This window comes from Andrena cerasifolii, chromosome 1, assembly GCF_050908995.1.
Source record: "Andrena cerasifolii isolate SP2316 chromosome 1, iyAndCera1_principal, whole genome shotgun sequence".
Taxonomy (NCBI): domain Eukaryota; kingdom Metazoa; phylum Arthropoda; class Insecta; order Hymenoptera; family Andrenidae; genus Andrena; species Andrena cerasifolii.
Window position 1 is genome coordinate 27,231,097 of NC_135118.1, and position 119,382 is coordinate 27,350,478.

General features: G+C 41.6%; 6 protein-coding genes and 2 long non-coding RNA genes across 22 annotated transcripts; 4 read left to right on the plus strand and 4 right to left on the minus strand.

The window, feature by feature from the left end:
* The first annotated feature begins 3,352 nt into the window (after positions 1-3,352).
* Pxn (Peroxidasin) lies at positions 3,353-20,449 on the plus strand. Its single transcript, XM_076821217.1, has 5 exons — positions 3,353-4,075; positions 13,513-14,030; positions 15,490-16,258; positions 16,790-17,144; positions 17,554-20,449. Exons 1-5 carry the CDS (start codon positions 3,897-3,899, stop codon positions 19,606-19,608), a joined length of 3,876 nt encoding a protein of 1,291 aa, XP_076677332.1. The 5' UTR covers positions 3,353-3,896; the 3' UTR covers positions 19,609-20,449.
* A 93-nt stretch (positions 20,450-20,542) lies between these two features.
* LOC143373854 (acyl-coenzyme A thioesterase 13) lies at positions 20,543-21,422 on the minus strand. Its single transcript, XM_076821464.1, has 3 exons — positions 21,187-21,422; positions 20,844-21,028; positions 20,543-20,765 (listed from the first exon to the last, which is right to left on the minus strand). Exons 1-3 carry the CDS (start codon positions 21,277-21,279, stop codon positions 20,609-20,611), a joined length of 435 nt encoding a protein of 144 aa, XP_076677579.1. The 5' UTR covers positions 21,280-21,422; the 3' UTR covers positions 20,543-20,608.
* Positions 21,423-21,587: 165 nt separating this feature from the next.
* On the minus strand, positions 21,588-24,397 carry Mvd (mevalonate diphosphate decarboxylase). Its single transcript, XM_076821421.1, has 9 exons — positions 24,245-24,397; positions 23,624-23,694; positions 23,478-23,545; positions 23,364-23,410; positions 23,147-23,298; positions 22,891-23,058; positions 22,218-22,511; positions 21,975-22,136; positions 21,588-21,897 (listed from the first exon to the last, which is right to left on the minus strand). Exons 1-9 carry the CDS (start codon positions 24,294-24,296, stop codon positions 21,748-21,750), a joined length of 1,164 nt encoding a protein of 387 aa, XP_076677536.1. The 5' UTR covers positions 24,297-24,397; the 3' UTR covers positions 21,588-21,747.
* Positions 22,433-23,145, plus strand: LOC143373884 (uncharacterized). The gene is made up of 2 exons (XR_013086555.1): positions 22,433-22,545; positions 22,849-23,145. It is a non-coding gene; the product is annotated as an uncharacterized LOC143373884 (long non-coding RNA).
* Positions 24,398-25,591: 1,194 nt separating the features above from the next.
* On the plus strand, positions 25,592-81,241 carry LOC143373733 (carboxyl-terminal PDZ ligand of neuronal nitric oxide synthase protein). 11 transcript variants are annotated; one of them, XR_013086525.1, is made up of 14 exons: positions 25,592-25,734; positions 37,582-37,729; positions 47,573-47,806; positions 49,262-49,333; positions 49,423-49,512; positions 51,792-51,853; positions 54,182-54,290; positions 75,046-75,244; positions 75,497-75,621; positions 75,695-75,880; positions 77,163-77,345; positions 78,490-78,762; positions 79,710-79,870; positions 79,936-80,075. XR_013086525.1 is itself a non-coding variant. In XM_076821261.1 (14 exons), exons 2-14 carry the CDS (start codon positions 37,622-37,624, stop codon positions 79,938-79,940), a joined length of 1,860 nt encoding a protein of 619 aa, XP_076677376.1. In that variant the 5' UTR covers positions 25,592-25,734; positions 37,582-37,621; the 3' UTR covers positions 79,941-80,075. The 11 variants fall into 11 exon arrangements, 10 of the variants coding, with proteins under 10 accessions (XP_076677376.1, XP_076677358.1, XP_076677384.1 ...); XM_076821261.1 differs by having other exon boundaries at positions 79,657-79,870; XM_076821243.1 differs by having other exon boundaries at positions 79,657-81,241.
* A 3,675-nt stretch (positions 81,242-84,916) lies between these two features.
* Positions 84,917-92,062, plus strand: LOC143373731 (transmembrane channel-like protein). The gene is made up of 16 exons (XM_076821228.1): positions 84,917-85,087; positions 85,791-85,962; positions 86,775-87,012; positions 87,087-87,275; positions 87,532-87,767; positions 87,842-88,033; positions 88,875-89,123; positions 89,205-89,274; positions 89,357-89,528; positions 89,618-90,331; positions 90,409-90,515; positions 90,592-90,887; positions 90,970-91,149; positions 91,238-91,358; positions 91,653-91,803; positions 91,873-92,062. Exons 1-16 carry the CDS (start codon positions 85,066-85,068, stop codon positions 92,037-92,039), a joined length of 3,276 nt encoding a protein of 1,091 aa, XP_076677343.1. The 5' UTR covers positions 84,917-85,065; the 3' UTR covers positions 92,040-92,062.
* On the minus strand, positions 86,622-89,408 carry LOC143373867 (uncharacterized). 2 transcript variants are annotated; one of them, XR_013086552.1, is made up of 4 exons: positions 88,826-89,408; positions 87,875-88,008; positions 86,729-87,790; positions 86,622-86,685 (listed from the first exon to the last, which is right to left on the minus strand). It is a non-coding gene; the product is annotated as an uncharacterized LOC143373867 (long non-coding RNA). The 2 variants fall into 2 exon arrangements; XR_013086551.1 differs by lacking the exon at positions 86,622-86,685 and having other exon boundaries at positions 87,044-87,790; positions 88,868-89,408.
* Positions 92,063-92,463: 401 nt separating the features above from the next.
* LOC143373809 (uncharacterized) lies at positions 92,464-118,562 on the minus strand. Of its 4 annotated transcripts, none has more exons than XM_076821399.1 (8): positions 118,040-118,562; positions 112,169-112,482; positions 111,265-111,536; positions 108,785-108,968; positions 106,381-106,581; positions 95,011-95,177; positions 94,834-94,929; positions 92,464-94,240 (listed from the first exon to the last, which is right to left on the minus strand). In XM_076821399.1, the coding sequence occupies exons 3-8, from the start codon at positions 111,388-111,390 to the stop codon at positions 93,833-93,835; spliced, it is 1,182 nt and encodes a 393-aa protein (XP_076677514.1). In that variant the 5' UTR covers positions 111,391-111,536; positions 112,169-112,482; positions 118,040-118,562; the 3' UTR covers positions 92,464-93,832. The 4 variants fall into 4 exon arrangements, with proteins under 4 accessions (XP_076677514.1, XP_076677506.1, XP_076677499.1 ...); XM_076821391.1 differs by having other exon boundaries at positions 111,265-111,423; positions 118,040-118,561; XM_076821384.1 differs by lacking the exon at positions 112,169-112,482.
* Positions 118,563-119,382: the final 820 nt, after the last annotated feature.

Genomic DNA, 119,382 nt, shown 5'->3' on the forward strand with positions numbered 1-119,382 from the left:
AGAGTTGGGGGAGGGGTCTGAGAGTTGATAGTTAAACTTTGAGAATGTTGAGCTAAGAATAGGGATTTCAAAATTGAGAGTCTGAGAGTTGAAATTTTAGAATTTAGAATTAAAAATTAAGTTCTGAGTTTTTACAGGTGAAAGTTAAGAGGTCAGAGTTGGGGGAGGGGGTCTGAGAGTTGATAGTAAAACTTTGAGAATTTGGAGCTAAGAGTAAGGATTTCAAAATTGAGAGTCTGAGAGTTGAAATTTTAGAATTTAGAATTAAAAATTAAGTTCTGAGTGTTTACAACTGAAAGTTAAGAGCTCACAGTTGGGGTCTCAGAGTTGACAGTTAAACTTTGAGAATTTGGAGCTATGAGTTAAGTTTTTGGGATTAGGGGCCTCGGAGTTGAAATTTGAGATTTTAGAATTAAAAATTAAGTTCTGAGTGTTCAAAGCTGAAAGTTAAGAGCTCAGAGTTGGGGGAGAGGGGTCTCAGATTTGACAGTTGAATTTTGAGAATTTTGAGCTAAGAATAAGGATTTCAAAATCGAGAGCCTGAGAGTTGAAATTTTAAAATTTAGAATTGAAACCTAAATTCTGAGAGTTTAAAGCTAAAAGATACGAGTACAGAATTGGGAGAGAGGGGCCTGAGAGTTGACAATTGAAATTTGAGAATTTCGACCTAAAAGTTAGGAGTTGAGAGTTGAAATTGAAAATTTAGAATTGAAACCTAAATTCTAAGAGTTTAAAGCTAAAAGGTACGAGCTCATTGTTGGGAGCTAGGAGTTGACAGTTGAAGTTTGATGTTTGAGTTAAGAGTTCAGAGCCGGAATTGAAAACTAAGTCCTGAGAGTTGAGAGCTAAGAGTCGACCATGGCGAATCGCGAGTTGAAAGTTAGAATTGAAAGTTTATGGTCGAGAGTTACAAGTTACTCGCTGGAAGCAGCTACTCATCCATCATTTCACAACTTCTAAACATCATATAATATCATAATTCATGTCGACGCTTACACTCCCTTGCCCAGCATGAGCGTTCGTTGCAACATCTGCTCGATCGCCGGTGAACACGATCCTCAATTACGTCCGTGTGTTTCAGAGCCGGATAACAGTGTCATCGGAGGGCTTGCAGCCGAGAAGCCTTTGATTACAGATCGGTTAGGTACTGTTAGCTCCGTGTAGCCGTAGATTGGCGTTTGGCGCCGGTGTCTGGCGCTCATTGAACTTGCACGGCAGTGCATGCATGCACGTTCCTGGCGCTCGCAGATGCAACCACCGCCTATATACCGCGTATGCAAACGCTCCTGCGCCAAGCATTCCACTTATCCGCCTGGGGATTTCATACGGAATGCTAACGAAGAGTGTACGCCAGTTGCTATTAAACGTCGAACAAACTCAAATATTATCTCTGTTTAAAAGCTGCTGCGTCACAAAGATCCCTAATCCCAAAGGGACAACTGAGAAACTACCGCGGAATAAATCCAAGCATTTAATATTAAAATCATCCAAGTCCGAGGAATAACTAAATTTAAAAGAAACAAACGAATCTTTTATTATTAAAGAGTTCTGATTTTCCCAGAGGCGATATTTCATTTACGTCGACTTTACAACTACCATTATTTATGCAAAGGGGACCGAATATCTTCTCCGCGGATGCAGACAGATTCCCTGTGACAAGCACGAATCCCCCAGTGTCAAAACTTGAAGGGTTTCCTCGACCACCACTGCTCGGATGGATGCAAAAACGACGAGCTCGTCGGTTCACACTCTTATAGGAGACCGCGGAGCATGAGAAGAAGGATGTGAGCAGCCGCAGCGTGCCCTGCAATGGCACGGCGCTTCTACGCGGGAACACAGCGTGTCCTGTAGAACGCGCTGCCGCGCGCAAAAACGTTAAGTGGACAGATACAAAGCAGCCAATTGTGCGCTGGCGGTTTCCTCGAAAATTGCAAAGTGCAGGGAGCGCTTGGCGACCTTAGAGACCTCCAAGAACATGTTTATGATAACAGAAAGTAAGGGGATATTGCGGTAGAGCCGAGAAATTAATAAATTGCAATTTGGTCAGTTTTCTGCGCCAACTTTGGGATTAGCAGGCTGTGGCTTATCTTAAGGTACGTAGAAGTTCAGAGTCAACATTATTTGAGGCACTCAGAGCAAAAACTGACTAAGGTAAAGGCACCAGTAGTCGACCAGTTAAGAGAAATCCTTCACGTAAAAAATAGTAACTACTTGCTCTGTCATTAAATAGTGGCAGTCGTTGCATACAGATACTCTTTAAGCTTTCTAAATTATGCAATGAGAACGATTTTTTAAAAAAGTTATGTTATACAAATTTTAGAACCTTTTTTCAGAGTTCAGTAACTGCTTCAGAAGTTGACCATCGTTGAAAATGAAAATGCTAGTATTTGACCCTATGTTGGTCAGTAATTGGCCACCTATACTAGAAAGAGAATTAAGGCAATGATGTAGGTAATCGTCTTATTGTCACTTTGATGTAAATAAACGTTCGACAATACTATTCATAATGTACTTCGCACTTGAGTGTTTTAGATCTTAGCCGGTAGATGTCTTGGCGCGTCAACTGCACTTTTTTCAAAAGATCGTCACTTCTATAAACCTTATTTTTCATGCTTTTCTAAAAAGTGGTCAGCTACTGATACATGGTCAACTACTGGTGCCTTCACCTTAAGCCACATTGGAAAAAAGATATTTTTCCTATTTTACATGATTAGCATTGGTGCTAACTGAATTTCGCAAAAAATGTGCGTTAGTTCATTTTTCCTCTGAATGCCTCATTTAGTATTACCTATAGGCAAAGATTGGTTCTACCAAAATTGTATTCGTTAAAATAGCGACATATGGTTTCAAGTAAGGTAGCCAAACTCTAGATAAGTAGAATGACGGTGCTAAAGTCGCATCGAGACGGAAACAGTGGGGAAGTTCAAAAGCTGAAGGGTAACAAAAATATAGCAAAAACGTAAGTTAGACGTGACTTATCATTAACACTATAATAATTAAAAACAAAGCTTTTATTTGAAAAGAGTAATATTCAGAATCACTGTACACAACTGAATTTAACATTTGCACATAAACGTTCACATAAACACAACACTCTCACTGTAATTTTAAACACGCAACAGCGTCCCACTCCTGCCGTCGAAATTGCAAGCGAACCTGCCTACATTTATGCTCTTTTTTAAAATATTTATTTTAATATCCAGGTCCCGGTGGCGCTTGGAAACAATGAGTTTGTCCACGCGACGGGAATAAATAAATAATCGAGCAGGCTGAATCGACGCGCGGTGTCCTGGCCCGAGGAAGAAGGTTGGGGCGGTGGGAGGACTGGCGAGGAAAAGCTTTCGTACTGGCAACTCGCGTACGGCGCGTAGAGCGACTTCAGTAGTAGCTGAACCACCGCGGCGAGACCAGGTCAGACGTGAAACGCAGCGGCGGCGTCCCTCCGCAACAGTTCCTCCCGTCGCCGCCGTTGCTTCGTTCGCCGACACGCCAGGCGAAGCTCGACTTCCCTGCAGAGCCTCCTCGGCGTGACCGGCCGTAAGCGCGAAAGAAAACGCTAGCGTCTTTCAGAACCACTGTGCCCGAAGCAGCGTGTTATGCACAGAACACAGAGAGCGAAATCGCCGCGCTAGCCTTCGGAGGAGGATACTCGAGCTGCGGGAAGAGTAATCTCTCTGGAGTTTGTCGAACTGAGAGCAACGCGGTGCACAGAGAGTAGAAGGCACTGCCAGGACACTCGGAGGAGCGATTTGCATCGGGCACTCGAGCGAAGAAGTGAAAGTTGCCCGTGTCCGATACGCCGCGTAGGAAAGCATCCGTCTCGATGAGCACGTGCCACCGAGCGGCGTGAACTGCTTCGATGCCATAGAGTATAGACAGAAGTTTACCGAGGGACCATGAGGCTGCCACTGGCTGCTGTTTGCTGGGCGCTGCTGCTCCTGCAGGCCGCCGCGGAGCCACGGCAGAACGGCAGAACGGAATGCCCACACAAGTGCATGTGCTTCGTGAACACGGTGCGGTGCATGTTTCAGAAGCTCAGCCGTGTGCCGAGAGTACCGGCTAACACCACTGTCCTGTAAGTGGCCACTTTCCGTTTCTATGGGACTCGTATGAGACACCTCCGCCGCTCGTGGCTGGTATTCGCGTTATTTTCGGATGTACCGTGGTACACCGAGATAGAATTGATCTACGCGCATGTGTATTGAGTATATCGCAATTCAATATAAACATAACTCTGCTATATGTTTATTAATTAAATAAATTACAGTTTATTTACGGTATACAAATAGTTATTATTAAGCGAGGAATAATGTAATTTGGTGATGTCTCGAAAGAGGGACGGGATTCCTGTCCCGAAGTATGGTGATCGCTATCTCTTCCACTTCTTCTGTTGCCGCGACGAATGAGAGAGACCACGTAGGAGCGAGAAGGGCACTCAGTGAGTCAGTTCCTCGATCCCGAAACGTCACTTTCTTTCGAGGCAAATCTGTATTCGTTTGCGATAGAACTATAGACAGTGTTGTTTCGAGGATGGGAGAGACGGAAAATGTGGGGGTATGTCTGAAATACCAATTGCGAGCCGCAGAAGTGTCTTGTGTATAAGATTGCTTTAACTTTTCTTTTAGGTATGCATGCTTCCCGAAAGCTGGTATCCCCCCTGCATAAATGATCGCGAAATTCTCGAGGGAATCGTTGCCTCGTCTCTAGAGACAGCCACGTGGATCGATGGGGATCATCGAGAGAGATTGGGATCAGGTTAATCGGGGAATTCAGTGGTGTAGGCTGCACGAGTATTTCTAGTCCCCGATCAGTGCACGTGGGAAGCTGTATGAAATTACGTAGCGGGAGGAGATTCGGTACAATCCACGGAAGCTTCGTTTTCGAGAATGTTCGGTTTAAAAACTTGTTAGTCGCGCGTGTATTTGATCTAGGCTTGGCAGCGTGCAGCAGTAAACGGACACCGGATTGACTAAGCACTTGTATAGGAATCCATTTTCTGGAGTAGGAAGCTTGTTCTGCCATTGTGGCTGATTTTCAGTATTTCTTTGGAATTGTAACCGGATATTTGTTAGATTTTGGTAGATCACAACTTCTTCGTGTATTCTTCTTTCCTGAGGGAAATATCAGACGAAAGCCAGGAAAAAGGCTCTTGCATATTGGCGCACGTAGCTGAAGGTAATTCAAACGCCAGGACGGGAAACGCTTCTATTATTGAAAACAGGAAATCGAATGAGTAATGAATAATTGATAATCCTCTGGAATTAAAATCCACAGCCAAGTGTGATTCCCAATTAATAGGAAGCTGGAACTAACTTATTATTATTATTCGATACTTCGAATACTAAAAATTTGATTCTAAGTTTGAAGATTAGTGGAGACCAGGGCTGGTTGTCCCAAGGGGTAGGTTGACTAATTGTTAATAACTTTGCACCGACATATGCTCTACTGCGGAACGATTTACTGTAGAAAGAAGTCACTTCTACTATGCTATGCTCTGTTTTTTAACAGTTATCAGCGTTTGCCGAAAAATTGAGTATGTAAGCAAATATTTTTTCTTAAAGATTTTATTTTCTCAAGCTCTATATAGTTATAGTAGAATAAATGTTAAGGGACTATTTGAAAGTTTGTTTATTAGACGATCTATGGACATAGAATTTTTGTTCATACATAAATAATTGAAAGTTATATAGATTATTGAAGTCAAAATGATCGGTCGGGGCTGGTTGACTAATAACGTTAATAAGGTTTAAATTGTTATTTTGTTATTCAGAAAGCGATTTTTATTTTTTGCTTAAATTTTACTATGCTATAAATACATTATAATGTATGTTTAAGTTGAAAAAATGTTCAGTTTATTATTAAAATATGAAAGAAAGAAATTAATATTTTATAATGAAACAACCCTTGTGGCAATGTGTTATTTTATTTAATTAATTTATGTTTAAGTTGAAAATATTTTCAGTTTATTATTAAAATATGAAAGAAAGAAATTAATATTTGATAATGAAACAACCCTTGTGGCAATGTGTTATTTTATTACCACTGAGATAAGTTGCTAATAACATTTTCTTAACTGATTGTACCTATAGTCAACCTACCCCGTATGAGGACACAGTATTGTATGTCAACCAACCCCGATCATGGGGCTGGTTGACCAGCATAGAAGGTGTTCGAAAAACATTAAAATACCTTACAAGGGAAGATCCCGAACCCGAAAATTCAAAAAATTCTGAAACTTTGCGAATACGTAGGGGATTTCCTCCTGATTACAACGCAATTTTTGTTTGCTGCCCAAATTCACTCTAACAGGGTAGAATTGACCCCTGAAAATCTGGCTATTTTCTGATTTTGTGTTATAACTCGTGAACTGTAAAATAATTTTATTTTCCCAATTGTTAGATCTAATTAAAAGAAGTAACTTTTGTCTTGAAACTTTTCTTCTATCCCTTACAGTTCGCAAGTTATAACACAAAGTCGGAAAACAGCCGAATTTTTAGGGGTTAATTTCAACCCCTTCGAGTGAATTTGGGCAGCAAGCAAAAATTGCGTTATAATCAGGAGGAAATCCCCTACATATTCACAAAGTTTCAAAATTTTTTGAATTTTCGAATTCGGGATCATCCCTTGTTAGTTGTTGTCACATTGAGTCAACTTGAATAATTTAATCAGATAGCCAAATCTATGCCCTATCAAATATACTAACCGGTTTAATGATAGTTCCTCCACATAATTTATTAAAAATCAAAAACTGAAAAACTGGCCCACCAGCCCGGGTCTCCCCTAAACTTTAGACGATTCGTTGTAAAATTGCAATAAAGAAATAAAAAGTTTTAAAAAAGTATTCATGCTTCCAACGCGTTGAATATGTATATCCCGCCAACTCGGTGACGCCATCGCCGCCCAGTGAGCAATAAAGTCAATACACCAAGTGATTTCATTGCTTTAAACAATGTATTATTTCTCCGAGGGAAAGTCCAAGTACCAGGGAGCTTCTGTAATAACGAGGAAACCTCTTTAAAGTGTCTCACTCGACCCAGACCGTATTAATCAACGAAATTTGTGTATCCTCGATCCGAGACAGAATTCCCAACGGCCCCTGAATTAACATTAAAAAAAAAAAAAAAAGGAGGTAAAGGATCCAGTTGCATGTTCTGGAACTGCATTACTTAATGGCCTTGTACTCCTCGCGTACACACACTTGAACGGTCCACGTTACTGATCTCTTGAGCCGCGTTTCCACAAGAGCATATAGTACTTTCAACCAATTCAAACACCTCTTCCCACTCCACGAACTTTTAACATTACATCTTCAAACCTATTTCAATAGAACGCTAATACAACGCACCAACGTTCAATGTTCAAATCCACCATACATTTGCATTTAATTAAAACCCAGAACAAAATTCAATTCCAAAATTCAACTAAAATCTTCCACCCCAAAAACTATTCCCATTTTAATTGATGGAAGACAAACTTTCTGCCTGGTTTCTCTGTTTCCCCTAAAAACTGTATCCTTATTCCTCTTTGATTTCTCACCACTGACACTGACGCCGCTGAAGCGTCGCGAAATTGATACGCGCGAATCCGGCTTTACCCTGTTTGTCAATTTGCGATATCTCGCCTGAACGTCGAGCTTCCGCCCGTGTTCGACACGCTGTTTCTCTAGTAGAATCATCCCGTCCCCGGTTGTACCGCTACTTGTACCGTGTCTCGGTGGTTCGGTATAGATTTCTTCGTGCACAGAGGCCCAAGTTGTTTTCGGGTACGGTTAAAATAGGCATGACTGCGCTGCTTAGACTATATATAAAATATGATGCGATGGTTGTAAACGAGCTTTGAGGGAACGAACAAAGGCGGCGATCGCGTGAACGATGACATTTAGGATGCACGCGTGCAGAGTTGGCGCGCTTGCTTGACGCGCATAAATTGCTGCTGTTTGTTAAAACTATGCACGTCAAATATGCTATTTACTTCAAATGGTGCTTGCGAACTTTTAACGTCAATTGAAAGAAAACATCTGAGTTTCTTGAGTTTACGAATTTATTTCAAATATTTGAGTGTTTTCTTCGGTTTACGAATTTATTTCAAATATTTGAGCGCTTTCTTGAGTTTACGAATTTATTTAAAATATTTGAATGCTTTCTTGAGTTTAGGAATTTATTTAAAATATTTTAGTGTTTCTGTAGTTCCTATATTCTTTATAAAAATGTAAAAATTTTAGCATGTGAGATATATAAAGATTCTGTAGTATCCTGTGTAAAATAATACTTCTTCTACTTTTTCACTGTTGGAAAATTGACGACTTTAGAAATCTGGAAAAAATTCATCCCTACACCTACTTTATTCCATTACTTTTGCAAAACTCCCCGTACTGCACGACCATACTACAATTCCACCCAGCAGGTGTACACCACAATCGTTTGTGAATCTTCAATTTTGCGCAGAATTCCCTTTCGTTGAGGAAGCTTATTTTTCTTTAATAGGCTAGTTTTCAGGTCAGACTTAAATCAGCAAAGCTAAGGCTCGTCTTACATCACCTTTGTGCAGTTCCTTCTTTTCTTTTGCATACTAACATACGTTTGTTATTTAAAAACAGAATGCTGCAAAATTTTACAAAGGCTCCCAATTTGCAGAAATTATATTAAATAGTTCCTAAAGCTTAACTAGTTTCTTGTGCAAGAACAGTTATTATTCGTTCGCTACTCTTTGATGTTTTCGGCATCTTTCGCAAGCCAGGGTTCACGATCTTATCAACATTTAAGAACCACGATATCAAACGTGACATCACGTTTATATTAAGTCGAAGCGATTACTCCTTCGTGTATGTGTTCCAGTATTCCTCTTCCCCTTTCTTTTCTTGTTCAAGCGATATTCAATTTTCCCTATGGGAAACGTGCGTTCTCGTCCCACGGCTGAAAAAAAACGATAAGACGGTATCGACGATTACCTATAGTATATTCACTCGTCGGTAGGTTTTATCGCCTCTGTTACCCTGAAGCGGCGTTAAGGACTTCGTTTCAATATTTGCAGACTGGTTTCTACGGTGCGTCTGGAAATACTGAACTCAACAGGTAATAAATGATAAGCACGTAACAGGCGTTACGTGTTCTGATAGTGGAGAAAAAAAAATGGGGCTGGAGTTAATAAGCTTGCAGTAGGGGTGTGCGGGTACCCGGAATTACGAGACCCGATTTTCTTGTTAAAAATTCTCACGCAATTTAAAAGTTTTCAAGTACCCGAAAATCCTAAAACTTTTAAGTTGTGTAAGAATTTTTAGCAAGAAAATCGGCTCCCGAATCGCAAATCGGGTCCCGTAATTTCGGACACCCGCACACCTTTAACTTGCGGTATGTAGATTTCACTGAAAACTATTACAAAAATTTATCAAATCTTCATCGACTTTTTCATTGATTCCTTGGTTTCTGCTGGGCTTCAATTAATTTCTGGACATCGTCCCAAATTATACTTCGATGTTCACGCACAGTATACAATTAATTAGATAGTTCAGCGCTACTTGCCGCAGCATCCACTGCCCGACAATTAAATCTCGTTTAGAGGAAGACCGATAGAGCTCTATTAATTAACGGGATGACTCAGATAGGATCGCGCAGTCCAGTATACCGATACCGTCTCGTAATTAGAAGAAGCCGCTATTAATTAAGCTGTTGTTCCTTTATTAATCTGAATGACGATCTGTATCAGACGATCTCGAAGGAACTGCAAGGATACCGTCTACGAACACAGCCAGAATACTATTTCCCCAACTGCATTATCTGCAATCTTGAGCACTTTTCAATTAACCTAAAGGAGAACACTATTCCTCCTTAACAAACAACTTCCACAAGAGGCAAGAGCAACCTATCGATCAATGCTACAATTCTACACAAAATTGCACTCCTCTATCCTCTCTTACGTAACGAAAACACTGCTCAGCGTTTACTACGAAGTTCCACTTCACAGACCTCCCAAGAAAAACCATAACCGCGCCATCTCCCCTTGCTCCACTAAACGATCTTTCTCACGAGTTGCCGGTAACTTCCAAAGATGGCAGCGCGAAGGTCGCAGAAAGATTCGATCGTTTGGATCCCCTATGTACACACGCGCGTGAACGCGTCGCAATGAATTCGCTCGTCCTTCATCGAGCGCCGCGCCGCACAAAACACGTATTATGACGAACGTCCTCGCCGTCTAAATCGCCTCGTTATCCACGACGATTGATTTCTCTTCGACCGTAACGCTGAATAATCGTCGGGCGTCCAGCTCTTCCGGTTTCGACGCCGATTACGTCTCGTTCAGCGACGATAAATCGCTTATATCAAGGAATGACCGATGAAGACCAGCGCTGTCGAGCCGCTCTTCTTCTCGCGCCCTGCAAACCGGCCCCTCGTAGTTTACATTCTACCAGTTTCTATTTCCACGGCAGAATTCGCCGGCCACCTCTAACGCCCGGCGTATGGCGCTCTCTTTGTTTATCCTTGCCCGCGGACAAAGGGTGCTCGGGCCTCGGAGCTTGCTCGTAAACATTGAAGCGCAGAAATGGAGGCTGGCTATGTTGCTGCAATGGGCAATTTCGATGGGAGATAATACTAAAGGCGTTGAAAATTGGAGAGCGAATGGAATTATTAATTTAGCATTGTACGACGGATACGGGGTCCATTTTGACTCACGCTGAGCATCAAGATACTACGTGCAAGTGTAGTGATGGTATATAAGAGCAGCAGGGGGCAAAGTCGATGGCCTCTTTGATTGTTTTCTTTTACGTCAAGACTGTAAGGATGTATACAGCCTATTTTTTTTAAATTAGTGTTTTGACTTCAAATAGCACCTGGTTAGCTATTGTATCTGGGCTAGGCATGGTACATGTTACTTGGAATTAATAATTCTTCAGGCAGATAAGCATTTTAGATCATACGATCAGATTTCACAGAACAGTTTAGTCTGAAGTGTGTACGAATGAAGTTACGTATCTACCGGTCAAAGTGGACCCTCCGTCGGTAAAGTTCGTTATGTGTAATTTGTTGTAACCTAACCCTGAGTATCTTAGGAACCATAATTCTGTTTTATTTCTCCGCGGTGGAGCGCGATGTGATTTTAGAAGACGAGCAAATATGCGGTTTGGAATTACGTGCCCCGGGTGTTACACGTAATTGGAGGGGGGCTTCGTGGATCCTTCAAAATGATGAAACGAGCGGTTCGACCGACGAGGGTATACCTGTTATGGATGTTGACCCGAATATCGAGTATCCATAAGTGGCTGCCCCAGCTTCATTGAATAAATACACCTTTGTTAAATTACCAATCCCTGCGATCTCCCTTCGAGATAAGCCCCTTCGGTCGAGCGCGGAGTAGACATTGTGAAGACGGTACCATCGATTGCGCAAAAGTATTATTTGCGGCAGAAGCGAGGCTATAAATATTTCACAACGATAAGATTGGTCCCAATCAATATATTTGTATTAACAATAGAAGTATCGCTGAAGAATTCCGAAGCTCCAATTTCCGTTGCAACGTTAAGAGAATAAATATGATGGATATTCTTTAGTTACTAACGAAGGTAATGAAGTTGAGGCATTTAATTTTTTTATTCTTTTCGTGGTTTTTTCTAATGATGATTGCTTATAGAAGTTTACTTATCAGACACCAAGGATCAAGTAGTTCTGCTTTGAATGTGAAATTCTTGGTTGAGCGATGAGTATTCCAACTGTTTGTTGAATACACTTAAGTTCGATGCTATAAATGGACGCTTGCAGGCATGTAAACGGAAATGTGAAAATAGGTGACCAGTGCTGCCGCGAAATGTACCAACGCCATGTAAGGATATCCTTGTGAATCGCGCAACCGTCGAATGATCCCACTCTCTGACATCATCGGGTTCTCGATGTTTTATGGAATGAAAATTAGGGACGCCAGAGAAATCGATATTCACCAGCGAGCACGCGTCGTGCAATCAATCAACGTTGCCCAGGATCTATCATGATTTCTCATTCGGCTCGCGTGCAGCTTCGTGGATTCGATTAACAGGCCTCGCGACGATCTCCACATTTTTGAAATGTTTGATTCAGGCAGCCCAGGGGGTATTCGGAGCATTAATTTGACCTCTTTATTACGCCCTTTGTGTGCCTAATTAATACCGCACAGTGCGCTGCATAGGACTATTTAACCCTGCTATGGACTTCAGTTTAGCTATACATATGTGTTATGTGAAATATGGTGCGAAAGAACAAGAAACACGCGTATTAGTGATAGCTTTCCTATATTTTTTTCTAACTTAGAAAAATGATTTAAGAAATGAGAACGTGGCTGGGTCAAAAAAGACCCAGGGACCGTAATGGAGTTAAAGAAGAGGATTTGGTTGGGTCTAAAAAGACCCAGCGGCGATAATAGAGTTAAAGAACTGGGAACTCTAGTAGAGTTAAAGCATAAGGTGGTCTATAAAGGATAGTATCCGAATAAATGCTGGTCCTTTTCACATAAGATACTTCTGCAGGCTACCACTGGTATTTTGACTACATTCACATATTTCCCACCTATTTCTACCTTCCTCAAACTAAAACCGTCTCTGCCAAGTGAATGCCTCTGCTGAAATACCAGTCGTTATTCACAGAAGTATTTCGCGAGAAAATTCCATTATTTCACCCTCCCTTGAGTACCAGTAACTCCACTTCATCCGCCACTCTTATCTTCATTTGTGCGAATTGGAATACACGCAAACGAAAGTTAATCTGAAATAAAATGGAAATACATCCAGACTTTGGACGGGAGCCTACACGAGAATGCCTCGTTGCTCTACGTTGTATCGCGGAAATCGTGAAATTTCAGCGTCCACGCGAATCCGCTCCCATTCTCCTCCTCCAGCTCGACGAGTCCGAGCCACTGGAAGATCCAGCGACGCGATAAAGAGGTTAAAATACCGGCGCGTCGAACCGAGAACTCGCCCTGGCAATTTAGAGGGAGGAGGTAATGCGCAACGAGTCGAGTAAAATCGTTAATTAAGAGCTTTGCGCTTTATGACTTCAGCGATCTCTCCAGCGGCGAACTGTGTAATGGGCTCGCCTTCGGCCATCATTGTTTCTCCGTACTACGCGCCTCAGGAATCTATCTTTCGCGTACAGAAATCGTCGAATAATCACCAACACGGGCGACCTTTTGAATAGAATTGAAATCAGGATCCCACGATTATCTCGTTGCCATTGTACTCCATTCTACGTTAGTAGAGTCACGAATCGGACTGCCTACGCTGTGATCCATAAATCTATAGCCACGGAGCTTGGTTTAAATTAACATTTAATAATGAATTCAACATAAATTACTTCTATAACAGGGTATCTAATCCCAGTTTTCACAAAATGTATTAAATTACAGTTGATTGAAAATTAACATTTTATTATAAAAAATATTTCACCCTCGCAACACTTCGTAAACCTCAATAAAAGAGCATAGACTATTAAGGTTCGTTCGCGCATGAAAATCCTCTGCTAATTACACTCACAAAGTATTCAAACCAATTTCCAGCGACCTACGGTTCAACAACATAGTGGAACTCCATCCAGGCTCCTTCCACGGCCTCCACGAGCTGCACACGCTCCTCTTGAACGACAACCGCGTCGAACACCTCCTGCCCAGGACCTTCGAGGGCGCGCCGAACCTGAGGATCCTTTATCTGTACAAGAACCGAATAAAGCACATATCGCCAGAGGCGTTCGCGGGTCTGCCGAAACTGGAGCAGCTGTATCTGCATTACAACCACCTGAGGGAGATCAAGAAGGGCACGTTCAATGATCTGCCCGCGCTGGAGCGACTGTTCCTGCACAGCAACATGCTCCGTCATCTGCCCGCGGACGCGTTCCACAACGTGGGCCCCATGACGCGGCTCCGCCTGGACAGCAACGCGCTGGTCTGCGACTGCGATCTCGTGTGGCTGGTGCAACGGCTGCAGAGCAAACCCTCGGAGATGGCAGCCGTCTGCCAGGCACCTCACGAGATGAAGGGACGATCGCTGACGGCTATGTCGTCCGACGACTTCCATTGCAGTTGAGTATATTGGTCTTCTTAAGGGGGTATACCCGTTTGAACCCTCGGAAAATGTATACATTTTGTGGATTTTTTTACAAGTCAACGGTTTGATGCAGATTTCCCGTTTTTTAACTATGTTTACATAGTATTATGAACTATTTATAAAAAAAGTTTCAGTTAAAAAACTATTGTTTTTCGGAAGTTACGGATACATGTCCGAAAGTCTATCGATTTTAGACGGCTAAACGGTGGCCCTAAAAACTCGCGCTACGTTCAACCAATTTACTTCAAATTTCGCATGCAGAATCATAATAAGATTCCGCATCGTCCAACGAAGGCTTTTTTTATTTCGATTACCCGTTTATTATTTATAAAGGAAAAAGGTGGATTTTTCTCTTAGAAAAATTTAACTTTACCTTTGATCTCTCACCATTTCTTTATTTTTCAAAATTTTCAAAATCGCCTTCGTTGGACGATGTGGAATCTTATTATGATTCTGCATGCAAAATTTGAAGTAAATTGGTTGAACGTAGCGCGAGTTTTTAGGGCCACCGTTTAGCCGTCTAAAATCGAGAGACTTTCGGACATGTATCCGTAACTTCCGAAAAACAATAGTTTTTTAACTGAAACTTTTTTTATAAGTAGTTCATAATACTATGTAAACATAGTTAAAAAACGGGAAATCTGCATCAAACCGTTGACTTGTAAAAAAATCCACAAAATGTATACATTTTCCGAGGGTTCAAACGGGTATACCCCCTTAATTCGCCGTGGGTGTACCGAGTAGCGGTGAGGTTTGAGGGGAGGTAAAGGGACTCTTGGAGGTGGTTAGTTGGTACTGAAAAGCAGTGTTTCGATATTAGAGCGCCGAACCTCGGAGCTGAGTAGTTACCATTGTTCCCTGTAGAGTTGTCGCATTATAGGGTTTTGGGCTGTTAGACGCAGAGCGTTGGAGCGGAGATTGGAGCTGCAGCACGGACCAGTGGAGGCTAAAAATTCATTCCGTTAAAAAATTATTCGTTGTTCTCGAATAACTTCGTTCTATTCTAATAGCAGTATTAAGAGTTTCGATGTTGAAGTTCTGAAGGTTTCTTCACGACTCCCGCGAGACGCATTGTCTGCAATGATATCAGGGAAAGTTTGTTTCCATGACGTAGGAAATATTGGAGTCGCGCGAAGCTTTTGCAGGGGGATAATTTCTGCCGGAGAAATTGCCCCATTAGGGATGGTGGAGACAAAGCGATGGGCCCAGGGGATGACGCCACTTGTGATTGCTTCATTTATAATCGCGCGTCCAGTCATGGAACATTTTGTCACACTTCTCTTTGATTTAGGGCTGAGAGGAAGAAAGTAGTCTAGCCATTGCACTTCCTCGATTATAAAATCCCGAAATTAGAGGCTCCAGGGACTTAGGAAGAAGAAGAACTTAGGGAGAGATGAATGGTAACAAACAATTCTCTTCCTCCACTGTTCCAGGCAAGCCGCGCATCATGAACGGCCCCCAGGACGTGGAAGTGCGTCTAGGCGGCACGATGAGCTTCACCTGCGAGGTAATAGGCGACCCACCCCCCGAGATCATGTGGATGAGGGACTCGAACGAGGTGTCCCCCGATGGGAATCGCTACGTGGTCCAGAGCGATGGGACGCTGGTGATATCGGACGCGACGGAGCAGGACACCGGCGACTACGAGTGCGTGGCTAGGAGCGAGATGGGTTCCACGAAGTCTAGGAAGGCCAGGGCTCTGATCACCGTGTCCCCGTCGCTGAGGTTTACCCAGCTGCCGGAGTCTCAGACGGTGCAGGTGGGCACGGATGTCTTGTTCGCCTGCAGAGTGGATGGTCAGCCCACGCCGAGCATCCAGTGGTGGCGAAACAGCCAACTGTTAAGCGTGGGTGGCCGCGTGGTGATCGAGGAGGACGGAAACGTGCTCCGTATCCTCGCCGCGAAGGAGTCAGACGCGGCGAGGTACGTGTGCAGGGCGAGGAACTCGAACGGGTACGCGGAGACCAGCGCTGATTTGAAGGTCGTCGACGCGGCCTACACTCCGCCCAGGCTGACTTACGAGCCACAGGATATGGAGGCGGAACCAGGTGCCATTATCGAGATGCCCTGCAGGGTCGAGGGTGTCCCGAAACCGGTGATTCAGTGGAAGAAGGATGGCAGCGCCTTGGAAGGGGTGAGGGTCAAGGTATCGCGCGCAGGGAGCCTCTACCTGTATAATGTCTCTGCTGCGGACGCCGGCAGGTGAGCTTGCTTGTTGGTACTTGAGGTGGAGGGTGTAGGAGGTCTTGTTCAACTGTGTTATGGTACCTATACCGGTGCATTACGTTGTATCTGTATCGCACTAACATACTGTAACGTACCGCACTAGTATGCTAGGGTATGTCATATTATACTATCTCTGTGATAGTGTGGAAGCTGACGCGTAGTTAACATTGAAAGCTCTTTTATATATATTTGGTGGTAGAGGTTGGGATTAATGGCAGCTGGATAAGAATTGGGACACTTTCGAAGGCCCTGAGTAAGGCCCAAGTATCTATCTCCTTATACATTTCTCTCAAGCTGTCCCGACACTGTAATGTTTACTTTAATAATTTCAAGGCTTTACTGTATCTTGGCCACCCAATATAACTCTTTGAATTTCATAGTGCTTGATACTGTTTAAATTCATTACAAAATCAGTGAATTTGAGGCCATCGTTCTAGGTGATTACATTTTATTTCAGAGTTATACGTGGTATCACTGTACAGATTTGACATTGTCCTTTGCACTCAGGTACGAGTGTTCAGCCGTGAACGAGTACGGTCGCGCGACGGCTCAAGCCCTGGTGCGCGTTCGCCAACCTGAAGCGACGGACGTTCTGGTAATAAGAGCCTTCAAGGATGCCACCGAGGAAATCGATCGAGCCATTAACAACACGTTGACGAGCCTCTTCAGCGGCGACAGATCCTCGCAGAGAGTGAGCCCCTTCCGTCTTGCGCGGTTCCCAAACGCAGTCGGGCGTGCGGCAGCCAGACCAGCTGAAATCTTCGAAAGAACCCTCTTCAACATCCGACGTATGGTGGACGCTGGTGTCACGGCGAATACTACCAACGAATTTCGATATGAGGAGATTTTGACCCCAGAACAGGTAGAATCTTTTAAATGCTATGATTTTGCTTAGTCCTTCTTTGTTTCGAGCTTGTCTTTCAAACCTCTGCATTCGACTCTATTCTGTATAATTTTTTGTAAGTGATAGTCTTGAAGGTACAAGCGTGGAAATATAGAAACGTTCCACGGACCTAAAAGAGCAGTTCATCTTTGCCTGCTTATATCCTTGATATAGTATCCAAAAACTCTGAATATTACTATCTTCTCCTTTATCGCAGTTATAACCTTGTTATATATATTCCTTGCATCCTCAAAGCAGTATGTAGTAATAATCAGAGTGCAAGTAGAACAGTTCAAATGCAACTAGATTAACTACCCTATTGTAGTACCTTAGAAGAATCCCACATCTTCTCAACTCGCCTCCTAAAACCTTCACGCCATTCTCATAGATCAGGGAGATCGAGCGACTATCTGGCTGCACCGGCCACAGGCGTCGCCAGAACTGCACGAACATGTGCTTCCACAACAAGTACCGCAGCGTAGATGGCAGCTGCAACAACCTGCAGCACCCCACCTGGGGCTCCTCCTACACCGGGTTCCGCAGGGCCCTGCAGCCCATCTACGAGAACGGATTCTCCTCTCCGGTCGGCTGGGAGAGAGGACGTCGTTACTACGGCTTCCCGAAGCCAGCAGCGCGACTGATCTCCACAACTCTGGTATCAACGCACAACGTGACCCCCGACGAGAGGATCACCCACATGGTGATGCAGTGGGGCCAGTTCCTAGACCACGACCTGGACCACGCTTTGCCCGCAGTCTCCAGTGAGTCCTGGGCTGGCATAGACTGCAAGAAGTCCTGCGACAACGCGGCTCCCTGCTTCCCCATGGAGGTTCCGCCCGGGGATCCTCGAATAGACAACAGAAGGTGCATAGATTTCATCAGAACCAGCGCAGTTTGCGGCTCAGGGGCGACGAGCGTGCTGTGGGACAGCTTCACCCCTCGCGAGCAACTGAACCAGCTCACCAGCTACATGGACGCCTCTCAGGTGTACGGCTACGACGACGATCTGGCCAGAAATCTCCGGGACTTCTCCACGGACCACGGTCTGCTGCGAGAAGGTCCAACTATCCCCGGCCACAAGCCGCTTCTCCCGTACGCTTCTGGCCAGTTCGTCGACTGCAGAAGGAACCCCCTCGAAAGCTCCATCAACTGCTTCGTAGCAGGTGACATCCGCGCCAACGAGCAGATAGGTCTTCTAGCGATGCACACGATATGGCTGCGGGAGCATAATCGCATAGCTCGTAGCCTGAAGGACATGAACCCCCACTGGAACGGCGAGAAGCTTTACCAAGAAGCCAGGAAGATCGTCGGTGCCGAGATGCAGCACGTAACTTACCAGCACTGGATACCACGCGTGTTCGGCGGCACCGCCGAGGAGCTTCTGGGCCAGTACCGCGGCTACGATCCTAACTTAGACGCCAGTATATCGAACGTGTTCGCGACTGCTGCTCTGCGATTCGGTCACACGTTAATCCAACCCCGATTGCAGCGTCTGAACGAGTCCTTTCAATCTATCCCTCAGGGCCCTCTCCTTCTGAGGGACGCCTTCTTCTCACCTTGGCGGCTGGTGGAGGAAGGTGGTGTCGACCCGTTGATGAGGGGCATGTTCGCCACCGCTGCCAAGCTGAAGCTACCCGAGGAGAACCTGAACACAGAGCTGACGGAGCAACTGTTCCGCACAGCGCACGCGGTAGCTTTGGACCTGGCAGCGATGAACATCCAACGGGGTAGGGATCACGCTCTCCCGGGGTACCTGGAGTGGCGACGATTCTGCAATATGTCTCACGTGGAGAGCTTCGACGACCTGGCTGGCGAGATAAGCAGCGCTAGAGTCAGGCAGAAGCTGAGGGAGCTGTACGGTCACCCCGGGAACGTGGACGTATGGGTGGGTGGGGTCCTCGAGGATCAGCTGCCCAACGCCAAAGTGGGCCCTCTATTTAGATGCATTTTGTTGGAGCAATTTAGACGCACTAGGGACGGCGACAGGTTCTGGTACGAGAGCCCCAGTATCTTTAAATCCGAGCAACTGGCTCAGATCAGGCAGACTAGCTTGGCACGGATCCTGTGCGACAACGGTGATAAGATTAATCTAATACAACCGAATGTGTTCCTACTACCGGAGGGTGAAAACAAATTCGTCACCTGCGACGAGATACCCTACGTGGACCTGAGAGTCTGGTCCGATTGCTGCGACGGCTGCGAGGATCATAGCAACACGATCTCCCGTTTCCGGCGCAACGCGGCCAAATACTTGCCACTGCAGAATAATTTAGTAGCTGAAGATACAGGGGCGCGGGATACCAGCGATAAGATCGAGTATCTGGAAAGGACGATCGAGGAAACAGAGAAGGATTGTAAGAAAGTCAGGGACCTCGCTGAGTCTTTGTCTCTTAGGATAGAGGAACTGAGGTCGATGTTAGAAGACGTGAAGAGATCGAAATAGGGAAATGATTAGTTGCCAATCTTCCTGTCACATTTTCTGCTCGCTTAGAATCGCTTTTGCCTTTGAAATTCATTAATTTCGCGCATTTATTATTGTACATAAATCGTGGATCGCGATACAACGGTTCTTTGCTGTCCCTTGCTGGACTCGACTCGTTATTTAGATTGTCACATCTCTAGTCCCACGTGCTGACACTGTAAAGACACTCTAAACGAAATGAAAAGTTGAAATAGGGTTTATTTCTTTTATAAATACAGTACTGTTTATTTGAACGAGAAGGGGCATCTGTGGACGACAAAGGATACGCGTTGCTTCAGTAGCGTAACGTAGGCGCAGTACAGCAGCAATTTAGATGAAGTTATTTATGTAACCGACTTTACTGTAGCGTGAATACTTTAGAATTCGATTTAAATTCGACGTTGTAGAAACGACGAAGGGGAAGTATGTAGGTTTTTACTTCTAACAGTTCTCTAATCCCATTTCTATGTAATAATAATGCTGCATTTCTTTCCAATGATAATACAAGGTATTTACGTATCTCTGTACGCCGACCGCATCATTATGTGATTTGATGCGTTCTATCCATTGCTTTACTATTTAGTATCGCAAAAAAATTCGAGTTGTTAACCGGTTCTTGTCCAGCACTAACCAATCAAGTGCTTTTATTCGCACAGAAATTGTTAATGCACATATTACTTAATATGTACAGTTTCGGCACCGATCGATGCTAGGTCGCCGGCGATTGTATTTTGTATGACCCTGTGCCATTCAGCGTTATAGCATGTATTATAATCATTTGTAATGTATATTTTTTAATAGTAAAGAAATATTTTACTCGTCATGTGTTCAAGTTTGTATTATGCACAAGAGGGCACAATACAACGTCTAGAGGGATTGGATTCAGTTACACACGGATTGAAATTCAGTGGAAAATAGGTACTATGATATATTACTATTCAATGAGAAATGCTTTGTACACTGACTACTATATAACACTATTTTATGATCCGATAAATTTTGTGTGTCGTCCATGAGCAATTATGTCTTTCCCCTCATTCTTTGTAAGATCCACAGCAAGGAAGGCTAATCTTTTCCCAGCGCGTATTGTCTTCGCATCAACCAGCACCAACTCACCAGGAAGCGCAGGTTTCATAAACCTGTACAATAATTATTATCATGTATAATATGACTACCTTCGTGCAAATACAAATGCGTATACGATAGAGCATTCTTACGTGACGTGCAGGTCTACTGAAACTCCTGGCGCACCAGTCCCCTGGGTCATCACAGCATAAGTAGAGATGCAATCGATAATGGTGCTCATACAACCTCCATGCAGTGTGCCGCCTAAGTTCAGGTGCTCCTCGGAAACAACGAACTGCGCCTTGCAATTGCCATTTTCAGCTGAGAGTATTTCCAGCTACTCGAGAAAAAAAATAACATGTCTATTTAGGAATAATTTTAAAATAAGAGTAAACTGCTTCATTACAGTTTCATTAAGTTTCTGTTTAAGTAATTCCCTATAATGTTCAATGTAAAGTAAACTCGATGAGAGAGCTGAATGTACGAATCGTTTACTTTTCTTAAGCACTGTCCGAAATTCGGCGTCTTAGTAATCTTATCGAAAACAGCTTTAATCAGTTCGGTGCCACGTGCCATGTTGTCACTCATGTATTTAGTTTCAGCTTCTTCAATTAAAAGGACTGAATTTTAGTAGCCCAAAGTTAGGGATTTCACAAACGATTCTACAGAATTCACTAATCATTGGCCAGCGATCATTGCTCGCCTGTCACTATGACTTTACTCGATAAAGTTTACTGGTCAGATTCAACGTAACCTACATAATTATGTAAATAATACAAGGTTAAGCGCTTTAAAAAACTTTTTTTTGCCAACTCATGAATTGGAAAAGTGGGAATACGTACTTTACGAGCTTCGAAGCTTTTATTATTGCATTGAACGAAATAAGTCAAGCATCATTCTTATATTTAAGTATTGTCGTTTTATTATAACAGATATGATACCGAAATAATATACAGATAAAATTGGTAGACAACTCCTCGCATTCCCTTACACAATAAATAACACCACTGCTTTGTTTTTTAATACATTACAAACGCATCTAATAGTATGGGAAACTTAAACATGATTAATAGGCAATCCTTGGCTATTCAAAAGATGATCCTTGGAGTCTTTAAGATACTTAGGACCATCTCCAACTCGAGTATAAATCATGTATTTAAATTGCCCCGGCGACTGTTGCTGAATGTTCATCTTACTCACTAGATTCTGAAGCAGATTAGAAAGCGATTTACTTAGTACATGTTGCCGAAGATGTACTTTCACGCGGAGGCAGTAAGATTTACCTGTGAAGGCTTAACAGTTTCGATAGGCAATCCCCTTCTGTATTCTACTAGATTATCTTTCAACGGTGGGAAGAAGTGGTCCAACACCCCTAGAACTGCTGGTACATCTTTCTCCAAAAGGTATAGAGTCGTGTTTGGTCCTGCGTCATAAGTGTACGCAACCTGCAATAAACAGCTCAAGTTTTATTAAAGTTGCGCGAATTCTAAAACTTCAACGATGAAACAGTTTAACGCTACGGCTACCTTTACACTGTTAACAGCCTCGTTATAGGAATGAATAAGTTCCACAACTGCGTGCGAAACGTCGTTCATGTAGGTACATGGCGGATACGTGTCCAACACTACAGCATGCATCTGATTGGAATCCTTCATTGTGAGCTCGGCAAATGTTGCGTAGTCTTTCTCAATTATTGCTTGCTGTATTCTATTCGTCCTTTCAGGAACAACGCTCTTTGCCCTGTACTTCAGAAGCTCAGAAGTCTCCATGCTTCTTTTCATTCCAATTGCGCTGGAAACTTTCTTCTTCGAATCTTTCACCTATCAAGAAATGTACAATTTATTAATATACTCGGTATAAAGCAATTAAATGCAAGGATCGAAAAAGTTTTGGAACTTTCTCAATAGGTTCCATTTAAAACATGGACCGTGGAAAAAATTTGTTTGTGATCAAAATTTGCAGAGCAATTGATTAATTCTTTAATAACAAATCGACCAATTCAAAAACTATTTATGAAAGATATTTCAAGATGTTTACCTATTAGTAATTTGTAATTAAATATATTATTTAGAATTATTTTGTTGCAACTATAGTACAAAGGTAACGCATGTAATAATAAGAAAAATACGAAATGAGCAGAAATGGGGACACGAGCAGAAATTGGGACATTCACCTTAGCAATGAAAAGATAATACGTACAACCAATATCAAAATTCTCATTTCTGGCCAGTGGGAAGCAGGCACGATTTGTTTAGCTATACTATCAACCCCGTTCGGCGCAGAACCCATGTACCATCTTACAAAACCTCCCATAACACTGCGACACGCCGATCCAGAGCCAACACGAGCAATTGCGCTAATATCGCCCTGCAATGTATTGTAATGCTTAGATTTAAAGAGACTGTAATCGACGGTATATGTTGTATAATACAGAAGTATCTTCTTGTAACGATACCTCCACTTTGTACAGCTTAGCAAGAGCCGCCACAAGACACGCGTAACCAGCCGCGCTGGAAGCTAGGCCAGCCGCAGTTGGGAAATTGTTCTCCGAGCAAATGTGAATCTTCAATTGACTTAAGCTATTGGAGTGCGTTGCCCTTTTCCTAACTAAAACAGTATACCTTGTTATTTTGTTTTAAAAGCTACAGTATGTTCGCGTATACTTTACGTACTTTCTGTTAAACAATTCTGCAATCTTGGGCTCCTTATGTCTTCTTCTCTGAAAGATTGCAATATTGCATTACGATATAGCTTGTGTACAGAATACTTAAGCTTGCGAAACTCACTTCCCATTCAACCACATGCGATCCTCTTTGAAATTTGGACTGGCCATGACAGTGGTCTTTGCACATAGCTAAAAATTAATGCAAGTCGTAAAAGATAAGTTCGCGGAGTTCATGTATGGCTTTGCTAAACAGAACTGCATATTTACCTGGTCAGTATCCAAAGTAGCACTAATGGAATCATTTGCTGGTAGTATTAACGTTTCATCTCTCTTGCCCCCTATAAATAAAAAAGAAAGCTGCAAATCATGGTACAGACACTTTACGATCTTATCAGCAAACTCATTTTAATAGTGCTTGAAAATAGCTATTCAAATTCAAATCGGTATACATGTAGGTCAAACGTATACAGAGACTTATAGTACTTTTAACTCCACTTTTTTTTTCTCTCGCGATGCAAAGTAGCCGATAAAAAGACAATCGTTTCTCGATAAGACTTTCCAAGATTAACGAAAATAATACATCCGCCTAGAAAACTGTTACTTTCATTCGGAATTGTAGTTTGAAAAGGTGAAAATGGCGCGAAATATACAACAGATTTAAAGAATAAAGTTTTTTCTATTATCTGGTGTCTTCCGAATTGAATAGATCTTCTGATAAATAGAGTAATATAAATTTGGAATTATCATTCAACAACTTTCGCGATTAAATCGAGTTTACTGTGATAACAAAATTGTATGCACGCTACGCACAGCTTTACATTCGATAACAATGAGACTTAAAACGATTACAATATCAGAACAAAGGAGAAACGAAAGAAGAATACGTACAATATTTTATAACGGCGATATTTACAGGTGCAATGCAAGTAACGGTACCCATCTCTCAAACTTTCATTCACGATCCCTCAACGACAAGTACGCGCCATCAAGTAACAGGTTTTTATCTTGCGCGCCGTATTTATATTCAAGGATGCATGAACTATTCGCAAATTAGATGGGAACTCACAACAGAATCTCCTATTTTTCTTACCACCCATTTAAACATCAAACTTTTCTCTGACTCCCTATTTTTACACAGTATTCCTCCACTACATTCTCTAGCTCACTATTCTTATCCAAAATACTTTGATCAACCACATTAAACATCCTTAATATCAAAAAATGAAAGAATCTTCCACTTCTTTCTATACGCATTCAATTCACATTCAAATTCACACGAATCGCCCGCCAAAGCACAGCTCGCTTTTATCAGCGACTCGGCCGTCGCTATTCCTGCTCCTTCCGCCAGATGTAGCCACGGTAGGATCGCATTCCCGCTTCGTGCGCGGAGGAGCTGAGTGGCCAGCCGGTTTTCAGTGTGATGCCGGTTCCGCGGACGGTGGGGGTGATTCGCGCGAGTCCCTGGAGGGCTGTTTGTACCACGGTTGTGCACGGCGTGCACGGTGCTCCTGCGAAGTGCGCGCTCCTTGCCCGCGGTCGGACACCGTACGGTAACGTGGGACAGAAGGTACGGGCGAAAGGACGATGTGAGCGTCGCGCAGCAACCTTCGAGCACCTCTGTACGATCATTGGGCGCGGAAACGTGGACCCGTGGGACGTTCGGGTGGAAGGAACATGGTGTGCTCGTGGTGCCGCGACTGTTGGACGTTTATTAAAAGACGGTAACTAGAAGGTATAGTGGCGCGATCCGGACGCTGTTGTGGCCGCATCCCTTCCTCGTTATCTCGCGCGTGCTTGCCTCTCGTACACCCGTGCGTCGTTCCCTTTCTCCTGACTCGTTGCGAGTCGACACGCGGCCGAGCGGGATTACGTGTTCCTTTGGCGAAAACAGAGTTAGCGTAGCGTGCGCGGGGAATTAGCGCGAAAAGGAGGCATTAGGAGGGACCGGACTGGTGGCACGTACGCGTGCCACGATCAAGTGGTCGTGTCGCGTCGAATAAGTTCGCGAGGCAAAGGTGCTCTCCCCCGTTGGGACGTCCGTTGGGTTACGGTGACCGAGTTGCTCTCTGTCATCTGTTTCCGAAAACGGTCGAAAGAGAGAGAGAGAGAGAGGGATCGGCGGCCCGTGTGTCGTATGTGTGCAGTGTGTATATATAATCGCGGCATGGGGCGTCAGTGTGGTTGGTCCTTCACTAACGGCGGAACCTGAATGTGTGCATATTTCTCCTGGCTGACCGGCCCGCCTGCCACCGTTAAGCTGCATTCACAAGGGGAGACGATTCTCGGGCAAGGACCGTGTCTCGGTCGCGCCTGCCAGGAACGCGAATCGAACCGGTTCATGTGGACCATCCGGCCTCGATCGTCCAATCGGCGAGCAGGTAATGTTCATATCGATATTTAAGCTATTCAACTGTCAGCCTGCCGTCTGCGTGGATCCTTGTTTTCCAGAGAATGTATTTTGAATGTTCGCGGGTCGCGGGTAGCGTGGCTATTTATGCACGGAACTTTTATGTACAGCTGAACTCCATTTACGGAACTTTTATATACAGTAGAACTTCATTTTTTGAACTTTTGCGTAAGCGGAACTCGATTTATCCGAACGAATTCTGTCCCAGTACCTGGTTTATCGAGCATTGTTGAGTTACTATCCAAACCCTCGCAGCGTGCCACTAATACGAACTCGCATCGTTGCCCAGAATGTATTGTACACATTATGATTCGTTGTGTCCGATCAGTGAATCAACAGAGAGCGTGTTCGTACACGTGATCTGAACCGCCATGCTCCCGACATGTTCGGATAATAGGAATCCTACTGTATGTCTATTACGTTCGTACAGGTTATGTGCAAATAGGTTGACATTATCTCCAACGAAGCACTAATTAACGTGACGAAACGAAATGTTAAGTTACATTACCTTGAGGGTTAATGAAACGTGTGCACAATGGATTTTCAAAGTAGACTTTCTCGTTAATGAAGGCTAGAGCAAAATAACTTTATTCCACGGTTTTTTGTTCCTTTTCAGAGGAGTCATTTCCCATAATGCCACCCACTTTGAAAACGCCTCCATCTATTTTGACGCTGTCCTTCCACACCTGTCTGGTCAAGCTCTCCCCCTTTTTTTTTATTTTTCAAGTTTACAGGGATCTTTCGTTACTGGAAATAGTTTCAATGTTAATCGATTATTAGTCGACACACCTCCCGCACTTCCGCCGTCTGTGCATTTTATCAGGCGAACTTTTTTTTCTCGAACTGACGGGTCGTTCTCACTGAATAATTCAAGCCGCCGTGACAGTTTCTACTTCTGCGTCTCGCGGAGGGTGGCAGACGCAAATATGCTTATGAATATTTTCTACTGGCCTTCCACAAGTATGCCCGCGTATTTCTTCGCGTTTAAGTTCTGAATTCGCCCCTCGTTGCTTGGACGCTTCTCCAGGGGAGCGTCCCGGTGCTTCGTAAATCATGCATACCGATGGATTTCGCGCGGAAATTAACGACTCCCGCGAAACTACTGGGATCCATGCTCACGGAACCGTAAAACGTGCGTTCGATAACACGTGGGGCGCTAAACGAGGCTCCGGGGTTCGCGGAGAAATATTTATTTACACAACACGCGCTAATCCGTACACATATAATATGTTTGTTTGTGCATTTGTTTACTAAACGTGTCGGCGATTTCCTTTGCATATACATTGCGGGAATTGCACTTGAAAAGCAAGAAGCACATTAGGATGAAATAGCTCTAACCGTTGCATTTTAAAAGGTAGCAAAGGAGAGCACAGAATTGCATGAAGGGTCTTAGAATTTAGTGCAATGAACTGAACCAATTCGAATAAAGCAGAACAATTGACATGCTCAATAACGAACTTGAAAAAGGGAAATTAAGTTAGGATGTCCAAGATGTGCACATTTAACATAGATAGTATTTAATTGTAATCATTTTTTACAGCCGCATAAAAGAATTCATTCACTATAAGCAACATCTGCGGGAACCGCCCATAGGCGTTCAGCGACTATGGTTAAGGAGGTTCGACACCGGAGCAAAAATTATGAGAAATCTTTGAGAAAGTGTTTTAATCTAATGTTCAAAGTGCAGTCCGCATTGTGTCAAAATTTCAAGACGATCGACCGCGCGGTTTTTGAAAAAATTGAAATCAAAGTTGCGCTCTTATACACAGGCTGTTATGGGAGAAACGATAAAATCTCTATAAACTGTTACACAGAGACCTTAAAAATGACGAGAAAGTCCTAAAAAATGTGGCAATGAAAAGCTTAAATATTCCTGTGAAATTCTAAAAAAAAAAAATCGGTCATGAACCGTACAGATTTATTAGATAATTGAATAAACAGACCGCAATGCGCTCGTATTTTTGGAACTGCCTGAAGGAACGGTTTGAAACGTGGCAACGCTGTGCGCCGGGTAGTCATCTGTACAATGTATACTTGTGTAAAGCACACAGTAAAAAATTGGTAAAAACATTACCAGGCTGTAAACATGTATTTAGTAATTGTTGCGAACCGGTAGAAACGCGCAAAAGAACGCCACAAGTGTGAGATGGAAAGAGAAAAAAAAAGATGGACGCAAAGCGACGTTGCCGCATTTCGTTCACATATTTTACGCTGCTTTTAACGAAAATATTGTGTGTCTGGCTGCATTAAACATACAGTTTTGTTTAATTGAATTCCAAAACAAAATATGTAGTAATAATTTTATTACGAATAGACGTCTAAATAACATTTTTGTCTACATACTTTTTTTTTATCTAAGATTGGTATCACTGCAGAGCTCCCGTGTATAAGCACAGGCTTGCCCCTCTCGCCGCCTGCCCCGCAACTGAGGTATCGAACCTCCTTAATAGATGCGACTAAAGGAGTCCCGCACACGGCTAAGCGTTCAAAACATCAGCACCCACAGAGCGAATATATGAAATTACCAAACTCTTTCTAGTAAACAATTCTTTTTAATACTCTCATTCTTTCCCCTATCTCCTCAACCACAAGATTGATATAAAACCAAATACAATTTTCTCACAGCGATCCCCTTAAATCCAGTACCCCGCGTTCCCTAATTATCCTAAACTTTTATCTACCCATTATTCTTTACCCTACAAAAATCTTCGCAACATCCGGCTTTCACGTTTCCAATCTCCGAGTCAATTAGAAGTTCACAAGCTCATAAACCCAGCGCCAGGAATATGCTTCCGCGCGGCCCTTGTGCGGCCATCTTGAAAATCTAATTCTAAACATGCTGTATCCGATTGTCGTAGGGAAAAAGGCGGCGCGAGGGGGCGGGGGATTGTACGGGAGATCGCGTTAAAGCACGTTCCCTCCTCGGTTTCTATTCACGATGGATGTCGCATTACAAACAGATCAGACGGCCGCGCGAATGAGTATGCCGCGCGCGTTTTACCGTTCCATGTGTATCGCCGCCCGTGGGCTAGACGCTCGCCTCGCTGCTGCGAGCAGAACGGACGGCCCCCTGTCTCTTTGTTCGCCACACGCGCGGTCCTGTGAACGCTGCTTAATTCAGGTGTGCCCCGCACAAAGATGCATCCTCCGGCGGTACTTGAACTCTCCACGTCCCGACGCCATCCAGCTCGCCAGCCCCTTTGACAATTAATTCCTCGGAGACGTTTAACCGCTCACTTTTAACGTTTAAATAGCGACGTGTATTTTTAAACGCGCGTGGCGCGGGGGGGGGGGGGGAGCGAATGAAATCTGTTTTACCATATTTGCTTTCGTCTTGCGCTGTGCACTGGCGCGAGGGCGCGCGTGTAACGTTCTGGCATTTCATTTTTCTGCTTTTCAATCTCGTGCGAACCTCTAGTTACCCTTTCTAAGTGTATTAATTTATAATGGTCCGAGCGATTGTATATCAGGCACATCTTCTCATCGTGATTTTCCTTTCTCGTTACAAAGTAGCTTGTTAGGAATCGCAAGGGCAATTTCTTATGCTGGACGTGGAAGTTTCGATGAATTATTTATGAGGTATGAAAAATATTTTAACGCATCAGATGTTCGTTAGGATACTAGGAAACAGTATCTGAGCATTCAATGCAAATCGTGTTTTTCTTGGAAATTAATTTTCATTTCCTGTCGCGGAGTAGATGGAGCGATTTGAGGTTCGAGGTACTTATAATAAATCGCGAAGTAAAAGGTCGTAGAAGATTTACGAGATTAACCACTTTCAGTAACTCGAAAGGTATTATTTGAAATTAGTGGGGGAGGAATGGAAAACAAATGAAACGTTTGAAGTGAACAGAAATATTTTATAGGTATTTATTATGCAATTTTTTCATTAATTATTTATTTTCTGCGATGTGGTAACTCTCAATACTGATTACTTAATTCCACTGTATAATACTTCTAATTGCCAAATTGTTGCAAGGTATCTGCTGGGTGAAAGTATTAACACAGCAAATCTATTCATTTTGTCCAAACAAAATGATTCAGCGTTTTACGTAAGCGCAGCCACGCGTTAATAAACTTCAAACAATTTTTCTCTAGGAAACGGCTCGGTCATTTTTTTTCCATTCCGCGAAATATGACTTTCTACTCGAGGATAGCGTCGGAAACTGTTACGAGCCTTTTTCCTCGTATTCGCGATCCCGTTAAAACGGATGTAATAAAACGGCTTCCTATACCGACGGACCTTATCTCCGCCGTACCCGTAATTGACAAAACGGTGCCATTTACCTTTCTTTCGTGGAACGCGCAAAATCTGTTTGCGAAAGTAGGATTTACGAACGTTCCACCGTGCCTCCTCCGCGAAGATTCTAATCTAGCCGGGTTCGAAAAACAGTGTGCAAAAGTTCACACTGTCTTTCATAGGTCGCTGCTAAAGTTCGTCCTATTTAACGAACTCCGTCCTTATTAAAGGCAAAAATATATCACATGTTTTGCAAGTATTTTCCTTAGCTATCTATGACCTTTTGCCACTTTTCTGGTAAAAGTTCAAGTAGGTGTAGTAAATAAAGACAATCCTTGCACCGATCTAATAATTACATTATTTAAATCTGAACTTATTTGCAATAGCGTATTACTCTTCAAAAATGGTGCAAAAAAAAAAATTCCATGTTTTAAGGGGTTATACCTAGTCAGCTGGTCGAATAGAGGCGGATGTTTGAGAATTTTTTTTGAAAAAGCGGAAGCGTATATTTTTACAAAACTTTTTGCGCTTAAAAGAGCAACGTTTAAAGAACATTTGGTAATTTTTTTGTTGAAAAATATTTACGTTTATAATAAAGTAACAACCGACATCCAAGAAGCATTTTTTTTAAATTTGGTTTTGCGGTGAGCATTAACATTCGGAACCAGATTATCTAAAATCAAAAAACAAAAAAGATTTCGTTAGTATATTAATGTCTCCTCAGGTTGACGGCGAAGAATTTTCCGAAATATTAATTTAAAACAAAATAGCGGTTATTTAAAGTTGAAATCCTGATTTTTTCGTGCAAAAATCACGCGAAAAAATCAGGATCTGTCATTTTGTTTTAAAATAATATTTCGGAAAATTCTCCCCGTCAATCTGAGGATACATTAATATAATAACGATTTTTTTTTTGTTTTTTGATTTTAGATAATGTGGTTCCGAATGGCAGTGCTCACAGCAAAACCAATTTTTTAAAAATGCTTATTGCATGTCGGTTGTTACTTTATTATAAACGTAAATATTTTTCCAGGAAAAAATTACCAAATGTTCTTTAAACGTTGCTCTTTTAAGCGCAAAAAGTTTTGTAAAAATATACGCTTTCGCTCCTTCAAAAAAAAAATCACAAATATTCGCCTCTTTTCGGCCGCCTAACTAGGTATAAACCCTTAATAGAAATAGAAGATCACATGGAATCAGGATTCAAATAGAACTATAATCAGATACAGTACTCTAAACTACACAAATTAGCCTATCCCCCCAATTACCAGAAGTCAAAATTACGCCCAGAAATTAATGGCGCCATAAATGCGAAATCCCACGAAACAATAACAGTCATAAGTACTTACGTTTCAGTTCCCCCAACAGTCAAGTGGGGACAGTGGCGACCCCCAAGCGGAGGATTAAAGGATTAACTCCCTAAAGCTTCTCCGCCGCGTCGTTTACCAACGTTGGCGTTGTATTTAACGTAATAAAACGTTGCCATCAATTAGTCCCTTCTCAGGTCGCAAATCCAGCTCTGCAATAATAAACGTGAATTCTGTGCGGCAGAAGATGGGGGAGATAAGGCAGCAGCTGCTGCGCGTACGAAAATCGGCGATTGCCTTACGGGGCCCCATGAATTCGTTCTCGAACGGGCACAGTCGGTCGAGCCACGTGAATCGCAGTTCGAGGAATAAATCCGTGCGTGGACTGTGGCCCTACCGATATAAGGTTGCCGGCCGTTCCTCTTTGCACGCCTGCTCCCTCGTTCCCGCCCTTCTCGCTTCCCGTCGTCCTTTTCGACTCATGTACCGGGTGTGGTCGAGGCAACGATTATTATATAATTCGACATTCTGCTGAAACTCGAAGGGGTTTATTAAAATTCTTGCAGCAGAAGTTTGGATACTTCTTTAACTCTTGAACGGAGGCGGCTGGGTCGATTTTGACCCATGGTGTATGTAGTTTCCTCCGCCAGATTTTGCTGGTGTAATATCCTTGTTTCTTTAAGGGAGTTAAGTAACAAGTAGCACGAGTAGGGTGAGTCACAATTGACCCAGTGTTCGTCAATCGAGGGTTGAGGTACTTCGAAACGCTTTATCAATTATTCTTGCCCTGTTATTTCCCTTCGTTTGGTTTTATTGCTTGAAATTGAGCGCTAATACGACACAACTTCGCTACTGTAATTACCTCCCAGGGACGAGAGGTTCAGGCGAGGGAATAATGGAATTACCGTTTCGATAAAATCTCCGCGAGGACTGTACAACTGATACGTAAGACTTCTCCCTTTCATTCAGCCCTCGTATCGTGTCTCCCCTCGGTCTTTTGTTTCCCGGCGCTGCTTTTCTCCGAGGACTTCTGCAGAGCCAAACCCTATAACGTCGTACTCGTAGCCAACTCGGTGCCTTAGAAACCCCCTTTCGCAACATTTTATATTTGCCGAGCTTCGTTTGATGCACTCGAAACTTGCATTGTGGACAACTGCAGCTTCAATGAGGCATAGAATTATTGCAAATTGTGTATTCTGCTTTGTGATTTCTTCGGTATTAGAAGAATGTTTTATATGTGGTAAGCAGCAGCCTTTTCGTGCCATGTATTTCCATTTAAATGGATTTCCTTGTAAGTAGGACTCGTAAAATGGTTCTGGCTGAGTGTTCAGAAAGGATTCACAAGCTACTCCTATTAACCTTTAGACGACCAACTGAAATGAGTTCCCTAACGGTGAGTCCCTTTTTAAGTGGACCTCGATAATAGTTCACGGTCGAACTGCCGCCATGAACCTATTCAGAGGTCCTACTCTACTTTCCTTAGCATTCGTTTCTACGTACTTATTTCAAAATTGAACTAATAGATATTACTATATAGTGTTCCTGATTTCTCCATATTTTTTGTTTCTCGAGAAATCAGAAATCAGATCATATTTCTTGAGAATTCTCGAGAAATTGAAAGAAATATTGCAAAAATTATATTTTTGGAATATTGTTGATAATATTTATCAAAAACACAAGAAAACTTTAAATGTCGGCTCTCACAAAGCTATGCAACTTTTGTAGGGAACATTTCTGTGCAACTTTAAATACTATAGCAGAAATATTTGAGGTGATAAATAGTGTTCCTGATTTCTCCATATTTTTTGTTTCTCGAGAAATCAGAAATCAGATCATATTTCTTGAGAATTCTCGAGAAATTGAAAGAAATATTGCAAAAATTATATTTTTGGAATATTGTTGATAATATTTATCAAAAACACAAGAAAACTTTAAACGATTATTCCTGTTTAATTTATACAAAACTTGCGTAAATGAAAAATAGATATTAAATATAATTGGTAAATTTATTTATTTAATACAAAATTTGTACAAAGCGAAACATTACTTTTTGGTTTTAAAATTTATTTTTAAATAGCACAATGTAAATAGCGAATCTATTTTTTTTGTGGCAAAATCTGTTACTGTTATATTTTGACGTTTTATATATAGCTATCTTGGCTGTTAAATGAAAAAATGCGTCTTTTGACCATTTTGGAAGAAATTCTGGATCATGCAAAAATTTTATACGGGATACGATAGTCTTATCTCCTCTTTTCTATATTTCTTCTTTAATAGTACTAAATTCAATTTTCTACACAATTTTTCTAAATTTTTAAATAAGAATTTAAGAGCACCTTCAGCAGTTAATAATATCGAATCTTCTGTACTGTGATTTTCTATTGGAATTCATTTAGGTTCTAATGTTATTAATAAGATGTATTATAAATTGTAGATGTGTTTATACGTTCGCGATTAACTAGCAATACATTCATTTACGAAAATAAATGAGATTTATAATATTTTTCCCAGACATAAGTTTGTCGAGAAATTATAGTATTTTTCAATAAATAAGAAATAAGCAATTATAAAATTTCCCGAGAAATTCTCGAGAAAGAATTTTCGAGAAGGCACACTAATACTATAGTCCTCCTACCAAGTTGAAATATTAAAAGCTAGATCATTATTTACCCTAAATTGCTTGTAATGTAATCCCAACAAAATTATACCACTTCAAATTAGACACATGTTAATTATACAAAACGCGTACAATCACGTGTTCTGAAACAAAATTGTATTTAAAATTTCATTTATTCCAAAACGTATTTCTTTAAATAGGTAGTTAAGTTTTGAAAGAGTTTGAAGCGGCATTGGAGAGCCATTGAAGCGGCAGATTCTTCTGATTTCTGCGCGAAAGGCTCGGATGAAACGACCGGACTAAATAGGATCGTTAATCGAAGGATATTTATAGCTTTGCTAAGAACAAACCCGTTGAAGATACCATCGAGCAAAAAAGCTCGAGGCAGATGGTATCGCTAGTTGTTTCGAAGTTTTCCGCCAGCCACCCGGTGCCCTTCTTTGCCAAGTGGGCAGGGAGAACCTGTCGATCCGTGGCGGGGTAGCCAGCCGACGTACCTAGATTCAACAAAAGGAGATTGTGCTCCTCGATTCAAGACGCTTTTCTTCTTTTTCACGCTGCTGCAGGGGGACGGAGATTAATCTCGCGGAGCTTTGTCCAGAGGATCCTTTGCTACGTGAGGGAAGAGGGAGGAAAGGGGACGTACAATGTGTGGCCTGCTAGAAAAATTGCTTGTGGAGAATTTGGGTGGTCACCAGTGACAAAGAAATTGGTGGGGGGTTCTCGTCATTAGCCAGAATTCAGATTATTTTACGGTGTGATAAATTAGACAGGGGATGGACAGTGGTTTGTTTGTGTAGGTAGAATTCGTTTCATTATTCAGTATGCCGTCAATGTTACGTGGTATAATAATTATGCAGGCACGGTTGTTATTAACATTACCAAATTCCAAATTTTAGAGAAAATTTTAAGACACGTGAATTCATAAGTGTTTTTTTTTTGGAAAGTTAGGGTTGCATAGATATGGAATTTCTTTGTACAGTAGAGGACAAAGAAGTTGCCACTTTTTCGAACCACCCTACTTCTGTTACTTTTCAATATCAACTTAAAACTGCAGTATGTGCATGATATACATATTCTGAGAGAGAATTAAAAGCTGTATAAAACCCAGTTACAGTTGAATTTATTTAACTAACAAACAAAACCCTACATAACGTTAAACAAGACAACACACTTTTAAAACCAACAAAAAGTTACCACCTTTGAACATTAATAAAAAAAATCCTAACATTCTGTGGGAGCACCTTTTGCTTTTAGGACAAACTAAAAATTACTAAACGTGGTAACTTCTTTGTCGGCCCCAAAAATGTGTTACCCCGTTCAATGTCGTATAACACTTTTGTTTGTCAGTGAAATAAGTTCAACTTTAACTGGGTTTTATACAGCTTTAAATTCCCCATCAGAATATGCATAGTAAACATACCACGGTCCCAAATGTATGCTAAAAAATAACAAAAATAGAACAAATCGAAAAAGTGGTAACTTTTTTATCCTCTAGTGTATATGTTCAGCGAAATTTGGTGGACCAAATCTTGAGGTTGTAATCTAATAGTTCCAGATTTGTAGTCTATTGACAATTGCTATATTCCTCAAGTAGAAACGTTTTTCAAAGCACGAGGGGTCCATCCACAAAAGTTCATGCATTCAGTATTAACTATCGTGAAAACGAAGATAACACAATATCTAGTAAATGAAATAAAATGTCAAATTCCAGCACGAAATTCCACGTAAAGTGCCTATTCCAAATTCTAAGTTTCTAATTTAACAACTAACCACTGACAGTGCACAAAAATCAATTCTTAACTATCTTGAAGTAGTTCTCGGTGAATCCTCCATCGAATGTTCACAAGCAGCCACTGAGATTGCCAATCAGCCAACCCCATTGGGGATACACCGACAGTCTTACTGACGAATAAAATAACTCGGCAAAAGTAATTGCAGAGATCCCAGTGAACGACTACTCCGCGATCAAATGCCCATGTTTCTTTAATTTCGCCATCGAGATATCCGACGAGCGCGCAGAGGGTAACTGCATTAGGACGCGGAGCAAGTTTCCAGCCACCTGGCCCCTCGCTTCCATGAATGAGAAGCCTTCCAATCAGGGGAGAGACGGTGGACCAAACGGCCGCAGGAAATCAGCACTTATTCTCGGCCTCGATGATGCTATCTTCGGCCTCTCCTATCCCCTGCCTTTTTGTTCGCCGGCGTGCACCTTCGCGAGCAGCCGTCCCGATCAGAAGAAACGTCAGGCGTGCGTCAGCCACGGGCCGTATAGGTCGCGGCCGACCTTGAACGCGCCACCACTTGCAGCACGTGCTTCGTGGACGACTGCCTCGCTGGGCTTCAGCCTTCGTCAGGTTCTCCTCGAGCTGGCCTTAAATAGGAATCTCGTGCTGTTGCTGGAACAGAAATAGTTAACTTCTTAAGGCCCACTGGAGGGGTCTGTGGAACGATAGCTTTGGGGGTAAAAATCACTTTATGTGTGTTTCTGTTAGCTATTATAGGGCCCTGCGGACCCAAAACTTATGTCCAGGTGCAATAGATGTAGATAACTTCTTGAGGCCCACTGGAGGGGTCTATAAAAGGCAATCACTTTGTGGGTAAAATCTACAGATGTTTTTCTCAACTGCTATTATGGGGCCCCAGGGGCCCAAAACTCATATCCACGTGGAATAGATATAGTTAACTTCTTAAGCCCACTCAAGTGATTTCTGAAACAATCTTGGGGGGAAAACTATTTTATCTGTTTTCAGCAGCCATTATAGGGCCCCGAATATCCAAAATACGTATCTCCCTTCAGGGCCCTTATGCAAGAAAATTTTTGGCGCCCCTAAATTTTTGCACCTGTTTTCTACTTAATATGTTTTGCCTTTACGAAGTACAATAAAAAATAATTACATTTACATATTGTTTATATGGGAGTTGGATTCCTTTATTATTAAGTCTGCGATATAGTTTTTAGCGCCCCCTTCGGCTGGCGCTCTTATGCGGCGCATTACTTGCATAATGGGTTCCGCCGGCCCTGTCTCCCTTGATGTTCTTTAGAATTGTAAAAAACATGGTGGGGGAGCGCTCTTGGCAGCCAGTTCCCTTTGCCCCGACTATAATCGCCACCCGAAACCTCCTTACAGCCTCCTTCACCGTGAAGGGGTTAAACAATCTTCCATTCCTCACCCATGCTCTTCAAACTCGCCCTCCGCCACCCAACGATTACAATAGAGCAAGGAATCGATAAAGCCAGGCAACGGAAACACGGAAAACTCGTAATCGCCTAGCACTGTTAGCAACAGGCGCCTGGAAACGATCTTTTTTACAACGCTCTAAACGTCTGCGAGTTCTCGTAGGAGCAACAAAACACCTCGCGAGAGCAATGTTTCCCCTCTGCTCGGCTGAATTTTTGCTATTAAGCATAGGCAGTGGGGACAAACAAGCGATCTGGCCACGGTTAGGTGCCGACGTTTGTTTTCAGCTGGTAGCGTCAACTGGGAAATAATTTGAAAACTACCGAATCAATTTTTCTTAAATTTTGCGGAGGGTTTTACTATTGCGCAAAGACTGATGCCTCCAATTTTCAAAGATTTTCGCTTATTTTGAATGTTACTGAAGTTCATCCTTAACCTCCAGGGCTAAATACTCCGTCGTCTGATGTTTCAGCGGGACTGGACGAGCATAATCGGATGAAGTTGGGCCAAGCATGCCCTCTAAGAAGCAATACAATCTCGTGCATAATGACGAGTACGACACGAGGATACCGCTGCACAGCGAGGAGGCGTTCCATCGGGGGATTGTCTTCCACGCCAAGGTAATTCGCTCTAAACGTTTCCCGATTTCTCGCGCCCTGATTGCTGCGGGTGGTGCTTGCCAGACCTGGAAGATGGTCTTCTCAAGCGCTCGGAGCAATTATTGCTCGTAAAGATCGTGCTCTGGGAAGACGACATCGTTGAATTGCGATGAAGTTATTTTTGAACGCAGTGGAAGGAGGCATATATATTTGTAGAGAGATTTTATGGTAAGTCTAGAGATTTTGAAAGGAGCGTTTTTAAGGAGATTTTTAAAGAAGCTAATGTTTTTTTCAAACGAAAAGGAGTTAGAGAAGCTAACGTCTTCAGTTGTAGGACATACAGATTGCTAGAAGTGTCATGGATTTAAAATCAAAACGGTTGTTACCTTTAGTTTTATGGGCTGGGTTGAGTCTAGTTCATCGAGTTCGTTTAGATGGGGAAGGTAGAATTATTGAATCTACAAATCTCGATTAGTGAAACATGATATTCGGGAAGTTGGGACTGTAGCTATACGTTTCTGATCACTTCTAGTCAGTGGAACCCGATATAGATAATCCTAAACACGTGGACCCCATAGGAACGATTACTTACATTCGTGGGACGTGATCAAGATCACTCTGACGTGTGGAACCAGATATAGACTACCTTGGACCTGTGGGATCTGATAGAAATCTCCATTGCAGCACGCAGGGCTAGATACGGATCATTTCAGATTCCTCGGACAGGATATAAACCACTTTAGACCCGTAGGATGCGATACAAACGGCTACTAATTATATAGGGCCCAGTACTAGGACCCAGGTATCAATCGTGGACCGTAGACTCCAGGTGTCAAGCCTTGGACTCTAGAAATGAAACCTTGGGCCTTGGATATCAAGTATCAAGTTTTTGGGTCTTGGGCCTCAAGTGTCAAACCCGGGACCTTGGACCCCAGATCTTAGATCACCGAACTCTACACGCCATCCTACCACAGATCTCAGACCATCGGTTTGCAGATCTACACTGCATTCCACTTTAGAGCGCACTCGTTCCGCGCAGGGATATACTGTTGATTGGTGGGAAACCGGCAGGGAAGGAGCTACGACCAATCGCAAAAGTGATACGACCAATCGCGTGTGCCAGACGCGTGGGAGCTGCGCAGATCGGTCGCAAACCGGTAGCGGCGTAGGTCCGCTCTTATACGGAATGGAATGTAGATAGGGTTGCCAACTTTTTTTCGGGAAAAACTAGTACTTTACGGCCAAATGTGTAAGAAATATAGTACATCATGAAAAAATATAGTACTTTTCAGAGGAAAGTGGCACAAAATAAAACTACATTAAAACATCTTATTTTTTAAATGTATATTATTTGTGCACTTTGCATTATTAATTAATTGATTGTCTTTAACAAATATGTTGAAGGTTTGACTGCACTGAAATTCCAAATTAACATTTTTTATGAGAGATAGACTGGCTCTGTTTCTCTCTTCCCGCCACTTCATATTCGTTATAGAAAACACCCTCTCTGTTAAAGTTTAATTTCGCAAATTAGAGTTTTGCTGTTGCTATAAAATAAAGAAATAAGTAAAAATTGTAGAATTTTATCGATGTATGGGAAATATAGTATTTTTGCGTAGTACATCTTTTTCTACCAGTATATAGTACACAAGTAAAAAATAAAATGATTTAGAATTTCGACTTTAAAGAATTTTTAGAACTTAAAAGTAAATGTTATCGGCGCACCGGTTCGGTCTACTTTTTAAGAGATTAAATAAAAGCTATTGTGCAAATTTTAAGATTAAATTTCCAACGTTTCGGTCGGTATTGCGACCATCATCAAAGAAAGAATTAAATCAGGAAGAAAACTGCGTCCGTTTTTAGACTCCTTCTCTCTCCAACCGACTCGTACGTTCGCACGTTTAACACGAGCCAAATTTATAAAAGCAGACGCAGTTTTCTTCCTGATTTAATTCTTTCCTTAATAATGGTCGCAATACTGACCGAAACGTTGGAAATTTAATCTTAAAATTTGCACAATAGCTTTTACTTAATCTCTTAAAAATAACATTTTGATAGACAAAAATATAGTACATTGCTATATATCATAGTACGGTTGGCAACCCTAGATCTAGATCCCAGTTCCTGCGCAGTTTTAAGCGTCCGGATCCTATGCACCATTTCTGAAACCTTTCTTTTGGGCTGTACCTCATCCACGCCTACTTATGTGCAATCTTCCCACTTTCGAATCATAATTCAATCCACGATAGCTTTCCAAATCTTAATATATAAAGCAGAAAGCTTCCATACGTTTGTGCGTTTGCCTGTCGCCTAATAACTTTCGAACAATAAACTCTGGAATCACGAAATGTGCCTCCAGTCACTGTGTCTGACTAACCCAGACAAATGTGACTATTTTCACAGAAAAAAACTAAAAAAAAAATTATTTTTTTATAAAATCAGTATCTAAATTTCGGGCGAAACCTAGTAAAGCTAGTCCTTCATAAATTTCTTCTACTGGTATCTACCTCCCACTTCTACAAACCACTTGCAACGACCACCCTATCAACAAACCTTCCATCTCAGCATCTCCAGTATCCAAGTTCCTACTTTATCATCTCTCAGCTTCAATCCCCGTAATTACTCGTGAAATCGGTAATTACAAGCCTCAGGTGAGAAAACTGATCAAGACCCGACTCCCATTCCATCTCTATTATTCACGCCAGGTGATCATCGCTCCTTCTCTTGGGAGAACAAAGCGCGGATCAGTCACGCGCGAACGATCCTTCCCATTTTCAGTCACTTCCGGGAAAACACATTCCGGAGGCTGTAAACCGAGTTTACCGTATCGGAAGAGCGTAACTTCTAAGGGACCGGGTCTCCAGGACCCCTCTGTGTTTCGAATGGAGTTACAGCGGTGAACAGTCAGCCAGCGAGGGGCTCAGCTTTGAAAATACGACTTCACGGTTACTGGGGGCCGCTGGGGACGGGATGGAAGCCATAACATCGCTGTCCAACGGATCTCTGGCTTACGTTCGTAGATCGTGGTATACAAAACAATGGAAACTGTAGGTTTCGACGCCTGGTCACTTGGTTATTCATCAAGTGTTGTCCAACGGCTACCAAGGCTGGCGCTGTTAATCATTCCGATGATTTACGGTGATAATGATACTCTGCTTGCAAACCCAGGTGAACAGTGATGGAACCAGCCAGCTTGAAATCTCTTCCCTGAATCGAAATTAAAAATAACTTTTATATTTTCTTACTCTTTCGCTATTCTTTTTACTTTAGATACTTTTATATCAGATGTAATGATCTTTTGGAGTATATTTAATAACTAAAGAAATTAACTAATTACAAGTAAGCTTTCTTTATTTTCTTAAGTCTTAAAAGGAGAATAGCCTGAGCTCACGAAGAATGCGGGGTGTATTTTTTTAGGCAGAATCTCACTTTGTTATAATAAAATTCTTAGTTTCTTCAAGAAGTATTATGTATTAATAATAATAATAAGTAACACGTGTAGGTTGCTTTTTAGGGTGGGTGAAAATAGTTAACGCTAATCGGTCCTCAAGTGTGTTCAATTCTTCGCTGCCAAGTCATTTCCTATCGTAGATACTAAAAACTGAATCATAGGAATCACTGTCTCCACACATCTGACCAACGACAGGACAGTTTACTGTACAATTTGAGCCGCTCGAATGGCGCGTAAAATCGCGAGGGTTTCTAGGGAACTGAAAAGTGTATCGTTGCGTCGCTGGGAATAAGGCAGTTCTGTTTATAGAACGTGGTTCATTTGATGCCTGAAAAACTACTTAGTGAACTGAAGATAAAGAAAATACACAATTTCTGCAGTAACATTTTCATTACTGTTATCAAGCTAGAATTGAGGAAATCTGTTTAATCGACTTCTGTTTAAACAGATATTGGGTCTCAGTCGTTTAAAGCACTCTAATTACTTAATCTAGGCCCACACTATGATGCCAGATCGAGGACGGGTTCCCTCGAGAATTTCCCCCACCTCGCGCACACTACGCCGGAGCTGGGTGTCCGTGAGTTGAACTCCGAAGCGCCGAGCTCACGGACACGCTGCTCCGGCGTAGTATGCGCGAGGTGGGGGAAATTCACGAGGGAACCCGTCCCCGATCTGGCATCACAGGGCCCACAAGAAATAACGAGCTCTTCTTTAAAGTTAACTGTGTCTACTTTCGAAGTCTGACAGACGATCTAGTATCGAAGCATCGCAATGACACTGCGTTCCACATTAGAGCATACTCGTTTCGCGCGGGGATGCACTGTTGATTGGTAGCAAACCGGCAGGCAGAGAGCTACGACCAATCGCGAAAGAGCTACGACCAATCACGCGTGTCAGATCCGTGGGAGCTGCGCGTATTGGTCGCAAATCGGTGGGGGCGTTGCGTTGGTACGCTCTTATATGGAACGCAGCGTAGGTAGCTTATAACGAATAACCTCTTAAAGAGGGAAACTCCGTTTCCCTTCGCTATTGCGTGGTAAACATAGACTCCTGTTCTTCTAACAGAATAATCCAAGACTCAGACTAACTCAGGCTCCACGTTACCCAAGATTCAACGAACAACAGATTCCAAATTCGTAAAAATATCCAACTGCCATAACAAAGTTAGTATATTCCATTGAAATCCCTTTTCACATTACACCAACAGCAAGTAACAACTCGGAGATATGTCCTCGTCTGAATTTCCCTTAAAATCGATATCTATTTAAGTCGCAATCACTTTTTATAGTTCATTCTATAGCCTCCTATAGCTATCAAGTTACTTGAACTGCCTATACTTTATCGCCGCCGATAGCAATGACGAAGAGGGAGCCGCGCCGAGGTGTTGGATGCAACAATCGCGACAACGACAGCAGATATTTTTGGTCCCGACGCCAGCAAGGAGGGAACCGTGACGTCATGGTGGCACGTGTTTATTTCAGCGGTGTACGTTTCTCGGAAAGGTTAAAGCTTTTTGTACGGGCGCCGTCCAAGCTCGTAAAGCGTCTCCGTAAAGCGGTCACTCCGCGAGGCGCAACGCTCGCCGGCTTATTGGCGGTGCGCGCGCATTCCTCGAGGACGTTCAGCTTTGCTCGCGCACCGGGGGATTATCCCCTGTCTGGCGCCTCTGGCTACTGAAACGCCGATTATTTCTTGGATTCCCTTTGAATTTTACTCGCAGCGGGCATCTTCTACTTAAACTGGATCCCCAGCTTGAATTTTACTAGGCTGAACTGTGACACTTGGGCCACCGGTGGCCCACTAAACTTTTTTTATTAAAAAAAATTAATTCATTGTTCAAAGTAAAATAGAAGAAGAAAATAGTTGAAGTTACGAAGAATACAAGGCAACTGTCTTTTTTTGTAATAAAATTGAATATCGCAATAGGGGTTTCCTTAACCTTTTTTGTTTGTATTCAAAATCTAAATTTCCCACTGGATGTAGTCAGGGTTTATTTCGTTTATTGGAGAGCTATGGATGCTACAGTTTCTTTTGGTGTCTTTGTATGTAGTCTATAGGCGATTCTGTGTTTATAGAGGTTTATTTGCAGGATTATCTTTATGAACGTTTTACACCTTTTGTTATTTTACCCCCATCTATTTATTTCTGGAGTCTGAGGTGCATTTGTGGCAGTTGCTTGAGTCCGTTTCAGATCAATACCAGTTCGGTTCTAATTCGATACCAGTAGCAGCTTCGATTCTAACTAGCTTCTATTCGCGTTCAGATCCGATTCAGTGTAATTTTAGCGAAGTTCATGCTAATTTGGTAGATCAATAATGTCGTACTGCCGATCTACAGTGATGTTGGTTAAGTTAGTTTTGTTAAAAATTATGGGGAACTAGGATTAAACGAAATTTGAAAAAGCAAAGCTACTCTTAATACTCTTTAGAATCTTCAAATTAATATTCAAATTGCAAATGCAGGGTCCACTTAGACCCCAACACAATTCCCTCCGCCCACGTCTCAAAATAAACTTTCCTACCACATTGAATCTTGTCATACTCTGAAATTCCTATTTGCTTAACCCTCCCACTGCGGCGAACCCATGTGTACGTTCACCCTGTGCGGGGAACGCCTATAGGCGGTCAGCCAGTGTGCTTAACAAATACACCTAGATCAATTCCGCACGCGGTGTACGTTGAGTGTTTCAATCTCAGCTCTGAAAGGGTTAAAGGGCTTATACCAATAAGCAATCAAAGGCAGCAGTGTTTGGTGCATAGGATGTAACGAAACGTGGTTTACAGAGACTCCACTGTACACGAATTGAATATGAAAATTCCCAAAAATAAACGTAGGTATGTATCGTAATTGCGGAAAATTTGAGGAGCACAGAAATTAGGCAAAAGCTTGGGCAAATTGACCTGGTTTTGTGTGGCGAGCGACGATACCGCCGATCCCGCGTATCAAAATACATTTTCTCGGCGCGGCCCAGTTCGCGGAAGAAATTTTTCGCCCCAGTAAAGTCACAATAATTTTAGCCGCGGATGATCGTCTTGGCAGGGGCGGCGGACGTCGGCGTCGCTTTTCTTTCGAGCAAATTGGTCACGCTTCGACCGCGCACCTTGTATTTCTGTGCTACCCTGTGGCGTCCATTTCAAAATGGAGAAGAGAAGGAATTCTTAACGACGATCCCTTAAGGGGAGGTTCCGGTCTAAAAGTCGATTTTTTTTATTTCATTTTTCGAATGTTCAACCTTTTAGGAATACGTGTTTAAAGGGATTTATTGAAATACGTAAAATTCACGAAGTTTTTAAAACTTTAAACGCGTTTTTCTCGAAACAGTGTTCTCAAAACGGTGGGACCTGTATTTCCAAAAGTTATTATCCGATTCGACTGAAACTTTTTTTTGTTTTGAAGAATATACTTCTGGCTAGGGGGAATACCAGAAAAAAATACAAAAATTGAAAATTTATAATTTTCAAAGGTATTGAAAGGACGAAGAATATAGTGAGAAGGTGATTTCAAACTTCAACTGTCGTTATTTTCTAAAAAAATGTCATTTGTTTTCTGGTTTCCCCCCCTAGCCAGAAATATATTCTTCAAAATAAAAAAAGTTTCAGTCGAATCGGATAATAACTTTTGGAGATACAGGTCCCACCGATTTGGATGAATTTCTTGACGCCTTGACTTTAACGACTTCCCAGTGCCATCTGCAATGATCAATTATAAAACAAAAAATATATTTCTGTAGCTTAAGATATCCTTAATACAATGCAAAAAGTCTCATTAAATTATATATAGTAGTTTTCCTTTAATTAATTCCTAAAGATCATCTATTTTTTGGGGCTCTAGACCGGAACCTTCCCTTAAATGAGGAATTCTTGGCCTCTCCGTTGGGTCTCATTCCGGAGAAGTTAATCAGTGAATGTCTATTCTTCGTACCACGTTGCTTCGAGATACAGTAGTGGTCAAAAGAAAATTTAAACTTAACGTTAACAAAAATAAGGGAAGGATTCTATATTTTAAAATTGATATCCCATAGATAGGTATAAATTGAACACTCGGACAGTGGGCAGTTCAAGTGAACAAACGGAGTGTACCTGGGTCAATTTCGACCCGCAGTGACTACCCTACTATACGAATTTTAAACAGCTTTCTTTTTATTAGAGTCATTCGTGTTCACGAATGCTGAGGATTCCTCTATTACTATTCGATATTAAACTTGGTCGTGTTACGCTTGGGTCTAAGAAGACCCAAGTTAACATAATATTCGCAGCCCAGTACTATGTTAGTTATGCAGCTTTGTAAGAAAATTAGTTTCAGCTTTCTTTCGACCACTAATATTAAAGTGTAAATGAAACTATTCGACTTTGTAAACTTTTTCACCCTGATCGAGTTTGAGCGTTTCAAAGACGCTGCAGGAAGAAGAAGAATAAGCGCCTTGAAAGGACCGCGGGGAATTAAGAGAAGAGAAACAATCGTGGGATCGGTGGCTGAGCGAGATTCAAGGGAAACAAATCTATCGTACGCGAATACTGAGCACGTCCACGGCTATAGGAGCCGTATTTAGAATTTTCCCATTGAAACGATGACCTGGCCACGTGTTCGACCGACTCGTTGCACACGTGGTCGATCTCCCACGCAATCGACGCGATGTACTAGTCGGGGAACTGACAAAGGTGTAATGCGATCGGATTTCTCGAGCGATTCGCGCGATCGATATTGTCGCGTGGATCTAAAACGATGCAGAACTCGACGAAAGTATTACTTTGTATATAAAGTCTAGCTATTCTTCAAACAAAAAAACGAAATACGAAATCCTGCGAGATGGTATTTTATTTATGGACTATGAAAGTCTGTTTGTTGATCCTAGTTTCCTATCTTATTGTTAATGAAATGTTTTAAGGATTGTGTAGCTTTATATTGAGAAATAAATGTTTGAAGTATCACTCGATGGGATTCTTCATTGCTGACAAAGTAGATAGAATTTGAAATATGGAAGCGCTGGAACAGGTGGAACTTGGATAATTTTCTAAGTTCAGTCTGTTCTGACACTTAGCTGAAATATTCGAAGCTCCAATGGCGTGGTGAGGTATTCCAGGTTTTATGCTGTTTGACATTGAGGTATCAGAATGTGAGAAACTTGGAAAATGTCGCTGAGATATACGACTTGGAATATTTCAGTAAGATAGAAGGGTAGGTGGAACTTGGAATATTTCGGTGAGGTGTTGGAACAGATGGGACTTTGAAATTCCCCGACACCTCATTGAAATATTCTAAGCTCCACCTATCCTTCTACACCTTACTAACAACATTTCTAATTGGTATTACATTCCAACAAAATTCTCTAACTTCCACTCGTTTTGATATTTTATATTAAAATCAGATAAAACTTGGAACATCTCATCAAGGAATTGGTACTTGGAATGTTTTAGCAGGGTATTGAAGCAGAGAGGACTTCGAAATTTGTTTAAAACCTCATCTGCTCCAACACTTTACTGAAATATTCTAAGTTCCACCTATCCTTCTATCTTAACGTTATATTGAAGATTAAGAAAGATCGAACAACTCTTCAAATATGTTTTTATTTCACACAGAAGGAAAGTAAGGGGTTATATTACTTGCAATGAATTTATTGAAACAATTCAAGTTACATGTACAGATTCTTATATTCTACGAAATTTGAACAAAGTTCGCAGCCATTGTTTTCGGTTATCACCGGTTTCCAAGTCCCACCACGAGGAGGTTGCTGCCAGTGAATCAAAGTTCCCAGAGATCCCAGAGTTCCAAGAATCCATCGATCTCCCTTTACAAAACCGGAAAGCAATAAACCAAAGAGATAGATGGAATTAAAATAGTAGACTAGGGAACTGCTAACCATTCGCTATATTACGCGAGATTCAGCAAGAAGGAAACATGGATATACCGTGAAATCGGTAGTCGATGGTGCATCTCCTACCACCCTGGTGTCCCAGTCGAAGAAGGAGAGCTTTCGGCGCTCCCAAAGCGATTCCTGTCGCTCCGAGCGACTCCGTACACCCCCTCAGACCGAAACTGTTCTCTTTGGACCAGTAACCCGAGGACGGAGCTGACCCATCGGTACCGATTTCACGACTGGTCATTTGTTTCTAGAATAGAAACAGAAATGACGAGCAAAGTAAGCTAAAATTCAATGATTAGTTGGCAGTTTTACATCTTTTCTTACAACTAAACGCTGAATCTTCTTCGAATGTCTTCTTTGGATCTCTTCTTTCAATGTCTTCTGTGGATCTCTCCTTTCAATGTCTTTGGATCTCTTCTTTCAACGTCTTCTTCGGATCTCTCCTTTCAATGTCTTCTGTGGATTTCTTCTTTCAATGTCTTCTGTGGATTTCTTCTTTCAATGTCTTCTTTGGATCTCTTCTTTCAATGTCTTCTTTCAATGTCCAGCCCAGGCAGACCACTTAGACCAGAAAGACCAGAAAGACCAGAAAGACCAGAGAGACCAGAGAGACCAGAAAGACCAGAGAGACCAAATAGACCAAATAGACCGGATAGACCAGATAAGCCAGATAGACCAGATAGACCGCATAGACCACATAGACCAGAGAGCCCAGAAAGACCAGATAGACCAAACAGACCAGAAAGACCAGAAAGACCAGATAGACCAGATAGACCAGAAAGACCAGGTAGACCAGATAGATCAGACTGGTCAAACAGATCAGAGGGACCACGTATGTAAACTAGAAAGAATTCCAAATGCTGAATAATAATTTCGCGAAAAATTGATTTTCCGATAAAATAATCTTCCTAGCTAATACTGGCATGGTACAGGATCTTCAAAACATCTCTCTTTTTACTCAGTGCAAATTGTTGCTAATAATAATTAATATACATCGAGATATAAGTGATTTTTAAGAATTCGGCTTTGTATCCGACCCTCATTCCTCGTCAATTTTGTTATTTTCTGGATGTTTAAACATTCTGTGGTTGTTAATGCCTATATACATTGCAAAGCGTCAATTGTAATGTTTAAATATTTCTTGGCTTTTACATGGAAGCATGTTTATAAAGATAGAAGTGGAAATAGGCAATTTTCAACATTCACGAGTCTTCCGATATGTGTTTACTTGGAATATATTTATTGCCGGTGTTTAAACATACTCTGAATGTTGGTATGTTATAACAAGTGCCCCGTGTGTGTGTGTTAAATGTTATTAATTATATTATTTCAACATATTAGGCAGGAAATTTTGAATGTTTCGTAGAAATGTTGATCAGGATCATTAATTCCGTATGATTTACAGGCTTCTTATAAAAATTATAATTCTTTCGAAAAATATAAATTTTGTAATATTCTTTTCAATTTCTCGAGAATTCTCGAGAAGTATGATGTGATTTCTGATTTCTCGAGAAGCAAAGAATATCGAGAAATCAGGAACACTATTCAAACCTGTTTACATCGAAATTACGTTATTTCAAAGTAGACGTACAGTGGTGGTGGAAATAAAGTTCCAAACTTATACTTTTATACATAATTTTAGGCTTTAACTATTATTTATTTATTTGTTTATATATCTTACGGGAAGACCCCATTATTTACAAAAGACAGCAAAAAACGCAAATACCACATTACCGCTCAGGAAAAACATCATACCCCGAGAACCAAAAATATATATAGTCCAATGAGAGGGACTGTTATATTAATATCACTAGCAATTTCTAGCAACCTCCCACTCTATGGAATATAAATTCAGAAATATAATTCTTTTTAATAGAAGTACCTCATTTCTGCTATTATTCACAGTTTGAACTTTCTTTCAACCAGAACTGTACCGAGACATATACTGTGCACGTTCCATAGAGAATATTTTCTTTTGAAAAATGTTCTCGTAAACCTCTATTGGAGCTCGCTTGAAGTCCTCGCAGAAAAGAAAAATGAAGCTGTAGACAGTCAGCCTCCACCGACTGCGTTCGAAAATAATTTCCACGATAATCGAGTTCCAGCGCACGTATGATCGCGAATCAGAGTAATAAGCCGCTAAAGCAATTAGGGAAATTACTCGGCGACCAGTAACACGGCGGAATGACTCACGCCCCGTGCATACGAAGGAGCCGCTTCATAATTCTCTTTTTCCCTGTAGTTCATCGGCTCTATGGAGGTTCCTCGACCGACCAGCCGAGTGGAGATCGTGGCGGCGATGCGAAGAATCCGCGTGAGTTCGCGTAATCTCTAATTAAGCATGGATAGCTGCCTGGCGGGCAGTTGGCGTCGTTAACGTCGCTCTCTTATTTCTGTCCGCAGTACGAGTTCAAGGCCAAAGGGATCAAAAAGAAGAAAGTGACGCTAGAGGTGTCGGTGGACGGGCTGAAAGTCACCCTTCGAAAGAAGAAGGTAAGTCGGACTCACGTTTGAATCAGGAATCAGGATTTTGTTAAAATTTGCTTGAGTTGCGATAGCTTTTGAATTTTGTCGTTGGCTGGGTACCGCGTGCAAATTATTACCAGTGGCTGGTTTTTCTTTTATGTTTTATTTTGTAGCTGGATGAATTGCAAGGGTTGTTTAGAATGAGGATGGATCCTGAGTTTTAAGTGGGTGTTTAGTATTGAAGATTGAGTTCCAGGTACTTGATATTGAATACTGAATGTCCTGTATCTTTGAGTAGCAGTTGAGTACTGGTTAGTAATGTAGTATGGGATATATTGAGTACTTGAATAAGAAATGCATATTGAGTGTTTTTTGAACACAGAATATTGACTGTTTGAGTATCCACTTCGGAATACTTGAATATCTTAGGCCAGACGATTGAGAACCAAGTAATGAGTACTCTAATTATGAGTATTCAGCTGTTGTGTATGGAATACTGAGTAGTAGGATATTTCGTACTAGTATTCCAGTAGAGAATACTGAATAGGGTAATTGCGGGAGAGACGCCGCAACTTCGGTATTTCAGGGTGTTTCGTAAGAAAATACAGCACTGTCGCTTTTATTTGCTTTAGGCTGTTAGTTTAGGTTAGATTAATAAGCGAGATCGCGTTTCCATTATTACTTTGAAAGATTGCTGCCCAAATTCACTCTAAGGGAATGTAATTGACCCCTGAAAATCCAGTTATTTTCCGATTTTCTGTTGTAACTCGTGAACTGTAAAATAATTTTTTGCCAAATGATAGATCGAATTAAAAGAAGTAACTTTTGTCTGGAAACTTTTTTTCTATCTCTTATAGTTTGCGAGTTATAACACAAAATCGGAAAATAGCCGAATTTTCGGGGGTTAATTTCACCCCCTTCGTGTGAATTTGGGCAGCAAACAAAAATTGCGTTGTAATCAGGAGGAAATCCCCTACATATTCACAAAGTTTCAGAATTTTTTTAATTTTCATTTTACTTTGCTTTTACGATTTTTTTTTAAAATATAAAGTTAAAATTAACAAGTTCAAATGGAAAATTAAACGTTTTTCGAAATGCGGCACCACTCCTGCATGTGCGGCATCTCTCCTACAAAAGGGATGTTTTCAGTTTCAATCTCTTAAGGGTGACAAATATTAAAATTTTTATTTTCTTTAATGCTAGTGGTAGCGCAAGATGTTAAACTAATAATATATATCCTTGGAGAGAATTTTCATTGCAAACTTTCGACACGGTGACAGTTTTGCGTAAGGTGCGGCAACTCTCCCAGTATTACCCTACCAGTACTCAAATATCGAATCACTCAAATACTTGAGTGCCTAGTATTAAGTACTTATGTACTTGAAGTTACTCGAGTGATTCACGAGAGTCGCCACTCATCCAAAACTACTAGACACATCACGTGCACAACGATTTTTTGGCTCGCACTCCACTGCCTACCTTTCACAAGTTAAATGATCCGCAGTGTAAAATGATCTTGGATAACCGCCACACCGTGTACGCGCTCATACAGAACGAATCACGTGTCACCCACGATGCACACGATACTCATAAAACTATTTAGGCATAAACAAACTGAATGCAGTCGCGTCAACATTGCACGAACCCCTCCTTCACAAACAGTATGTTTTAAAAGCATGTCCTGCAAACATATAACCACCCCTAACTAATGTTGATTGCAAAAATAATATCACAAAATAATATCAAATCAGAATTACATCCATCCCATTTTTGACACGTTCCGTGTCACGGTGGAAATTCAGATAATTTGGTAAATGTGTAAAAAGTTTTGAGAAAAGTAGATTGCGATGTTGAGTTACAGGAAAGTAATAATTCTGTTATATTCCTTATAATTTCACCGTTTTCTCTATTTTGATTTCGACATTGAATTTACAAATAAATACATACCTTTCTTTTTTGAATGAAGGTTTCGGTGACGATGAATATCGTGGGCCGCCGGTGGCTCACGTGGCGCGGAACTTATTCCAAATACTAAACTACTTGGGTGATTTGTTACTAGTGTTACTTCTTGAAAAATTAATTTAAGAAAAAATTTCTTGAAAATATTTAATTTCTTGAAAATAATTTAGAATTTATGAATGAAATTATGAAGTAATATAGTCGAACTATCCGCCGTCAAGCGTTAACAAATACCTACTTCCCACCACCCTTTTACCCTCTGCAACCCGAACACACCTAGCCATTATCCTGTCGCGCGAGAGCAACCTATGCATCGAGGATTAAAGACTCGTTATTTGTCCTCGCAGAAGAAGCAGCACCAGTGGATGGACGAGAATAAGATATACCTGATGCACCATCCCATATACAGGTAAGATGATCGAAGCTGCGCACCTCGCTCAGGGGGAACGATCTTTCCCGACGTTTTTTGCGGGAACAAGTTACTAGGGCTGCCTCTGATCTCCATTTTCAATCATTCCGTAAATCCAATGCTTCGTAAAATTGAGATCGAAGAACCGGTCGCCTCTAGAATCTCAATATCACTCGAGTTCCCCTAGTTGCGCATATTTTGCTGTTCATACTTTTAGTAAAACTAGTGTTAATAGTTTCAGTAACATCGGCGTGTCTCCACGCCCTGGGAATTTCATCCTGCGGAAGTCTAGTTTTCGCGCAGTTTTGTGTTCATGTTTTTTTTGGAAAACATTGAAATATTGTTAGAATGTTTGGGAATCTTTGCTTGGGGCGAGTTAATAAGAGGGTTTTGCGCCTTGTTGGGCCGAAAAACAGGTAATTCTTTGCGAATTTTTTCTACAAAAACGGTTCGACAAATTAATTCGAGGTTTGGCAGGCTGTTTTATTGTATCTTGAACTATTGTTCTGAATTTTTGTGTGACGGTGAAAAAAAAATATGGCAGATACGAAAAGAGCGTTGAAAAATAATCGGGTGGTCCTGGCGTTGACGAAAAGTACTGTAAGGTTTATCCGAAACACAAACAGGAAAATAGATTCTTAATCTATATGAATGTGGCTATCGATGGTAGTAGATTTATTGCCGTATCTGTTACCGTTCTTTTTTTATTTAAAGAAGTTTTCCCGATTTTGCAGCAAAACCTGTTTCAGACTCAAATCAGGACGCTTCGCCTTCTTCAAAAGGCTGCCATTTTGACATTTTTTTATATTTATTAATTAATCTACTACCATCGATAGCCACATTCATATAGATTAAGAATCAATTTTCCTGTTTGTGTTTCGGATAAACCTTACAGTACTTTTCGTCAACGCCAGGACCACTCGATTATTTTTCAACGCTCTTTTTGTATCCGCCACGTTTTTTTTTTCACCGTCACACAAAAATTCAGAACAATAGTTCAAGATACAATAAAACAGCCTGCCAAACCTCGAATTAATTTGTCGAACCGTTTTTGTAGAAAAAATTCACAAAGAATTACCTATTCTTCGGCCCAACAAGGCGCAAACCCCGCTTAAGCACAACTTTCTCAGCAGTAGCGATCGCTAGGGTAGATCTGATCGACTTGAAGGGGCATTTTGCAAAATCTTGCGCCACCCAAAATGTTAACACGTGGCGGTTTAAAATAAAAATTTTACTGTCTAAATACAAATAAAAGTTGGAGTATATCAGACACCGCTTTGCGAATTAGGTAACTAAGGTTCCACCTCGCCAGTTAAGAATTAAAGGGAGCATTTTTCAAAATTTTGTGCGATCTAAAGTGCTGCAGATCCCACTTTGCGAATCAGGTATCAAAATTTCCATACCTATAGCCAGTTAAGGGTTCAAGGGGCATTTTTCAAAAACTTGCGCCACCCAAAGTGTTAACACGTGGCGGCCTAAAATCAAAATTTTACTTTGTACATAAATAGAAATAAAAATTGATGTATGCCAGAAAGTTTCCACCTCACTAGGGATTAAAGGGGGATTTTTCAAAATCATTCTCCACCCAAAGTGTGGTCGCCTCGTGTTAATACTTCGGGTCGTTCAACATTTCGAAAAATGACCCAAAGCACGCCAGAAATCCCAAAGTGTTTAATTGCGAGGGATTTTAATGACTCGTTTCTCTCGATGCTTTGTTCAACCAGTCTCTGTTTGAAACGTGGCCTTACAGTCGACTGCGTTCAACTAGGCGGCGTCAAAGCACGAACGGAAATACATATTCCTTTTCTTGCGGGAAGAATCGCAGAATGCATCGCCGAAGATGCGTGTGCGGGATTACAAATCACAGACGCGGCGGCCAACGAAACTGGCACAACGGATTATACGTGCTGCTGATTGTGACAAATGCGCGAGGCTATTGGAACGAGCGATGAATAACGACGTTAAGTTGAAATGATGTCGTTGGTATTCGTGCTTTCGCGGGCTTTGGGATTTAATTGCACGCTGGCGTTCTGAACAGCTGTTTTTTTTTAAATTTTTCTTGGACACTTGATTGGAATTAAAACAGTTCTATTTCACAGGATATTTATTTATTTAATAGGAAATAATTTTTGTAGATGTGAATGAGGGAAATTGAGATTTCGGGAAGGTTTTGCATTTTTGAGGGCTCAGAATATTTAATTTGAAGCAGTTTAATAGGGATTGAGATTTCGAGGTGGTTCCTCCCAATTTGGGATAAATTCTAAGTGTGGGGAATTGAGATGCTGCACAAGTGTCTGAGGGGTTTAGATGCACTTTTCATTGTTCCAGGATATTCTACGTCTCCCACGATAGCCACGATTTGAAAATTTTTAGCTACATTGCCCGCGACGGAAGTAGCAACACCTTCAAGTGCAACGTCTTCAAATCTAGCAAAAAGGTCAGTGCAGCTTTCCATATTTGTGTATTTCATAAAATACTTAATTAGAATTGCCCACGATATCATCAAATTTCAAGTGCATGTCAGCATGCAATGGACATTCTGACAAAGTACTCGAAGATAATTAGACCGTCAAGTATTGAACATACAGTTCAGCTACATACCGCAAATTAAACTTAAATCGTGAAAATTGTAGAATTTTCCGTACCACTAAATATTCAAACGCTTAGCGTACGCCGCGTGCGGGAATCCTCCAATCATATCCATTAACCATGTTGTTTAAACGCCTATAGGCGTTCAACGCCCGAGCTACGTTCGCTGACCAACCGCGTGTATACTTCTACGGCACCCAAAGGGTTAATTGCAGTCGAATGCCTTAATCTTCCAACAGCCACACTTTTGCATGTGTGCACGTGCTGGTCGAAGCGTAACGTTACGTCGTGCACGTGCGTACACCCGCGATAATTTACGTGGCCCGGAGTCTGTCACGGCTGGCGTTTTATCAACTCGCATTATTGTGACCCTATAAATAACCACTTCTCCTTCTGCCTTCTCTCTTTTCCCTCCTCTCTCTTTTCTCTGCCCTGCGCCTACACTTTTCCTCTCTTCCGTGCCCGCGCCACTTCTCCTTTTCTCCGGCTCTCATTCTACCAATTCCCCTCTCGTTTCCCACATTTTCTCACGTACACTCTCCAATTTCGCGTCCACGCTCCTCTTTCTTCCTCTCTTTTAGCCTCCTGTCCCCTCGTTTCACTGCGTTTGAACACGTGAAGCTGCTGGTTCTTGGAATAATATTAACCCTCGCATAACTTTTTTTCAGTAAATATTCAAAGTACATTCATTAAACGAAAGTTCTTTGATACTCCCTAGACTTAACATCGCGATAACTTTTAATAATTGAAATTAACTCAGTTGCCTCCAAATTGGAGTATTTAACACTTGCTCCACTTAATTCCAATACTCCAATGTTTCAGAGTCTCCAAGTTATACCAAATTTACCAAATTTACCAAATTTACCAAATTTACCAAATTTACCAAATTTACCAAATTTACCAAATTTATCAAATTTACCAAATTTACCAAATTTATCAAATTTATAAAATTTATCAAATTTATCAAATTTATCAAATTTACCAAATTTACCAAAATTATCAAAATTAACAAATTTACCAAATTTATAACATTTACCAAATTTATAACATTTATCAAATTTACCAAATTTATCAAATTTACCAAATTTATCAAATTTACCAAATTTATCAAATTTACCTAATTTATCAAATTTACCAAATTTATCAAATTTACCTAATTTATAAAATTTACCAAATTTATAAAATATACCAAATTTATCAAATTTACCAAATTTATCAAATTTACCAAATTTACCAAATTTACCAAATTCATCAAATTTACTAAATTTATTAGTTTACTAAATTTATTAGTTTACTAAGAATTCTTATAAATTTTCAATACTATCTGGTAACTATTACTGTGGAACTGCGACGGGAGCGATCGGGAGCGTCTCGAGCCCGTCACTACTTGTCAGAAGGGGCGCAGGAAAGGCGACGTTGCATCTCTGCCAAAGACCAGAATGCACCTTCGACTTCTCGCGGTCGAGATCATGGGCGCCGACTCTGCGCACGAGAAAGATCGCGCGACGATAGGATCGCGGGCATAATGCTCTATCCACACCGACCGGTCCATTGCGGCCACGGATAGGAATTATATCGGCGTATCATGATATACGACGGTTCGGGCTCGTGTAATTTCACGTTCACCGGGATACACGTCTGCAAGAATGTTGCCCGAGATTATAGGGGATGGCCAGTCAGACAGCTGTTTCAAACATTTTTCGCAGACATCGTCTGGGAGCAATCGCAACGGCGAAAAAATTTGTGATCCTTAAGGTGGCAGACCACTGTAAAAAATTGGAAAAATCGATTGTTTCTTTATCACATTTTCTGAAAGACGTGCGTTTCAAGAATGCTCTCTCCAAATTTTATGAAGAAATTCGCAAAATTGGCGGAGATATGGTATTTTCCGTGAAGCGGTGTCAAGCGCGCCACTGAGCCGCGCGGAACTTTGAACGCGTTTTCCTCAGAATGACATTTTTCAACCGCGTTGACAGTCTACAGAGAAAACTGTACGTCGAATTGACACGAGCAAGGGCATTTATTGTACCAAAAATCCGTCGCCATTACGTGACGATTAGTTTTTTTCAATTAACGTTCTGCTTCTATTTTTATCAACATTTCCTCAATTTTGTACACCGAAAACATGATTTTTTTTTCAGTGGTCCGCCATTTTGTAATTTTTTGCGATTTTTACTTTTTTTGAACGTCACGTAATGAGACGTAGGCTTCTAGTTTCTAAATATTTTTGACCTCATCTTTTGGGGCTTGGGGGGTGGTAAAATCTCATCAATGGAGTTTTGGTTTCTTTTCATAAAGAATAAGAGTTATTTCAATCAGTTTCAATTTGTTTATTTGTAACTAATTGTAACAGAAATGCTTCATTTTAGACAGGAACGACTGCCTAGTACCCTTAACTACAATTAAACCACTCTTCTACATTCCATTCAATATATTTATTGCCTGCTGTATACATTAATTTTATAAGAATTATAGAATTCACAAATTGAGACCCCAGCGTCTTTTTTGAGTTACCAGCTTCGCATTTTTAAATCTTTTAACAGATATATAAATTCTGATATGATGAAATTTGTAGGTGTGGAAAAAAGCGATTTTTTTGTCCAAATTTTTAAATTTGAATATCAAGGTCTACAAATTTACAGTAATATTGGCAAAGCAATATACTTCTGGAAGAAGATTGCCTGGGGTGCGATACACTCCGCGTGACCACGAAGGGTTAAATGCATTAAAACTCTACATGGTTTATTGACTATAAAAACTTATAATATCCCCAATTTCAAATATTGCGGTCAGAAGAGTCCCGCTAAATTCGATACGCTTCGCAGCGAGGATGATCCGTGAGATTTCTCGCGAGGAAGCTCTGGGCTGGAGAAGTGAATTACGTTGAAAAGCTCCCTCGACGCGAGATTTCTTTCGCGCTCGCAGGAAGACGGGCGTCGTCGATGGCGCCTGTCTGTACCAGGCTATTTTAACAACCTCCTGCCAGTGGCACGACATGGCCGCCACTGCAAATACAGGACAGAACGATACCCACCCCCCGCACTCTGCATCCCACCCCCTGCGGGTCCCTCCACCCACGATCGCGACATGGGCGTCAGACGCTCTGCACCAGCAACCACTGGATCCGATGCTTTGGCTGTCAGTCGGACATTTGTGAAAATTATCGAGAGCGAAACTTCAGAAAGGTGGTAGCTTTTGAAGAGTGAAGTGAGAGGGGAAGGGTGCTGTCGAGAATCGAGATTCTAGTTGGGATTGTTGAGGTTGGTCGGGGTCTACCGAGCACTCGTGAGACTCGTAGGAGTTGCAGTGAATTTGTGAGAGGTCCTATGAATGTAATACTTCGCTACTTTCTTTTAGGCTTGTCCTCTTCGGGGTTGCGCGTTTGGAGATCTCACTACTGCTTGGTAGAGCTGTGCTTTTATTACTGGTGGGAAGAAGGAAGAGGATAGAATAGAAATAGTTGGATTAATAAATCTGTTGGTGGTAAATTAGAAATAAAATTGAATTCCTAGACTCACCGGAAATAATAGATTCTACCATCAAACTGTTAAGATTGAAACTACGTTCTACCCCCCAGTTGAAATCCAGAAAAATTCAGTCACTCCCAAGATTAGATGCTCTTCGATCCCTGAATCCAAGATAAGGCGAATGTCCCAATTTCTGCTGATTTAAGAGGTAACTCGTCATAAAGAAGGTGTAAAAAAATTGTTTGTGATGAAAATTTGCAGAGTAATTGATTAATTCTTTAATAATAAATCAACCAATTCAAAAACTATTCAAGAAAGCTATTTCAGGGTGTTTAACTATTAGTAATTTGTAATTAAATATATAACGCTCTAAATCTCGTGTAATACTCGCGTAAATGTTTAAACAATACAGAATTATTTTCTTGCAACTATAGTACAAACGTAACGCATATAATAATAAGAAAAATACGAAATGTTACGCTGTAAACTGACCATTTCTAATTTGTAATATAAAACACGTCTCCTCGTTCACAATATTGATATCTAACTTCTAAACATAAAACGAGGCTCCTGAAGTTCCTCTAGATCTAGTATTCCATATTTCATCCAACTTATTTTCATCTGGCTTCGTCAGAATAGCGATCTCTTTATACGCGATCGATACGGAAGGCCCATGTTTACGATCCCCGTGAATCAGAGAGTTTATGTAGCCATTAAACGGCTCCTGGCACGGATATCTCAAAAAGAGTCATTCCTCTTATAGTAACATCTCGATAGTTCACGGTTAAACGTGTCTGTTCTATCCATATTACTGGGCAGCGATCTCTGGAAACGCGAAGAAAGACTTTTCTCCTCTCGAATATGATGTTTCTTTCATCCTCGGTCTAGGCGAGTTCGACGAGCTGTGGTCAGTGAAGCTGTAATCGTTCGAAGAAATTCGAAGATCAAGGCTGAGACGTTTACTCTGGAGAGGGACACAGGATTCTTGTGAAAAATATAAAAACAGTTTCTGATGATGTAGAATTTAATAATTTTTCGTTGGTAGAATTGCCTTTAATGGGTTAAGAATCCTCTGGATAGTAGTCTCTATCAAATTCTCCTTCCAGTTGATGGTTTTTTGATACTCAACGATCTTTATAGCTTGCAAAAGAAACTGAGAGAGATCGGTGTTGCAGCAAGGCACGACGTAAAGAGTAATGTGCAGCTGCACAGCTACTCGTGCATAATTTATAACGCTTATCGTGCACTTTCCGTTGCATTCTTCCTCGCAAATTGCTCCGTGGTTACTACTACGTTATCACATTCCATTAACCTTCGAATTATTAGCCTTTGGGCCGGCTCCGAGGCTCCCGTAACGGGACCCTGGATTCTAGATTGTAATCAACTTTTTGCACACCTTTTCCACGTTTGTGCTCGGGACTGTAATTAGTATTGAATGGATTGGCTATCTGAGTTCACTTCCGTGATTGTAACAGAATGGGCACTAGCAAGTTTGCACAAAGTAACGCGAGGTAGATTGAAAAGAAGTATTAAATTTAAAATACACAGAACATAAACCACTCTTCTTCAAAAACTTCGTCAAAATGACCGTTTTTAATTTTACTTGACCCCTTGGTAACTGCAACCTCATCCGCTCGAATACACCTTCAATGAATTAATACATTCCGTGTATTAATAGCTTTATAGCAGCTATCAAAGCTGAGCCTCGCATTTTTGTTTTTTTACAGCTACGATAAAAATTTACTTTTTGTCTCTTCTGCTTGATTTTTCTTCCTTTCTTCTCGTTGGTGTTCTTTACCATGTACATGCGGATGTAATAATAATAACAGTAATAATAATAATAATAATAATGAATGAGGACTTAATATATTATTTATTCTTCGACCGCCGTTATTACAGAAAGTTTGAAATTCATATTAATATACCATTGCAAATTTCAATATAAAATACCTGCTGTACTTTAATCCTCCCCGTCACACAGCTCTTCAGAAAGTTCTTCGAGTATGGAGTCCGTGCAAGATGGAGGGGTCAAGCATCAAAACATCGAGATACATTTTATTTTACGTATCCCCCACTCCGTTTCTCCATCTTCAAACGAAATTAAAGTACACAATGTCGAGATGTAGTCCTCCCCACAATTTGTCAAACACGATTGATATATCAGGGAAACAACGCGAGTTTCGTGACTTCCTGCGCGTGGATTTATCTGAGAGCCAATGAGTTAATGGGCAGCGATTTTTCATTCCTCGCCGCTCGATTCACCAAGAATTCTGCGGACGGCGGAGGGCGATAAAACGAGAACACGACGTTGCGAATTTATGTTCCGGAACCGGCGAGCGCTTTAAGGCGGATTCACACGTATCAGCTCCGTCACACGGTACACTGCCGTCAATTTTATTGCAGCGGTAAAAAATATCGTTCTCCTGTTTTGGAACGGAGCAGCTCGCACTTGTCCGCGTCAGTTTCGCACTGACGCAAAGGGACCGGGTGAACTGATACAGATTTGTTATCTAATTCTTTGTGGCGCGGGAGGTTTGTTTATTTAAACTCCAAAGTTTAAAAAAACCATTAAATTTTCATTTTATCAATTTTTTAAGATAGGGTAAATGTCCCAATTACTGCCAGCGTCCCTATTACTGCCACTTCATTTATTTTACTTAATAAACACGCAACGTATAAAGAAAAGTGTAAAAAAGAATTTATGATAAAATTGGGACTGTTCTTCTTCTTATTACAGTACATTTTTTAAGTGAAATACATAAAGTAGCAGTAGTAGGGACACTGGGAGTAAATGGGACATCTACCCTAGGCTATAATTTCCAGAATGTACAGGGAAATAGGGAAGCACACATTAAACTGTAAGGGGTGCTTTCACCCTGAAGAATGAAAAACTAGCTGAAAGTAAAAATTGCCTGGTACTTCTATTAATATTTCTCACAAGCCTGTAAACTCGCAGAAGTAAAAAGTGGAATTCTCGGGTTACCGATGCGTTCCTCTCGCTCGAAGAAGTGCAGGGGATAGCGACCACCTTAGTTCGAGACAATACTGTATGTGTGAAACCGCCTTTATCGTCGCTCGTCATTTTCAGGCGGACGCGAAGACGAGAACCTTATCACGCTCGTGCTTTCCTCTAGCCCTTTATTTTGCCCTTGCACGCGTTGAGAATTTAGGGTGTATACAACCCTGTTGCCTCCCTTGGATGGCTTCACCGGAGTGTACCTTACAAAATGGAGTGCCTAATTTTATGCCCTTGAGTGTTCTACGAGGTGTAACACCTAAATTTATACACTTGTAGGATTCTATTACTTCTAAATTTACGGGAAAGTGACTAGGGTGGAATCTGTGCACGGGTTCGTGCGGAGAACGCCCATACGCGTTGGGAGAGTGTGGTTAATAAATACGAGTAGAGCACTTCCGCACACGCTCTGGGTTCCAGCGTCGATGGTTCGAGTGTGGATGGTTCGTCGGGTCGCAAGGGAAGATTTGATGGTAGGAAGATTGATCTGAGTTTCGAAGGATACAGAATACTCCACGAATTTGGGGAAAAATTATTTTTTGATGTTCAAAACATCTCGTAAAAAATGCGAGAATTCTTTCCAGAACCTTTCAGATTATTATTATTATTAATGTCGATATTTACAATTTATTAATATATATATCATAATTGATGGGATTCTTATCGCGATAAGTTCGAGAGCGGTTTGAATTTCAATACTATCCTCTTTCGTTTCCTCCTGCATTCGTTTGAAATTTCAACGTCGCACATGACACAGCAGGCCGTTTAAATCTGCCACGGTGTCATATCACTAGCAACAGACCACGTGCGTCATACGTTGTCAAGCCGTTAATTTTAACCTGAACGGGCAGTTTACGGGGGCGGGGAACGGTAATACGATTTCAAAAATATTTTCAACGGCGATTTGGCTCGATTCATCGACCAAACGGAATCTGTCAACGATTTATGCACGCTCGTCGATTATTCTCAACATATACTTCCTCCACAAGCATTCTCAAAATTTCAACAAACAAAAAGGAAATTTAGCTTGTCCCTGGCTTTGCAGATTTATATAACCATTTAGTTCTAAACGGTTCGCGGACTTTTTTCTTACCATTTTATTAAAAGGATACCTTCGCTCACTATTTTTCATTCCAAGTTGCACCATTGGAAGTTTGAAACTACTTAGGCACTCACCCTGCAGAATTGTTAATAAAAGAAAAGCTTGGCGAGTGAAGTAATTCGCGACTTTTATCGTGGCTACATTTTTCGGTATTTTTTCTTCGACCTTTTCAGCCATACACGCTATTCAAAATGAGCAGGTGAACTGCGGTGTGGCTAATATTGTGTTAGCTACTCATATACTATGTAAATGAGAGATTTAACGAGGCTCGGATGTTGTTAAGTATACGAAAACTGTTCCGTACTTGACATTTGGCTTATTCTTCAACGTCCGACGTTTGCTTCGTGCTTTGGAGGGATCCTCCAATTATTTCGAGCAGGGTATTCAAAATTCGAATGAGTCCCCCGAGTAAGAGTAACGCCGTGCTAGAAATAGAACGGTACACAAGCTAGGGCCCTACAGAAATACCCGTGTACCGTGAGCTAATGTTTAAAGTTCCTCGCCATTAAGGCTGCGGAGAACGTCGCGAGAAGCTTTTTCCTCTTTCCGCAGTAACTGGTGCCTGGGAAAGCTTCGCGCGCGCTCGAGTCTGCTCCTTTGAATTCCTTCGGAAACTGGAATTCTTTGAAACTTAGAATACAATGTAAGCTCCATTCTAAAAAATAATGAATATTCACTTGCCCTGCTGGAATAATAAACGAAAGACGTATTGAAAATTGAAGCTTAGACCTGCCAAGATTATTAGAAATATAACCTGCTATTATAAGCATAATAGTTTGGAGTCTCGAATGTTTGATCCATGGCGTCAATTTTTGAAAATTTCGTCCGTTTCATTGTGTTTAGTTGTGCCAAGCAATAGTGCAATTTTTAGAGGGTGAGAAGTGGGTGGAGAAGGGTGGAGTTTGAAGGAGCTCTTCTGTTTGGGAGACCTCTCTACTGCTTGGTACACCTATAAGCGTTTTTACTTGTATAGTTAAGGTGTCATTTGTAAAATTCACAGATCATCGAAGACTCAAAATTCGCGAGATTAGAGTAACGTCGGAATTGACTTCAACTTTTGCTTGGGTATTGAAAGAATTGCTTGAGACAGCAGCTGAGTGGACTCAGGGAGTAAGTGGAAGGCATCCTGAAAATTTGCAGGGGAACAAATTGAACACACACCTCTGGTTTTACATCCAACAAATTCCTGGGATATCTTCAAGGTATAATTGAGAACCCTTCGTTGACACAAACCAAATCCTAGAAATGACTAAATTTCTAATCCAATGGAAAATTATGACATCGCTCACAGGGGGAGGACACCATCTGGTAGACATCGATTTTTATGAGCCTTGGCACGATGGATCCATGTCGAAAATAAGTAAATAGGTGTCCGAGCGTTTCTGCCAATGGGCCTTAATAATAGAGATATTTGCATGAAAATTATTAAAAATTTCATAGTGGCCGTGGGATTTTAGTGGGTAAAAATCCCACACTACCCTGGCCCCCCCCCCCTGGGGATTTCCCTCTGAAGGAGTCGGGGTGCCTTTTGAAGATTTCTCCAAGTTAAAAAAAAATTATAAAAAAAAATTTATAGTTTTTTTTTAACGTGGATACATCTTCAAAAGGCACCCCTACGCCTCCAGAAGGAAATCTCCCGCGGGCGCCAGGGTAGTGTGGGATTTTTACTCACTAAAAACCCACGGTCACTATGAAATTTTTAATAATTTACATGTAAATATCTCTACTATTAAGGCCTATTGACTGAAACGCTTGGACACCTGTTTACTTATTTTCGACATAAATTCATAGCGCCAAGGCTCATCAAAATCGGTGTCTTCCACATGGTGTCCTCCCCTTGTCAGTCAAATTCTACAGGCATAAATCCTGTCTCTGAAATTCTTCCAAAATCCATGTCCACAGAACTTGGAATATCTCTTCAGAGTATTTGGTATTTTTACCCTAATACCAGGGTTCACAATTACCAAAGCAACTAATCAGGTGCATTAAGACTCAAATCCATGCCTTCCACCTCCACTATCACTGTATATCACTTCCTTACTCTCTTTCTTAAGTAATCACGCCTACCACTTCCAACGGAATGCAACAGGCGAGGTGCGCCTTCAGGTATCGACGTTCCACCTGGACGTTCCTCCCGTGTAAAGAAACACCTGCAAATTAAACAATACTAGCGCTAACGACTTTATTAGATCACAAAGTGCAAAATTAAGTGACGAATAGACGTGGTTCAGCGTTCCTGCTGTTACGAAACCAAAGCCTGCTAATTCAACGACTGTTGAAAGATTTGGTCCGCGTGGTCTCGTGTGACTGTATCGATGCCCAAAACGAGTAGAACGGTGCCGCGGATGCCGGAAGAGGAATTCCACGACCGAATTGCCGGCTCCTCGTCTCGGTGAAGGATGCTCGAAACGGGAGCAGGGGAACGCAAAGAGCGAATTTCAAGCGTTGCTTTCCGCGTTCTGAAAGCTGGCTCGTGCCGTGGCACTTTAAGCTCCTCTGCTCTTGTTTCGCCTCGAAACGAGCCGGTGGAACGAGCAGTGGAGGAGAGATAGAAGATTGCCGGTCCGGGGTAACAAAGCGTCCGAACGCCCTCTCTCTGGTCAGCTGCGAAGAAGCATGGAAGCAGAGGAGGATGAAAGAGAGACCAGCCAACGGAACGAAACGATTTTCGCTGGTTACTTTTAATTGTAAGAAGAAAGGAATTTGTGGTTGGGGATCGGAGCGTGACGGGTGGCGAAGAAAAACGCGGCTCTGCTGGAGGATGAAGAAGCGAGGAGGTCCGTGGACAGGAGCAGTGTGTGTTTTAATGAAGGGCAGGGGAAAAAGGGCCTGGGATGATGGGGGGAAGAATGTGGAAGGATTGGAGGGGGTTCGAGATGCTTCTTTGGATTGTTGGAGACTTAGAATATTTTTGGGGAGGTTGGAGGACGATGAACTTGGATAGAGGAAGTTGAAGAACTCTGCTCTACGATAGTAACTTTTCTATCTATGGGCTACTTAAGCGCAACGAAACTGCTAAATTCAATTCTACACTGAATTACTGTAAGGAGATAAACAGTAGTTGACATAATACTCTGAAGCCACTTCGAACCAAATTCAACTCCACATTAATCCTGGAACGGCGGCACAGTTGTGCGAATTGAATTACACTGTAATTTAATTACGTAATTTAATTACATTGTATTTCAATTACATAGAAATTCAATTACGTAATTTAATTACATTGTGTTTCAATTACATAGTAATTCAATTACGTTGCAACTCAATTACGTAATTCAAACTTTTCAATTAATTCAATTCCTAATTACTGCAATTGTGCGTGTAATTGAATTACAGCTCAAAACTCTGAAGAAGTGAGAAAAAAAGTGGAAAAATGTAACAGAGGAGTTTATTTCTCTTTATATGTTATAAATTTATGAATAATACCATATTCAGCACTCATAATAATTTTTTCGAATTTACGAATTGCGATGTATTTTAATTGAATGCGAGATCTGAATTACAATGTAATTGAATACGACGTAATTGAATTATTTTGTAATTATAATTCATGGAGTAATTCAATTGTAATTCTGCAAAACTCTGAACGGTGGATAGTTTGACCATACGTTGGATGAAGCATCCATTTTGTCCCGTAATTCCATTCATATACACCTCAGGCAGGATAAACTATTAAATTAGGTTCTCATCTTGTCATCATTTACAATTCTAAGCTTCAAGAAGTAACACTAACAACAGGTTCCATATTGACTCTATATCCCCCTGTGTTCTAGAATAATGCTACTCTCACTGTCGTAGCTCTGCTATATTTTGTGGATGTATTATAAACAGCTCCAGAAACTCTGCTCCACCTAAAAAAGAAAGTAGTCACATCATACATATCATTTAACACAAATATTCTCTCTTAAACGCCCTATATTAGAACTTAAGCAGCAACCGATTCCATTAATTAAATACATTAAATAGATATATTACAATAACTTATTTATACATTTAAAAATTAAAAATTCAATAAAGAACTTATTAGTGTGTAAATAATTTATATATATACATTTATATTTCTAAATATGTGTAAATATAAATATATATTCTATTAATTAAACATATCAAATAAATATATATTAATAAATTATTTATATATTTAAAGACTAATTTTATAAAAAATCAAAATGTATTATTATCATTACCATTATTTATAAATAAATCTTTCGAACTTGATAATACATATATAATTTATGGGTTCACCCGATTAATAATAAATTTAGTTCAGTATATACCATAAATTTGTCAATAATAATTTAAATAAAATGAACACATTCGCCTACGTCTGAAGAAAATTCACGAGTCATCGAGCCAGCTTCCACCCACGACATAATCCAGACTTAGAGGGATTGGCGCGACGGGGGTGGAGCGTCGAAGCCGATCGAGTAGCAGGCCGCGGAAATGCCATCGGGCGAGTCGAGAGCGAGAATATTAATGCGCTTATAAATAAACCTAAGGAAAAATCCAGCGACCAGGGGAGAGGAGCGACGTAGACGGCTCTCGAGTGAGCGAGCGGGTGGCGTGTGCTCCGCTTCAGGCTCAGCTTCACCGCCGCGGCGCTCTGCTATCGCGCGGGCCAGCATCCGCGAGTAGCACACGCAGCTTAGTTCTCCTCTACCTGCCCGCCGCGTCGAGATACATACTCCACGTTTCCGTGTATTTCGAGAGCACGCGGTCCTCCTCCGCGCTCGCCACCAGTGAGGGAGACCACGTCCATCGTCCATCACCGCCGCGGTCTTCGGTTAAGAGGTTAGCGGCGTTGCTTCCACCCGGGGGACATTCGATCGAGAATGTTTGATTTGATGGGGTGGTAGGCGGTTGGCGGCTAGTGGAGAGTGAAGAGTGAAGGTTGCTGGAGGTCGGTGAAGTGGAGAGTGGGGGTTGCTGGAGGTTTGTGATGTGGGGAGTGGTGGTTGCTGAACGCTTTTCGAGTGGAGGTTTCTAGAGGTTGCTGAAGCGAAGATTTAAGATCGCTGAGGATTGGTCAAGTGGAGAGGGAAGGTGTTCGAAGTGGAGAGTGGAGGTTGCTGAAAATTTTTCAAGTGGGGATGAAGATTGCTGAAACGAAGAATAAAGATTTCTATAGATTGCTGAAGCAAAGGTTCAAGATTGCTGAGGATTGCTCAAGCGAGGAAGTTGAGATTGTTATGGTTAAGAATAAAGGTATCTAACAATTGCTGAAGCAAATAAAAATGGCTGAAAGTGGCTAAAGTGAGGAATGAAGAGGAGCAAAGATCGCTAAAAGGTGCTACAACGAAAATTGAAGGTTGCGTAAGCAACACAAAAATTGAAAGTAGTTCCAGGAAGGAGAGTTCATAAACTGCCTCAGAACTGCATCCTGAAAAGCCTCGAGGTAGTTGGAAAGAGGAGAGGTTCTTCAAGAACAAATGTGGAAGTTTCGAGGAGTCCTAGAAGAAAAGTTTAAGGAGGTCGTGGCGTGAAGATCGGAGAAATTTGAAAGGTAAATTGGAAATAGAGATCCAGATACCTAGGAAACTAAATTCAGAGCAGCTGGTCAACAGAAGTGAACGAAGTTCAGGAAGAAAGATTGGTCTGAATATGATGGCCAAAAGGGAGGAAGTTAGAGATGAAATTGCTACGAAGATTGAAAGAAATTGAAGAAGTTCGCGAGCAGAATTGAAGAAAGCTTGAAAAGTGCACTTCAAGCTACTTCCAGAATAAAAGTTCAAAAGATAATAATTGAATGGCATTTCAAGCAAAAACTAACTATGGAAGCATGATTTAACAAATAGCTAAAAGTCCAAAGTGGAACTCAATTAAATTAGAGAAAAAATTGAAAGAAATTCGAAGGAAGAGACTGAAAGTACCCCAATGAATGAAATGAAAAATGCCTTCAAACGAAATTAGTACCACTTAAACAAACATCTGTGTGAATAGTGGAAGTGGTGTTTTTATTGAGTGAACCGCAGTGTTTCCACCCGTTTGCGCAGTGAACGTCTTCAGTAATCTGTTTGAATTTTTTTTTGCAAAATGTGTAGGTAGCTGTTCACGTTACAAAGGAAAAATGAATTATTAATAGTCGAAATGTTGGTGAATATGCTTGTAAATGAAGGGATTGTGCGAAAGTGACGAATGGGGAACGATTTCGAGTGATCGATTCGACAGGATTTCAAGTGTTGAGTAATATTTGTGAATGCCAGTGATCGTTCAACCTAAATCTTCGTTTCTTCTCTTCCGGTGCTCTTATCTCGATGCAATGTAGCAACTAAACACTCCCCCTCCCCCCTCGATGTTCCAAAAATTCCTCCTCCCTTAAGTTTCAAAAAGTAGCATAGAAAAATTGATATATTCCGAATCCAGTAATTTACTCAGTGGCATCGATTAATGAAAATGCACCGTGGTGGATGAAATTCTGGATGTTTTTACAGTATAGCTCAATCAGTTGGAAACATCGCAGATCGTTTTATAAACTCGATGAATATTTATACAGTATTCGTGGAAATCTGGGCATAGAGTTCTGGGAATTGAAATTCGAGGGAACGTACCATTTTTCGCGCTTCCAACTCCCATCGTTCGTATAATAAATGCATATACTCCTGGAATACTATTAAACACAGTTTATACTTCTTTATTTCTGAAAAATGGAAATATACTGTATATTTACTAACTTCTATGTAAAAGCTTTGCAAGGGAACAACTCGAACACCCATCATAACTATCATATTTAAAAAAACTTTGTAAAATTTCTATAGTTGAGACCTTTAGTTGAAATAAACAGGAGTTTAGACACAAGTAAATTTTTTATCCAATAGAATTTTCATCCACCCTATAATTAGGAACAGCATTCTAGAGTTCCTGGTGGCCCAGAAATAAGTAAATCATTCACTCACTGGCGAAACTGACCAACTCCACTTTTTAAAAAAAATAAGATTTTGGTCTTTACCAAAAGATAATGCACTTGGCATTTGCTAAACACTAAAATCACATTCTGTCAATCAAAAAGTGGACTTGGTGAGTTTTACCACCAGGCCAACGAAATTCAGCAGAATTTTCATCCCTCCTGTAAATAATTATGGACAGCATAGTCCCTGATAGTGAGAGTCCCATAAAAGAAAGAGCTTCCCTTACTTCAAAATAAACAAAAGCACACCAACTTTTAATCAAACTATGGAATAAACGACGCCGAAAAAAAGCGAGCGACTGAAATAAATAAAAAAGAGATAAAATGGATAAAAAACGGGGGGTTGTGATGGATCGTGTTGCTATTCGATGCTTCGGATAATCAATTTAATTGCGAGACGACCAGGTGCGCGCTAGAGGTTCCGTGCACTCGTTACGAGAGGAACGCGTGTTATCACGGCGCGGTACTTAATCACCAGTGCGCGCGTGTTTACTCGCGTTACGCACGCTCGTATAATCAAAGCGGCGTACTACACCCTCGTTCCTCCCCCTTGCCGCCCCTTATCGCTAATGACCGTCGTCTTGGGGGTCAAGTTCGAGATTTATTATGAATGAGGAGGCGCTAGGGCACGAGAATGAAATCATTCATCGCGTCGGCGATTATAAAACCGGCCTGCGTGAAAAAGATGGGGATTCCGAGTTTATCACTGTTTTGGTATTCTTTAGTACACATGAACGTGGGAGTTGAAACATTCGGAATAAAAAATACCTAAGGGTTTTAAAATGAGCTCATTTTTTAATCGTAATCGAATAAAAATAAATAATAGTTTTGTAGATAGAATTTGGAGTTTCACTTAAATTCAGGTGAATTAAATAAAATTGGGGTGAAAGAAGTTGTGGCTTAATAATGTAACGTTAGCAAAATTTCAATTTCTAAAGGATTCTAAATTTTTTGAGAGATTGTTTTTCGATATTGATACTCTTTGGCTATTGGCTGTTAAAATATCACTACTTTGAGTTACAATTTTTTATTTAATTGAGGAATCGGAGGGTTTCGTTTTAACAGTGCGTATGGTTCATAAAATTTTGATTTTTCAAAGTTTTAGGGTTTCTATTCTTTTATAATCATCAATTATATTAAATTTTTTAAGTATAACTGTTCTTAGGGAGTATCCACAGAACAGGGTGTAAAAACCACCATGGTGAAGCGCCAAAAGCAACAGAGAATCGATTCGTAACGCGATCAGAGATCTCTAGCAAAAAGAACAATCTTCACGCTCGACATCATCGAAACCTAACGATCTATCTTCTGAACAAACAAACACTTCTAACCACTACTTCCAGCTTGTATATACTTTTAAACAATGAACTGTCCCGTTCGTATTTGTTTTGCGTTCTGTTTTCACATTGTAAAAAAATATATTACTGACAAAAAAAAAATTGTATATAGAGCATTCTTTATTTCTCATGTTGGAGCAGTGACGCAAAATTATATTCATTACATTTAGAGTCTATTTTCTCTTCACATTCAACGGAATTCTGACAACTGGACGTTTTATCCACTTCCCGATTCAGAGTCTTCTGCAAATCAAATTCAAAACACACAGATATGCCTACGATTACAAAAACAATCAATTTTCTGATTTAAGCTGTAAGCTGATAAACATTACACTCAGACGTATGTCAGTGGCTCCCTGCGGAAAGATAAATCGAAAATGACGAATAAAATTCGTTGCCACGAGCCAAAATCGAGTTTGGAAACTCTGGAGTCAAGTTAATTTTCTCTAAATCAAAGGCGCCTTCGAAAACAAGTTGTTCTACAATTTTGACTTATTTTTAGTCGAGAATCTACTTCACTTCCATATTCTACCGACCCTTGCCCACGTGCACACATACTGAATTTTCCAAAATCAAATTATCTAAAAAAATCGCTCATGTAGAAGAATTTTATCCAATTCTATCGCTCGTTCTAACTCACCCTGATTAAAAGTTTACCATTTACTAAAATTTACCAGAGAGTTGAGTATATAAGGTGCAACGGAATGGGATCGCGGGAATTGATTCCCGTTCGGCGTGGAAAGACGCACGATGAGAAACTGTTCAGCCGCGTCGACGGCTCCTCCGCGAAACGCTTCGAGGCAAATAAACGTAGCGTGGCTGTTGCGAAGGTGCTCGGGGGATGTTAACGACGCCGGGTCAGTAATAGTTTCTAAACCGAGCGGGATTTATCTCGGAGCTGGCCAGTACTACGTCGGGCCCGCGCGTTTATAATTGGAATGGTCACGGCGGGAGGATTGTACGCGCGGGAGTATCGATTCTTTGAATCGCGCGGCATCGGCGCCAATCGCGGCCACGCGTGTTCGACAGAAATTTATTACACGTGGAGCAGTACACCCTCTTACTAACTTGTCTCTTTCACGCGCTCCCTTGTTTATAATCTTTTTAGATCCACCTGTTTTTTGCCGTCTCTAGTTTTCACTCTGTCACATGTCTGGTTTTTCAAACTCTATTTGTTTTTCTGAACTCTAGTTTCCTACGTAGGTATCTTGTTGTTGCTCTATCTGGTTCCCTCTGCCGCATTTCTGGTTTCTCAAACTCACTTCATTTGTTTTCTTTGAGCTGTAGTTTCCCATGTATCTTCTTTTTGCTCTTTCTAGTTCACCCCTGTCTCATTTCTATTTTCTTTTTTTTTTAAATTTCCTTTATTTTTTATTATTTTTTTTTTAGCTCTAAGTAGTTTTCTGTGTAGGGGAGAGCGGGGACAAACGTAACACTTTTTACATTTGGCCTAGCTGCCAATTACCTCTTACAGATATAAAAACGAAATTTATGGCTTAAGATAGGGTGTTTATTGGTCTGTCATTTGACCACAAATTCAGCCTTCCATGATAAGTAGTCGAAGAGTTATGGCAATTTTCCACAGTGCCTGTCATTGTTACCTACTTTTGGCCTGCAGGGGTAGGAGAAAATTAACCATTAAAATTAATACCATGGGGACGAAAGTAATACTAATTATTTTTAGGAGAATTAAGTAAAAACACTTCTTCCAAAGCAAAGTAGGATTTTTTATTATCAGAAACGATAGAAACAAACATTTAAATTTTTCACGACTTCACAGTGGACTGACCCCTTAATTGGATTCCTGAACTCCTTTAACCTTCTGCCCCTCTTCTTGCTACCTCTAGTTTCCTGTGTCTCTTTTTTCGTCTATTAAACTCCCCCTATTTCTTTTTCCAGCTCTAGTTTCCTGTGTATCTGTTCTTTGCTGCCTCTCTAGTTCCCTCTGCCTCTTCGTTGGTCTTTCAAACTGCCTCTACTTTCTTTCTGAGCTCTGGTTTCCTGTATATCTTTTTTGTTGGTATCTCGACCTCCATCCATTCCTCTGTGACTTTCCTAAAGTTTCCCCCCTTTCTGCCTCTTCTCTCGCCTTTCAAACTCCCTCTTCCTCATCCCTCCAGCACACGCCACTGTCTCTTTGCTCAAACTCTTACCTAGATGCCACCACCCTCGCAGGGACTTGCAAATGGAAATAGAAACAGGAGAGTTCCAAATGATTTCTAGCCGCAGAGTAAATTTAAACAAACAAGATTCTACGCTTCTCCCTAGAGTACACCTATCCATCTCAATATTCAAAGTACGCACAAAATACACGTTGACTAATAGAAAACATGACTACCGAGCAAGATTAATAACTACACGGCACGCACATTCCGTGACAACTATCCCTTTCTCTGGTCAATGTCACTACTAACCCACATAATGGACGCTAGCCAAAAGGCCCGTGAAAAAAAATCTCAACCACCCAACAACTAACAAACCAGCCATAATTAACACTTTGAGTGGCTCGAAGTTTTGAAAAGTCTTCCCCCAACTATCCCTTCTACCATGAAACGTCTGGGTTAGGCGAACTCCAGGCGACGTTTCTTTTCAAAGTAAAAATTCAAGGACTCCCGGATAATATTTCCAACGCTTTCCAAAAAAGTATCAGCAGAACAAAGGCTCCGATTGCCTCGGCTTAAAAAACACGCCGACGCCACTCACAGTATTAAACTCACCCAGAATCCCTTCCACCCACCGCGGGGACTTCAAACACGCTTGGAGCTGCTCACTCGCCCAGCAAGACACACAAATCCCTGTAATTGCTCGCTACATTCCGGCCGAGATAAGAGCGCGCAAGGGAACGCGTGTAAGACACGATAAACTTGAGGATGCCATTGCAGTGACGGGTGCTCCCCAGATTCCCCATAGAAGGTGCCCAAGGTGCCCGAACAAAAGACACCCTAATCTCTTAAGAACGCCCGACCAACATGCTGAAGAGCTCGAGGCAGGCCGGCGGAGGATCAGAGGTGCCCGTGCCGACGAATGCTGGGCCCGGAAGTCCTGCCGGCCTCGAGACACCGAAGCCCAGGAAGAAGCTGTCGTTCAAGGAGCCCGAGATACTCAACTATCTGAGGTCCAAGAAACCGTTCTCCAAGCCCAGGCCACCGCCCCTGCAGCTGGCCAGGTCAGCGGCCAACGTCGACTTCAGCTTCGATGAGAACCCCTTCGAGGAGGAGAACGATGACCTCGAGGAGCTCGAGGTATACAGACCCAGGCGTGCATACGCGCGTTTGGTAGACAGAGAGGATAACGCCCGTTTACGGGGGTACAAGGGTTGCGCGTGGCTCGGCGAGCGTATCACGAAAAAGCCAGCTCACGGAATCGTAGGCGAAGAGGAGGAAACACGGTGTCGCGGCGGAATAAATAATGGATCGTCCTGGGCGCGAGGACGTTGCTTCTTTTCCCAAGCTTCGTTTGAATTAAAGAGCGAGAGGCTTTGTACAACCCGTACACGTTCCTCTCAGGCGTTTAGTATTTGTAAGATGGGAGGAAGATTCCTGGTTTGATGGGTTTTGAGTTTTAGAGCTTTAGAGCTATGGAGGTTTAGAATATTACAGTTTTAGAATTCTTTAGGTTCAGACTTCCAGAATTTTAGAGTTGTGAACTTTTAGGATTTTAGAGCTTTAAAGCATTCGAGTTTTAAAGTTTTAGAGCGTTACAGTTTTAGATTTTTAGAGTTGTGAAATTTTAGAGGTTTACAGTTTTAGATTTTTAGAGTTGTGAAATTGTAGAGCTTTAAAATATTAGAGTTTTAAAGTGTTAAGTGTTAGAGGTTTAGAATTTTAGAGTTTTAAAGTTTTAGAGCTTTAGAGATTTAGAATTTTAGTTTTAGAATTTTAGATTTTCGAGTTTTAGAATTTTAGAGTTTTAGAGTTTTAGAGTTTTAGAGTTTTAGAGTTTTAGAGTTTTAGAGTTTTAGAGTTTTAGAGTTTTAGAGTTTTAGAGTTTCAGAGTTTCAGAGTTTCAGAGTTTCAGAGTTTCAGAGTTTCAGAGTTTCAGAGTTTTAGAGTTTTAGAGTTTTAGAGTTTTAGAGTTTTAGAGTTTTAGAGTTTTAGAGTTTTAGAGTTTTAGAGTTTTAGATTTTTAGAGGTTTAAAATTTTATATGATTTCTGCGGAGTCTGGTTTTCCGGGGACGAGATGTTCGAGGGGGGCAGTGTGAGAAATTTCGAGATTTTAGAAGATAGAGAAAGGCGGTTTTGGAGAAATGAGGTTTTATGTTTTGCTATAAGTTTACTTTTGTACAGGATTCTTTTGCGAACTTTCAATTTCAAGGTACAAAATGTTAAAAGTAGCAGAAGACTGCAGCACCCGTCGATTCGTAGATTTCAGGAATATGACTTTTGGAATTCGCCTGACTGAACTTTGTACCCTCGCAACATTTGAAGCTTGTATATTTATTCGCCCGAAACCGTGAAATCTGAAGCGATCTAAACGTTTGGCGTTCCCGCGTCCAAACGTTTCAACCTATTGAAACATTTCAAGGCAAGGAACATGGAGCTCCCGAGTGTTTGAAGTTTAAACGTTTCGATAAGCCATCAATCTGCAACACTTTGAAATTTAAAATTCAAAGCGTTCCACTTACATAAATATTCCTCTTCGCATCACTCGTATCTCTAACAGCCACGATCATAAAAATGTTCACAAGTGAAATTTGATGATTTCGTGTAATTCCTATCGCAGTTCCCGTGTCGTACTCATTAGAACGTCGAATAAAAAGAATTTGTATTTCGTCAGAGTCAAGCGATGAGGGTGGTCAGGACGGTGGGACAAGCGTTCGAGGTGTGCCATAAATTAAGTATAAACAACGCCACGGAGGATCGGGACAGAGTGGAGAGGGAGAGGGAGCACGGAGAGAACCACCGTGACGTTTACGAGGACCAAGACGAAATACCGAACGAGCAGTCGCAGCCGTCGCCGTCTTCTGTGCATAAAGGTTTAATATCCCTGACTTCTGTTCAACCATAAAAAAGCCATTCCCTGCGTCATTAACCCTGAGAAACCTTGCAATTTACACCGAGTTGTGCAGCAAAATTACAACTCATTGCTTGCCACTTTAATCTCACTCTTAATGGTCCATTAAAAATTCTGCTTCCTCACGTAGAGCGTGCAGCGTTCTCACACCGTATTAGCCAAAGAGTTAATGCGTTATAAAGCAGGAAAATGCATGGGACTTAACGTGTTTCAGATATATCGCTGTTAGGGGACCCGGAGGACCCAGTGCAGGAAAAGGCAGCTGTTCCGTGTCTTCTCAGGTCGCACGAGGTCCCAGCGACCACAGCGTCTACCACGCCGATTAGACAATCGCCACCGGTGAGGATTCTTTCTAAAAGTTTTGAAGGTTCAGCGACGGAGGGTGATTGAATAGATTGGATTGTCTGTGCAGGGCACGGTGGCCTCCGATTGCGGAGGGTTACTGGTTGGAGGTGAATTGACCGCTCTAAAGCACGAGATTCAACTGCTGCGGGAACGACTAGAGCAGCAGAGCCAACAAACCAGAGCGGCCGTTGCCCATGCGCGTCTTCTTCAGGATCAACTTGCGGCTGAAACGGCAGCGCGCGTCGAAGCTCAAGTCAGTGAATGCTGGATACTTGTGTAATGACATTTAATCGACGTGCGTTACGAAAAGTAAGGCGAATGTCCCAATTTCTGCTCATTTAAGAGGCAACTCGTCGTAAAGAAGGTGTAAAAGATTTGTTTGTGATCAAGATTTGCAGAGTAATCGATTAATTCTTTAATAATGAATCAACCAATTCAAAAACTATTTAAGAAAGATATTTCAAGATGTTTAGCTATTTGTAATTTGTAATTAAATATATAATGCTCTAAATGTATTTCTGCTAATGAAAAATAGCGATGTATGTATTGCCTCAAGTTCGTGCAACACTCGCTTAAATGTTTAAATAATTTAGAATTATTTTGTTGCAAATATAGTTCAAACGTAACGCATATAATAATAAGAAAAATACGAAATGATCAGAAAGGGGGACATGAGCAGAAATTGGGACATTCACCTTAGCACGTTTCAATTTTCTTACGAAAAGTAGCACGTTTGGGAATTCACGGTGAAAACTAACATATTATCCGGTTTAGCCACGAAGAATAGCACGTTTTGGATTACATTGCAGACTGCAGAAACTATCGCGTTTCAGCGCGTGGTCAGTTTAAAAGAATTCAATTGTTGAAAATAGTGTTTAATAAATAATAATTCCATTTAATCTCTAAAAGACGCATGAAAATTTTAATCATAATTTAAGTAACGCAGAGTGGGGAAATTGCGAACGCGGGGTAAACCCGAACATGCTACTTTTCGTGGCAAACAGCTCAAACGTGGTAGTTTTCGCAACGAAAGACGAAACATGCTATTTTTCGTGGCAAACCGCTCAAACGTGCTAGTTTTCGTGGCAAACCGCTCAAACGTGGTAGTTTTCGCAGCGAAAACCGAAACATGCTATTTTTTCGTGGCAAACCGCTCAAACGTGGTAGTTTTCGTGGCAAACCGCTCAAACGTGGTAGTTTTCGTGGCAAACCGCTCAAACGTGGTAGTTTTCGCAGCGAAAACCGAAACATGCTATTTTTTCGTGGCAAACCGCTCAAACGTGGTAGTTTTCGTGGCAAACCGCTCAAACGTGGTAGTTTTCGTGGCAAACCGCTCAAACGTGATAGTTTTCGTGGCAAAGCGCTCAAACGTGGTAGTTTTCGTGGCAAACCGCTCAAACGTGATAGTTTTCGTGGCAATATACTTTCCAATATACACACCACTAGTAAATAAGTGTTAGTGAGTACTAGTAGAGCCTGGAAAATTGAAAACGATTCTAGCTAATCTGAATTTCTCCATTCTCCACCCTCATTAGGCCAGGACACACCAGCTGCTGGTGCAGAACAAGGAGCTGTTGGAGCACATAGGCGCGCTGGTCAGCCACCTTCGAGAGCAAGAGCGCATCTCGAGTGGCCACGTAACCTCGCAATCGCAGATGCCAGCTTCAGCAACGATGCAGCAGACGAACACCGTCCCCGACTTGTCGAACCTCGGCCAGGTAACGCTCTACCGAATACCTTGACGCGAGTGTTCGAACACCCAGCAACCCGTATGCCTGCGACCGTTGCATCGCGATTTAATGTTTAACACTTGTATTTTGTACTTTCCTTCGTTCTCTTTTTTTTATACCGTAACGCCTTTTGTACCGCCTCTTTTTTAAACTTCTTAATAAAAACGATTTACACACACGTTTTCTGTTCTGCACCTGTTATCGAGTTCGACAGACCCGTGTTGCGCGGCCACTTTTCATTTCACGAGAGTTTCCGAGTGATTTTCAGTTTGAGAGTTGCGTTGTCGCGGGAGTGTGCTGTTTGTTTTGTACAAGTTGATTGCGTTGCATTGCTCCTTCTCAGGTAAGACATTGTTAAGTGTATGCTGATACGAATGAAGCTCCTGTTCGTTTGCACGTCGGTCGGCTGACAAGTAATTGTGCTGCTTAGAACATACTGTACTTATAATGATGATATTTATTTAGGCGGTCGTGAATACTAACAGAGCTAGACTTTAAAAATGTACTCTTTCTATGGGGGGAAAGAAGTCACTTAGGACGCAACGAGTTTTCACGCTTCCTAAAAGGGTCCTCGACTCCTGTACGAGCGTACGGCTTTTGAAATGCGCGAAAACTCTATCGCTTGCGCGCGACACGTTCCGCCCCTAAGTTGGTCGACAGGAAGATGGCAATTTAATGCTGACATTAAAGCTAAATCGCTAATCCAATAATCGTGCTAAGCGCCGGTGTGACGATGTTATGTAACAGGTCTTCGCACGGGACTTTGGACTTTGCGCTACCAACAAATGCTAGGTAAAGTTGACAACAATCAACCAGTTATGTACCTTCAAAAATCGAAAACCCCAAGTTTTTCAAGCCCTCAAGAATTCTTTGGCATCTAAAATACCTGTTCTATTGAACCCTGAACATTAGTCCTGTTAAGTGAAAAGAAACTTGAAGTTTGAACAATGTAGATATTCACGTTATTAATCCTTTGCGTTTCTACTCTCCTTCTACTTCTGTACACTATGAATAACTTTGCCAAAACACCGAGGAGAGAAAAATGTATTAAGAATAGTATTTACAATGGCAAAGAGTTAAGAGATATGCGTATTAACATGCAATGAAGTAATACAAGTATTTTATAAAACAGTGCCAACGGACCGGAGGACAAAGTTCGCCATGGGAACTGGATCCACCTTCCCCCTACTGCTCTTATCCACCAGACTCCCTATACCCTGGGAACCTGAACGCAATTGGGATTCAGGGGAACAGTAATTCAACAGATCAGTTGCAGTTCCAAACGCAACTACTGGAAAGGCTGACCAACATAAGTCCGTACCAGCCTCAAAGATCACCTTACAATACACCGTCCCCTTATACGATGGGTCCTAGCCTCCTTCTGCCTCCTAGTAGTAGACCATCTGTGAGTATACTCATGGCCTTTATGATACTATACATACAGTGATGGTTGAAGGAGGGTATAAATACAGAAAGTATTAACACTGGAGAGAACCCAACCCTATCTGTTTCTTTTATATTCTTTTGAGCATCACTGTATATACAGAGTGTTTCAGAATTATACATAGGAGTCGTCCTTAAATTACGTAAGGCTTTTTGGGGATCTGAAATTTCCTGTTTTCTTACAAAGGGGGAGAGGGAGTCAGGTAGCGTGTTACGTAATATTTTCAACCTAATTTTCAATACGAGTAGCCTAAAAAACTAGGTTTCGTCGCACACGCGAAACCGAGTTTAACGAATTATATGAACCGTCGAAAGAATTTTGATAACTGAAAGAATGGAATGTAAAGAATATTACGTAAGAAAAGGAGAGAAGGGGTTGCAATATATAATCTTACGAATGCTTATACTAGGCGCGGGGGGTAAGAAATACGTAATTTAAGAACTGTCCCATACAAATAAAAGGGGTCGTCCTTAAATTACATAAGGCTTTTTTTGGGGGGTGCGAATTTCTTACGTTTTCTTACAAGTGGGGAGGAGTCAGTGTTTTACGTAATATTTTTTAATCTAATTTTCAATAAATACAAATTCTATCATTAATGTTCCAGAAAAGTAGTTTTAGTTTAAATTTCCCGAAGCCGAGTTAAATGAATTGTATAAACCTTTAAAAGAATTTTTAATAACTGAAAAGATTAAATGTAAAAAATATTACGTAAGAAAGGGGTTGTAATATCAAATCTTACGAATTCTTATACCGGGGGGAGGGAGGGGGTAAGAAATCGCCAAAATTACACTTACGTAATTTAAGAACGGCCTCAAAGCGGTCTATATACATTCATACTATATTCATGTTACTCAGACCATGAATCTGCAGAACTCAGCTCAACTGTCTCCAAACTCCATCTCTCTAAGGGTATCCCAGCCCAACAGTTTCACTTCGTCGCCGATAATGATGCACAAGTCAGACAATTACGGGATAAGTCTGGAGACCGCGGATCCAAAGCCAACGTTCATTAAACCCTTGCCGTGTTCTGGCGAGAGGGGCGCCGTTCACTTGACCCAGGAGACAAAGGGTAAGCAGGATCGAATGAATCTACATGACGAAATACCACCAATCGTGCTGGATCCCCCGCCTCAGGGTAAACGTTCAGCGGCGATGGCTAAGCAGGTGTCCGTCAAAGACATCTCCAACAACCACGGGCCGAACAGTAAAAGCCCACAGGGTCAGAAGAGCCTAGCGACTATCCTGAGGACACCTGGACCGCCCCCGTCTCGCACGACCAGTGCACGTTTACCCTCTAGGAGCGATCTGATGTCCGAGGTGCAAAGGACCGCCTGGGCGCGGCACACGACCAAGTGAAGAATTCCTTCTTTTTTTTTTTTGTAGTAGCCTTTAAGAAGATCGGTGCGACATCTTTGACATATCATCTCTCGGGTAGGACGGCTGTCTTTCTGGAAATGTTCAGGGGATTCGTAGGGCTCGTTGGGTTCTGGTGCAGTGTGTGCGTTATAAGTTGGTGACTTTAATTTACATTATCAAGTCTGTATTTTATTCATCTTGTACGTGGCTACCGATGATCACGGCTGTAATAGTAGAATGGATAATTTTATGTTTGAGTGGCCTGACGCGTTGATAAGCTCCGTGGAACTCAACTAGATACTTGCGAAATTTTATTGCAATTGGATGCAGTTCTTATATTTCTCTGGTACATTGTTAAGTGCCCAATATCCTTTTACCATCAGTTCGAATGGTTATAGTCCCTGCAGTTGTCGATCATGCGTGGAAGTACTACCTGAGTAAACGTAATACTAGAACTCGCGAACTGGGTGATGTGTGCACGCGCTATATTTTTCTTGCGAACAGCGAAGCGTTCGCGTAGAGCCTGGAATGTTACTTATCGATGTAGCAAGCTAGTTCCAAATCTTCGTTCACGGTTTTCCCTGTTGCCCAAGCAAAGACCTTCCATTAATCGAGCGTGGTAGTTCGATTTCCGTTGTGCAGCATTTAAAGCGTACTCGTAGCCCCTTTCGTTTAGAGTTCGAAGCTGATCGAGAGTGAGGATCGGCCGAGAAGGCCGCGCGAAAGTTTCGGGAAGCTGAGAACCGAATGGGTGGGTGCTGCGAAGATTGATGTATGATACGAATTCAGTCTTTCTTTTAGAATCTTTAGATTGTAAAACTGGTGCCAAAAGAGTAGTGCTCCCAGAAGAGTTTATATTATTTAAAAAGTATTTGTGATCAGCGTGTGGTAAATGAGTGTACATAAACTGTCATTCTTGTACATATTACTGCAATCATTTTACGTGGGGAACGCGTTGTGTTATTGTAACATGGATTCAGGCCGACATGGAACAAATTTCTCAAGACCTTAGGGAAAAGCAATGTATAAACTGTACTTTTTTATCATATGTAATTTCAATATAGTAAATATAGATTGAAACAGATGAGATTCCTTTACTTATTTCCCTATCCGTTAGATTACTATCGGGTAAGGTAAAACGCAGCAGGTGATCCTTTAATCTGCTAAACGAATAAGCTAAGTACAGCTGCAATCCACCTGCTGGTAAATAAATGAAAGGAATAAAATCACTGAAAAAAATTACAAAATTATATAATCTTCGGAATTGGAAATTGTACTTAGAATTAGATACTAATATAATCGCAAAAGCTTCGAGCATGTGATTAGAAAGAAGCATGACAATAGCAGGGACAATACTTTTCCCACTAGTAGCGAATGCATAAAAAGGCTTGTCAGGCGCGAGGCTGCTCATATTTCCGTTCTGTAGCGCCGGTCAAAGAGTTAATTCGAAATGCATTATTCCATAGTGACCATTTACCACAGAGTTGGAAATTTTTATTAAATCTGATTAAATCTTCATCCCCATTTCTGAAGAAATTCTTCCGACTAGTATTCTAGTTATTTTTACGCAGTTGTTAGTGAAAAAGGTGTGCGATATTTAAAAAAAAAACATTCACGAATTAAACTGACTTTCGTAGCGAAATTGAACGACTGCAAGAAGATTGAAAAAGCCAAAGCAGAAGAAGTAATTTCCTCGCAATTTCCGGAAAGAATACTGGCGGAAAGTGATTAGCAAACGCAGTAATTAATTGTGGAAGGCGATGAAGAAGATGGATGAAGAAAAAGGAAGTGCTTCTGAAGAGAAAGGGGACCAGTTAGTGGAAAGTATTTCAGGGATATTAAGATCGAACGGCGCGCCTCGATCTCGATCAAAACTGACGTCACCATTGCTATCCCCTGAAGAGGTAATATTTAATTTCTCGTGGAAAATTTTCAGCCCTGAATGAGTGAAAGAAATTTTGCACTTTTAATTTTTTTTAAACTTCTTATCTCTATTGCACCATATTCTTCGCAGTAGGTAGTTTAAACATATAGCCATTAAGAGAAATTATTCAAACTACTTAGTAGCTTTACCATGACGATTATAGATGAATCTAAAAAGAGAAATGTTCTAAAGTATCTTTTTCCGATGCGTTTTTGAAAGGGTGTCAACTGTTCGTGACTATTTCATTTTAACCAGTATCCGTTTAATCAGCAAATGCATCGACGACAAAAGCTAGATATTGCGTGCCAGGTAAAAACTGTTATCGAGTTCGATAAGCTTGGATAATTCGTTAATGTGCAGCGAATAGGATACGTGCCTAGACTCCGTATGCAAATTATTCTGGAGAAACAAATTCCCTGAGAAAATTAATTTCGATAATTAATGATATATATATATATATATATATATATATATATATATATATATATATATATATATATATATATATATATATATATATATATATATCTCAAGTGTGGTAAAATATTGAACTTGAATTATCGAAATTGTGGTAAAATATTGAACTTGAATTATCGAAATTAATTTTATATATATCTCAAGTGTGGTAAAATATTGAACTTGAATTATCGAAATTAATTTTATATATATCTCAAGTGTGGTAAAATATTGAATTTGAATTATCGAAATTAATTTTATATATATCTCAAGTGTGGTAAAATATTGCACTTGAATTATCGAAATTAATTTTATATATATCTGAAGTGTGGTAAAATATTGAACTTGAATTATCGAAATTAATTTTATACATATCTCAAGTGTGGTAAAATATTGAACTTGAATTATCGAAATTAATTTTATATATATCTCAAGTGTGGTAAAATATTGAACTTGAATTATCGAAATTAATTTTATACATATCTCAAGTGTGGTAAAATATTGAACTTGAATTATCGAAATTAATTTTATATATATTTCAAGTGTGGTAAAATATTGAACTTGAATTGTCGAAATTAATTTTATATATATCTGAAGTGTGGTAAAATATTGAACTTGAATTATCGAAATTAATTTTATATATATCTCAACTGTGGTAAAATATTGAACTTGAATTATCGAAATTAATTTTCTCAGGGAATTTGTTTCTCCAGAATAATTTGCATACGGAGTATAGGCGCGTATCCTATCCTCTGCACATTAACAAATTATATATATATGTATACTATTGATAACACTTTTCCATAGTAACATGGTAATGTTGGTTCCATTTAGATTCCACGAAAGGGATAATGAAGCAAAGGCTTAATTAAAAGCGATTACCCCCAGAGCAACTGTCACTTCTTCAGGAAGGTGTGCCGCAGAAATGAATGATAACGATAAGCGCTGGATTTCGTGACTTTTCACGAATCACTGTGCAAGATTCGGGAGGGCGGGTGGTATACGTAATACGATGGGAGGGGGAGGGTGATTTTCGTGAGTTTCCAAAGATCGCGTGTAACACGACGCGGGGATCTCAAAGCGAAATGATTATGTGGAAAAGGAAGGGTGGGGTCACATGAAGAATGCGAGGTGTACGTGGCCACGATGGCTCGTTCGAACGTATCACGGTGCTCTTTAGGGTGCGGCTGGTCGCATGTGGCCTTAAACTCTCTTTGTAGATCATTGGTCCGTAGTGCTTTACACAGCGGCTACAAACACTTCAAATTTCTTAAGAATAATTTCAGTTCAAACACGTCTTGTTCCCTTTATTTTTATCTAACGGTCGATAGTTTAACCCCTTGCGGTATGACGAACACGTATACACACTCAGCCCGTGCGGAAACCGCCGATAGGCGTTCAAAGAGTATGCTGAACGAATACGGTTTGAGGGTTTCCGCACACGGCGTGTGCTCACTGTTACAATATTAATTAGAAGCTTAGAGTTAGAGAAGATATTGATAGAGAAGAGTAAAAATGGGACGCTAGGGAAAGTGGGAGGAGAAAAGAAGAACAGTTCCCAAACTCCAATTCCAAATATTATCATTAATATTTCCAAAACCCCTGTTACGAGTGAAAATACTTTTCTAATCAAAACTATTCAAATCCATTATTCCTACTAAAATATAAATGAAACTTTGCCACGATCGTGGCAAGACCACTGTTCACAAAGTTAATTAAAGCGTCGTTAGAGCACTCGTTCGTCGCTGAAGGCAGTCGGTATCGATGTAATCCTATCGCGAAGCAAAGTATCTCTCCATTTACCAGTGATGTATAGGCTTCCGTGATTTGGAAGATTTGTGGAGGGAAACAAGGTGTCCCCGATGTCGAGTGGGACAGGCATTAACGTCGACTTGAGTTCGATACAGGCGCGGTCCCAACGAGGGATGACCACTGTCGGGTTGTCTGCAATCGCCAGGATGGCAGTTCCACCGAATCCATCGTCGTCGATTCATCCACCACCTGTTCTAACTTCCTCCTAACGCTGCCGCTATCTCCTCGATCCTCCACACGCTGGACAGTACTACCACTCTCGGTCCAACCCCCTCTGATGCATAAACAGTGTTCTTAAGACTACTATTTCCACCGTTCTCCGCTTCTGTTCTCCGTCTGCAAGTTCCGGAGACGTCGCGAAGGCAAGTTGCCCCATTCTGTTCTCGTCGGTGGTTTGATAATGATTCGAACAGTATCCCTGAAATCGAGTTCAGCCTTGTCATTCGATACCCAATCGCGGGTAGCACCTTCCACCGTAGGGACTGGTGAACGTGGCGTGACGATGGGTGATCTACGAGCGAGATTCATGCAACTAATTGCTTGGGTCTTGCCTCCCGGTGTAGGTGGAACCTTCTTCCCCGCAGCCGTCGGTCGACCGACTGTCAGTTACGTTCGCCGTCACCGAACGCGGCCACGAAGGCGACATTCGGTGGGAAGCTTGTCCGGGCAAGGTGCAAGAAGAAGGACACGGAAGTGACGCCGAGGACCTCGCTGGCATGCAGAGGATATCCATAACTGGTTAGTATAACACCTCCAGATCAAACCACTAATTTGTAGGATTACCCTTCGTTAATTACGGATAATTGAAACTAACAAGGGAAGATCGCCAACCCGGGAATTCCAAAAATTATGAAACTTTGGGGATAGCTAAGTGAACTAGAAGATATACAGATATGTATTACGTAATTTTTTTCTGCTGTCCAAATTCACTCTGAGGGGGTGAAATTGGCCCCTGAAAATCCGGCTATTTTGTTTTATTTATTTCCGATTTTGTGTTATAAGTCGCTTATCACTTTTGCCAAATGAAGTAACTTTTTTACCGACAAAATCGGTAAATACTTAACCGGATTTTTAGGGGTCAATTTCACCCCCTTCGAGTGAATTTGAGCAGCGAAAAATTGCGCGATACATATCTATGTACCCTCTTCAAATCTCCAGTTTCATGATTTTTTGAATTTCCGGGTTGAGGATCTTCCCTGATAAGTTCCACTGTATTTCTTCAAGAATAACTTCCCTCGTTCGATGTCGCTAGAATTCTAGACTTTCTGTAGAATCTTAAAAAGCAACAATTGCCCTGAGCTTCTTGCAGCTTTAACTTCTTCTTCTTCTTTACTTTAATATGAATTTCGAGAATTATGCTTGCGTCTTTGGTGAAAGTTTGTAAATACCCCAGCAAGTTAATTTCGAGGCGGGTACGAGGTGGAAGTTTAATGGATTTCAGAGGAAGAGGCCGACGAGGATGAATACTCCGCGTCAGCGTGCGCGATCATGCAACGAAGGAGTTCCAGTCGACGGCAAAGCAGACGGAAACGTCGCCCGTCGTCGCCGTTCAGCGCGGAAGCTGAAGTCTCGCTTCGTCGCAGGTCTTCGGTGTATACCATCAGCTCTGAAGAGTGAGTGTACCGTGCGATTCAGAACTCAGTGCCAGAAGCTCGTAGAATTATAGAGGACGATAACACGAACATCTCTTCTTAGTAGCATTTTGCCATGTAACGTCGTGTAACAAAATTACAGAGGTTTGAAAATTGTATTACCGAGTGCCTAGCATTATGCAACCTGCTTCTCATCGGTGCCTGTAGACAGGCAGCAGTAAGAAGCGGGTTGCCTACTGGGAGGTGCGCGCAATCATCTTCAAATACCAAGTGTTTGAAGTATGTGGGCGCCTGATGACAGACAGCCCGGCTATTTTATTTGCCCCTGACGATAGACAGCCTTTTACGCCTACGTTGCTCGTGCGGTGCCTACGGCCGGGCGCGCTGAACGTGGGTTGCATGTCGCCAGGCGCCCAGAAACCTACTTTTCAAAGCTCTACAACTTTGTAGTACGATGTCACATGGAAAAACGGTGCTAAGAAGAAATGTTTAGCTTATCGCTCTTTATAACAGTGCTCCGCACCCGGTGTGCCACGAGACGTTGCTAAATGACCGCGGCGCAATGCCGCCAAGAGGAGAAAAAGCACAGGATTCTTTTTGAACAAAGTTTTTCAGAAACAATTGCAATTTCTGTGTACTCACTTTGTAAATCACTTGTATGTTCTTGTATATCTTTGCTTGTGGCGTGGAATTCTGGGAAGGGTTTAAGTGTGCCGAGGGTGAGAAAAGGTTGCGGAGCACTGGCTTGTGACACTGTGAGACTGTGAGGTAGGGTTTAGAGTCACACTAATGCTTAAAACTAGAAATCTAAAGGCCTGTAACTTTCTCCGCAGAACAGCGATCTCGATAGAGGAGAGCGGGAGCCAGGAGCAGATATTCGAGAAGCTGAAGTTGCATAAGGAAGTGCTGAGCGGAGTGAAGCAGCAACCCTGGTCACTTCGAAGGAAGATGAAGCTCGTGAGGCAGGCCAAGGCCTACGTGAGGAGGCACGAAGGTGTTCTTCAGGAGAGACTGGCGCAGACACGCAGCACGAAGGATGCTATTGCTCGCATCTCGCTCTTCACTACAAAGGTAGAACTGATCAGAAGGAAAGCGAGCGATGAAAGGAATAACTGATGTCTTAATTCGTCGTTCTCTGGTAACAGAAGTGGCAGTATTTTCGAAGAGAGTTGGTCAACCTTCAGACCTGGTTGATTCCCTGGGAACTTCGCATCAAAGAGATAGAATCCCACTTTGGCTCAGCGGTAGCTTCCTACTACACATTTCTTCGCTGGCTGTTCTGGATCAATCTCGTCGCGTCAGCCATCCTCACTGCTTTTGTAGCGATCCCTGAGGTACACCAATGACTGAAAACACCTCGTTCAAAGGATTGGAAGTATCACAAATCCAATTACAGTAATTTTGATTATTGATAATCTTGGTACAAGATAGCTTCTCGACATATCCATCCCTCGAAGCTTCTATATTCTACTTCAAAACACAGTCGACGCCCGCGCTGTTCCCCATTCTCTTATCTTCTATGGAACTCGTATCATCTGCAAGTGCAAATCCCAGCTCGAACCTCAGCAGACACTACTTCTTTTGGAACAGATGCTCACAGCAGACCCAGCCGCAGCGGGGGAGCGCAAGATCATGCTCAGGGAAGAGAAGATCAAATCGAAGCACCTGTTAACTCTATGGGAATTCGAAGGGGTGTTGAAGTACTCCCCGTTCTTCTACGGCTGGTACACCAACCACGATTCCGAGATCGGCTACAGGCTTCCTTTGGCCTACTTCGTGACGAACGTAGTCGTCTACATCTACAGCTTCGTCGCGATATTGCGCAAGTAGGTAGTCGCGAACGTTGCACCTTCGAATGAAGGTACTCGAGGATTAGTGGCACTGCACGTTACGTTTTCAGAATGGCAGAGAATTCTCGACTGAGCAAACTCACCGAGAAGGAGGACGAGTGCCTTTTCTCGTGGAAACTGTTCACGGGATGGGACTTCATGGTGGGCAATCCGGAAACTGCTCACAATCGAGTAGCCAGCATCGTGCTTGCGCTCAAGGAGGCTCTTCTCGAGGAGGCTGAGAAAGAAAAAGATGAGAGGAAGTAAGATTTCTTCCAAGGACTTCTTCAATTTAAGAGCATGCTACTGTGCTTCACCTAGGCTGCTGTTCATAAGTACTTACAAGGGGAGGACACCATGTGGTAGACACCGATTTTGATGAGCCTTGGCACGATGGATCTATGTCGAAAATGAGTAAATAGGTGTCCGAGAGTTTCTGCTAATTGACATTAATAATAGAGATATTTACATGGAAATTATTAAAAATTTTATAGTGGCCGTGAGGTTTTAATGCCACACTACCCTGGCGTCCCCGGGGGATTCTCCTCTGAAGGAGACGTGGTGCCTTTTGAAGATTTCCTCAAGTTAAAAAAATAATTTATAAAAAAAAAATTTATAAAAAAAAAAATTATAAAGTTTTTTTTAACGTGGAGACATCTTCAAATGGCACCCCGACGCCTCCAGAAGGGAATCTCCCGCGGGCGCCAGGGTAGTGTGGGATTTGTACCCACTAAAACCCTAAATTTTTAATAAATTACGTGTAAATATTTCTATTATTAAGGCCTATTGGCTGAAACGCTCGTGCCAAGGCTCATCAAAATCGGTGTCTACCACATGGTGTTCTCCCCTTGTTAGTATTGAAGTGGTTCATTAGTATTTAGTATTCAAGTAGTTCAAAAGTAACTACAAGTTTACCTAGTAATAGTGACTAGATTGGGGGTTTGGCAAGTGATCTAGTATCGAGGTCCTATCACTTTATACCATATTCTGCGTTAACTTGTTATGAATGATACTTATACGAGTCCGCAAGTACTTACGAACAGTAGTATATTTACAATTATTATAACTCTGTTCTCTGTATATTCGATTGTTCGTACTTTTCAGTTGGAAGATCATATTGATGAGAATCTTCGTGAACATATCCATAATCTCTTTACTAGTGCTGTCAGCATATGCTGTGATAAAAGTTGTCGCAAGAAGCGCAGAAGAGCTCGAGCAGAGCGATTGGTGGAGGCAGAATGAAATTACAGTCGTGATGTCCCTTATCACGTACTTGTTCCCAGTATTCTTCGAGATACTAGGTCTGCTAGAAAGCTATCATCCCAGAAAGCAGCTTCGCGTACAGCTTGCGCGGTAAACTGTTAAGAAAAAATATAATTCTTACTCAATCTTGACATTTAAAAATTTTGCCACAATTTAAACGTTTCGTTACAGAATAATGCTTTTGAATTTATTGAATCTCTACTCCCTGATATTCGCCTTGTTTGGCAAAATAAATACAATGGTAAGTGGCATGATTCGGTGACATTATTGTTTTTCACTTAGAAGGTTCATTGATATGTTTGCTTGCAATATTTGTATGACAGAAACACGATCTGCATGACCTTCAACCGACGATTAAAAATTGTTCGTACAAGCCAATTGAGTGTAATAATAATATGCCAAAATCAAGAAGATTCGCAACACTGGCATCCTTAAGTTTAATTCTAGCGAGCAATGTTAGTGGTTTACAAAATAAAACTGAAGTTCCTGGTGCAAGTATGTTTCGTATTTATAATAAGTTCACGTCATTGACTTTACTTAAATTTCATTTATTTATTAATTATTTAACGTATCCATTGATCTAGCACTACCACCGTACTCGATGATGCCCAAAAACCTGTTCCTTAATCCCATAATGGATGAGAAGTCACTAGAAGAGATATATAACGTTGGAGATTATCCTCCTTTAGATTACACATATGACAATTACGACGGAGAAGACATGAAAACCATAGGCTTCAATGAAACCACATGGTCTTCGACTGAAACTGCCTTCGAAGAGGATCTTACGTCACCTGTGCTTGAATGGAATAATACTCTTGACACGACTGGACTTGAACAGAATGATACTTTCGATACAAGTACCATTCCTGCTCTTGATAATGCCACTGGGATTTCCTTTTCTGGTTTCAGCGAAGAAGTGAATGATACCTCTTTGTCTACCGTAGACTTGAACAAGCCAACAGCTTACGATGAAGTAACTGAGACTGCAATGCATGATACGACTGATGCAAGCACCACGAGTGAAGATTCTATTACTGCTTCTTCCACCTCGGACAGGACAGTGTCTTCCACGACAGAGAATGATACATTTGGCGAACATTCAATAATTACTACACTGGACACGAGCACAGAATCGCCAATGATCACAACTACACCCACTGAAGAGAAAGCTGACAAAATGTCTACTGTGGATAGTTCCTCAACTTCAGTAAACGAGGGAGTGATTCCACTCACAGTTGAGAACTACGTCGTACAGTGCTTCGAGCAAGTCTGCACAACAACGACACAAGACACGAGTATGAATTTAGTCTAATCTCTTCGTAATATGCAAACATATTGCCTGCATTGTAATACTACCCAATCATTTCTACAGTCGCTCCATCAAAGCTGCTAGATCTGAAGACTCGAAAGAAACTTCGTCGTCTATGTTGGGAGACAATGTTTGGGCAAGAATTAGCTAAACTGACTGTCATGGACTTAGTAAATGGAACCTATGAATATTGCCATTTCGTTCACAAGTTCTAAACACCTCTTTCATTAACGTTGAATGTTTTAGGTGCTCGTCATAGTATTCACGCTCAGCATAGACTTCTTCCGTGCAGTGTTTGTGCGTTTCATGAACAGCTGCTGGTGCTGGGACCTCGAGAAGCAGTTCCCCCAGTACGGTGACTTCAAAATCGCTGAGAATATACTGCACCTGGTGAACAATCAAGGAATGATCTGGATGGGGATGTTCTTCAGCCCCGGATTAACAGCGCTGAACCTTCTGAAGCTTGGTATTCTCATGTACTTGCGATCGTGGGCAGTGATGACCTGCAACGTGCCCCACGAAGTAATCTTTCGAGCTTCCAGGTAACTTGCAAGCATTTCACAGTGACCTTGGAAATATAATTTCCGCCGATAATACTCGGTTACTCAGCAGTTTGCTTTACAGGTCTAATAATTTTTACTTTGCTCTTCTTCTAACTATGCTGTTCTTGTGTGTCTTGCCTGTTGGTTACGCAATTGTGTGGGTAGAGCCGTCGTGGCACTGCGGACCATTCTCTGGCTACAAGAAAATCTATCATCTGGCGACAAAACAGCTGACAGATTCTCTTCCAGAACCGATTCAAAGGTACCTTTGCTTCCTGATTCTTATTCAGCATTCACAGCAGATGTCGGCCTTTGATATGAGAATACCTCAGTTCTGTTTTTTTCCATAGGTGTCTTGATTACATTGCTTCGCCTGGTATCGTGATCCCACTGATCGTTCTGATGACATTGATCATTTACTATATGGTATCCCTTACTGGCTCCCTGAGAGAAGCAAACAATGATTTAAAGGTGATGGAGCAGAATGCAAATAAAATACTTGAATATCAAATTCAAACAAGCTCTAAGCACTTATAAGATTCCGTATCCTTTGATAAGCATACGTGTTTCTTCAATTAAGTAAAAACTTTCATATATAGGCCGCCGCGCATTTTGCGAAGCGCAGCGGCAATTAATTAATTATTATTAACTTCTTCGATTCGCTTCGCCGCGCTTCGTTAAATGCGCGACGGCCGTAAATCTAGTGGACCAACTTTCAGTAAGCCTAATTAATATTCTAACTGCGAAAATGATGTCATCTTTCAGATACAACTGCGTCATGAGCGCACAGAGGAGCGACGAAAGCTGTTTAAAATAGTCAGGAAGAAGGAGGATGTAATAGACACGTCGCTCCTGAAGTGGAAGAAGATGTTGCCCGGTTTAGTCAGGAAATCATCGAAGACTAGAGCTGCCAAAGGTTTCTAAAACGTAAATAGCGGGACTTAAATCGGTAAATATTTCACTGAAAGGTCCGGTAACTCGCCAGGTGAACCGGAAGTTGCGGTGACAATGGACAGTGTGGTCGACATACACGGGAGAAAGCATTCGGTTTCGGATGTGGTTGAATTAACAGATGTGGAAGAGGACGAGTTGCCACAAGTCTTTGAAAACAGTCACAGAGACAGAGGACAAACTAGTGGAAGTACCAGGTGACGCGATTGTTTCAAAGAATTTACATCACTCTTCCCTTGCTTTGAGAGAGTAACGTATGAATGGTCAAGAGAAAGTGAAAAATTCTAAGACAAAATTTTTTATCGACATCATTTGCACACATAGCGTGAACTTTAAACTCTCTTTTGACCATCGTACGCGGCTTGCCACGCTATACAAAAGAATTATTTAAGACTCCGCTCCATGCAGACAGTATGCCAGACAATTCAAGCTGTCCATTGTTAATTAATGACGCATTGCAAACAGGATGGCAAAGGTTTTCCACGATTCCTGGGAATCGCAGTCCAGTGACTGCACCGTGATACCAGAAATCCGTATAAATGAAGCCGAAGGGAAACCAGAGGGGCATCCTCCCTCTGCTTCTACGAAAAATCATGATCCAAGTAAAATAAAATAAAAATCTGAATAACTGTACGGTAAACGTGTATTTCCTTTCCTTAAGATCTCCTTTTTAATACTGAAGCGATTTATTCGACCCCTTACATCGAATTCTGTTAAAGTAGGCTTCGGTTAAGGCTTATCGTATGATTTACCAAATTAAAAATCTTAGAACTAGCTTCTTACGTAATACTCGCGATGAGGTATAAAATCGAAGACATCTTTTTGAGTGTGTAGTAAAGTTAAAAGTTCTCATTCTTTTGCTAAAAACACACATATACACACGTATGAACATACACGCATACTCACGAAACGTTTGCTTATCAATTACACCTAAAATACTGACGACCCACGCGCAAGATAATTGCACGTGGAGTGACCCGTTATCCGTTAAATTATTATTTTGTTATTATCTAAAGCTACTTTATATGCTGTTACACGTCCTCGAACGTTCGAAGAGAAATCGAATTTCTTTTAGTTCCGCGTAGCTTTTACCCTTCCCAAGTTTCTATACGTTTTGTTAAATATAAATACTCGTCCGCAATAGACAAAAGTTTGCACACCACTTGCTACAGTCGAAACGAAGTCAAATGGCTGGCCGAGGTCCCAAAGATTCTTCAAGCGACCTCGAGCATCCAGTTAATTTTGCTTCAACTGTATTATATACAACTTAATGATATGTATCCGCGTGTAAACTTCACCCTCCAAAAACCCGCAGACGAAACTTTGGTGTGTCCCACAGAGTTAAAATAAGCATATTCGCTCGCCATAAAACGTCGTACACAAAGCTGCCCCCTACGTAAAATACGAATGCGTAAATTTTTATAAAAAGTGCATTAGCGCGTCGTTAAATGCAGTCGCATTAAATCCTCTCAAAAAACTTGTAAATCACTGCCTACTTACAACCGGCGATGCAGTACGCGCCGTGTACAGTAGAATAACTATTAAGAACACATTACGATGATCAACGTAGACGATCGATGGGCGTTTTCTCTGGAACGTCAATCGATCGGTACATTGTTTAATGAAACGATATTCGTATTACACCGTCGTCCGAGTCTCTATCTTCTATTCTCTTCATTCTATTCCAAAGTTCGCGAGCCACCTCCGAACATTCCAGAGATTCCCTCTCCAAATCAGAGCTTAATTCGCGCGTGCTCCAGCCTTTTACATCCACGACCCCGAAAGCCGTGGATGCGTAATTATATGATTAATAATCTATCGTTATTCTCGCTCGAGTAGTCCGCTGTCCGTAGACGAAGGAATCGCGGAGTTCCATTGCAAGGTCATCGTCAATCGATTCGAGGCTCGTTAGTTGAGGTACAATTCTCATCGTCTATCGTCAACGAAGAGTAACGAAGGTACGAGGTGTCCTGATCCGCGTGGCGGGAGCATTGTCATCGTTCGTTCAGATTCGGATTGTATATCGGTCTGCCGCTGAGATAGTTGGTCCCCGAGCTCGGGCTGGTTCTCACTTGCAAGTACTTGGGCCTCTTGTTCCTGGTGCTCCAGTGGAGGTACGTGTACCAGCCGGCCACCATGGCACCGAACGCGTTGCACGTGGAGGAGAAGATCAGCAGGATCGTCAGGATGCTCTCTACCTCGGGACAGTTCAAGTCCATGTACCTAACCGCCGCCTCGGTGGAGTTGGACGCGTCCTCCCGGGGTTTGCAGACGCAGGTGGCGTTCAGCACGCGCGCTGGGTTGCATTCCAATCCCATTAAGCGCACCAGGTGCAGGGCAGAGAATACGCATGCCATGGAGCAGGCCACCGTTGCCAAAACCGCGAGGAACACGCTGATCGCCTGTCCCAACGGAGAAACAGTGGATTCAGTAATGTATAACTGGGAAGATATAGCGTACAATTCATGATAATTAAAGGATAGCCCACTGAGATGAGTTTCTATTTGTATAAACATTGTTACGTCGACAGTTATGCCTGGAGGTCTGAGAATGCGGTGATTGGAACGAAGAATGCTACTAGAGGAATTCAGAGGGAAGGTTCCTGGTTTCCGCAGAGGTCAGAGGAAATTTTGGTACTCATAGAGTAGATATAGTCTCGACAGATTCACAGAGGAGATTCTCAACCTTATCAGAGATCTAGGGACACTGCAATTAACAGAACAGCTCTGAACTGTAAGAGGCCTGAGTACTGTTACAGATAAAGTAAGTGTTGCAATCCTAGTAGTCATTACGACAATCTAGCGTGATCAGAGATCTAAGTCACTACTATTTGTAGAATACTTCCTCAACTTCAGAAGAGATCTAAGATCATCGCAGGTAAAGTCTGAAGTTTGAAGGCACACTGATATCCGAGGAACAGTCGCCTATTTATATTCATAGAGCAAACTTCCACAGACGCTTTCTCCATCTTCCTCTTTCTCTATGTCAATAATACCTTTGTCGAGGACAGGCAGAATCCAGGACTCATCCCCGGGTACTTCTTCTTGAAGCAGCACAGCAGGCAGATCCCAAAGCTGCCCGAGAGCAGCAGCTGCAAGTAAAGAGGATGAAGCAACGATTCACGTGCCGCTGGCTTTCTAGGAGGATCGCAGCGGATCGCCGCAGCACTTACTGGCATTCCACTCCAATATGGATTATCCGCGACCGGCAGATGAGGTGCCCACAGCAGCAGCCACAACGACAGCGACGTCACCGCGACGCCGAGGATCGTTTGCAGAGCAGCTAAGCATCGGCCAAGTCGCCAATGGTAAACCAGTGGCGGTAGAAACTTCTGTGGCCCTGCAAAAACAGAGCCCTCCCAATTATCACACAGATCCTCCTGTCCCAATTAAACGTTCGCCTGTTTCACACGATAAGCATCAACTACGCATGGCCATCGTGTTCGAAGATCGGCTATTGCGTTACGCGTTCAAGTGCTCGAAGTGGTACGCGCACTTCGCCTGTCTTCTCAAGCGCCCAAAGGCGATAAGCTGAGAAGTTATACGCGACTACTTCGCATGATGAAAAGATACCGCGGAAAGATCTGCGCCGATCTTTCTGCGGGCTTAAACACCCCGTTACGCGAAACGACCAACGCTAACGAGCTAGATTGTATCTACCACCTCGGATCCGTGCGGGAGATAGGCGAGCGTTGGGAAAATTGAAACCTGAACGAAAGTCCGAGCTAGCCGGCGAGTGCTCCACCATCCATCAAATCTCTCCGAATAGGTTTACATGAGCGAAAGAAAGTGAAACTGACACACATTCTTGTTACAATCGAATTCAATCTAGATTCCAGGATGGTGTAAAGTGCGAGGCTTGGAACTCAATAAGCGAAAAACCATCGATAATTGTTTTGGTATTAACTGTCTGTCGCCGAAGGTGGGTCAATTTTGTAGCGAAAGATGCGACGGATATTTACAACGCAGGGTAGGTCAGCTGATATTATCACCTTGATTCACGTCAGTGTTATTATCTGCAGAGAAAAATGGATTAATGTAAAGTTGCTAAATGTATTGTCAAACGAAATTTTTCTAGGTGGAGACGCTCTGGAGATTTGAAGGTGATGATTGATTTTTTTAAATTGGCCCAATATCATATATTTACAAGAAACGAGCATAGAGAAATAAAACTCAGTTCATTTAATTATTGCGCTTTAATATTTAAGGAACTTAATAAATAATAATAATAATAATAATAATAATAATAATAATAATAATAATAATAATAACTTTTTAATTTAGGTATAATTTTTTTGTTGTAGAAATATAATAAGTTCTCAAAATATTTAACTGTAATATGTAAATGAACTGAGTTAAAATAAATTTTTCTATGCTCGTTTCTTGTGAAATGTATAATAATAATAATAACAATAATAATAATAATAATAATAATAATAAAAATAACTTTTTAATTTAGGTATAATTTTTTTGTTGTAGAAATATAATAAGTTCTCAAAATATTTAACTGTAACATGTAAATGAACTGAGTTAAAATAAATTTTTGCCTATGCTCGTTTCTTGTGAAATGTATAATAATAATAATAATAATAATAATAATAACAATAATAATAATAATAATAATAATAATAACAATAATAATAACAACAATAATAATAACTTTTTAATTTCCTATTTAGTTAATATTTAATTTTTTAATTTTTTTTATAGAAATTTAATAATGGTTATTAGTTATTTAAAGATACAAAGGAGTTGCAGTCCAAATAATACATTATACGATAATATATACAAACGAGGAATGAGGATTCGTGACTCGATTTTGGGTGAAAATGGCCCAATTTCCATATATGGGTTAGTACTACTAGAGGATGACCATTAGGACCTGAGATGGTTGTATTCAGAGAAAAAATCAGTACCATCCTGCTATAAAGAAAGCATTTGTTCCTAATAGCAGTAGCGCCATTCTCTCTGCAACGATACTTTTTATCTCGCCCAGCTTACGCGGCCGTCTCTCGGCGTCTCTCGCGGTTTGCGACACACATTTTCCCATAGCGAAGCAACGATCAAACGGGTCCGCTGCGGCGGATCCCGAGAAATGAATGTAGGGCCGAAAGAAAGGCGAGTTTCCGAACGAAACGGCCTCGCTGTCCCTCCTTACAAGGCATCCGAACCGGACGGGTCGAACGCGCACCGTCCTTGCGTATCGAACTGTCAGGAAACTCGCCCACTAGGGCCGTTTCCACGAGATTTGCAACGAGGCTGCTCCTCGGCAGGCCGAGCAGCATGGAGACGAAGAAAAGGAGAGAAAAAATAAAAGGAGCAGAGGTGCAGCGCTCGCCCACCGTCGCTGGATCGCGATAACACAGCGACGCGCATCACTCGCGATTTCGTTGCGGATCTTGCGAGATCGGTGGAGGGATCTCGACCGCGGAAGTCCGTGAAAATGAAGGACACCTCGAGTACTTTTCACTGTGAAAAGAGGAATACTTTGATTACAATAAAGTGGTTTATAGAAAATTCAAATGGAACAACTTGTTTATGCCTTATGTGACTCAAAAAATACTTGTAAAAACTTGGGGGTGCCCAGTTTAAAGGAAAGAAATTGAAAGCGGTTTGAACACGGAGGCTTGAGGCTTGAGACAACTTGAAAAACAAATTAACAAATTAATAATAACGCTTGTGTGAGTTGTCGCGTTGAATTAATTTTAAAATTGTCTCAACTCTCTTAAATTAAAGTATTTCATTTAAGGCAGTCGCTTGTCAACCCAAGGGCGCCAAATCTCAAGTATGGTATATGTATTGTAGATAAAACTGCAGAAGAAACAATTCAGCACAGCAGGATTTCGTAAAGCTGCCTTCTCCTTGCGCTCCTCCACTTTCCCTGTTAACGGATTCGCCGGTCATATTGGTCCGGACGGATTCCCAGAAGGGTGCTGGCAGAGAACGGCCAAGAAAGAAGGGGAAATGATCCTCCAGAATAATTCCTTGCGACTTAAGGCCGCGGAGGAAGCTGCCAGAGGTATATGCTTCCCAGAGAGAATAATGATCGCGGTAATCTCCTCCTGGAAAACGGTGAACCACCGTGAATCCTTCTTTACTAGCTAGTAGGTAATGACAGTGGGAAACGGAGGAAGCAGCCTGCATTTTCGCCTGTAATCTTGGAGATTTCAATGAAAGGTCAAGCAGGATCTCTTCGAAACCTCAGGCACCTTAACTACAGAAATTAAACTCAGTAGGTACAAACAGGAAGAATTTCTTTAACACAGAAATGGTGCGTCTTCTGTAAAACTTCGTGCCACCCAGTCTAACGTCTGACTGTTTATAGTCAGCTCGCCGCAGGAATTTGAATTTATAATGGCCGCCATTGTACTGTAACGGCCAGCACGAGTTTGGAGGTGCAAGGTCCCCCAGATTGCGCTGCACGGGGTGCACGGCGCTTCCACTGCAAGGAAATTCTTTTACTTTCACAGGATATTACTCGACACGGGCGGAATATTAACGCGCGCGGATCGTCGACCCGCGATCGTGCGCGGGGGAGGGGAGGAAAGGGAATACGTAGCCTACGAGGAGGCGAAAAACCACTCGCCGCATTCCCATTCGGCGTGCCCGCAATCGATACGGGTCTGTTTCGCGCGAGGGTAGCATACGAAACAAGTCTTAACTGTACCGAGCATAGACGGAGGAATGGGCAAGGGAAGAAAAGATTGACCCCGCGTGTATGTGCAGCCTTCAATCTTTCAGTCATATGGATCTGGTTTAGATGAATCGTTCGCTGTGAGCGTTTCAGTCTAACGTACTTTCCCGCGCTTTTTTTTTTAAATATTTCTTGGAGTTAGTGTTCTCCCTCTGAGGGAGAAAGAGAAGGGTGTAAGTTTCAATAACCAATGAGTAATAAGTGTATTTGTCTAGGCTTTGCATTGCTCGTATTATTGAGAAGTGCAAAAATGTGTTTTTTTTCAACACCTGCATGAAAATGGGTGTTTTTTTACGTCTTATTTTACTTTGCTCCCAAGGGTACCAATTGGTCGACTGATCGATACCGATCATGTGTGTTTATGTTGACAGTACAACTGTCACAGCACCTCTTTTCGTCTTGATTAGTAATTGAAGTGCTTTTTTTACTGATAACGTAGTAGATGTCGATGGAATTAATGAACGCATATATGCGCTATATTGCTATATGTAATTTATCGAATTACCGGTAAAAAATTGGCGAATTATCGGTAAAAATTTTAGGGTATTTCTCACGATTTACCGGGAAATTGGTTTACCGGTATTGCAACCCCTACTACTTATTCCTGAGCAAATGCTTAAGCATTCGGCATCCTTTACTAGCTACTAGGTTAGTAGAGGGTGCCGCATGCTTAAGCATTTGCTTAAGAATAAGTAGCGACTGAGAATACCGCCCTCAGTGTATATTTCTGATCATTTGGGGGTAGAAACAAAACGCAAGCTTTAGTGCGCAGGGTTTGAGCCTGCTGCGCATGCGCGCGGTGAGCGCCGCGCATTTTAAACACACGGAGGCATGATTTACAGTACGAGATTTCAATCGAGGTTACTGAAGGCAATGCAAAGTCACTGAAAGTCACTTAATTCTATTTATGGTGACTGAAGATCATTTAAGTTCACTTACGATCGTGTCAGGTAATTCAGGGATATTCAATGTTGTTTAAACTGACTTAACATTTAGTCCAAATATCTGTTCCTATTTTTAATAACAATAACAACTTTTCAAATACCTTAATCAACGTACAAGAAAATAACCCTACAATTCTTCCAATTATTATTTAAGGAAAATGATATAGAGAGCGCCACGAATATTCTATGCACCCATGCGCATTAAACTGAACAAGATACTAATTGAAAATTGAACAGCTGGAGGTTAGAAATTTTCTCGAAATTCTTTTTCAAATTCCAAGGTGCGCCGGATGCGAGCGAGCCATCGCGTTTTCATTCGCTGAACGATTCGCACGATGTAAGAATGCGGGACCTGAATGCGTGTCGTTCCCATTGTTCGCCTGCCTGCCGCATGTGCACGCATTGTGCCCGTTGCAAGAGGAGAGAATGCCACTGCAGCCGGGATACTAGAAGGGTCAAGCAAGCATCATGACCGCCTTACTGTAACAAAACACCTCCGTCCTATCTGGAAATGATCGAAACCCTCTGACCCCCCCTTGAAACTCTGCAACCTTCCACGCGCAACATCCAGTTTCGCAATCGCGGAGTGCGCATTCCCACTGCGCACGAGATCGCTCTACCTCGCCAATTTCATATTTCAGTATTGAGGCTGAATTTTCCACTGCAAATATTTCAGATGCGAAGGATTCTTATAACCATCCAATGCTCAGCTTTCGTATCGTCAACATCGTCAATGAGCTCCTGAAAGTTACTTGAAATTAATACATTATTTTAAACCAATGAACTATCTCTATTTAGAATTATACTGCAATTAATTTACCGTCTGACGGGCGCAGCAAGCAGTTTGAAGTGAGACATCTATGTGGAAACAGAGTAACACGTATTCCGGTAATAATGCACGCACGCGTAACAGGTAGCGCTACGTAATCCGTCGATAATTTGCCAGACTCGAATACGGAAATTCCAATCGTTAAGTCGAACTGATACACTGTTACTCACAGTTGTGTCATTGCCCACAGAAATTACATTTCATATTTCTTTGTAGCTTATTGAAGTTCGAGAAACTCGAAATGAAAATGTTATTACTTAACTGATCGGATAGTAAAGTCCGAATTGCGTTGTAGTATCAAATCGGATACAGCGAGGTTAGGTTTCCACAAATGAATTTCGTGTAAGATTGATGGCTGTTTCAACAGTTCGTCGCCGTCGACGAATTCGCTGCGAACGCACGAGCCGAATGTGTGGAAACGTACTGGGTGGTACGTTTTCATTATCCGCTAACCTCGATACATGAATAATGCACGGAGCGGTCGACTTGCGTAAGACGCGCGGTAATTGTGTAACCGCATTGTAGAGAGAATTGCTGTCGCCCACTGTACTTCCGATCCCGTGGAAATCCTTAACCTCTCAGGATGCCATTGCGCATGACGTGTGCGTTAACCTTTCACTTGCGACGAGTTTGATAATTAACTAGAGGCTCATTATTCATGGGGTGATTCGGAGGAAATGGAAATCAGAACTACATGGAATTCAGTGCACGCTTATTATAATCAAATTAATTAGTCAAGCTTAATCGATTAATCAGAGGCGATCACTCCTCCAGTGATTTGGGTCAGCAAAGGTTATGTTCGCGATCAAGTACGATTGAAGTTAACACGGGAATTAATGTAAAGAACGGTGCGAGTTATGTCGACAGCGTAACAAATCTGTAATTATGCAACAAGAACCACTATGCAAAGCCGCAGCTGACAAGGAAAAATACATCAAATGTGTGACACGTTATCACTGGAGGCGTGTAGGGCATTCTTTGGATAAGCCTTCGCATCGTGTTCCATGACTCATTCGGACTCTTCTTATCGGAAAATCCCGCTAAATAAGTTAAACAATTCGGAATGGACTGTATGAAAATATCGTTACTGCTCGAAACTTTTATCGATCGCGGTGCTCTCAGTGTCATCTATTTTTCATGCACGCAGTTCGTCTGTCGATATACACACATGTCGTTCGTCTCGAAATAGAATCACATGAACTGGGGATAAGTCGAACTGAGGATTTATCACATAGAAGAAACACAGATTTAACCCTTTAACGAAATTTGGGCCCCTTTCGACCCGATGTTATTTTTTTAAATCTACTACGTCCCTCGGGTCTTTTTTTACCCAGCGGTATTATCGTTCTTATAGCCCTAAGAAATTCTGTAATCGGAAATTCAAATACTTTTTTAACTTGAGTTCATCTGACGTAAGTATACCCGGTGTCCCAAAGTACCTCGTTTATTTTTCAAGTCATTTTTCCCGGAAAGTGGAGGCGCTTGCGCGAAGGAATTTCATTTCAAGTTTCCCATTTATTTTCTCGAGCGAAGTCGCTTACTGAGTAGTCGCGCTAACCTGTCCATTGACGTCTGCTCGCGCGCCATTTTTTTTTTCCATCGCGAGACGCAAAACCGCTCGCGAAACTATTTAGCATGACGATGCAACACTGCAACCGTACTCCTTCTGAAAGCGAATACGACTCCAGTAATGACTGGTTACATAAACTCGACTTGGCTAATTGAAACTAATATTAGAGAGATGGTTTCGGGAATTCTATTTTTTTAACGCACATCGACTGGCACGAATTGGATCCCATTGCGAAACGTGGTTGTTGAATCAAGAGGGAAATCGAGGCAGCAATTAAACCACGCGCAAAGTAAGCGACGAACACGAGCCGAGACGGCAACGAGCACACTCTAAAAAGATCATATGATGTATTTCCGGCCTGCTACTTCCGCTGTTCACGGAGAACCATGTGTAACCACTTTAGAACGAGCACGGTGGCCAGCGGACCAAGAAGCACTTGCCACTTCGGCCTACCTGGCTCCCGTGAAACGATTTTTTACTGTAATAACGAAATCCAATTTTAGGTTAGAAATTTGCAAACACCGTGATCCGAGGTGACGTTAATCTCAAATTTTAAAAATTACCGCCATGATGAATTCTTGAAGCTTCTCAAGTAACTCTACCTTTTAAAAACAGTAATTTCATAAGAAGACACTTAAAACATCAGACAACTTTTTCTTCGATTAACACAACATTGAAAATATATATATATAATACAACTGAATTCGAGTTAAAGAAAAAGCAATTTCAAGCGTTGTAATCTAAATCAAGGCTATCTGAAATTACCAAAGTGGACGTCACGATTAACTCCAGACTGGGGCGGAGCGATACTATATAGGCGAAAATTTAAATTTGAATTTTCAGATGGCCTGGGTGCGGGATAGTTGTTTTTTGATTAATTAAACACAACTGTAAACAATTTTTGGAAATATATTTATGTCTGCAGGTTCCTTTTTCTCCTAAATAATCATATAATCATTTTTAGGAGAAAAAGGAGGCTGCAGACAAGAATACTTTTCCAAATTTTTTTTATAGTTGTATTTGGTTAATCAAAAGACAACTATCCCGCACCCAGGCCAACTGAAAATTCGAATTTAAATTTTCCGCTCCGCCCTACTGCAGACTCTTTCAAAGTGGCCCTTTAAAATTGATTTAAAATTGTCTCAACTCTCTTAAATTAAAATATTTTATTTTAGGCCAACTGAAAATTCGAATTTAAATTTTCCGCTCCGTCCTACTCCATACTCTTCCAAAGTGGCCCCATTTAAAAAAAAACTGGTGCAAGGATTGTTAAATGACGCACATCACATAATAACCCTGAAACAGTGGTTGATATTCTTTCAAGGCCACCACTTCAGCGAAGTAAGAAGGTCGCTCATGCCCAACAAGAAAAGGGAAGAAAGAAAAGCAGAGAAACTCCCATGTTATTGAATTTCAGAGCGAGTCCCAGGAAACCTAACCAGCACATTGTGACAAAACAAAGCGGTTGGTTTCAATTTTCCGCGCGTCCTGGCAGATTTTAATTATAATCTCTCCCGCCTGCCTCGCAGCAACCTCGACACCGCTCCTTTAGCCGTGACGGGCGTCGAGCTCGTTCCCCGCAGCGCGCGACGCGAAATTGCGAGCGCGCATCGCGCCGCTGCAAGTAGGTAGGCACCGGCGCACGGGTTTTCTTGCGAGAAAAAAAAAGGTCTCGAGAAAAATTGACCAGTTCCCGGCTGGCGGCATTCCGGCCCAGAACGCCGATTACCTGACTGGACACCTGCCACGGTTGCTCCTTCGATCTGTCCTTCGAGGGAAATCAACGATCCTCCGTAATCGATCCGAACACCCTGCTCGAACGATCGATCAAAACACCCCCAGCGACAAATTGATTGGACGTGAATGTCTGCGGTTACAACTCGATTGTAGCTTCGTAACTACAGAAACTTCAAGCGTCTCGGTTTGCTTCGAATTGCAGTGGATTTCTCTCTACGCAAGGTCACCCGAAGGTTAAGGAGACTGATCTGATTGCAAGGAATGCGACTACAGGATGCTACGATCATGAATTCTCGAGGAGAGTTGTTAATTATTACGTAGAGTTTTTTTTCTTGATGATGGATTAATAATGATAATAATAAATCGTCTTTATTCTTTATAAAATAATCAATACAACGTCGTGGAGTTAGAAAACGCAAATTATAGAAAGGGCGAGGCTCAGCATCGCTGTTATTATGCCTGACCCGAAAATAGATTCGGAAAAATAGAGAGAACAAGAATGGGGGGGCGGGAGGGGTAGAGTGTCAAAATAAGACGTTTGCAAGGACTCAGCCGGTTTCATACCAATCAACAGTAACGTAAATGTCCCAATTTCTGCTCATTTAAGAAGTTACTCGTCATAAAGAAGGTGTACAAAATTTGCAGAGTAATTAATTAATTCTTTAATAATAAATCAACCAATTCAAAAACTATTTAAGAGAGATATTTCAAGATGCTTAAATATTATTAATTTGTAATTAAATACAATGCTCTAAATGTACGTATTTCTACTCACCATTTGTACCAATTTCTGCTCACATAATATGTTGCCTTTTCAGGTTAAAATAAGTTACATCTTTTATGGAGAAGTTTCATAACGCAAGAGTAATGTATAAAATAATGATTAACAAAAAATAAAATGCCTTCGAATAGAAATAGAGGTTACAGCATATATTGAATTATGAGGATACGTTACTAAAACTTTGGTGAGTAGAAATGCGGACATGACGGTGATTCACTTGACCCTAAACCTAATCACCTGTTTTCTACTTAAAAAAACTAAATATAGTAAAAAAATCTGTTTTTGTTATTAAATAAGAACTTTTACTGCAAAAACTATTTTCTGCCCAATTATCGAATACCAATAGTGACCCTGTCCCTTACCACAACCAGCACACGGTCGAAAAATTATGAGTCTCTCATTTTAAAAGCTTTCCTTATGCTGCACTTTGATGAGCCCCAAGCCTGTGCAACACTCGCGTAAACGTTCAAATAATTTGTAATTATATTCTTGCAACTATAGTACAAACGTAACGCTTATAATAATAAGAAAAATACGAAATGAGCAGAAATTGGAACATTCACCTTATATCGCTGCGCGGAACGTGTCCGCTCTAAAGCGGAATACAGTGTAGACGTCCACTGAGTATTTGAAATGTTACTTTCTGAAATGATTCAGTTTAAACCTTTTTCTTGTTTCTTGTTGCTTTCGTTTTTGCGCCCAGCAACGTCGGTTTTAATATTTCACGTGTACTTATTTTTTGCACACTAAAGGGAATCCCCCTTCCTTGCTATATAATAATAATAATAATAGTTGATTAACATGGTGTTGTGAGAATGGCATTGGAAGTATGGAGAAAACTATGCAGCCGCAATGAGATACCAGTGCCTGAACCAGTCCATAGGAAATTCGATTTCGAAACATTTCTCGAATCTGAATTTGTAATTGGACTGCGTTGAATTTCATGAAAAAAAAAAAATAAGAGAAAACGAGCTATCCCGCGGTTTCGTACAGTTCGCGCTACGGCGTATAAATTATTAATGATTTTGCGGAAACGTCGGACTTTCCTGCTCTCGCGAATGTTTATTGCAGCGTGAAAGGCCGCTCGGTGACATTCGAGATTCGATGACGCGCTCGTTCCGATCTCTGATTTCGTCAATCAACAAGCATCGCCATGCGTATTATTCGACGGCAAACGGGAAACAATTTGCGATCGCGTCGCTGCCCGACGTTTCCCGATAAACCGTCCGTTTCCTTCTAGTACTTACAGTCGGGGAAACTTGCCATCGGCACCATCGGTAACAAATAGAACGAAAGCCAGACTCATAACTAGGAAACCTGAGTTCCGACGCGCTGAAGCGCTTTCTTGGTACGGGAACCGAGCGCAAGGTTCTGAGAACCTGTTACACGAACATTCAGGGAACTGTTTCGACGCACCTAATCCAGTTCTAATACCCTGGATAAAAGTTCCCAAACATCCAACGTGAGATATCCTCTAGCTCTGGCTTGATGGGCTTACCGACTCTAGTAAATCCAAGGTCTTCATTTTTGTGGCATTAGTCAGCGGGAAATGTTTAACTAGATTGACCAGTGCTAGGCATTACGAGAGTTTGAATATTTTGAAACTTTCTTGAAGAGAATAAAAAGTATTATACGTATTCCATATTAACTCACAAACTCTCCTATTCGAATAAGCGACACCCTAGCAATCTTGAGTGGCACAGAATTTTAAATAATTTTAATCAATCTCTGACTCTTTTCTTTCATAACTCTTTAATTCCGCGAATCCAAGATATATTAATATACTTTACCCTGAAGTGTAAGATACAGGTACTACTAAAGACATGCTACTAAAATTTTCAAATTCCCTAGCTTAAGATATTATAACGCGCCATTATAATATCTTATTTTTAAGAAGGCGTGTGCACAAGTTTGCCGGAAGCATCTAGATCGGCAAGGAAAGCCAACGAGGCGAGATTTACGAGGCAAGTAAGGAAAGTACCACTTACGGTGGCCGCTCCGATGCAGTACGATCATCCTGCTGTGCCTGAGGGAATTCCTCGTGGGGGTGTGCCGACCAGCAATCTGCGAGGCAGCCAGATTAACGGGGACGGTGGTTGACAAACAATTGGCCATCGATGGGGCACGTCCGAGTTCCTTCTCCTTGTCCGGCCGATAGATCCTCCCGATGTTCCCTGTGGACACTGCACCTGTCGACGTAGAGGACCAGGGTCATTACCAAGGTTCGCCAATAAAAATGGCTCCTACAGGTCATAACCGACTGTAAAGATAGTTCTAAGCAAACACAGTTAGGCGACGCGCATACCTGCGGCAATTAAGCACTTTATACAGCCTTCATAGCTTTCATTTATTGGTGTATACAGGGTGGTCTACTCAGGGAGGTTCGACGGACCCCCCTAATACCTTCTGCTGGTTTAAGGGGGTATACCCGTTTGAACCCTCGGAAAATGTATACATTTTGTGGATTTTTTTACAAGTCAACGGTTTGATGCAGATTTCCCGTTTTTTAACTATGTTTACATAGTATTATGAACTATTTATAAAAAAAGTTTCAGTTAAAAAACTATTGTTTTTCGGAAGTTACGGATACATGTCCGAAAGTCTCTCGATTTTAGACGGCTAAACGGTGGCCCTAAAAACTCGCGCTACGTTCAAATTTACTTCAAATTTTGCATGCAGAATCATAATAAGATTCCGCATCGTCCAACGAAGGCTTTTTTTATTTCGATTCCCCGTTTATTATTTATAAAGGAAAAAGGTGGATTTTTCTCTTAGAAAAATTTAACTTTACCTTTGATCTCTCACCATTTCTTTATTTTTCAAAATTTTCAAAATCGCCTTCGTTGGACGATGTGGAATCTTATTATGATTCTGCATGCAAAATTTGAAGTAAATTGGTTGAACGTAGCGCGAGTTTTTAGGGCCACCGTTTAGCCGTCTAAAATCGAGAGACTTTCGGACATGTATCCGTAACTTCCGAAAAACAATAGTTTTTTAACTGAAACTTTTTTTATAAGTAGTTCATAATACTATGTAAACATAGTTAAAAAAAACGGGAAATCTGCATCAAACTGTTGACTTGTAAAAAAATCCACAAAATGTATACATTTTCCGAGGGTTCAAACGGGTATACCCCCTTAATGGTAGGAAGGAAAGTTTCCACGGAGGAAAAGAAAACACGTCGACTGGAAATGAATAGCTTCAAACGGCCAATGAACAATGCGGCTCAAAACAATTTGCTTCAAGAACGTTGTTGTTTATATAGAAATTGAGATTTAAACAGTTGATTTGGGGAATTAGAAGTTAAGGGGGTTTATAGAAATAGACCACCCAGTATTTATGTATTAGAATCTGCTAATGACCAATAAGTGGATCTCTCAGAAGCCAAATCCATCAATTCAAATTTTTGCAAAAAATTCTCTGCTTTAACAATATTCAACGCTCGCTCGGTGGATGCAGAATGAATTTTGACACAAGCTACGCAAATACTTATGTACGCCACCTATCACTTAGTAGCGTCACTAATTTAACAAAACAAGTACCATAACAAGCTCCGCATCTACTGCAAAAGCTTATTCTGAGAATTGTGCGAAGAAAGTTTTGTTGCGGGTCAAAATGGACCCCGCATACGCTGTTGGTTATTAAGCCACCCACCGTCCAAGCACAAGTGATAAGTTAAGCCTTCAGTGCTTAACTGCGCTGGCTTCTGAGAGGCTCGAGTCTAACGCCAACGAAAAGGCATGCAGCCCGATGAAATGATTCTGTTATCTTCGTTCGAGGATACGGTTAGAAAGCGCGCGGAATTCTCTGCGTGCCTTTGTTTTGCCACGATGTTCGCATAGATCCTCGGCTGATGCACGAGCAAAATGAAATTCGAGAAAGTCCGCTGCTCCGACACCGGCCGCTGGTATACAGTGACGACCGAATTTCACTCGCGACCGTTCTATTTTCAGCCGAATAACTTTCCTAGGATAGTGCAGCGGCACGTCCGATTTTGTCAGGCGCCGACAGTGACGCCACTTGTCTCCGTTAAATGAGACAATGCAGAGGTAAAACAATCGAGTAAAGAACGTTCAAGCAATGCGACGGTTCGTTCAACTCTTCTGTATCAAGCACTTCCATCTATCACCTCGACGAACCACAGATGGCGCAGTAAAAAAGAAGGTTAAGCAACCTGTTGGCACCTCGGGCAGCTTACTCTTATACACTAATTGTTCTAGTTCATGCAATAGGTTTGTGGTGTTCGTAGTCGCCACGGTTTATGTCGCTGGTACACTGGTAAGCTTTGTTCAATGATATGAAAAAGCTACCGTGATTTAAGTGCAGTTAATTGGTGGGGATTTGGAATTGAACGAAGCAAAAAGACGCGAAGCGAAGAGTGTCGCGACTAACCTGTGACCTTGGGGCTATGGATCTTCGACACGTTACCAGCGCTGACCGCGCTGCTCACTCTATTGTTGTTGTTGTTATTGTTGTTGGCCGCGGCCATCGACGAGCCTATGCTGTTGTCGCGAGCCTGATTCAGATTGTCGGCGCTTAAGGCGGAAGTCACGCAGGGTGTCACCATCGGCACGTCCTGCGAAGTGAATCAGAAAAATGCGGAGGACGCTTTAAATGGAGCACATTTGAAATCTAACGGCTGTGGACAGTGGATATGACACTGGCGCAGTTGCCACTTCGATTTTGTAATAGGTACGTAAGAGTGGATAACTGGTACAGTAAGCTTGCGACACTGGGATATTCTAAATGGATCATTTTGGGAAATGGAATGTAGTGACGAATTGCGGTGATTGATGGATATACTTCTGAATGGCCCCAGCGGCCGATCGACACGAGGTTTGAGGGGAGGGGGTGTGGACCCTAAATAAAAAATTGTAGCTTCTGGTATTTATTAGTTTCCGAAATATTAATAAAAAATTATTGTTAATTTTTTTACAAACTATTTTTTTTAACTGCGTACACGTAGCCCTAACGGGGATCCATGCTGCCCTCCTCCCCCCCCCAGTTTATTCTACGGACAGTTGGGCGCGTTCTCCTTACCTCCACGTGCCCCTCAAGCGTCTAAAAGGCGCGCGTGTTAAAGCTGAAATTCAAAGCCAATTTCCTCGAAAACGAAGCGCGATATTAAAAAATTGTATCCTATATTTTCGTTTTATTTTGATCCATAGAATCACCCCCGCAGAGTATTGACTATCAATAGAGTTATATAGGTATCCACCCTGTATAATAGGATGGATCGCATCCGCAAGTTTCTGATTCAAATCATCCCCCGCACTAATCTAGCCCCAACCAATACTAATACCCGGAACAAGTTGAAAAGTGGGATGCGTTATGCCGGATTAAGTTAACAGACGTACTAAAAGTTTTTTATTTATATCTCGGAAACTAATAAATTCCCGGAGCAACAATTTTAGATTTAGCGTCCACGCACCCTCCCCACCCTTACCCTCAAACCTCATGTACATCGGTCACTGGGGCCATTCGGAAGTACAGCCCGATTTTTAATTATTTTTTATTAAGTGACTTTTTACTGTAACAACTTTCAGACACTTTATGCAAACAGTTTCCGCAGCTTCTATTTTATGGGGTTGGTCAGTTTGAGTTCTGGGAGGCGATTCTACTTGTGTAAGGGTGCAACAGTTCCCATGCATTAATCGCTGCGGTCTGTCTCACTCTCATTTTTTCGCTCGACTAAATTCGTGGTCAGGCCACCGATAAATCAGCCGCCACAAGTCAGCCGAATCAATTGACCGCACTTGATCGGTAAATGATCTACTTTCGCGTGTTACCTGGCGAGAATGCCCACACGTATTACAATCGTACGTGATTATTACCTAGCAGCACCTCTGCAATACACTCAGCTTCTAAACACATTCGAAACAATCCCAAGGGAGAGAGAAATTTAACAGCGAAGTTTGCACGTTAAACTTTCAAGACTTACAATTCACGCAATACAAATTCATTGAAACATTGAAATAGAACTTAACTTTTAAAGTAAATAGTGAATTAATTCTTATTATTTATTAAATCATAAAAATCGCCAGTAAATACGTTGCGTGTGTTTTATCGCTGAAATAATAGTTAAGAAAAAGTAATGAAACTACAGGGAAACAGTCCCATCTACAAAAAAGAAAACAGACGGAGAGGCCATTACAGAATAAACACCCATTATGTTTAATGCACAGAAGTTCGAAGAGCAGAAATTACTGCACGTTCAAAAAACTCAATACAGCTAGTAAACATTTTATGGTAAAAGGTCATTAAATAGTAGATCAGATCTGTAAAATCTAAGATCTAAATCTAGAATCTAAAATCTCTAGACACAAAATAAATATTAATAAACCTCAATAATTTGGAGCAATTAATCTTATACTATAAAACAAAAAGTGTATCGTATGTTTGTGTGTGTGTGTCTGTCGCCTAAAAACTTTCGAACGGTAAACTCTGGGGTCACGAAATGTATTTCAATTAATTATGCCTGGCTAATTCAGATAAATGTGACTATATTCACAAAAGAAACCTCAAAAAAAAAATTTTCTCTTATAAAATCAGAATCTAAATCTCGGGCGAAGCGGAGTAGTAAAGCTAGTATAACATAAGCATGGAGAATTTTAAACAGAAAGTATAAGTCAGCTACAAGTAGGCGCTGTTCAATAGACAAGAAATTAAGTCTAATAAGAATCGGCCGGAACTGATGATCAGATCTGTGCGTAGGTTGTCGAGTCTGTATAAAATAAACCGCTAAATATCAATGACAGTACCTCGAATATATTTCTGTGCTCATTGACACGCGATCGGTGTACTATGAGCTCTGACTCGGTGGCAAGTCGCGGACGTAAACAAAGACACGTGACACGGTTGCGGGTGCTCACCTTAAAATTGTCGTAAAAGCTGACAGGACGGCTCCTTGGAGCGTACTGAATCTCCTCGTCTGGCTGCATCGTGCCACCACCGTAGGCCGTGGTGCCTAAGGGCTGCGCGCGCACCTCGCCGGGCATCCTGCCGCTTCTTCCTTTTTTCACTTCCGCTGGCTGCGAACACAGGGCACATCGAATCAAGCCTTTCCGCGTTCGCGTCAAGGACGTCTCCGGCGTGCCAATGTCGGGAGCTTTTCTCACGAAATTCAATTGTTCTAATGTCGTTGCTAGAGTGGAAGAGAGGATTGAATTGAAATACCCAAAATCACCAGTCGTCTTGACCCAACTGTGAGCGATACGAAAATAGCGGACGCTCGTTTCTTAAATTGCCCTCGTCATCCAAACCGACTGGCCTTTCGACTCGATTAATTAATTACTTACATTAATTATCGCCCTCACTGTGACAAAGCATTGTTTTAACCCACCGCAAACCCATCTCGTACACTTGTCTAAACAATATTGCTCCCACTACGATACCACGAATGCACGGTGGCGGTTGAAATATCCATGAAATATTGTATGTACAAGTGATAACGAAACAGGTGCTGACCGAGTGAAGTTGTGCCAGTATTTATAAGACTCGAAGTGTATGCATGTATGTAGAGTCGAATAGGAACTACAATAATGTAGAATCGGTATGTACCGCGCGCCAACAGCATATCCGCTCGAATATTTCAGCTTCAATGACATCGATTTTAAATAACTTGAATAGGAAAGCCAGTAGACTACATAATACTGGAGATCCAGGCCTTGTCTACAGCAAAGTGCGCTCACGCGTTTACCGACAGCGTACCAACCGCCAGCTCCCGTCACAGCGAAAAGGTTATGTCCCTACCTAGAAACAAGCTAGCATTCGTACCTGAATTCTCGTGTCAGCTCATATCAAGATTTCATTCCACGACTACCGGTGAAACTACGGGCGCCCCTCTGGCCGTTCGACCGCGAATCTTCCACTTCCCGGAAGCACACCTGCACGGTCGTCGTATGAGTCACGGGGCCGATTCGCAGTCAGACGCGCGCGGGGAAATTTCTCTTAATCTCCTCCGACGTGTCGTAAGTCACGCGTCGGATACACGGTCGCCCCTAGGAGGAGAGAAACGCCCGTCGATTTCTCTGATGTCCCCGTCCACGTGACTAGTCACGTGCGCCAGTCGTCCGTCACCCCGTAAACGTCTGAAAAACAGAGTGGAATCGTCAACCTGGGAATCATCCTTATGGCTTACCGATCGGGACGATCTGTATCAATTACTCCACGCGGCCGTTCTGTGCGAGAGCGTCCCGATGTATCACGTGTTTCGTACATCATTCACGGGGTAATGGATGCGCTGTGTTCCGAAATCTGATGGGAGAGGGTATAGGTTAACTTAATTGCGCGCGAATTCCAAGACTCGAATAGTGGTTCTGCAGTGGCGTAACCAGTTCCTTATGCGCCGCTGGGAAATCTGTGAGGGTATGAGTTTCAAAGTAACGAGCAGCATTGTTGACCAATGCCACTTAAATTTATTTTTCTATAATTTTAGTCATTCGTTTACAGATAGTAAATCTCTCTACAGATAGCAATAGAAAATATCCTGAATTCCTTTTTCTGTGATTTCGTCCGTCCCTTATTACTCATCCTGCACCTTGATCCACATACCTCATCCCTTTCTACCTCCACTTTCTGAACCACCAATGCCACCTATATATAACACGCAATATCTCTTTCAACTCACTCTTTACTCTCGTTCCGAACAGTCTCGACATCATAGTCTAGCTCTAAAATCTATTAAGCTGTATTTCGTCTAAGTTTCTGTAAATTGTATTTTTATATTATTATATAAAATAAATGGAAATATTATAATTACGGAATACAACAGCATACTTAACCAAGAATTTCCGTCTAGTTATGATTATAATGCTCGACATTGTTGTTAGAAGTTGCTTTAATACGTATGTTTGTGGCAAAAAGAGACACAGGCATAGCTGATGAATCATTTGAAATTACAAAACAGTGAGTCGTCACACCTCGGTGAGCGGGGAATGCTACCTTCGGAGGAATCCGGTAGAGTCTACCGGGCAGACCCTCCAGAGCCATCTATGAAAAAAAAGTTACTGTTTTTTCCCGTGGGAACTCTGCCACTTGCCGCGAGCATCGCTCATCGGAGTTGGCTCGATCGCTTTGACCTCGTGGGACAAGGAGTCTAGTCAATTAAACACCCATTTCGGGGGCATGCGCGTTACTACCACAAGTTAGGCACAAACGTCTGGCGTTGCGAAGTCACGTGCCGTAATATATCAGACTTACCGCTTGTCAGGAAGCTGTGCGATAAATTCAGTTCATTCTTTCCAAGAGTTCATAGTAAAAAGACTATTCTCGTTACAATAACGCTCTTGATTTTATTACGAGTCGTTTACAAGCTACAAGCACGGAAGGCGGAAACTACGATTCTATCGTGGCATGTTAATTTATCTCGCAACTCGGTACCGTTTTTATCGACAGGATGTCTAGATAACACTTCTCTGCAAGCTTCTATACAGCCCGGCGTACTATACCCAATATATCCTGGATACAATAAAACTCGCTGTAAACCACTTGAATGGATTCCTAATAAAACAACATTAACATACCCGCTCCAACGAATTCCAGCCACGCCAGCCTGTACCTACTCGTGGCTCTGTCACCGGCGAAACTCGTTAGTCCTGTACAAGAGCCACGCAAGACGAATGTCTGAATTATCGATATCCATCGATTGAAGCGGCAGCGGCGAATCGAAGCGGCTCGTTAAGGTTAAATGCCTCGGACGACGGTGTCGATGTGTACGCCGACGACCGGTTACGTCACGAGAGTTCCCCATCGATCATCGAAGCGCGACCCGATCCTTTTTTTCGCTCCCACCGGCAGGTATTCGCTAGCTGTGAGCGGGCCTTTACTTTCACGACGCGAGATGCGAAGTTAATACCGACCGATGTTGCGCAACACAGTACGCAACGCAATGAAACCGTGGCGCGTTGGGGCTTTATACACATAATAATCTGACCTACCTATGGCCAGGCCGGTGTTCGGGTTACGGCTGGAAATAAGTCATTTCTCCATTAAGCCCCTTTATGCGGCGCTCACAGTCACGTCACAGCCACCGGGAGTTTACTGAACTCTAGTTTACTATTGCCTGGAAATCTTCGCTCGCTCTGTTCGTTTAGCATGATTCCTAATACGTTTATTGCTTAAATGTCGTTTAGTCAACGTGGAGTTGCGATACAGAATGAGAATTATATGTACACAAGATATTTCGTGCAAAGTAATATACAGTGCAGGTTACCCGAAATTGAAGTGATCTAGTTAAGTTATTTTTAAGAGAGTTGAGTGAACTGTGGTGTATACTCAATTTTATTGATATACTTATTGACCAAAGGAAGAATTTGAAAGATTCACTGTCTGGGGCTGAACATATTGCGTTGACTCGCATTAGTTCCAACGAAAACAGGTATTTAATATAACCTCTACCATATTTGACACATAGGTCTTCGTGAAAATAGACTTTCTGGAAACTATCGAGCTGACCTAGGCCTCGCGTTAGTCAGTTAATCCCGGTGCTAACAGAAATCAGCACACGACTTGGTACAAAAAGACCCAAGAATATAGGTAATCCGAGTGGCCTCGAGATATAAGAATTTTTAATAGAAACGAAGTGAAGTCACTATTCTTTCCTGTTACTTCTACGTTCATCTGCGTTCGCGTAATGTTACGGTTCTTTTTTTAGCGGATCATGCAATCGTAAACATTACGTTCACGCGCGTTTGCCGATCTTTTTGTAAAAATGACGCGCCTCGATCACATACGCCCTCAGTCACAGGGAACGGGACAACCGTATAGCATTCTATTTGCGCGTTACGCGGTACTACAAGCGTGCCTGCCAAAATGAAGTGTTGCCAACTGTAAGGAGCGTGGAAAATTCATAAAATTACGTAACGCTCATCTATCGACGGAATCTAATGCAAATTTATATTCAGAATCCTCTGCTCGCTCTACTGAAACCCTGTGCACGTTCATTCACCAAGTCGCGTGCGCTAAGGTCTCACAGTTTAATGAAATTAAATAAAGTCACTGCTATTATACCACAAACAATAACGCAGTACGATTATTCACGCGCCGTACGTCATTAACGCTACTTTTCCTACTTATTGACGTTAATAAGATGCGGTTGAAAAGAAATTATAAAGCATTGTGCTAGTCCCCCTATACGACTCCCGCGCGGCCATTAATTAATGTGCGCCGAGGAGGAATCCTGGCCGCGACTTTATAGTGGCCATCCTGCGTCAATAGTTAAATAAACATGCTTGCGCACGCTGCTACGCGGGGTAACAGGAAACACAGTCGATTCAGGGAATGGTAATCTCGGGGAATATTTCAGATCGCGAACGTACGCTATGTTACGCTAAACAAGTGGGCTAATTTAGCCTCCGCGATGTAATTGCATTAACATAGTTGGGCGGCGAAGTAACCGATAAATTTGCTGTAGCTTGTACAAGGCATATTGAGAAAAATTTCTCCACCTTTTGTATCCGCTGTATTGGAAAGTAAAATTTCTACTCACGTGACTTACATACTTTATTCCCTCATTTACATACCAGAACGCAATAGCACTTTTCCATTCCAGAATTGCGATTTTCTTTTTTACAGCGCTGTGTGTAACTATCTGTTTTCGAATAGATTTCTCAAAGATGCATACTTGCCTATTTTCCCAATTAAATTGGCAATCGAACTTCAGAATTCCAGTAACGAATTTACGAAGTGTATACTACTCCAGATTAAACGTCTTGGGCTACCAGGATATCGTTGCAGAATACTTTATCGCGCGCTAAATCGATTCAGCAACCGAGCTCGTTAGAATTCAATCAACCGTCTGTATAATTGATACGTGTACGTGCACTTCGTGGTTAGAATAAAGTGGATCTAATCATCGGATCTAATAGCACTCGATTCACCAATAAAGAACGTTATAGGTGTACCGAGCAATGCTGAGGTCGCTAGTGCGCATGCGCAAACAGATGTGAGCTCTATAGCGCAATTCCATGCGCGCAGTGCCGACTAGATTAGAGGCCCGACGTATGATCTAGTATCGAAGCATTGCTTCTAAGTGGCTGAAACCAAAAAATCTTCTAGAGTTTTTGTTTCCCCTCCCTTCCATTCAACTCTTACAAACCTCACGATTGCTCGGTATACACCCAGTTATTTCCAACTTCCACCCTTTCTGTAAATACGGACCAACAGAGGTCAATAAGGAATAAATCGGAGGTATCGGAAAACCACCGTTCACCAGTAGCGACGAAAAATGCCCCAAAGGCAACGATTGCGTGTCACACGGAAAAATTCCAGCGTTGGCGAACAGCCAAACGCATTCCAGACGCTTCGTGACGACGATTCTCATTGTCAGCGCGAGAGGAACGAACAGGGCACGTGCGACCTGCTGTTGTTCCAATTAAATTCTCCAGTTACAAACCGTTCCCAGGGTTCATGAGCGTGCGAATCTTATCGAGGGACGACTCAAAGAGCGATATTATAGTACGATTCGTTAAATGAATTTATTCCACGTCTTTCATCCGAGACGAGCCTCCAAAGGAGGCAATATCGTCGGAGGACTGTCTCGTGCCTTTGAAAGCTCGCGTCCAATGGTCAAAAGAATATTTTGCTTCTTTAATTCTGTGTACCTCGTTGGACCTCTAAGTGACATTTTATGTATCCCCATTACTACCAATAATCTGTCTTTGACGAATCGCTTGTATTCAGTTCTCAAGGAAGTTCGTGGGGTTTTCATTTCATAATAAATTTGTTTTAATAACAGTCGCCTGCAGGTAGTGTATTATATACCATTCGATAGCTTTCGTTTTCCTGTAGCAGAATTCTTCTGGACGTTTTCGTTTCGCGTCAGTGACAATGAAGCTTTAAGTTAAACACTGTCGAGTCTCGACTGAATAGAAACGAGCAATCTCCGACACGGGTTGCTCTACGAGTTTGAATTTTAGACTTTATTTCGGATGGGAGGTTCTCCAGCATCCGCCCTGCTCGCCGCACCTTGCTCCGACGGATGACCACATTTTCCGCGACGTTCCACTGCGAAGCTGGATACAAAATTGGTTCCAGTCAAAATCTTCGAATTCTTCAAACGTGGACTTTAAAAATTGCCGGAGCTTTTTTTCTGTTGTTTACGCGTCTACACTTTAGCTAATTTAGCTATTTGTACTGTTATTCTTGCCTTTTCTTTTATTTGGATTCTTATAGGGACATACCTGTGTTATATCGTATAAATGAATTAATTTAGTTACTAACCATTTTCCTTTTAAACTCATATCTTCTGATATTATTATGCGAGGCTTATGCTTCAATGAATGCACCTATGCAATTTTGTTAATATATTCCGAGGGCCAATGGAAAGCTTCGATCATAAAACGAGGGAGTTTCCTTCGAGAGAAGCGAGCTGTGCAGATTGTGAAGTATACCAAAGTGTATTTTGAAACGGAGCGTAACGCCACTTTTACAATCCTGGATTTATTTGGCGCGCCGCTGTGCCAGGCGTTATCGCCCGAGCCAAATGTGTTTTTGATGACATTGTACAGATGTTGACTTAATATACTGTGCGTGCGCCACATTCGCACGATTCTGCCCCAACACATTCCCAGATAATAGCGCCGCGCTATTCCCGCCTTCAACGTGTTTTCTCCAGCGATAAATCAAAGGAATCATAAACGCAAATACCTGAAAGCATCCAGTAGCCTCCACAGAACCGGAAGCGTCCCCCGTCGAGTCGCGAGTTGCAACGATGCGCGAGCCTCTTTAGCCTCTCCGCCGCTGCGTCGATTCCCCCGAAGATTGACGAATCAACGGAAATTGAACTCCAGATAAATCGTGAACTCACTAAGCAATTATATGACCGAAGAGAAACATAACATCGGCTTCTCCGTTTCGAACGTCTTTCCACCACAAGTGATTTTATTAGAAGAAGCAGCCTGTAGGGGCCAAGCTACTTATTCGCGGCCACTGGTCAGGTGAAGACCTTAGGAATGTGTACGGTAAAGGTGAGAATGATTAGAAATTACACCAAACACGTGGATAGGAGCAGTCAATCTGGCGAGAGTGATGGAGAGTGGTAAAGAGCGCGGATAGGAATGTTTATTAATTCGAAACCGGCGTGCAGGGGCCAGCGATGAATAATACCGCGGAGAATGGTAAACAACGCACTGTTACTACGCTGGTGTCGCGGTGACAACTGAAGTCTCTGGTTTCGCGCGTCTCGGCGAGGCTCCCGCGACCCCACCAAAGTGTTCACCAAAGTCGTTGGCGTACCAGGTGTCAGCGGGCCTCAAACCAGACGAATCCCGGCGCAGGTGACGGTGCCTGCGTGGAATTCTTCTGGGAACCGACCAAACAGACCGGCCCCTTTTCTCTGATTTTTAAATCCACCCGTGTGCCATTCACAAAATCACTATGAATGGCTGACGAAGCCTAATTATGACCACCCAGGTACATTAAACTGGATTCAATTACGCTTATTAATGTATGCTCGAAAAAGGTAACTACATTTTCAGGTTAATGTACTTTTGGGGTTTTTTTGGAGAACAGAGATTGTCGGTGAAGGTTGAGTGTTTTTTTGAAGCTTTCATTGAATTCGTTTGAACAGGTGATGGTAATTGGAAGGTACAGATAATTTTATATGTGATAGATAATAGTAGGGGATAATTTTTTATGAGTTCTTTGTAGGTAATAATAGAAGATAATTTTTAGCGAGTTCTTTGTGCGGTGTAGAGGGCGTTTCAGTGGCCGAGATTCAGGGGCCTTTTTTCAGGGCCTGAGCACCACTGACCCCCACCGCCCCCCATCACTTTCACGCCGTCCGGTATTTGAGAAGGAGGCTCGATGAAGGAAGTTGTCATAGCGAGAAAAAGGGTGAAAGAAGAAGGGGAATCGGTCATGCCTACCGGTCGACGTTTACCTTGAGCGATTTATTTCTTAGCAAGGCTTATTATGCCTCCTTTTTTCCCCCACTTTTTGCTTCCTGTTGAACGGTGATCGAGAGGCCCCTTGACTTTAAAGGATCACCT

Coding starts and splice junctions, on each gene's coding strand:
- Pxn (XM_076821217.1), top strand. CDS start 3,897: ATGAGGCTGCCACTGGCTGCTGTTTGCTGGGCGCTGCTGCTCCTGCAG. Junction 14,031..15,489: donor GTCCGACGACTTCCATTGCA/GTTGAGTATATT, acceptor CCACTGTTCCAG/GCAAGCCGCGCATCATGAAC. Junction 17,145..17,553: donor AGATTTTGACCCCAGAACAG/GTAGAATCTTTT, acceptor CCATTCTCATAG/ATCAGGGAGATCGAGCGACT.
- LOC143373809 (XM_076821384.1), bottom strand. Junction 95,178..106,380: donor ACTGCATCGGAGCGGCCACC/GTAAGTGGTACT, acceptor CTGTTTTTGCAG/GGCCACAGAAGTTTCTACCG. Junction 94,241..94,833: donor TCTGCCTGTCCTCGACAAAG/GTATTATTGACA, acceptor CCGTTGGGACAG/GCGATCAGCGTGTTCCTCGC.
- LOC143373733 (XM_076821243.1), top strand. CDS start 37,622: ATGCCCTCTAAGAAGCAATACAATCTCGTGCATAATGACGAGTACGAC. Junction 49,513..51,791: donor TCACCCTTCGAAAGAAGAAG/GTAAGTCGGACT, acceptor TTGTCCTCGCAG/AAGAAGCAGCACCAGTGGAT. Junction 75,881..77,162: donor CAGCGCGCGTCGAAGCTCAA/GTCAGTGAATGC, acceptor CACCCTCATTAG/GCCAGGACACACCAGCTGCT.
- LOC143373731 (XM_076821228.1), top strand. CDS start 85,066: ATGCAGAGGATATCCATAACTG. Junction 90,516..90,591: donor AACTGACTGTCATGGACTTA/GTAAATGGAACC, acceptor TGAATGTTTTAG/GTGCTCGTCATAGTATTCAC. Junction 91,804..91,872: donor GAAGACTAGAGCTGCCAAAG/GTTTCTAAAACG, acceptor GTAACTCGCCAG/GTGAACCGGAAGTTGCGGTG.
- Mvd (XM_076821421.1), bottom strand. CDS start 24,296: ATGGGTACCGTTACTTGCATTGCACCTGTAAATATCGCCGTTATAAAA. Junction 22,512..22,890: donor TGAGAATTTTGATATTGGTT/GTACGTATTATC, acceptor ATTTCTTGATAG/GTGAAAGATTCGAAGAAGAA. Junction 22,137..22,217: donor AGGCTGTTAACAGTGTAAAG/GTAGCCGTAGCG, acceptor TGTTTATTGCAG/GTTGCGTACACTTATGACGC.
- LOC143373854 (XM_076821464.1), bottom strand. CDS start 21,279: ATGAGTGACAACATGGCACGTGGCACCGAACTGATTAAAGCTGTTTTC. Junction 21,029..21,186: donor TCGGACAGTGCTTAAGAAAA/GTAAACGATTCG, acceptor TTTCTCGAGTAG/CTGGAAATACTCTCAGCTGA. Junction 20,766..20,843: donor TCAGTAGACCTGCACGTCAC/GTAAGAATGCTC, acceptor ATTATTGTACAG/GTTTATGAAACCTGCGCTTC.